The sequence below is a fragment of the Vidua chalybeata genome, chromosome 5 (assembly GCF_026979565.1).
Source record: "Vidua chalybeata isolate OUT-0048 chromosome 5, bVidCha1 merged haplotype, whole genome shotgun sequence".
NCBI classification, from domain to species: domain Eukaryota; kingdom Metazoa; phylum Chordata; class Aves; order Passeriformes; family Viduidae; genus Vidua; species Vidua chalybeata.
Genome location: NC_071534.1, coordinates 35345290 through 35489468, shown reverse-complemented (window position 1 = coordinate 35489468; position 144179 = coordinate 35345290). Strand labels below are relative to the sequence as shown.

The following is a 144179-nucleotide window of genomic DNA, read 5'->3' as shown; positions in this document are numbered from 1 at the left end:
AGTCGGTCAACCTATAAAATTTCCATTGCCTTATTTTTTAGGACACAAGACCTTGCCCTGACTGCCCACAACAGCTCTCAGCATGGCAAACAGTAGCAGACTTGGGCTTTTAATAAAACACACATTTAACCAGATGAGACCTTGGGAAAACTTCCCCAAATCCCAACTATCCTGGGCTAGAGCAGCAGGAGCTTTTGTTAGAATTACACAGCCCTTTGGGATGTGTAAGAAAAGCCTTGTGATGTGTAAAAAGTAGCCACTGTGTTTATAAGGGATGGTAAATGAATCCCTTTCCCACAGTGGCCATCTGTAATAATGTCACTTTAGAAGGATTACAAGATCTTGCCCTTGCTTTTAACCAGCATCGTTTAGCCATGGAGGCTGTACAACATGCACTTGCATACAGAGCCTAAAGAAAAGGAGCTCTTGAAGATCTTGGGTTTCATCTCTTTCAGATTGCCTCAGCAGGCCTGACTGATAGTTTTCTTTCAATTGCTCTGCATAAGAAAGCACAGTGCCTTGGCTTTGTAATCCATTGTTCACACAGACATCGCCTGCCACAAGCAGTGCTCTGCTAATCTGCTGGGACACTTCATCATTCAGAGGTGAGGGATGTTTCTTCATGCTTTGGCTGGGGGTGCCTTGGAGGCCTTTGGGTTAAAAGAGCAGAACAGCAAGGCATAAGTGACAGTGGAACTTCAGAGCGATTCAGAGAGCTCAGTCTTGCACACCTGCTGTTGAGAAGAGTCCACCTGTTACGTTTTTGGCAGCCACTTTTCTGAGCTCTTCCACTATGCTTCCCTGATGGGAACAGAATTTCTTGCAGAGCAGGGGGGGGGGGGGTTTCATAGAATCAAAGCTGAAAAGTTTGTTTTCTGCAACATAGTGTAGTCTATCTATTATGCTACAGGCTATTCTCAGTCACATTTATACCAGGGCTGCTTTTCTGCACCCCTTTCTGCCACCTGAAGGTATCAAATCCCAAGGGAAGGTCATACAAAACTGTCACAATATTGCAGGCCATTGTCCTTAATTATGTGTGATTTAAAAACGTTGGCCTATCCTCCACACTTTTTTTGAATGGAAAAATCTCCTTCTCTACTGATCATAGAAAAGTCCAATTAAATTTTGTCTTTATAGTTTGCGTGATCAATTCTTGCTTCTTAATAGGTGAAAAGCAATTCTGGTCTTGCAGAAGCAGTTTATCAGCATTCATATGTCCAGAAATAACTGGTGAAAGCAGCACCTATTGTAAGAGAGACAGAGAAGAGAGATTTTCAGGAAGACTGAAAATATTTTCTGGTTTTTTACAAAGAAAAAAAAAAAAAGAGAGACAACATTTGATGCGACTGGCAGGTAAGATTTTGTGTCATCAGGTCACCACCATAATGGAAATGAATTGGCAGATTTTCTTCATGGCTGTGGTTAAATTGATGCAATGGTACCTAGCAACATTAATTCAAATAAAATGTTAAAAAGAAATGCAAAAAATGGAGGACAATCTTTTGAAGGTGGTTATAATATCGTTCTTTTATACACATCTATAATGGTAAATTCTCATAAAAGACATTTTTGTGGAAACTGTGTTTATTTTTTTTTCAGACCAGACATGAAGCATCTGCTGCCCCAATTACCCTAAAATGTAATTCCTCATCATAAAATGAGATTTCTCCTGTGCAGAGCTTGTAAATTTTACTGCCTTTTACAACTCCAGCACTTACTGCATATTTATATTCTTGATTATTCTATTCAGAAACTAACAATCTCATCATTAATAAATAAACTTTTTTTTTTTTCTCCACTGGGCATCTGTTGCTAAAAGAAGAGCTAATCTTGATATGTTAGGTAAAGAGACATGAATGAGACCAACATGCAGAAAGCTCAGAAATATCCAGACATGTTTAACACTGGCAGCCATTAACGAGACTGTCAAGTGCCTGTCGAATTTCAGATGTTTTCCTTGTGAGGCTTGGTAGTGCCTATGAGCACTGCCAACAGATTGTTAAAATAACCCCAGGAACACACCCTTTCTAGGTCAAAACCAACTGTGAAGCCGAGTGCACTGTAATTATAGTGCACTTACTGAGTTACAGCTTGAGCTAATCACACCCCACTGAACTAAAAAGCTGTAATTACAAGGGAGATAATGTGAGCTTGGCTGGATCTCCTATGGCAGCCTATGGCTTTGAGGGAAGGAAGCTTCATAGTCAGTTTGCTGGTCATTATAAGCTGGGGCTCAACAGGGCAAATTTGTAATTCAAGAGGTAAAATCAAGTTTGTGGTCAGCAGAGAGCAAACCTTAGTAGTATATACTCAGCTAATACAAAAATGTTCCCATTGAAGGTTTACTTGGAATTAATGATTTTTGTCAAGTCAACCAATATGATACCAGTTTTATGACAGCATTGTGCTCTTTGAAGAAAGCTAATATAATTTATTGATGTAACTAAATACAGAACTGGGGCCTCTGTATTTTTCTAATGTTTCATATGTTCCTCTTATGTTCCACCTATGAAAGAGGTGTCTGGATGAGTTATTAAATTTAGGGCTTCACATTTACTTCTTGATTTCCTGATTTTCTGAAAGTCTCAATTTTACTTTATGTTTCTGGAAAGGTACAAAATACTATTTAGGCAGATATAACTTGGTGCTACTAAATATTTAATTATTGGTTAGATCTTAATGAGTGGATGGATTTGGTTCTGTTTGTGATGCATATTGGTTCTGCTACAAGTAGAACATTTGACATATAGGACCTCCTTAGTACCACAGAAGTCCCACAGAGAACAGTTCACAGAAATAACTATACTAATCTTCCACAAAATGCCAGACTGTTTTATTTGAGAACCTCATGATGACCTCCTCTTTATCGAGGCGCAAAGCTGTGATAAATATAAGTAAGAGTGGTGGTATTTAATTTATAGTTATCAAATATCAGCAGCCTGATCTAGTTGAAGCTGTCCCTGCTCATTGCAGGGAGCTTTGACTAGGTGACCTTTAAAGGTCCTCCCAACCCAAACTATTCAATGATTCCATGAAAGAGGAAGAGACTGGAGAAGGAAAAGCAATTAATGAAATATTGGGTGGCTAACATAGCAGAGAAGTCATACTGCATGGCATGCATCCAGGCTCTTGTTGGAACATTTCTGAAGACAGACAGGGAGACAGTGGTCCCAGTAGTAATGGCTTTTAGTCTTGATCCACTCTTTTAATGGGTGGAGAACTGAATTTAGACTTTGTATTCATTGACACAGTATCACATGCAAATTGTTCTGCTACAACAGTATCTGCTCCAAAACCTCCTGTCTACCACAAGTACCACTGTTGCTGTTAAACACAATCTAATAACTCAGTCAACTAAAATGCATCTTTAAATTTAGAGCCTGTAGGTACTTCTTTTCACCAGGAGATGTTGTCATGTCATATTTTAGCTGTCCCCTTTGGCCACTAGATCAGTGCAAGAGAAGTTGCTCTAGTTTTCAGGAAAATGTTCCTTACAGAAAAGGACCAGATGTTCACTTGTGCCAAAAAGCAGAGGATAATGGAGGAACATTATCCTGCAGGAACAGTGGGATGGAAACAGCTCATTGTGCTTCTAAGTGGAAGCCTGCATAACCTGCTTCCTCCTGGGGCCATAAGCCTCCAGCAGCAGGAAAGGAAGGTATCAAAGGGAGCAGATGCAGTGGGACATCCCAGGATAAAAGCCACCTGGGCAGAAAAGTGACTATGTGACATACACAGTGCAGAGGGGTCTGCCTGAGGCCAAAAGTGGAAGCAGGGAGAGTCTGAGAAGGTCTCTCAAGAAGGGTTTCTGCCAGGGTGGATTTCAGTGAGATGACCTTATTCTGTGGTTGTAGCTTCTCTCATTCTCAGGAGTTTTGGTTTTTTGTGGTTTTGGGGTTTTTTGTTTTGTTTTTGGGTTGTTTGTGTTTTTTCATTTGTTTGTTTGTTTTTTGGTTTGGTTATTTTTTCTGCAAAGAGATGAAATAGAGATTTGCAGATGAGGTAGGAAGTCCTGCATATACCTGGCAGGTGGTCACCAGGAGATGGCACCTTCCAGTGCAGAAGGTGATGCTCCTTTCTCTCAGTATTGCAACTTGTACACCAGGTTCTCTTGTGAAGAGGAGGGTTTGGTACTGGAATGCTACATCATTCCGCCTCAGGAGTAACCAGGAGAGAGAGCCATGTTCAAATCCTTGTGCTAGGAGCTGAATTATTCTTCAGAATCAGTGAGCTTCTTGTCAGCCCAGGCCCAAGAGGAAAAAGACTGCTATGTGAAGCCATACAAAGATTGGCTATTATCAGCTGGTGAAAAGGACTTATTGAGTCAACAGGTTTGCTGTAGGCACAAGGGAGTAAAGTCTCTTGAAGCCCTCCCACAGGCCCTCAGTCCTTGCATGATCAGTGTCTGCATGTTTTTGGTGAAATGCATACCAGAAGAGAAAGGGCTATGATAACTATTGAGATTTTCATGATGCCCACATGGAAATGAGTGCCCGTGAACTTGTATCCTTAGCAGAAGCGATTGGTTAGGACTTTGGTTCATTTATTGAAGTTTTACTTGTTTATAAGTATGAAGGCAAAAGAGCTGAAAATCTAGAGGATGAGAAGTACCATATAAACATGATATTCAACATAATTAGATATTTCCATTTTACATATTGTATTTATAAACCCTGTGTTTGTATTTTGGCATTAAGGCACTGCATAAATGTAAATATTAAGCTAGTCCCAAAACTTAGGTATTTTTTTATGCTATAAAGAAGGTTGCAAAGTGGAGTTTTCTTTTTTAAAATCTCCACTAAAATATCTGGCTTCATTTTTATATTCTGAATTTTGTTAGCAAAAACACTCAATGTGTGAACAACGGTGGTTCTGCACTTGCCTTCCCCAGGAGTAGTCTCTCATTAACCTAAACTATAGCAGTTCCCTGGAGCCTCAAAGTGCTACAGCAGCATTGGAACACTGCTGAGACAGGTGATGCAGGATTAAGCCACCTTCACCCACTGCATCACTGGAGACTTCCCTGGTTTTGTAGAGACCACTGTGTGTGTAAGATGACTTTCAAAACATCACTGTAACACAGAAAGGCCATGCTCACTCAAGGCTTTGAAAAACTTGATTTTGAGGCTGGGGGTCAAAGTGGTCAGGAACTGGAAAAGGTATCCTCAGAGATTAAAGACTCTCCTTCCTTGGAGATGTTTAAGTAACTCTTGATAGGATTCTGAACTATCTGTTCTAGCCATGCCTTCTTTGAGCAGGCAAATGGACAAGGTGACCTCCAGAGGGCCCTTCTAGCTTGAATTATTCTATGACTCTATGATCTTGGCAGAAAATCCCTCTCTACTGGGTCATACATAGGAATTTAAATTATTTGTAGATAGCTAATAAAAGATGCTTTTATTGCCTTACTTGTTGGAAATACATTTGGTTTCTTGTTACTGTAACTCTCAACAGTGTCTGTACTTGTTTGACCGCATTGAGGAGGTAATAGAGGTCTCTGAGGCACACTATCCATATATATTTTATACATGTTTAATTTAAACTCTGTGCTGCAGGATGGTGCTAGCTTTTCCAATTTTCTCCTTTACCAGGGCATGTGTTTATGTCCTAAGCTATATAACATAATAAGGAAAATAGCAAATTAGTTTCTTTAAGAAATTCTCGGCATTTTAATAACAGCACTCAGGCTGGAAATGTTTGAGTGCATACAGTGAAAGTTATTTGGAGTCCAAGATCATTATGAGACTCAATTATACAGATTTAAAAGCACAAAAGACTTGCATATTGTTCAGATCATTTCAGGATACTATTTCCAATTCCCTTAAATGCATGGAAGAGTAAGATATTTGTGGTGTATCACTCAAGTGGGGTTACATCTAGGATAAGGTTGTCTATCTGTCATTGCCAACTGGGGGGTATTTCAAGCTGAGACCCCAATTAAGTGTACAGTATTCATGAGCTATGCCTGTGTTATTTACACGATTGCACTTCATAATAAACACAATTCTGTATTGCATGGTTAATGACAATCAACATAATTACTGTAACCTGGATAGAAAATTGCTTCTGAGTTACAATGAAGCATTTTACAAAAAAAAAAAAAAATTATTCCAAGACTTGAGATAACAGCTTTAATGGAACATTACTATTTTATTTTTTTCCTCCCTCCTCCCCCCCATCTTTTTTCTCCAAACTCCAGTACTTTTAAGGCAATTCACCTCAAATGTGCAATTTAGAAGACCATAATCAGCAAAGTGGAGGACTGGAAGGCTAGAATTTATTAGGATGCTATCTTTAATGCACTCGCATGTCTCTGGTTCATCCCTACTACAGTAGTAAAAGCATTATCAAAATATAGAGAAGTCTGTGTGTATGTATGTACACAATCTTATACACGCAACAGCATGACCAAATCCCTGTGTTCTATACTTTAAGGAAGAAAGAAAGTAAACTACTTGGTCAAGCTATTACTAGAGGTCCTTCAGTATCAACCCAGGGGGCATTTGATAGCTGCAGCCTGTTTTTTTGACAGGAAAAGGACAACTAAAAGGAAATTACTGGCTATTGTATTCATTTACATGGTCATGCAAGATTTGGGTAGCTTAAAATGGTGTAAACTCATCAATATGAAGAGCACTTCCTTTCCTTGGTCATGTTGTACAGCCAAAGGATGGCAGCAGCAGCAGCATAATCCCCTCAGCCAGCAATTCCCTTGCATATGGAGATGTTACCACCTGCAGCTGGCCTGTGCTCACACAGCTTCTCTCTCTGCTTTTGTGTCTCATGTCAGTTTTACCCATCCAGTTTTTCAAGAACTATTAATGGTTTTTTAACCTCAATTGCTAGGTTATTTCCCAAACTGTATACCAACAGACATGTTTAATTTTAGCTACCAAAATCCTAAGTTTATTAAAATTTTTCAATCCTTGCTTCAATTTGGAAAACAGATGGTCTTTCCTGAAATCCATTTCTCTTCCTTTACCCATCCTAAAAAAGTTAATATTCATGCTTTCCCAATTATTCCTTTTTGCAAGGAAGCAACCCTTAATCTCTGAGACCTTCTCTACCAGTATTAAGCACTAAACCACTGCCAAAGATAAAAGTTCTAGGCACCTCTTAAAAATTATTTTATGGAAATTGGGGCTAGATTCCCCTTTTTGCTTTAGTCAGCATAGGGCTTACTTGAGAATGATTCATTTATATGTTTTCAGGATATATCATGAATGACAAGCTAAAAATCTTTCAATTCTTGTTTGTACATAGTGCAGCTTGTCAATAAGCAATTTGGATTTTGCCCAGTTCTAGCAATGAAAGGCTGAAACTTCTTGTTTAAGTGAAAAATATTTACCCTGCACAAATAATGGTATATTAATTACATATGGATTCTGAGCATGCTCATTTTGATTACATTGATTTTCTTCCACAGCTTAAGGATTATTTTTTATCTTACCTAGATATCATACATCTACTATAATTTCTTTTTTATTGAGTCACCACTGAACAAAGTTACCTTTTGATTTTTATTTGTGTGCATGTGTGTTTTGTTTGGTTATTGTATTGCATTTGCATGGAAAGTGCTCTGGTAGCAGGGGAGTGTAGAGGCTCAGAGAAGCTGATTTTAGTTACATCCCCCTCCCCTCAGGCCACACTGTGACCTGAGGAGCTACAGGGGTGACATCAGAGAGAAGGTGCCAGAAGCTTCCTCCATATCTAATAGAGCCAATGCCAGCTGTCTCCAAAATGGACCCACTGCTGTCCATGGCCAAGCCAATCAGTGATGGAAGTAATGCCTCTGTGATAACATATTTAAGAAGTAAAGAAAAGTTATTGTGCAGAAGTAAATGCAACCAGAGAAGAGAGGAGCGAGACTGTGGGAAAAAGGTCTCTGCAGATACCAATGTCAGTGAGGAAGGAGAGGGAGGAGGTGTTCCAAGCACCAGAGCTGGGATTCTCCTGCAGCCTGTGGTGGAGGCAGGCTGTCCTTCTGCAGCTGATGGGGGTCCATGGGGATGCAGAGATCCACCTGCAGCCCATGGAGGAGACCCATGCTGGGGCAGGTGGATGCCCAAAAGAATGTTGTGACCCTGTGGGAAACCTGTCCTGGAACAGGCTCCTGGCAGGGACAGAGCCATAGGAAGAGGAGCCCACACTGGAGCAGGTTTGCTGGAAGGACTTGTGACCCTGTGGGAGACCCACACTGGAGTAGCCTGTTCCTGAAGGACTGCACCATGAAAGGGAGCCATGCTGGATCAATTAATAAAGAACTATAGCTTGTGGGAAGAACTGTTGGAGAAGCTTGTCGAGGATTCTGGAGCTGGAGAAGGACTCCAGGACTCCTTTCCCTGAGGAAGAAGCAGTGGCAGAAACAACATGTGATGAACTGACTGTAACCTCCATTTCCATGTCCTTGCACCACTGAGCAGGAGGAGGTAGAGAATCAGGAATGAAATTTAGCCCGGAAAGGAGAGACAGGTGGAGAAAAGCTGTTTTTAAGATTTATTTTACTTCTCATTATCTTACTCTGACTTTGATGGGTAATAAATACAGCTAATTTCCCTAAATGGAGTATGTTTTCCCTGTAATCAGTAGGTGATCTCTTGCCATCCTTATCCCAACTCATGAGCTTTTTCTCTTCCCTGTGCAACTGAGGAGGAGAGTAATAGAGTGGTTTTGATGGATACCAGTCCTTTCAGCCAGGTCAAACCACTACCCTTAGGCTTTGTAAGCACTTTCATTCCACCTTTGCTTGAACATAAGCAGTTGAAGCAAAGTTAATGAACTTTCCTAATTTCCTTGTCAGATGACTCAGGATGTTCATTGTGACACATGCAAGAGAAGAAGGGCATATTCACTTTGGGTAAGATTTAATGTTGACAGCCCATGAAGAGATAGAGAGAAAAAAACTCACTACACAAATCAAGAAAAAAGTAGGATTTGAGTTTGGAGAAAGAGGTGTCCAATATATATGAACAGATTTCAGAATAGTTAGCATAGTGACAATACTCAAAGCATGTTTTCATACACAATTGCTCAAAATGGATGTGCAAGCAAAAAAAGAGTATGAGTTCTGGGGAAAAAAATACACAATGCACACTCTAGGTTTTGGAAAAAAAGAAGTGGCATCCTTGGCTTTTTGCCTGGGATTGAATATTTGTTGTTTCTCAGCAGAGCCAAGTGAGTGAGCACCTTCAGGAAGGGAGCTGAACTCTGTTCAGCTCATTCCAAGTCAGCACTGCTACATCACACTCCATTGTGCTTTACAGACACAAGGGAGACATCTGAGGAAATAGCTGAGGGATTCCCTTAGGGAATCTCTGGCTGAAAGCAAATGATAAAAAAAAATTATGCTCTTCCAAAAGGGAAAATGAAGGAACAATCATGAAGGAAGGCACAGCGCCTACATGAAAGAAAATCACTGAATCCCTCTGTAGGATGAAACCAATATTACATTTAGCAGCTCTGATGGGTGGTACTTGTTAATTAGTACCAGATACGAACATCTTAACATCACTGTATCCCAGTTCAGTGAAGAATAGGAAAAGAAATAGGCCGAAAAATGTTTACTCTGAGGGTAAAACATGCAGCTGACTCATTTGCTTAATAGCTAGTCAATGATAAAAAAGTTTTTGAGCAACCAAGATGAACATGGATGGTTAGGCAAGGGTCTATCAGGAAAATGCTGGGCTGAGTGGCCAGGAGGTTGGTGACATGTAGGTTGATGACCTGAAAATTCTTTGCTAGAATCAAGTTACACTGAACTTTAAGAAAAGGGAAAAAAAAACCAGAGAGCTTGTTAGGGTAGTATTGGAAGTCTCAACCACCTGTACTGGGCAAGTAAAAGCCACCAAAATTAGGAGCATGAAAGTCAAACTGGATGGTTCTCCCAGTTCATGAGGAAAAAGAAATTTAAGCAAGATACAGCTTTTCCAGTCTAATTAAGCACCTTGTTATTAAGAGAAAAATTATGGGAGCGATGACACCAGTCCTGTAGATAAAGAAGAATACAGACTTGGACATTGCTTTGTTAGCTGCTGCTTTGCAGCAGGAGGTGCTAGATTTTTAAAATCCCAGTAAGAAAGGCATTCAGATTCTGACAAGCACTGCTATTTATTGGCATCAGTGCTATCGAGAAAGACAGGTAACATAGATAATCTCAAGTCCTTCCAGATGCTGCAGATGCTGTGTTGCAGAGCTTCAGACAAGCCTCCAGATCCCATCCATGTAGAAGCTTATACCACCTTTGATTTTTTGTTAATTCCTGCTCTTTCAGGATTTTCTTAAAGCAAAACTGTATTCATTGTTTGTGCTGTCAGATAGAAAGGATATTTCCAGAAGCACTTGTTGATGCGGTTTCAGATAAAGGCGAGGATATGCAGGTGGTGTGATTACCAAGCTGCTTGCAGGCTCCCCTGTTACAAGCAAGCACCCAAGTTTACCCTGCAGCAAAGGGACCTATGCAGCACAGCACAGGTCAGAGAACCAAGCTGCAGCAGGGCACACCTCCTCAGATTGGATGCTGTGTGGATCCTCATGCCTCAATGTATAGTGATCTTCTGGTCGTGAACAGCGTTGGCTTGCTACATCTGCTTTCTGTAAATCAATAGTTAGGTTTAGCATTTCTGTTACCATACTTCATATAATTAGGCAAGTTTTATGAGCAAATCATATAAAATTTACCACAAATAAGAAGGAATGTAATTGAATGTTAAATAGAGAAGATAATTGCTTAAGTCAATCTTACAGTTCACTTGGCAGAATGATATATTTGGCACGTGTGAAGGAAGAACTTTAACTGAACCATAAAGATTAAAGAGGTTAAACCTTTGAAACATGGTTGCTGGCAGGTTTGGATGCTTTTCTCTGGAGACCCTTTAATAAAAAGCCCTGTATATTGGTCTACTTGTGCTGCGACAGCCATAAATATGTCAAGAGAAATGCAAGCTAATTAGAAAGCACTTATTTGAGTTCTCCAGAGTGTATTAAGATGGAAAGTTCCACTCTCAGTTTACAACTTACTCCTTTCTTATTCAGTCCTATTTTCCTGTTGTATTGCTAGGATTCTCATCTCCATTCAGTGACAAGGCAGTATATCTAGCAGACTTTTCAATGTAGATTCCTTTCTGTGGTCCTGCTGAGTACAAGTCATTGTCTGGGGAGAGTCAGTCACAAAAGTCCTTGAGGAAGCATGGCATCAGCTCTTTTAGTCCATTCAAGATTGATTACCCCTTTCTCCCCCTTCCCCAAATCAAACACACATGTCTCTTTGAAACTTGGAACTGGTGGAATGGGGCTACCTCCAACTGGGGTTATGGGATTTATTAGACTTGCAAATGGTACTAAGTTCCTGCTGGTACTATGTGCTGCTCCCCAATGGGATAACATGGTACTGACTCCCCTACATTAAGATTACTCAGTAAATTTACTTGGTGCATTTGGTAAAGCAAACAATCTAATGAGACCAGGTACATTTATTTAATGACAAGCAAGTTAGTTGGAGATAGGATGGTGAAATTATTCAGAACTGAACAAACAAAATTAAATTATATTTTATCTTTACATTACTGATATTTTTGAGATAAAATATAAATGCCTAGAGTCCTTATAATTAAACCACCCTCTTCTACAAGCACTATCCTTTCCTGTGGTTCAGTTACTTGAGTAATACTTCAACTTTGGTTCTGTCTGCAAATTAGTTCTAAGATAGACTTGCTTGAGCTATTCCTTACAAGTGAAAATATTGGCTCTATTGAAGAGGACTGGCATTTCACTGCAGGTGCAGTTGGAAAACGGACTGTTTGTGCACTGATCTTATTTCTCTTTATCTATAATTATGACCAATGACCTCATCTCTCTTGGGCTTCTTTGAACACCACCAGTTAGAGAAGCAGAAAGTAGCCTAGATTGGGCTGGAGTGTTTGAGTCTTAAAGTTTTGTATTTTCAAATTTAGGGAAATGGAAAGGGACTCTGGCCCTTTTTGCTACTGTTGACGGTTATCTGGCTAGAATTTGACTGGAGTTGGAGCTAGATCTGTTGGAGGAGAAGAGAGAAGCCTTTGAGATGGATGGTCTTCAGACTGGCTTTTGGGTGACTGTGAGGATGGGCTGCTTGGATGACTATGAGTCCTCAACTGTCAGGGTATAATAGTGTAAATGAACACAGAGATTAAGTTTATTATTTCAGTTTTACACATTGAAGGCCTCACAGCGGAGGATCTGCAGAAGAAAGAGTAAGCTCCTTCTGGACTCGGTCTGGTGTAGGAACAGCACGGTAGTCACTGCATTGATTATGTGACTGAGTCAGGTTTTTGGGGCTGATGCACAAATCTCCCAGTCTTGCTACGCTTCTGGGAGAAGCAACTCTCAGGTCTGAGCTTGAGCAGGTAAGCAGAGGACAAATGAGGGAAAGTGCTATCTCATATATGCCACAAAATTTGAGCTTCTTATTCCTGATATCCTCTGCTGTGGGGGATATTTGGCAATGCTACCACAAGGTATTGGTACAGAGAAAGGTCTGTGATCCACTTTCTCTGACATGTTATAGGATTGGCCACAACAAGAGCTAGGTCAGGACTACAGTCTGACAAATCTCTCAGGTTGCTGGCTGCAATATCTTGCTCACATTCCCAGGGCCAAACTACTTGTCAGTTTTGGTGTTTATTTGAGGGTTAAATTTTTCCTTCATGTCAGATTGGCAGAGGCTCAGCAGCTTTTTGTTTCCTATAGGGCATAGTGCTGGGTCTGTCTGCTAGAAATTCTCCAGGGATGTTTCACTAATGGCAGTGCTGTGCCTCTCTTTATGTTCTCTTTAAAGTGATGGCATGGTATAATTTTTGAGGCTTTTTGCCTTTTTCACTAGTGATCTTGCATGGTCTCAAAGATTGCTTTGTGGTATGAGGTTTAGGTGAGGGAGAAGATATACTGAGGATCTGTCTGATGCTAATGGTGATGACATGACAGTGTGATTGCAGGCAGTTCAACTCAGTGATGCAGAGGCTCTTTGCCAGTCCCACCTGCTGCCTCACCCACAGCAAACTCACAGATATTGTGTTCCTCTCTCTGTTTAATTTTCCTATTTATCTGATGCTCTTCAATTTTCTCTTCTTTACATACATGCTGCTCTGTCTGATTAGAAGACTACCTAACAGTCTCAACAGAACATTGCTGAAATCATTGAATATGGTTAATAATAGCAACCTTGGAAACTGTAGTATTGTAACAATTCTCACCCATATCTTTAAATTCCTGAACTGGCTTTGGAGCCAGTATTTCCACAGAGTGCTGGAGTTGGAGGTGAATGCTTCATATAGCTTGGAAGCTGTGACTATATGTTTTCAGATCAAACATGGCATTGTTTAGAACATAAATCACTTGGAGGCAGCAGCCACTTAACTGGGTCAGAAGCAGTGAATCAATGCAAGCAGAGAGGATACTAGGGAAAGTAATGTGATTTTTGTCTTCAAATTATCATGAACCACTGAGCCTAGAAAACAAACTGCTGAACATCTTTGGAAGGCTGGACTGGATGATTAGCCTTCTAGTGGCATACTGCATTGATTTTTGCTCTTAAAGATATCCTGAGTCATCAATAGTCAATGAATTTTCAAATCAGGCGAACACATAGACCTTTTTCTGGAGACAACAGGATGTGTTCTGCATCTCAAGTGTCTTGAACCACTTACCGGATATCATCCAGCCCTGGTGAAATAAGGGCTACCCAGCAGGAGTAAATTGATCTTTAAATAAATCAGTTTTGTTCCTATAGTGTGGGAGAGTTAAGAAATGCAGACTTAGGTGTATATATATATCTAAGAAATTGTCTGCATAGGGCTTTCTTTTCAAGGGGGTACAAGCTGCTCTTAAACATGTACCTCTGAGACAATGGCACTAATGGCACACCGTGAATACAGTCTTCAGTTTTAACAGCAGCTGCTTGGTTAAAAAGGATGTTCTGTTGCCTGATTTTCTAGTTCTGTATGCATTGGTTTTGGAAATATCCTTTATCTGCAAAGCCCTGGGGAAGAAAGTATATTCTTTTCCATTTTTGAGTGTGTGGGATTTGAGACGCTAGAAACAGGCCAAAGCTTTGATGCTACTCTTGACATTTTTGATGTCAGCTAAGCTAGAAGTCACTGCTTAACCACAGAGAAAGGAAAAAATATAGCTAGTATTGCACTTCAGATGCATGAGACCCCATGGCCTTGTTCCCCTTCTCCAACCTGCAGGCTGTACACATTCTGTAGCAGAAGATTCAGTACAAGTGAAAAATTACAGAGCAGTGCCTTTATGATTAACAAACACTACGTGAAAAAGAAAACTTTGTTTCAAGAGAATATGGGTGAGAAGTCCCCTATTCTTTCCCTAGCCAACCTTCTTTTCCTCTTTAGTGCCCTTCTTTCTCTGCCATTTGCTGCCTGTTGTAATGGTTTGTCTGCAATTCTGTCTATATCCTCCAAAGCTTTACAGACTCATATTATTTCCTTTCTACTCAACGGTCTTTTCCTGGTTTCTCATGTGCTCCCCCACTCCTTAATTTGCACCTTATCTGTTCCTCTTTTTATTCCTCAACCTATTTATTCAGATTGCTGCCAGGTTAAGGCAAGGCTACTGGCAGAGGGTAGGATCACACTGGTGAGCTCTTTAAGGAACAAACAACTTAGGATGCCATTAGGCTTCAGTAATCTGCACTGTGCCCTTGGAGAAAGCATTGAGGTTCATTAGTGCCTAAAGCAATAAGCACAATCAGAATGGCAACTTGTCACTGGAGCAAAAGAGAAGAGCAGATGCTGATTTCAGAGCATTGATTAATGGGAGTCTTAAGTAACTCGATTTATATTAATGTTATCATATTGTCTACCAGTGTTTGCAAAGGTACCCACTGATCCTTTCACTTAAGAGGAGACCCCTGCAAATACTGGGCCCGATTCACAGCTATCTGCTGAAATTTTGTACCAGCAGAACTTCAGTGCTCTCAGTGGAGGTAGGGCAATGTGAGACCAGGAGCAGAAAACCTAGCCTGTACGTTTTCTGAGTGTTTTCCAAAGTCTTCAGTTGTGTTTTCAGAGTCTCTGCATTTCTGTTCAAATTCAATTATTCATGTTTGACAGAACCTGCTCTGGCACTATTGTGCTTTTAAAAACAGAAAACTCCTCCAAGGTATAGTACAGAAAAAAACCCCAAACCCACGCTATTACCCTTGAAGAAAACACTGCAAGGCTGCTGATTCTGTTATTTCAAGCAGACTGATAGCTTTTTGCCCTATTGTGTCCATTCATAGTTGCTGAATATACTCTAAAACATCTCAATTACTCTCTATTTTACAGACATTTTTATTAGATCTATAATCTCATGCCTCATATCCTCAGAGGGTCCTCAGTGCTCTGCCATTGCTAAACAATTATCAGGGGGATGCATTTTCTCCCTGATGGATTATAAACCTTTCTTCCAGAGGCTAGATCTTATTGCACATTTTATGTCAGGACAGCAGAGTCTCATTGTTGCTTCTTAATGGTACCCACTAGAAGTCAAAAGCATAAATACAGAGAGAAAAGCTGGAGTGATAATCCAAGCAAGAAAGAGTGAGCAATTTTTGATGTCCAACATTCTCATAAAAATTCATTTCATGTTCCTGCTGACCTCTTTCTTGATGATTCATGGCAGATAAACAGAACACATATCTCTTTTTTCCTCTGTCATAATGTATCAGAGAGGCCAGGCTCCTCTCTTCACCAGCCTCTTTACCACAGAATAACAGGCTACAGGGTGGCAGATAATTTTGCAAACTTTCATATTTTTGCTGTTCATTCTGCCCATGCCTTTTACTTCATCCTCTTCATATCCTGAAAAACTTCACCCACCATAGGTAGTCTTAACTCCACAAAAATCACCACTGAAAAAGCATGTTAATGCTGTCCCCAGAACATATTTCAGATGTTGTGCTTGCACTTTCCACAGCAAAACTACACAGAAATATATTCCTGTCTTTCAGGTAAAGGTGCCAAATTCATTAATCAGCTTTCTAATTAATAAGTCTAAACCTCCATTTTCTTTCCTCCAGTCATCACAGTAGGAATGTCATAGATAAATAAGACTTCTTAGAAGCATTGCACATGACCTGTTTCATTCATATATGGGCACTTTCAAATAGATATTTTAAGGAATATATATCTTAATGAATTGAAAGGACAGCATGTGAAGGAATCAGGCTAGACTTCTCAGTGTCAGTACTTGGGAGATTTTCTACCAGCTGGCTGCTATGAAGTTGCCAAGACTACAGACTGCTGACATTCTTTAGGATCAAAGGAGAAGATGAGGAACCCGGAAGTCAACAACACTTTGAGAAATGAAACAGCAAGACAATCACCATAGACTTAACATAGTTCCATTCCTTACAGAAGCAAGTAAGAGTGTAGCATTAGATTTTACACTAGAAGGCCAATCACTACAATGATTCTACTGGTTTTGCTGAAAAAAATATAAGGTTTATGTCTGCAAAAGTCTCACAATTTGAAGCTACTGCTGCCAAGTTTTTTCATTTATTCTTCCTTCATTCTGAACACCTTCTTTGCCATTAATTTGACAAGCACTTGAAATACCACTACAAAACAAATGCACACATATTCAAGCTATCATCCTCTTGCATAAATGTATTATCTTTAGAAACACCTACATTACTTTGGAGCCAAAGCAATTTTTAAAAATATCATAAAAATATAGGGTAAAATTATATCACTCTCCAGTGGAGTGCCAAAGGCAGTAGCCTCTGTTGGGGGTCACTCATGAATTCTCCCATCCTAACAAAGCGTCTGGTAGGTTGATGTCTGAACAGTGTTATAGCTTTCACAGGCAGGATGTAGGGTCTCTCTCACCACCATAGAAACTGGCTTTTATCTGCTTTGGGTGCATGAGAGAAGTTGGACCAGTTCCCTCATTAACCACCTATCTCACCAGTAAAACTCTGAGATGCTTCATTCTTGCTAAGCAGCAAATTTGAGAAGGAGAGAAATACTCAACAGTTAATATTAAAATATTTAGTGTTTCAAATTCACTCTTGGGTTTTTTCCCACCCAATTTCTTGCAAAGGTTACCTATTGCCTCCTTCCCAATTCTGGCAGCTGCCTATGTGTAGGAAAACTCACGTCTTGGTAAGAAAGGAGCTCATAACCATAGATCTGAAGTGCTCAAGCCCAATAAGAGATAGCTTTCAGGTTTAGAATGACCACAACTCCAATGTTGTGAGTCTTCCTGTACTGCTTCTTTAAAAGAATAATACAGTTACATGTGGCTTCTTTTGGTGTATTTTGCATTTCTGATCTGCCTTCTATTTGAATCTACCCATGTCTTAGGATAGGAACTGAACATTTGTGAAGAGCAAATTGTGAGGGCTGATTGAGTTTCCTGCCTAACAGCACAGTGCCTTACACAACTTAGTTTGCCATGAGTTGTGCTTCTGTGGGGTGACTGCATGCCAGTGTCTGAAGTCTCTTCATTTTCTCCTTTAAATTGAAGATCTCTTTTGATTTGTTGTCTCTGTCTTGTAAAAGTAATGTCATAAAAATGTTTGGGACTTGGTTCTGATGTGCATCTTTGACCACTTGCACAGCTGGCTCTGCATGATCCCGACCCCCAGCTTCACATGAACTGGCTCTGCTAATTCTGGAGCTGGGAGCCTTAGGGTGTTATCCAGCTGGCAGCTGCAGAAGTGCTGCTGCGTTACTCCTTGTGCCGCTCAATCAGCACAGTGGCTCCATGCTGCAGCAGAGGGATGCTCAAACTCAGGTCAGCCCACATCAGGGCTCTCTATGCCCTGTTCCATCCAGCAGAGCTCTGCTGACCTTCCTTGACACAGTAATACACAGAGAGGTTTTTAGGCAGTTGAGCTGGGTTTGATTCTCTGTACTTGGTTTTAATATCCTGCGAGTGGCAGAGCCAACCTTGTGATGATGGACAATTGTCTGCAGAAAGTGGAGGTTTAGATTGTGTATTTCTATGGTTTTATCTGCCTCAGTACACTACCTTGGGCAGAAATGGTAGGAAAATATTTGCCATACAATTGTGAGGGAAAATGGAGTCAGAGAGAGGATTTTATAGATCTACTCAGTACATGAGGACCCCAATGGCACCACCAGCCCTGACTGTCCCTGCCCACACTCCTGAGGCTCCTCCACACTGTCCACCCCATGTCAGCCCCACAGGGCCATCAGCCCCTGCTTCAGAGATGCCACAGCAGCACCAGCCTGTAACATCCTACAACTCTGTCCATCCTGTCCCCATCCCCAGGGCAGCGACTGTTGTTGGTGGCCCCCTGCTGTCCTTCTACCAGCCCAGTGGGTACCTAGGCAGCAGCAGCTCTGCTCCTTTGCCTGAAGCTGTAGGACATGACACTAGGAAAAATTACTGAGTTAAAAACTGGGAATGCCAGAGACGGGCTATCAAGCAAAATGAAAATATTCATAAGAAACTAAGCATATTGCTACTAGGTCTGTATTGTACATGTAATTTCACCTTCACAGAATTACCCCTTCTCCCTGTGAGACGGGCAGGGACTGTGTTAGTGTTACACAGGGGAGCTCACATCTACGCAACTGCCAGAGTATTCTCAGCTGCAAGATGCCGACCTGCAACTTTGCAGATGAAATTATTATTTTTGCTGTCAGCCTCCTCCTGCTCTATTAAAATTCAGTTTTATGGTGTAACTTTCCCTATGGACATGTTTTGTTATTTGTTTCCAAGATGTGACAGAAACATTAATGTGCTTCTAGCAACTGCTGAAACCTAAGAGAAAGAGCTTATAAATTAGCAGCAGCATGCTTTAGTATAATAAATTCCTTACTTCTTTTGCTACATTTGTAGCAGTTTTAAAGCTCAGATATATACTCATCTATTAAATACCATTCTGTGTGCCAAACCTTTTACTTCCACTGTATTAAAGCATGAGTGAGCCTTTTTTCTTTTTCTTTTTCTTTTTCTTTTTCTTTTTCTTTTCTTTTTTTTTTTTTTTTTTTTTTTTTTGAGGACCACTAAAAGCACCAGCAGTAAATGAAACCCAAGATGACCTAGGTCCTGCAAGTTCAGAAGTGTTGCCACTTCCCATTACCATCAAGATGTGCAGTTAGAGTGCTGGGAAATCTTTTAAGTGATGATTCTCTTGACAACAGGGGATGAGAGTCTTAAACTTAGCATCAATTCAAGGGAAGTCTGTCTCATCAAGCTGCAAGAATCATCAATGCTATTTTGACCGTGTTACTTCAGCATCTGAAGGGAGATAACATAGTCATTGCATTCAAAATGTCTTAGCATCTAGAGACTTTTTTTTTCAGAGAAGAACCAAGAAAGATGGTTAAATCATCTGCCTCTTTCTGGAATTATCTACATTGCCCACGGTTTTTGATGTTTCTGATCAGGCATGGTTTTTGACTTTGATCTGCAAGCTCAGAAAGGCAGACTTGGAATAGTGCATCTGTAGATTGCCATCCTCTCCTAATCCAGATCTTTGTACAGCAGATTAGAGCTGCATAGCACAGCTGTCAGCTTTAATGTGACAGCTCAGTTTGCATGCATTTATTCCAGAAAGAGTGCTACTGGTTCATTCCCCACAGCTTCAAGATTTGATTATATCAACTATGCACCTCCTATACATTTTGATGTCTTTTATGATTCCCAAGCATACCATCTAAACATACAACTTTCTGAACTCCAGGCTTGTGTTTTGTATAATCAAAGCATGATGTTTGACATGGTGTATGGAATATTAGGGATGTTTGAGTTTGCATTTCAGATTAGCCATTTGCATCCAAACCTTATGAATGTTTGATGTATTTTACTTATTATTTTAAAGACTGGTTATGGGGATTATTTCTTCATTTGGTTATACCTTCAGTATTGTGGCATTCCTTATATGAATCTAATAAAGGAATTTTCCCCCACTGTATCAATGAGTCAGTGGAAGAGGTTGCTGCTATGTATCCTTGCTTAGCCAAGGGCAGAAAACTACAACTCTTTCCCATTAAAACAGAGTCAAAATTATATTAGCCCCTATGCTTAGAGTACTTGCCTGTGTGCAACCATTATCAATTCACCTTAAATTCAGCAAAAACCTACATAAGATGGTAATTCATGCAATATTTTCCATCACAAATTTGGAAGTTTTTCATAAGTGCTGTTGGCTTATTTTGTCTGTCCTTAATTCCAGTAATATAATAAATCTAAAATACCTGCATGGCATGATTTAAAGACTTCAATAAGCCAATTAATTTTTCTCTACCAAAAAAACTCAAACAAAACCAACCATAGGGAATTTAAACATCTCCCATGGAAAGCAAATAGTTACCCCTGAGGTGATCAGGCAGTTGGACTAGATGATTATTGTAGGTCTCTTCCAACTGAGCACTTCTTGTCTCTTGCTCTTCTGTAATATCAGAAACTTTCTGGATTTAATATTTCATTTTCTTTTTTACTACATTTGATAAAGTTTCCCTCTTTTATATTTTTTTCCTGTACTATTCCTTTTTTCTCCTCTTACATGAAAGCAAAGTACCTTTCATGTTCAATGAATGAGCAGGTCCATCCCTGGCAATACACCTCTTGTGACAATGGGCTCTATATATTCACTGCCATGACCATGATGACAACAATTCCTGAGAGGATTATAAAACAGTAGTATTCTAGGACCATGCTATTTATAGAAGTATCTAATTAATTGATGTTTGAACATCACCTTAGTTACTAAAGATTATTTTAATTCAGCTAGAAAATTCTCATTTTTAAAGGGGAAGGGTGTGAGTCTACCATGTTTCTCAGAGCTTGCTTTATATCTGAGCAGGGAAAATATTTATTTCATTTGATATAGAGTATCAAAAAGAATTCATTTATTTGCTTTCAACCAAAGACTGTAAATGAAACTCTTAAATGTCATTTTTCTCTTATTTTATCACTCAGCCCACTTCAACCTAAATTCCTGAGGATGCAGTACTTCCATAAAGCCATTGTTGAATATTTATTGCTTCATTCTCAATGACATCTTTTCAAAGTAGTGGAATTACTATTAATTTTATTTTATTGATTTGTCACTGGTTTTCATTTTGGCAGTGAGTTTCTGCCTCAGCAACTGCCTGTGTTTCAAAAATTCATTCTTTGGATATATTCTGCACCTTTTCCAAAGACAGCTAAAATAATCAGCCCAAAGCAAAAGATATAAAGAGAGGTGTGGAAGAGGACAAAGGATAATGAAGATGAAAATAGAAAAGGAAAAAAGTTCATTAAGTGTAACCTAGTCTTCAGTTTCAAGTCTGTTCATTTTCCTTTAAAAATATGGAGCATAATCCAGTGTCAGCTGTTGTACAGGGCTGCATCACAGTAGTCCTGGGTTCCCCCAAAAAATGAGCACAGTCAGATGTGTTAGTGGAACAAATTGGTACGCGTGGCATATTACTGAATGTGCCAAGAACAAGCTCTGGGGGAAAACTCACAAGAGACTAACAGACTGAGGTAAGTTAAAAATTATTTTAGTGCACCTATTAGATCTACCTAGACTAAGTTATGACAACACTAAGTAATAGCCAATTTGACTGTAATGAACAAAGAAAGGAGAGATCGTCCTTTGACATAAAAGAGAGCAGCAAAGTCGTCCATGAGTATGATATAGTATCAAGATCAGATATTTAAAACACGGTGAGTGGGAAACAGAAGCACATCACTTTAAAGGGAAAAAAAATGGGTATAAAAAGTTAAGTTAGATAACCCCACCCATCTTCTGCACTTTTAAATCAATGCAGAATTTGTCAGCAGTGGAATTGCATCAGCAAAGATAATCACCTAGGGAAATAATATGATTGCTTTATGTCACTCAAGGGCTATACATATTTCATGCTAATGAGATTATTTTGGCAGAAAAGAAATAGACAATAAAATGCAAAACCACAAAAAATGAAGAGCAAGGGTGCTATGCTTAGGAGCAGCTTATGCTTAGTGCTTACCCCTCTGTGTTCAAATACTAAGTAATGTTTCTACAAAAAACTCATTTGAAAGCAACAGAAGTGACAGAAAGAATCTCTCCAGAAAGAGATATTGGATTGACAGGCTGATGTGCTTACTGTTTTGAAAGCACAAGATTAATGTAGACATTTAGGATTCAGCAAATACAATTTATTCAGAGGTTTTTTTTTTTTAATATATGTCTAGCATCTTGCAGATTGTCCCTATTTTCTCTATGTGCTTATGTCATCAGCACTATATTTCAATAACTCTATAGGGAAATCTCTCCGAGTACAATTTAATACAGGGATTTGGTGTCCAATTATACAGTGGGAAACTACATGTAGAAAAGGCTCCCTTTAAATGAAAAGGGTGACAATTTCACCACTGGAAGGGCTTTTCCAGCTTCCAGTAGTCAAATGGAAAGCTTGTTCTCTTAAGGAAAGTGAGGGGGAAATAGTACAAATATATTATTTTTCTGATGTTTTATATCAAACATTGCCATTAGGCCTTTTTTAAGACTAGCAACCTCCTGGACTGTTTCTAAGGGAGCAAGAGGCTATGTAGCAAAAGAGAAGACTTCCTTAGGCAGAGTCATCCTGTTCCATAAAAGCACCTATCATTTGCAGACCAGCAGACAATATTATGGTTTCCTATGCCATCAAAAGAAGCTTGCCCCCAACAGATACACTCAGGAGGAGTAGAGAAGAAGGTGACTTTCCATTTTAGGAACCCTGTCCATACTGTGTACACTACAGGCTACAGGGAGGACCCAGACATCGGCTGATAGTTCAGCTGGGATTTTTCCAACATTTTTCTCCCTGTTTCAGGAGGATTGCTTCATGGTATCTAAAACTGCCTGGCATGATACATGTGCTATTTGGCAAGTAGTAAAGGATAGTATAAACATAGCATCTGACTTTCTTCTCTTCACAACAATGTAAATCAAGATGACCACCACTGGAATTCAGAAACACACTGATATAAACTGGCATAAGAGCATTGCTAGGCTCTCTTTGGTGATGCTCGGGAACAAGCAGCCTAATGCAGCCACTGTGACTATGCAGAGAAGAACCTGACCACACTCGGTAGTGAGGGAAATCGCAGGTAGTGAGGGAAATCACATCACCCACTGCTGCCTTGTATGGCAGCACTGACTGACATGTGGCAGCACATTACATGGTCACATGGCTGCTGTCCCCAGCCATCCCGGCTGACAGATGCTGCCACCGCTGAGTGAGGACACTTAATCCCCTCATGAGTCCTCTCCTGAGCTGCCATGGCTTTCAGCCCAGGATGCTGAAATCTCACATTACCTTAGAAGAGAGGGCTGAAGCCTGCAGTGATTCAGTATTGGACCTACAGTGAGATCTGATGGATCTGCCTTCTAGGACAGTCACCTCTCTCAAGAGGGCGAGGCAGCCAGCTGGGACCAAAACCAGGTTTAGTCACGCAGGTTTCATTCATATCCACAGAAGCAGTGCCTGCAGCTACAGGAGGCACCGTATTGAAGAATTTCACTGTCTGATTTCTGTTTTCAATCATGCATATTTAATATTCTCTCAATGCACTTGCTTTGAGAGCATTTTCAGCTGGATTAGATTTTTAAAAACAGATTCTGTGGAGCTGTCATGAAAACTCACAGGCTTTCAGTCACCCAAACTGGTCCAAACTGTGAGAAGTGGATGTTCTCCATGTAGGAGTAAATGCAGAGAGAAATCATAGATTTGGACAAACCCATGCAGAATGACACATTTTATACATTCATTTTAGTATACACATTTAGATAGTTGGGTGTCATTTCCAATACACAAAGCACAAGGCTCAAACAGTAATGGGATTAGAAAATGAAGCATAGATAGAGAATAATAAAGATAATTACTCATAGCCTCTCTGCAAATATACTCAGAGAACAAGACCATGACATGGCTTCTCCAGATATTTCAGCCCTTGATAGTGAAGCTAGTTTTTTGGGCCACTGTGCAAGTGACAATTATGGAAGAGAAAATTTCAGAGGCACCTCAGTACGGTGGCAAATCCATCAGATGATTTATTAATTAGAATAATATTAATCAAAACTATGTATGAAAAGTGAAGGATATGCACAACTGTTCTAAAGATACATATTTTTGTAGGGTTAGGTAAGGTACTTTTTACTTACTACATGTTTTTGTACTACTATTTTTACTTTAAGTTTTGACCTGCCATGAGAATAAACATTTACCTTTAATTGCAATATTTCGTTGCCAAGTTAAACACTGCTTATGCACATTTTTAGTTGTTTTAAGTGTTGATAGCATAATACAAAGCTACTACTAAGAAATATGTGTTAAAAGTCTTTTATTTCACTGTCAAATTTCACAGTCTAGTAGAATACAGAAGCTAAAAAAGCTGCACAGTCATGCCTAGTACTGAATCATGTGTACAGATGTGTATTCCATAAATATGTTTTGTCTCTGCCAAAGGGTTTTCTTCCTGATAACTTGTTAAAGAAGATAAAATTCATGTCACAGAATAGAGAATCACAAGACTTTGTGCTACTTACTTCCCAGTTTGGCTGTTGTTTGGTTTGCCTGAAAATTAAAAGGTCTCCAGACCTTATGCCCCTTTTCACAGTGATTAACATAAAGCAAAACAAAGCAAGAAAATCTATGTGTCTGTGGTACTGGTGAACTGTTTTCCTTTTGTGAGAATATGACCTAAAATCATTTTCTAGTGTGTGTGGTATTTAAGCAATATTACAGACTTGTCCCTATTGCTTGCCTAGTTAAGTAGAACTGGATAAAACCTCTTGGGTCAATAGGGAGAGCACTTCACACATCAGCTATGGAGCATTCAATGCAATCACATGGAAGAGCATTTCCTGCCATTGATCAATGAACAATTCCTGGCATTTACAAGGCATCTTTAATCAGAGAGATAAAATTGCTCTGCAATGGCAATAAATTCCCAGAGTACCCCCCTGAATGAGATGACAAAGTTCTTGATTTACAAGTGAGCTAAGTAAATTATAGAGAAGTGAAATACTTGCCTAAGGTCAGATAGTAATTTTTTTTGCAAAGTCAAGAAAAACATCTAACTTTACAGCCTTTTAGATTTGTGGGAAATAGGAGTAAACTTTGTTACTATAGCAGATTGTTGGGTTTGTATCTGCCATTTTCTTACACTGCAGAGACCATAACCTCTCTGTAATGACAATGCAAAACAATGAAGAATCACATTTCCATATAATTATGTTAGATTGTATGTAGATTAAGAAAGGACAGGGAATGCTTGAAGTGTGGAAAACTTTTTAAACTTCTGAACCACTGCTAGCTTTTGAACAAGGAGCTCCAACGCAGAGGCACAGTAGCACAATCCCATATTCTAGTTCTGCTGTTACTTGGCTGTAAGAGGGACACTTGCTCTGAAGGAAGATATAATAGGCTGCACATGAAGTATACTTACAGATGAGGCCCCAGTTCAAACAGCAAAAATTCTCTGTACAGATATATCTGGGAACAGAATTGGTTTGCAAATGTGTAGATCTGTGAAGAACAGGCTATAAATACCTAGACAGATGTCAGAGTATTTGTTTACAATCCAGTTCAGAGCTATGGGACAAAGCATAACTTCTTCAGAGTTCCAAGGAAAAATAATCCGAATAGTAAAAATACCATAAAGATTTTTAGTTATTTTATCATCCTTGCTTTTATTATAAATAGGAGTGATGAACTGTCATGATTAATAGGATTTCTATTTCTGGAGGTTGTAGGGGATTGAAAACCCTCTTCCTCATGCAAATCAAATTGCAAATTATATCTAAGCCTTAGTACATTTAATAATATAGACAGTTAAAAAAAGATCCTTTCCTGTATATTCAGGGTCTTGTTCTGCTCTTTTAGCACTTCAGCCCTTATGGCTTCAAATATGTGCTTTGAGACCTGTTTCACACCCCCGCTTTCTAAATCTTATGTCATTCTTCCTCACAATTTTGAATTTAAATACATTAAAAAAAGACATTTATGGTTTAACATTTTAATAATGTTGCAGTCAGATTTTATTAGTGCTTCTCTGTTACATTTTGCATGAGACAGGAAAGAGTAATGAAGAGAATATCATTGTAGAGTTTTAGGCTTATGAGCTTAATGTATTATGATACAACAAAATGTATTATCCAAAGGTCTCTTTCTCACAAAGGCAAATGAGGGTACCATAGATATAGCAATATAGAGCAGTAGTCAAAGCAGCAATAACATTCTGTAATTGCAAAACCATTTTTGATTAAAATGTAATTTATTAAAAAAAAAAAAAAAGAAATAAAGCGCTTTAGGATTCCTGATCATGGCTGTATGCACATTACTCAGCCTGTGAGAATAGACATGACCAGCTAAACAGAGCTATTTTGTAACTTGTCCCCAAATCCGCAACCATCTGGGCCGTCCGTGTGTGCTGGGATGTGAGGACCCACCGGCCCAGTAGGGCACAATGGTTGGAAGGAGTTGCTTTCTCAGGGAGCCCTCAGGACTGTTGAGGGGTTTCAAACATTCCTGCAGCTGGGAGCAAAAACCCAATTAAAACCTTCTTGCTTTCTTCCCATGCTCTCTTTGCTACTCCAGCAGGCATGAAAGTAACTCCCAACGAAAGATGGACAGAGATTGCTTAGTATGGAACCAAATCCCCATGAAAGGTAGAAGGTGAAGGGCGCTCTTTTCACTCACATTCCAACTTGCAATGAACCTTACTCCTTACTAGGAGTATCTTCGCAAACCTGTACTATACTGAATATGATTCCAGGAGAACTGATACTGGTATCTCCGCAGACACGGGGGGTGCACACACACACGACACACGCTCTGTGTGTATGTATATGTACATCCATAAATAACCGGCGGCCACAGCTCGCCGCGCTCCGCTCCGTCCCTCCCGCCCGGGCCGCGAGAGGAAGCGGCGGCGCGCGGGGGCGCGGCGGGCACGCGCACTACCCGGCATGCAGCGGGCGCGGGGCTCGCAGGAAGATGGCGGCGCCGCTAGAGGAGTACGAGAAGGAGGCGGGCTGCGTCCCCATCCTGCACGCGGAGGTGCGAGCGGCCCGCCCGCAGGGAGCGGGGCGCGGGAGCGGGGCGCGGCCGGGACGGCGTTCCGCCGTGGGGCGGGGGGGAGCGGGGCTCGGCTGGCGGGCGGGGTGCACGGAGGGCGGGAGGTGCGGCGCCGCCGCCCCCCGCCGCCGGCCTGGGTGTGCGCGGCGGTGGGCCGGGGTGGGCAGGGTCGGGCCGGGCCGGGAGGCGGGTGCGGGTGGCTGGGAGCGGTGCAAGGTCCGCCGTCGGCCCTCCGTGCGCCCTCGCCGGCAGTCCTGCCGGCCCCCGAGCGGGAGGTGAAGCAGCGGCGCGGGCAGAGGCGCCCCGGGTGGTGCCGCTGCACCGGCCCCTGAGCGGCAGCGCCCGGGGCTCGGAGCCCGCCCCAGCCCGGCTGCCCGGGGGGAAGCGGCTCGGAGGAATAAGTGTTTCCCCTTGGGTTTGGATGGCACTGGTCTGCAGCTCACCCGCAGGTCGGGGCTGGCCCCATCCAGCCCTGCGCTCCCTGCGTGGCGTGGGCTCACCTAGAGAGCCAGCGGTCTGTTTTTTTCCAGTGTGTTGATGGTGGGAGGAATGTTTACAGGTAACACGTAGAGGTCGTTTCGTGCCTTTTTTTTTTTTACCCTTCTTTTGTGCCGCCCACCTTTGTCAGCAGCATGTGTGTATTCTTGAGGACTGGTATGATTGTTTTGAAAGGTATTTTAAATAGTTTAGAAAAGCTTTTATATGTGGACTTGTCACCTGATATGTTAAGGACCGTAAGAATTGATTGTTTTCAGCTTGCAGAACAGATAAGTGCATATGTCAGGCTCCAGTTTTTGCTAAAGAGATGGTGTCTTTTCCTTAAACTATCTTAAAAGACTGTTAGTTTATTTGATGACTGAAAAGGCTATGTAGGCCTCTATATGTGGTCGTGTATCTTACCTGCTCTACCTCTCTAAACTGTGCTCATGACTTTAGAATAGACCAGTCTGTTCTGAAAGGTAGTTAGCAAGCAATAAACCCCAGGTGAGTGTCTCGATTGTTTTTGTTGTTGGTTTTTTTTTTTGTTTGTTTTTTTGTTTGTTTTTTTTTTTTTTGTGTTTGTTTGTTGTTTGGGTTGTTTTTTTGGGATTTATTTTAAGGGATGTGTGTAGACTGTTGCAGATGTTTTTTCAGCCTAACTGGAGTCAGACCAAATGCAGTACCCTTGGTAGCAGTGTCTCATGATTTTCAGAAGTGACACAAGTTTTCAGTAGTGATCCAGACTGTAGGATGTTGGTGTTCTTTGGAAGAAAGTGTTCTTAACTTGTGGAAACTTTCGGTAGGCAATCTAAGATTGAAAAATGGAATAAAAAGCATTTACAGCTTGTCAGAAATTTATTGTGTTTTAAAGATTGAAGACTAGTGTTTGTTAACTTGGAGTACTTACTGTATAGGAATAACAAAAATATCTCAATTTAAATTTGTAGTCTAGCTAGTTGATCTGGTAGAATTTTATACTGTTCCTTTGATTCATAAAGTTGAATATCTGCACAAAAGATGGGAATGGAAGTTAATATATATTGTGTGCCGTAACATCAACTGGAATCTTTTAATATGCAATAAACATCACTAGTTTAGAGGGAGTTCTGTTCAGTTTTTCCAGAAGTGCTGAGCGTCTGACTAGATTTTGCTTACAAGATAGTGTCTACATGGATTTCAGTGAGTGTTTCCTTATTCCCTGAAGTCTTTGTACAGATAAACTTTAAACAAGAAGGATGTTTTTCATGTTGGTGGTGAGACAAACTGGCTGTTAACACACTTCAGAAACGCTCTTTGAAAAACTTAGGGATTATGTGCCATAGCAGAGCTGTATTGTCACAGACTTGCCCACTGAACAATGCAGTGCATCTGTATTCAGTCTTTTTTGAAGGTCAGGGGCCCTAATACATGGTGATCTCCACTTTTTAAGAAAATAGCACCATATCCATATGTAAGTAGTGACGTTAGAGCATATAATCAGTTTCAACATTTGTGTACATTTAAAACCGACTTTTTTATAGGACTGTCAAAATCTTAACCATTTTTTTTGCTTCATAGTGCTGTTGTTTATTTTTGGTATCTTTTTCAGGTATTTTTGTATGCCTTTTATATGAGGCTTTTGCTTCTTACTATCTTTTGGTATTGACTAATTTGGATTACTTTCAAATTGTTTGAAGTTTTTGCAGGTTTTTTTGGGGGTTTTTTTTTTGTTTTTTTTTCTTTTTGTTGTTGTTGTTTTTTGGGGTTCTTTTTTTTAATGGATGTGTTTGTTTTTTATCTGGACTCTAAGGCTTTGCGTTTTGCCATGAAATACTATGAACACAATATTAATGTTGTAGGAAAGAGGTTCTAAGGAATAGTGATATTTATTTAAATACCTTCATCCTGGGAGATCCGTTTATTTATTTATTTGTGAAAGACTCAGTTTAAAGTCATTCAGTAATTTCGGTAAGAAGAGGTAGAAACAGATGGAAATATGAATGCTTTAGGAAACTTACAGTGGGAGTGCTTTTGAGGGGGTTTGTGTGGTACCATGCTGAATTCTTGGGCCTCCCTTGCTTCCTCCCTCATGAATGCAAGCTGAACTTAAGTAATAGATTCTTCTTTCCAAGGGTATTTATTCTGCCTTTTGACAAGTTCAGTTTAGTATGACAATGTAGATCCCACTTTTCTAGCTGTAAGATTGCTAGTGGAACAACAAAGCTTCTGAAGATAATTTTAGTGGTGAAATACAACAAATAATATTAATTACACATGTGATACTTGTAGGATGATCTCATAGTATGTGATAAATGCTTGGAGAATTGCTGGCTGATACATCTTGGAAGTAGTTGTTAGGATTATTCCTGAATTTCATTGTTCCTAAAAGTCTTGGAGGAGTTGGTTTACTAGACTCAGATATTTTCTTTAGTGATTTGGACACAATATCAAAATTGTCAATAATAAATCTTGCAGACAAATAAGATGGATGGGTGCTAGGCAGGGATGATGGAACTGTACAAAACCATTTAGAATTCACGTGAAACTATGCTGGTAAAGCAAGGCACACCTTAAAGCAGCTATATTCAAAGTAGTGCACTGAAGGTAAGAAGCATATGCATGGGATTGTATCCCAAAAGTTATTGACTGATAGGATACAAATATGAACAAGCAGTTCAGCAGAAGTGCTTTGTTTAAAAATGTATAAGAGCAAGGAGATGATTTTTGGCTGAACACATGGTAATGCTCATGATGAAGTTTTGTCTTTAAAAAATATTAAATAGTGAAGAATATGGGGAAGAATTAAAAATTATTTTAATAATGCCTTACAGTAAGTAAAAGGCCTGCAAAAGCCCTGTTCACCTTGGGAAGTGAAGTTGAAAAGCACAAGTGGTAAACTTGGAGGGTGAGTAATCATTATAGTGAAGGAAGGAGAGCAGTAGTGGATTATCCAGCTGTTGATGTTTTCAGCAAGAGTTCAGGGATCTTTCTATAGACCCAAGTTTTTATTTCCACAAATGGATAACTGAGCTGTGTGTCAAATATGTGAGTATAGAGGAGTGTAGACTGTGTTGGAGTGACTCTGATTCATATACATGAATACTTAGGAATTCTCAGCAGGATTGGGAAGTGCATGGTCGACCAAAGGGAGCCCAGTGGGTGTTTGTCTCCAAGTGGACATGGCAGTGGTTGACCTGCAGTGTGATATGGTAGCTCCATTATGAGGGATGCAGAGCACCCTGCCATGGCAGAGTAACACTGGGCTAAGTAGTCCCTCCCTGTTGGTTTGCTTCCTTCTCCCAGTGTTTAGGTTTCTGGTGACAGAATAGCAAGCTCTGCTTCCTTCTATACAGTGCAGCCCTGCTATGGGAATGCTGCTCATGCTGATTGTTTGTTGTCCTCTGATTAAATTATTTTAATAGGCCAACAGACCTTCTGACTTTAAATTCCTTGGATCTTCTAAATAAGAGTGAATTCGTGATTCTTCTGTGGTAGGTGATGATAGGTTTGGATGTTTTATTCTGAAATTCAAGGGGTGGGGAGGCAGAAGAATCTTAGAAAATGGATTTTGCTTGTAATGCTTCTTTGTATTTGAAAAATATTCTAGATGTGGGCCTAGTATGGCCCTAACTGCCAAAGGTATTGCAGCTGTTGAGAGCTGCATCTCTTCCTAAATGGTAAGAAGTATTACTGGGAAGGAATATCTGGTTTGTTACTTCAGTGTAGCGCATTTACCAGTGTCAGGCAGTGTGGGATATATTTGGGAAAGATGGAAGTTACTGTTTATTATAGACACCTCTTGGCATTAAAAAAAAAATTGTCCAAGAACAATCTTCCTGCAAAGTTGAAAAGCAATTTTAACAGTTATGGGCTCTGTTTGACAGGAATTTTTCCAGATGGAAGACATCATTCTTATCTTTGTATCTCTCCTTGTGGTTCAATTTGTAACTACCAAGGAAGTTAGAAGCATATATACTTATATACCTTGTTGGTGATTTGAAGAAAACAAGTAAACCTACTGTGAATAGCTTTGCTCTATTTTTTTCTGTTTGAAATTTCAGTGAAAGGCCTGACTTTACCATCCAACTCTATTCTCTGTGGAGTTCTGTAGATATTGTTGGTGTTGTACTGGAGTGCAGATTATTCTTAATTGTCCTGTATGGATGCAGAACTTGCTGTGTGGTTTAGTCAGGATCACTCCAGAGACTAGTCTTGCATTTGTGAGCTCATTCAAAGATCAGGTATCACTTATTATACTGCTTAGAAAGGACAACAGAACTGTGAAGTCTCACACAAATTAGCATACTTTATTATTGAAGATTGAGCCTTACTTTGTATATCTTGGGTAGCTTCAGAGGCTGAAGATGGAGAGGACTGCAGATCTAATCCAACTTTATATCACAGGCTAAAGTTTTTTTAACTAATTATTTTTATTACCAGAGTAATAAATTATAAAGTAAATTATAAAGTAATTATAAAGGAAAAAATAAAATCCTATGTTAATAGGTCATATTGCATAACTGGGAAAGTTGCCCTCAAATTTAATTAGTCTGTTTAAGACTTAAACATGTTTCTAGTCTGAATTTAATTTATTTCTGTTCATTACATCTTGCAAGGTATCTGTCCAAATATAGGTCTGTCTGTACCTATTTAATATACTGACGATTATCAGTTCCCTACACTACTGTTGTGGTCTGCAGTCCTCCTGACGCTTTTGAGTCTCAGTGCAGTAGGTGTTGCAGGCACCTGGGAGCAGTGCACTATTCTGGCTGTGGCAGTAAATACCCTCTGGATGCCCCATCCCTGGAAGTCTTCAAGGCCAGGCTGGATGGGGCTCTGAGCTCTTGTGATAGGTGTCCTTGCCCACAGCAGAGGGGTTGAGCTAGATGGGCTTCAAGAGCCCTTCCAACCAAGGCCATCCTGTGATTCCTGCTCATCATTCTCCATAGATATATTTGCACTGGTCTTGTTGGGAACTACGTCACACTGGAAGCTTGTACTCAGATAATGGCCATCACTTCGAGGTAGTTTCTAGTGTAGGTCTTTATTTTAGATAGGACTTTGCTTTTGTTGATATTTAAAAACCCTAATTTTGTCCTGTCCCAGTATTTCCTAAGTTGTATTAGTTGTTCCCCTTTTTCTGTCTCCACACACTCCCTGCCCTCCCCTCCCAGTAAGAATTATCTCTAACTGTTGTTTACTTCTGGGTTGCAATGATGAAATAGGGTGGGTCAAGGTAAAGCCTCTGAAGGATGCTTGGTGTTTTCATATTGACACTTTTCTGGGGGTTTAAAAATGGGAGCTACTGAAAAAACAAAACGAGCTTTTTTTTGGAGCCTATTTCTTAACTAGAAGAGTAGGTATAATAGTCACAAAGTAAATCATAAGAATAAAGCTTGCTCACCTGTAGTTTTTAATGCATGCAAGATAGACAACATTATCTTTCATTGTGTTCTAATTTCTTAATCAAAATATCAGCCACTACTAACCCAAACACTTCGGACATGAATTATATTTGACCATTGCTACTAATTTATGAAAAGAAAATGCCAGGTTTAATTTTCTGTGAAGCCATGGTACTAGTCTTTGTAGTCTGCTATATTACTAGTATTTGCTTTTTTGTTAGTTTTATATCAAAACCTAAAAAAGCCAGAAGTAAGTTAAAATGGGAACTGTTTATAACCCGTGTGATCTTGTATCCAGACTGCAGGAGTTTCTTCTGGCATAATGAATAGCAATATTCACATCTTTTGGACTATATGGTTGACCCAAACAACCTGTAATTTATAGAAGTTTAATACTTGTTGTTCTATAGAGAGCATTTTATTGGGGCAATTTAAATTTTCTTTTTTGTTCTGCACTTACCGAACATTTTCAGATTTAGTAGGTTTGTGTTTTTATTGACAGTTCTATCATTCTTACTTTGTAGTCTTAACTTTCATTAACTTCTTATTGCTAGGATGGTGCTGGCCCTTCTAGGGATAGGGAGGTATTGTATCCTTTTGCTAGCATTTTGTTTTTTCATACTTTTCTAATTTGTCATGGTCATTGCCAATGCTTCATTTAAAATTCTTACAAGATTTTTTTTTTACAGTTGTTTTGTTACAGTGGCCTTTGTAAATGGTGCAGTTTTTCACCACTCTGGTCTTCTTCTCAATGGTAAAACACTTAAACTAGTTTTCAACTATTTAAAATTTTTGTTCTATGTATCTTCTTCTGATTTGGGCAGTAATTTATTTTAAAGTTAAAAATTTGTTTTGAGACAGGCCCTCTTAATGCATAAGAGATAAATGTCTGGTTTGATCCGAATTTCTGTTGATTCAGTTGATTTTTACTTATTAAGCACAGGCCTTATTTCTCAGATTTCACAGAAGATTAGTCTTTCAACAGTGCTTGTTTCACTGTGTTTGCCTGTTTGCTTAGGAAAGTAATAAGACTTTATGAATATGGAAGAAAATTCACAGAATTGAGGAAGAAAATGTTTGTTTGCTGTTTGCTTGAAAACTGAACAATGTTGCCATTGGTACTGACATGTTTAGATAGGAGGAGCCTCAGTAAGTGATATTTCCAGCATGTGCACTGTCCTCTGTGGCTTTTCAAAGACAGTATGAGATAAAGATTTGACTTTCATGGTATCCTTGTAGTTGAGATAAACGCTGGGGTATATTACAAATGAGACTGTGGAGCAAAGTAGAAAGCTTTTTCTGAAGTCAAAGGGAATCTGGCTGAATTGAAGCCTTGGGCCTGTCACATCCAGTACATGGTGTAACATTAGACTACAATTGTGCAATTTTGAGATCTGGTAATGTCTTCCTACACTTATAGGATGCCCTGAGGTATGTAGGAGTGTTTAATTGATTCTCTCTATAAGGGAGGTGGTACCAAAAGTGGAGGGTAGTGGGAATGCTGTGGTCAGAGCTTGGAAAGCTGCTCAAGATCAGGAGGAGATAACTCAAGCAGGAGGGAGCACAGTAGCAAGAGAGGAAGGACATCAGAGTGTACTCTGAGAACGCTTGCATTGATGCATCTGAAGGATGCAATTTTTATGATTGAGTTAATCTGGTCTCAAGCCATGGTGGAACCCAGACACAAGTCCTCACCCTTCTTGGGGTGAGCTTTTGCAATTGTGTGGCCAGTAGGTGATTTGGGTGGTACTTGCTTGGTGAGTCTGTGACCTGATCTGACACCTTTGCTGTGCTGTTGTGAGAATGGATAAGAGGTAATGGAGAAGGTGCAGCCAGGACCAGGAGTGTGATCACCTGCCTGACTGCAGATCACTTTTAGCTTGTCTTAAGCTGATTGTGATTTAGGTGCTTCCAGCTGTGCTCATATGCCAGTGGTGCTTCTCTAGTCCCAGGATGAGCTAGAAAATGCATCCAGTAAAAAAAAAAAAAAAACACTGTGAATGACTTTCTGCCAGTTCACTAAGCCTACTTCTGGAAGGGTCAAGTGCACTAAAGCACTGACAGAAGGTAGATTGTGAGCTGGCAGGCCTGGTTTGAAAATTGAGGAGTTGGAGAGAATGGGATCCTTCTTCAGTGTTAGACCATGGATTCACTGAGCTGTCTCATTTGCTGCAGAAAATTGTCTGTTAGCATGATTAGAAACACCTTTCATGCACTTCCAAGTTATGGTGGGTTAACCAGCCTATTTTTATTATAAGTGGGAATGGGAGTTTGCTCCATTGGCTGCTAAAAAGTTGAGATGGGAATGGTGAATTGAATTTTTTTGTAAAAATTGAGCACAACTTGTACTAACTTTTTTTCTCTGTATCTGCCATGGAGAAAAGGGCATCTGTAGCTAGGCTGACTGCTCATTCTGTCGTGTGCACTTGCTGGTGATATAATTCTTGATGGGTAAAAAACATTTACCTTTGAAAAAGACTTTTAAGAATATCCTTTTCTGTGAATTTGAAAAAGAGGACTGTTTTTTTTTTTTCTCCAAGTAGCTGAGTATCAGTGTTGGGCTAGACACATACTTGGGTGCATTTTTGAAGTTTAGCACTTTAAAAGAGTGGAATATGCAAATGGTTTTACATTAATCTCATGACTGACTCTTAATGCTAGGTCTTTCAGAGATTTTTTTTAGGTTGATGGCTCTGTAAGCTTGTGTATTGTGAAACGTAGATCTGTGTAAATCACTTGGAAAAAGAATAGTTTTATTTTTGCCAAAGTCCTGAGTTTTTTGGCTAAGAATATAATTCAACACTCCTTGAAAAGAAAGTCAGAAAGATAAATGTAGATGTCAATGTAAGTTGCTGACTAAACAAAAGCTTTATAGTGAGCTTTACACCATAGCATTTTAAGCTTTTAATTTTTTAACCATTACAAATGCTAATAAATGTGACATTTTGATATAGTGCTTGCTTTTGATGCTGTGTGAGCAAATGCAAGGCCTCTTGAAAAGCCTATTTCTATTCCTAAAGTATAGGAAGCTATAGTTCAATTTAGGAGCATCTTTAAGGAAATTACTAGAAAACAGTTGACTGGTTGTGGGTGCTTGCTTTGAAGAAAGGAAACTTATCATTATCAGCTGTACTTTAAATCACATGAGCTCTGACCTCTGCATAGAGCAGTTGGATTAAGGTCTCTAGCTGAGCATCTCTGACTTGTTATGTAAAAAATTAGATCTGTGTTGGAGAGTATGCAGGATTATGGTCTCTGTGTGATGCCTGACTTGCATGTGGGTGGAAATCTGTAGCAGCAAAAGGACTGCTTTATGGTGTTTGAGGTGAGGCTTTTCTCAATCTATTTCACCACTTTTTAAAGAAAGCATTGTCTACTTAAACTATATATTGATTTAAAAAAGATTGTGTATTAGGCAATGGTTTTTTCCCATTGTTTATGTATTCTATAATTAGCTACTCTATGGATTTTCATAAATGGATCTTTTATTGTAGTCAGGAAACTGTGCAATTAGACCAAAATTGTAGGAGGTAAACTGAACAGACTTCACAAAATGCAGTAAAATGTAAAAAGTAATGGAAAACAGTAACAGAAATATTATTGAATGGAAGCTTATTTTATCATGTCATACTCATTTTGTGTAATTCAGTGCTATAATAGGAGCAAGGAGAATCCTAATGTTAATGGTTAAGGATCAACATAAGGCAAGTCTGATGGTATATATTTGCAAGCCAAACACTGAACATTTTTTTTTTTTTTTTGCATAATTTGATCCGTTAATCAAACAAGTGGTATGGCTTGGTTTTTTTTCACATGGAGAATGTAGTCTGGTTAGGTGGAAATTTTCTAGCACGGATAGCTAAACTGAAGGTGTATATGAATCATTCCGGGCCAGACAATCTAACAGCTCATAGCTGCTGAATACTCTGGTGCCTCAAAGTTATGAACCTACATAGCCCTAGAGAATTCTTAACTTTCTGAGCTAGGTGTTTGTGTGAATATGAGAAGGATCAGACTCTTCTCACTTGACGATAGTCAACAGTTAGATTAGCTGTTGCAGCAGTAGATGTTGGGAGAAAAGTTCTCTCCCAAGTAGAGAAGAAAGGGCTGCTATTATGCCTGTAAAGAATTTATGGTGATTCTCTCTAATATTAACAAATTTTAGCCTCTGTTTTAGCAGCTCTGTGAGTTGCAGAGTTAGCTAAAGGGGTAGGGGAAGGAAGAGGATCTTTCATTAAAAATACTAAAATACCAGAACTACCTCTTTTTTGTTGCTGTGTTTTATCAATCTGCTTGTTTATTTTGGGAGCATTTTTCTATTAATGTTAGGTCATGAGTGACTAATCTTTGTGTATATAAATGAATGTGGGTTTTTATAATATGCAAATAACTATATAGAAATTTGTCTGTATAGATTCTTGCACCTTTTTAAAAGTAGGAGGAAAATGGTAAGAGAAGACTATAAACCACTATATTGTAGTAAATGAAATATAGAGAAACTGAACACACAGATATGGGGGAAGGAATTCTTTAATACTAACCTCCACTAGTCCCTGCTAAATGTAATTCACATACATGAGGATTATTATTTAGCTTCCCTGAAACAGTTGCAATCACTTCCAATTTGATAATGATTCTCTGACTACAGCCAGATATGAAAATAATGTAGTCATCAATTAAAGAAGAAATTATTTTGTTTCTGTTAAGAAACAGATGCAATAGTATGCAATATTTTATGGAAGGTAATACTTCGATTTCTAAGTTTTTATTTTGAAACCTGTTAGTATTTTCTCTTTAAGTCTCAATGATCTTGGTCACCATTCAGAATTTGAGTGATTTTGATCATGGTATAGCTTCCTTGCAGCAACATTGCATAATGTTAAAGGAAAAGCAGTCCTAGCCATCTGTCAGTGCCTCCCAGAGCCATGTGTGGCAGCTGTAAGCAGCAGTTCTTTCCTCCCTTCCTTATGTCCAAGCAGGTATATTGACCTATTCATATCCTCTTGCTATGTATAATTGTGAATCATGAAATTGCTATCTCCAGTTAATTCAGTCTTGGTGATCTTATTCCTTCATGCATAACTTCCTATTTTTTTCTGTAAATACTATTCTCAAAATCCTTCTTAAGCTTGTTTCATTTAGGCTTTTTTATTGGAAAAGAATAAAAACTTTGAGTATTGAGGAGAAATGAGCATAACTTTACTTATGCGTTTGGTTATGAGGAGGACTGATTGGGAATGCTGATATTAGCAAAGCTTCCAAGAATAAGCACTTTCCACCCCTCCTCTCCCTTGCACTTCATACTTTTTCCTTTGGAGTTATATTTCATATTTTGCATTATCTTTTCCCCATCTTAGCTGGTCCTGTTTTCCAGAGGAGGTTTGCTTTTTTTCCTGTGTTGTTTCTTTTTCTACCAAAACATGTCTTTTTTGTAGTTGTTGTTTTTAAAGCATTATTCTCTTTTGAGGTTTTTTTTTTTTCTACATTGCATTACTTGTGCATCTGTTCAAGCAGTCTGCACATTTTGTGACTAATGAATAATGACAAAATTGTAACAGATGCACATGAGTTATTAGGGCCTTGTCAAAGGATATCCCACTGAAGTGGGAAGCTCATCTAGAACTGATCCTTGGTAGGAATGGGGGAATCAAATATTTTTAAAGATGAGCAAAATTTGTCTTTCTTGCAACTTTCCATACTACCAACTCTAGCAATTTCTAAGCAGAATAATTTTTTCAACCTGTCAGCCCAAGTTCTCGGTTATTTAAAAGTTGAAGTGAGTTGTCAATGATTACTTAATCAAATAAACAATTAGCAAGTGCCAAAATGTTCCTGCTACCTTCTCTTGGGTTGCTTTCCCTCTGTCAGTGGCTCTGGAGCCCGTGTTTCCACAGGACAATCAGATTCACCTCGCTGTCCTACTAAAAGATAGAGTTTTTTCTGTTTCTTGTTGATCCCCCCTGCCCCTTTCCTGTCATGAGAGGTGGGTGTGATGTGACCATAGCTCCAAGTACCAAAGCTGGCTTGAGTTGGGCAGCAGGACCATGGAACCAAGAGCAAAGAGTGGGCAGCAGAATGATCTTTCTCTTTTAGCAAAGGTCCTGCTTGAAAATGGCTCCTTGAAACAGGATGGAACAACCAGAAATCCAGTGTTTGCAACTTGCCTATTTTAAATCAGTGACATCAGGCCTCTGTTCTGCTACCTTCTTACTGGTTTTCCTGACTCACCTGGGGAAGAGAAATTGTCACTAAAGATCAAAAGAGCAAAAAAACAAATGCACTTGGGTTTCAATTAGCTTTCCATCTTTTAATTGGCTGTTGAGGTTTTTTAACAGCAGATCATGATTGAAAAATTAAATTTTCCTGGAAAAAATATTTTCATCAAAAAAGGGAAAATATTTTAACACTTGGGAAATGTTGTTGAAGCCATTTGTGAATACAGCTTATACTCTAGGCTCAAAATGTTATGTTGCTACTTTATTATCAATCTGTCATATGTTTAAAAAAGTCATAGTAGTTTCAAGAATTTAAAGTATATTCCGAAAATTTGTGTGAGGGTGTATGAATTTAGGGGAGGTTCATTCTTTTAAGTGGGAACTTAAAAGCCGATACTCATAATTTTTCACTTTTTAATGCTTATTTCAGTTCCTCTAATAGTGGGAGGCAGGTGATCTAGATCATTGTAGAATTTAAAAGTTGAACTTTCTCTTCTGTCCAGCAGGCTGGAGGAAGTAATCTCTCTCTGTGTTACTGAGATACTGTGAAAATGTCTTAGAAAAAAAGCGATACTGTGTAAATGTCTTAAGTGTGATTTCTTTCTGGTTTAGCTGCCAATGCAAAATGAATCACACTGGGCTAATTCCCCCCAGTGTAGCACCACTGCAGTTGGTCCTGCTGGGGCTGAGCAGGCTGTGTGATGCCTGGGCACAGGGAGCTTTGTTCAGGCAGCCTGCTGTCCAGTTAGAGAGGTGCCTGTCTGTGTTACCGGAGTATCTGCTGCAACCATTGTCTGTGGTAGCAACGCGTATAAAAAGAGATTGTGTTTAATATCGACAGGTTTTTAAATGGCAGTTTTTTAAATTGCTATGCTGAACATTTAGAAATGGGACATGTGGCCCCTTGAGCAGATAACTGATTTGCATTCACTCATTGCAGGTCTTCAAAAGGTCTCCTACTTCAGGTTGTCAGTTGTTCTCCTGTTATTGGTAACTTGCCCAGTTAGTGGCGTAAGCCTATGTTGCATTCTCTTACTCTTTGGTTATTTCTTTCTAAATCATTCTTTCTAGAATAATTAGGGAAAACTACTATTCTGCATTTATATTCCGGTGCTCTAGCACTGCACAGAAATTCCAGAACCCTGAAACAATTATTTTCAGTTCCTAGCTGCTACCTTGCTTCTTTAATTTTTGCCTTGTCAGCCAAGCATAGTGTGTAACAGCATTTTTTGCATTGCCTTGGTACAAATCACCTATCACCAGGTGCATCAAGTATTACTGTGATTCACAAAACGAGATTTTCTTTTCTCCTGATAGCTTTTTGACTTAGGAACCAGAGGTTACTCTGCAGGTTACAGTCATAAACTAGGCATTCATAATGCCAGGTAAGAGTTACCCCCATGGATTGGCACTTGAAGTAGCCAGCATGCTACTGTGACCTGCATGCAACTGTCAAGGTGCATAGATAATAATGAGTAATAAATTTTGAATCTGAGATTGGGAATCTGTGTCCAGGTTGCAGAGAATTGACTATATTGGCTGAGAATTCAGATTTTATATGCTTTGCTGTAATTTAAAGATTTACTTCCAAAGTGGTCAGTGTCTGCATATTCTTCTCAAGCACATCTAAAGTCATCCTTTTTTACCACAGTTTACACTATGGTATAGAAGACTCCATGGTATGATTTTGGAGGCTGTGATGTTCATAAAACTTTCGGGATTTTAGGAATTGTTTCAATTATTCCTAATCATAAAATATGAACTCAACTCTGTCACTGAATTATCTATCTCTGGCCTATCTAGTAGCTGGGGAAAAAAGAGGTTTGGTTAAGCTGTTGCCTTTCTCGGATACAAAGCAAAGCTATGTTTCTGAATTGTAAGAGGATTGGTTGTAACATAGGATTTGGATGACAGCAGATGCCCTGTTACATTTTTAGGTTGTCTCTCCTGTAGAGATGGCAACAAAGCAACCTTCCTGCTGAGCTGGCAATGCTTATTTGGTTCATCTAGGTAATTTTTCAGGCTACGAAAGAAAAATTAAAGGTTGCAAAATAACATAGTGATCAAAAAAAGAAAAAAATATATCATCTGCTGATGACCTAGGTACTGTGTGAAAAGGAAAAATTTGTTTTCTTTTTTTTTAAAGAAAAGTTATACATAAGAATAAGTCTGTTTTGAAAATGAAGACTTGCTACACTAGTTGTCAGTGTTAATTGTGTTCTAGTTTTAAAGTTCTAAATGCTTCAAATTTTTGAAAGTTTTTTTTTAGTGTATAAATTTTCATAATTTTTCTAACTGTATAAATGACTGTATTAATTTAGTGCAACAAAATGTACTTAATGCATTAGAAATTCTTACTTGGATTTGTTTTCTTCCTGTCTGGAATAGGTATATTGTATGTAATGAATACAAACATGCTTAACTGAAGTTACTCAGTTTTTAAATAAATATTGAGAGTTTTCAGATTTGCAACTAGACTAATTTCTTAATAGTTTACTCTAAAGTTATAACTGATATCCAAAGTTTTTAGACTTTTGCCTAAGTGGTACTTCAGCATGTTGAAATCTAGAAATACTTAAAATGTGGGTTTCTGACTTATTTTTTTTAGTCTCTTTAAACGAGATTATGTATGTAATAATTTTAGAGTAAAACTAGTTTTTTTAAAATAGTGACCAGGATGAGTAATATCTGAGGGTTAGAGGGCAGTTCACTTAAACTCCTATCCCTTCAGTGGAGAGCTGGTTAATGCCCAGGAAGCAAGACAACACTAAGGCTCACTAGCCACAACTGGGCACAGTACAAAGTTATTTCTCATTGTGCCCAACATCTCCTTTTGCAGAAATTACTGCCCAGCTGAGAGAACATGAGAGATAGAAAGGGCTGTTCCTGCTGGCAATTGGAACTCTCCCTAGCTGTAATACAATCTCTTAGTCAGTTGAGCTAACAGGGCAGCATGCACCTTTAGGGAGACGTAGTAGTGGAGATTTGTGACTTATGAATCCTTGTTAAGGTTAGGTGCACTACATGATCATTGTCCTGACTCAATTATCTTTATTTTAAAAAATAAAAAAAATTAAATCTGTAGGGTATAATAATGAACAAGTTGATCGCTCATTTCAGTGAAAGTAGAAGTTGGAACTGTTTTAATTAAACACCTTTCATAAGGCGTTTAAAAGTTTTTTCAGGTATAGATGAAAGATAAAAATTATTCTAGTGGAAGTATATGTTGGGGAAAACTGAAAGTAAACCATACATTTTAATGAAATCAACTGAAATACATTTTTAGAATTTGTAGAGGATTTGCTCCTTTTTTTTTTTTTTTTTTACCTTTTCATCCATGTTGCAGTTTTCATGCTTTCTTATGTAGCTATGCTGAATTGAATGGCTGATGCACAGAGGCAGTCAGCTACAGCATCTGCAACACATAGAAAATTGTCCAGAAGACGTATAAAATTAATTGTTCAATTAATTATTGAATGCTGAGCTTTCATGTGTCTAAAGAAAAACTGTACGTTTCTGTCCTAGTGATATGTTAATAGTGTTTGAATATAGATTCCACCAAAGGAAGCACTGAGCCTGGAAGTGTTACCTTTCATCAACAGAATTAAATCAGAGAGCTGTATCTGCTGAAGAACATGTCATGGTTGTGCCATTTACTTTTGAGACTCACAGCTTAAACATCCACAGATAACCTCTGCTGTTTGAAATGCAACATTTATTTGTAGTAACAGTGAAACTTCATCAGTTTGTGGCAAATAGCTTTTCTACCTGTGTTATGTTGCCTTTATAAAAGCAAAGTAAAGCAAACCAAAAAATAAAAACCCAAACCAAATACTACCTAAAGAAATTTGTGCGTAGTTTGCTTTCTTGCTTTCTTAGTTTGCTTGTTCTTAGTTTGCTTTCTGTAAAAATACAAGTAGGAAAAAAGTGTAGGATTTGGCAGAATCTTGTGATTGTGAGTTGTGTTTTCTGTAAAGTGTTTGAAAAGTATACTGGGTAATATGGTGGCCTGCTTTCCAAAATGTAGAAATGTACTATACTTACATTTAGGTGGCTTTATAGTACATTGAATTGTGTACTGCTTTTAGTTTTGCTTATAAAATTAACTTTTTTTTTTTCTCCGAAACTTGCTGATTTGGGTGTTCTAAAAACAAGTTTGTCTTTTTTAGGAAATAAAACCTCAAAGCCATTACAACCATGGATACAGTGAATCTCTTGGACGGAAAAGCCACATTGATGATTACAGCACTTGGGACATTGTCAAAGCCACACAGTAAGTTTGTTTTTGAATGTTAGATTTGTATGTGTCTGTATCAGCTAGAAACAGTAAAACAGGTTGTTTTATTTGTGTAAAGTAGAAGATAAAAGGTACTTTTCAATCCAGTAGTGGAAGATTTCAGAAGTAAGCTGTACAAAATTACTGTTATGACAAATTTGTGATCATTGTATAAAAAATATGGGAGGACTTGTGGTTAATTGTAAATATAGGTGGTTGCTGGACAGATTGCTGGAAGAGAGAATGGTACTGATGTTTCTTTTCCATAGGTGATAAGTAAGCAGACAACATTCATATGCAAACATAAGGGTTTAATCAATTTATAAGTTAAAAAGAATGTGTCTCTGACTTCCATTATCTCTGATTCTGCAGTCTCAGTTCTACTATGAAACTGAATTTAGTATTGAAGGAGGACTGTAGGGGTAAACAGAGTGCAGGTTTAATTGCTCTCTTTATGCAGATGTATTATACAGATTTGTTTGTTCCACAGTCCTTTAGCAGACACTAATTTACAAGACTTTCCAGAAAGTTATTACAACACTATTTTTTAGTTTGCTACTGTTTACCATTCAGAAACCATCACCGCCATCCTTTTCTTCAATGAGCTGAGATAGTTCTGTAAGATTTTTATTATTGTATTGTTAATTTGAATGCTTAAACCATTATGTATCTCGCAGAGCTATTTGCCTTTCTCTTCTTAAGAGAAGATTTTCTTGCATCTTTTTTCTAAAAAAAAAAATACCCTGTCTGAACTGAAAGCAGCTTTGCAGCTCTGCATGTGACACAGGCCCAGTTTAGGCATAGGAAATATGTACTTTCCTTCACTTTTTGTTTTGAGTTGTAAGGAGTTTAACTTCCTGAAATAGATGTCTGACTCTGCTGTTGTTACTCTAAATACTTAATAGTAGCACTGCAACCTATAGTACTCACATTAGGGTATTTTTAGAAATTAAAATATTGGCACAATATAAAACTAGCTGCTTCTTATAAAAGTATGGAAGCATGTTTGACAGCAGAAGTGGTTTTACAAGTTACCTACTTCTATTCTTGTATGCTCATTGCATGTTTGAAAACCCAAAATATCTTTGTCCCTCTTAACCCTCAGATTCAGGCTGATCTGTGCTTTCAGCTGAGTTGTTACACTTCTTTTCTGGTCTCCTCATATAAGAACCAACAGCTCTGAGTTGACATCTCACCACAAGGACTGCAGTTTCCTATTGTAGCCCTAATGGTTATTATTTCAGGGAAGGGGGACTGTCAAGTTGTGGTATCCAGGCAGCACTTCACTGACTAGAAGGAGAATTCACAGAATCACAGAATAAACTAGGTTGGAAAAGACCTTTGAAATCATCAAGTCCAACCTGTGACCTAACATTACCTTACCAGCTAAACTATGGCACTGAGTGCCTCATCAAGTCTTTTTTAAACACTTCCAGTTGACTCAACCACCTCCCTGTGCAGCCCATTCCAATGCTGAAGCACTCTTTCTGTGAAGAATTTTTTTTCCAATATGTAGCCTAAACTTCCCCTGGTGCAGCTTGAGGCTGTGTCCTCTCAGGTACACCTTTATTTAAGCATTTACTAGGTTCTGAGGGCCATGTAATTAAAGATGTCTGTCATAAAGGGAAATACCTCTGAAATTTCAGGTACAAAATAAACCCATCAAATATCATAAGACTTAGAGTAAAATAAATAATGTTGCTGCTATATTAATTCAGTGTTCTTGAAAAGACACACTTTTCCTACTAAAATGATGTAGCTATTTGCATTTACAGAAACATAACCTATCACATCCATGTAGAAAAACAGGTGATCTTATTGTCTACCTTTTGTCCTCAATTACTAATATTCACTGAGATTAAAGTATCTGCTGATTTTTCCTTACATTTTAGTTCAGTATTAATGTAACAAAGATGCCACAACATTTTTTTTTAAAGGGGCCGCTTATCTGTATCCTAGAACTCTTCTCCCAAGCAGGTCAGTAAGTTCAAGCAAGATGTAGCAAAATATAATAAGAATTATTTTCAGTCTCTTGGTTTGGATGGGTTTTTTCCCCAAGTCCAGTTTTTCCTGGAAAAAAAAAATTAGTTATGTTATTGTTCCAACATACATGAAAATTGAGAGCATTGTTCCTTAAATCTTAAAGATGATGGTGAGAAAAATGGGATGAAAGCATGTAAAACTCACCTATATTTCATATACGCTGTTTGAGTTTAGAATTCTATTTTGACATGTTTTTACTTGACACTAAATTACGCAGAAATAAAACAAAGTTAGTAAAATACTGTGCTGAATTTTGCTTCTCAGCAAGTAAAACCAAGAGCTTGCAAACTCCTCACAGTCTTCCATAAGTATTTGTATGTTGCTTCATATGTTACTGAACTGTTTCAGTGCTTTATCATCTTAATCTGTAGATTGGACACAAATGAACATGCCCATATGGTATGAGCTACAAATATAATAACTTCTTATAATCACATTAAGATTTCATATAGAAAGTAGTGGTTAGGCTCATTGAAAATAATTTATTGGTATTTGTATTTTTTTATCTATTATGTTTCTCATAAGTTCTCACAAAGACCTGGGGCCCTAGGCATATTTTGTATCAAAAACAGTAAGTCTCTGTTTTTTATTTTGCAGAAACTTTTGCTGGAGTAAAAATCATAGTGTTTGGTTTTAGTGCCTATTCATACAAAAAGCACTTTCCACTGACTTTGTTGTAAACATGTCCAAGAGCATCTAGATAGCTTTAAAAGTTTTACTGTCTAGGCCTTTCATGTTGCAGATGTTACAATGTGTGTGTAATTTTTTGCCATCTTATATTTGGTTATAGCAAAGTTGGTTGGTTCATAGAAGGTCTCCACTGTGTTTCTGAAAGCAGAAGCAGGCCACTCATCTGTATTTGAAAAACTGTTTTCAGAGGAATAGTAAAAAAATCATCCGTTCTTGCCTTGGTTTTGTTCCACTGTTACAGTCCAGAGTTGTCACTGGAGCTCCAGGGAGGGAATGGAATCTTGTTTAAAAAAACAAAAATAAAACAAAACAGAAAACAAACAAACAAACAAAAAACTGTCACAAGTGATTTAAAAGTGAAATTTAATGGTGATATGTTGGGTGCATTTATTTCTATGTTCTGGCAGCAGTAGCCATATGTCATCCAGGGCAGCAGTCATAACCTTCAATATGATGTCTTGGGAAGGGTCCTGTGTTAATTTGACAGAGTTGCTGCCTTTGTTTTGTTTTAAATCTTTTAAGCTGAGAAACTGAGAAGTAGTTAAAGCTCTCATGTAGATAAGCATGTGATGGGCTGTCACTAGGAGAACAAAATCTGAGAGACATTAATCCTCACATTATGTTCTTCTGTTAAGAGTGAATAGACACTTTCAGCTTGTAGGGAGTTCGATCAAATTCCAGCTTTGTTGAAAGTAAGTTAAATGTCCATTATGAACATGGGTATTAAACATTAATGGTATTAATAAGTGCTTTTGTGACATCTGGAAGATTGATTCCTTGTGCCTCAAGTATTATGATTTCATTATCACAAGATGAACTTTTCTGTTAAGTTTTATTCAATGGGATCATTCAAAATGAAGTTGTATGCATTGTGAAATAGTGCAGCATAAAATATGAACTATGTTGAATCTTGGCAAGGAAAAAATAGTTAGATACATGCTTTTTTCATTACTATTTCTCATCAGTCATAGGGTAACTGATTTTAAAAAAGGTATATATGGAATAATTAAATTGGTAAGAGTTGGCCAAAGGAGCTCCTGGCTCTTTTCAGCTTGTCACAGGAGTGGACAGACTGTGACACAGTACATATCTGTTATTCCTAGTTATTTGTGCCCATGGGGTTGATTATATTGCTGAAAGTGAAATGTACTTGATTCTCCTGTGGAAGGGTGAGACTTTTTTAACCACATTAGTAATATGGCCACAGCTGTCTAGACAATTTAAGGCTTTGGAACAGTGTTTAAGAGCTGAATTTCTTTTATCTTTCAACACTACTGTTAATGGTCTATTAAGTAGCTCTTGAGTTAAACCTTTTCTCTTTAAATCAAAACTGTCTTACTGCTAACACAAAAACCTTGAGAACGTGTTAAAGGCTTTATTAGTATTTACCACTGTTATTCATGGGAATGAGATTTCCAAAGAGGAGAAAATATCGTTTTTCTGTTAATTGCAGTTTCCACTTCAAACAGCTTTGATTTGAGTTACAATGATAGCAAGATGAGGGAGTGAGTTCCTGGTTTACCTACTCTTTGTTGGCATGGTGATGTGCTCACTGTAGAGAGATTCCTTCCTATTATTGTGACCAAATATAATGTTAATCGTGCTGCAGAGCTGGCAGTGTCTGTTTTCAAGAGTCTATGTATTTGTAGACAAAAGAATAGAATATGGATTACATATTTAAAATGCAGAAGGCAGTAGGGTACTGTTTTTCAAGATACTAAGGTCTGAATATCTGTAACCTGTCATGACAAATAAAATGTTAGAGGTTAGTTACTGAAACAGCTTAGAGACTGTGGTAGCAAAATGAGCTTGCACAATGGTATTTTTGTCCTGGACTAATCCCATTTATTTCAGAACAAGACAAACTCAAATAATAGCTTTAATTATGCTCCATATTGATGTTTACAGCACCACCCTCTAGAATTCACTCAGATGCTGAATATTTATTAGATTAATATATCTCTCCTGTGAGGGTTTCAGTCTTACTCTCCATTACCCTTGAAGGGCATAGAGCCCTTTATAACATTACAAGCGTGATTATGCTGAGTGTCTGAAATAGGTGACTTTGTCATTTTCTAACCTAACAGTGCATCATGAGCCTTTGGAGAAGGCAAGGTGAAGTCAGCTGCAGCAAATTGATGGAACAAGACTGTAGGTTGTATGTGAGAGAAGAATGCTGCACTTCTGGAAGAAGTTATGGTTTCTTCAGAAACCATAACTGCAGCAGATTCAGTGTTTTATTTAATTGTAGAGAATCTGCTGCTTCCAGGAAGAGGAGCAAATTGTTGTAAATACTTAATGTTTTTTCCAGGCAGATTTTGTCTGTCAAGATCCTTAAGTCCTCTTCTGACAATAAATTGAAGAGTCATAAAATTATACCTTGTGTGCTGCATCTTTAGTAAACGGTTATGATTGTGTTCAAAATACTAAATGTAAATTGCTAGAAATGGACAAACTGAGGGTGACTTAAATTAAAAAAAATTTGTATACCTCATTCTCAGTGTCATTTTTGGAAAGAGCTTTATTTTCCTGTAAAAGCTGTTCTGGTGTATTGCAGAATTTCATGTTCTGTTTTGTGGCGAAGTAGTGCCATGTACTGTGACTTCTGGTGGGAAGAAAGGGAAATCTATGATGCTAAGCTGAAAAGAATGAATCCATTCCTACTATTCCTTCTTGTATCTGAAGCCATGCCAGCAGTCTTTGCCCAGGGCTTCACCACAGTGTACGGGTGAATTCTAGAAGGAGGTACTTGTAGACATCAGTGGAGCATAATTGGAGCATTCTATGGGAACTGGCAACATCATTCTGCATCAACAGGCTGCAGGGTCACTTGTGACAGCTTTCCTTGGTTTTCATACATCTTAAGCCAAGTCCTTCAGAAAGAAGCATCCGATTTTCTCTAAGACTGGAGTTTTGCTTTTAATTAAATAACCTGACAAATAACCTCTCCAACCTCCTCCCCACAAAAATCCCCAAAGAATAATCACCCCTCTTCCCCCTTCCTCTAAGACTGTCAGGGGGCTTCTTGGTCATTCCTATCTTGGCAGCATGGCCTGAAAAAAACTTGGGTAGCAATCAAAGGTTACTTTCAAGGAGGTTCATGCTGTGTTGTGTAGTCAACTTGATAGGACACTCATCTTAAAGCATATGTGCAGTTTGCCATAGCTGGCCAATAGTGATGTAGTGATTTAACTGCTATGCAGCTGAGCCTTGCACAGCTGCTTTCTTGCTTCCCTCTGCTGGGATGGAGAAGTTGACCAAAAGGGTAAATTTACCAAAAGGGTAAATTAAACAAAGTTTAATACATAAAGTAAAAGCTGCACACCAAGCAAAGCAAAAAAAAAGGAATTAATTTGCTGCTTCCTATGGGCAGGTGTGTGTTCAGCCATATGCATGTAACAGTTACTTCGGAGGGTGAGGACCTTCACTCCAGATGTCCCTCCGTTTTCCCTCAGCTTTTATTGCTAAGCACACTGGATATCTCTTTGATCAGTTGACATCAGCTGTTCCTGCTGTGTCCCCATCCAACTTCTTGTGCACCCCCAGCCTGCTCACTGGCAAAGCAGCATGAGGAACAGGAAAGGTCTTGACCCTGTGTAAGCACTGCTCAGCAATAGCTTAAATATTGGTGTGTTAATCAACACTGTTTTGGTCACAAATACTAAACATAGCCTCACAGGAACCAGTCTGAAGAAGAGTAACTTAATCCCACCCAAAACAAATATGTGTAGGGAAAATTCAAATCCATTGCATGAAAGCTTTAGATTATTGCCTCTTGCATTTTATAGGAAGTTAAAATTATTGTATTCTTGTGTTCTTTGTATCTTTCTAAAAACTTAGATTATTTTATTTAAAAAATTCCTACTTCTTGTTTTATATTGATTACTTAAGCAGGATGAGAGCCAGCTAAACTCAGCCTTAGGCAATACATTTTTTTAAGCTGGTGACTGTTAAAACTGATAGCAGGGCTTAGGTGAATTATTTCTTACATAATGGTTTCAATTTGTAGTTTAAGTGAAGGCAGCAAGCTATCTCCAGCAGGAAGGAGTGTCCTAACAGCTGACTGGGGTAGAACAGCTTGTCAACAAATGGTTTGCATTGCTATTCTGTATGAATCACTTTCCAGGCTGCCTTCAGACACTATAATATGGCAGTGTGATACTGTACTGTAGGAGGATCAGAATTCGCTGTCCTGGTTTCGGAAGTCCTTCTTTCCCCCATCTCTCCTCCTTTCTCCTGACCCCTTGTTCTTGCCTGACCTGCCTTTTGTAGTCCTAACCTATTTCAGTGGCCCTTCCAGCTGACATGAGAAGTCAGGAACGGGATGTATGCGTTAAGCCATTTGTACAGGCCCTCATCAGGCCACGCTACTGATCTAAACTAGGATTTGGTAGATGGTGTGCTTCAAGGCTGGATTGATTTAGAACCTTACCAGTTTTCTTAGCAGTTGTGTTTGTCTGAGTATGTGTATCTTGTCTAGCTGGTTGCGTATTTTTAAGTCATCATAACCCAAACATCATCTTTCCACCTGCCTCAGTGTATTAAAAAAAAAAAGCTTTGTTGTCAAAATTGTTCATGGCTGCTGCTTTTTTACTTAGTCTGGAGGACCACATTTTATCAGTGTGTTGCCAGTTGGTATGTACTGCGTGCAATAGTCTTTGTTCTGATGTCTTGTAATGTTTGCAAAGATAATAAGTATGACAACAATTTTCAGCATTTTTCATAGTTTCTCATGCAGATTTCCTCAGAAATTGAAAACAATATAATCAAAGTGGGCTGTTACAGCTAGTACTTTTTTAATAAGTGTCCAACTATTTTCTGTGTTTCAAATCTGTGATAGGCTTAGAAAACGTTCCTGAGTTTTGTTGGCTTCAGTCATTTGATCATTCATTGTGGGAGCACCATCCAGATTGAGGTTCCATTCAAATACATGAAAGAAAAAGTAAGAATGGTAACTACCCTAGGAAGAAGGTCTCTGCATCAGTTATGCAAGCTGATCAAGTGGAACAGAAGAGCCTTTTCTAAGGCTGTCTCTTCTGCAGAAAGTAGAACATAGAAACAGCATATGAAAAACTTAAGTCCCAATTTTGAGAGGCTGTTAAAATTCTGTTTTAGCAGAAGTTGGATATCAAAAACGATTGACCTTGATTTCAAGGCATTCCCACATTCTCCTCATTGAGACATGAGCAGTCCCTATGGGATGTACAGATTTTTGAAATGTAATCTTTACTTGCTTTTCTGCATTACATTTTTGACACTAAAAATAGGTGGTAAAATAGTGTAAACATCAAGGTAAAAATTATTTAATGTTGGAGTTACTCCTACATTGAATGCCTAAGTGATTTTTATGCTTCCTGATTTGTTTCAACTTTCAGATATGTGCAGATTTTTTTTTCAGAAGGCAGTACATCACATTTAATAGTTCTCTTTAATAGAAGAATAAATTTTGTATTAATGTACAGAATTTCAAAGTGCCCTAAAAAAAGAAAATTATACTAACTTGTATCAGAAAGATTGCAATTTGTTGTCTTTAGAAGAAAAATGGGAAGTACTTGAGCTGCTTGTGTTTGTGATTGACTTGATGATCTTATCTTCTGAATTTTAGGAAGATACTGTCAAATCAGCTGACTAAGTTTTATTTGCTCTTCAAGAACTGGAAAGGAAGGAGAAACAAATGTAGTGGAGTCCCTGGGAAGCAAACAGTTACTTAAATTTAGTATACTACTGAAAGATATTGCCTTGCTCTGCAGTACGGTTTTCTGTTTTGTGTGATACCTTGATTTAATTAATGTCATTTTTGCCAGTGGAAGCTGCTTGTTGCAAGACATTTGTAATCATATAGAAAAAGAAAGTTAAGTTTCTTCTTCATTTCTCTTCTGTTGAAGATTTCGTATTGTGACCAAAAGTATGGTGGTTGCTGAATGCATTTTAATCTAAGGTAAGCATTTTGACAAATCTTATTTTATTCTTCAAGGTATGGAATATATGAACGATGTAGGGAGTTGGTGGAAGCTGGTTATGATGTTCGACAACCAGACAAGGAAAACGTAACGCTTCTCCACTGGGCTGCAATCAACAACAGGATAGATCTGGTGAAGTACGTATTACACTTTAAGTTACACTTTAAGTTTAAAATTAATTATGTCCTGTTTTTAAGGCAATTGAATGTCTTTAAATTTAATGTGTCTAATTTGTCCTTTTTTCCTTGACAGTATGTCAAATCTCTTGTCCATTAATGCATCTCTACCACTGTGACAAACAGCATTGCATTTTCTTCCCACTGTTTACTAGAGTGCATGTAACTACTGATGTGTATAACTGCATTTAAAATTCCCGTCTCTTGATGCAGTTCTTGCACTTTAGATTCCTCTGTCTTTAGAGGATCTTGTTGGTTTTTTTTTTTTTTGTATTGCTCACCTTATTGTGTGCTCTCTCACTTTATTTTTGCAAGACACTAGTTAATTTTATTTCCTCATAATTAAACTATTTAGTGTTTTTTTCTTTTTGTTCAAGCCTATCACACCTTTTCTGAAGTGTTCTCAATTTCCGCATTATGTGCAGTGGATAATTTCATTGAATATGTTGGCTATTAACTTGGTACTACAGAGATAAAGTTGTCTACTCTTGTGATACTAGATCTCAGTGTCTTGCTTAGTGGGTGTTGACTATGTAAGTTCTTTCCAGTGAAGTAGCTTAGCAGCTTGTCTGTCAGGGGTGCAGGCTTTGAATTAGACTTCTCTTATTTTTAGTATTTCTTCATCCCATCTATTTTGAGACTTCAGATTCAATGTACATAATGGTGAAACTCATTGATAAGGAAAACTACAGAACCTTTTCATATTTCTGTATTATCAGTGATAAATGTCTACAACACCATTCTGTTTTCATCATGACACTGATCTATTGGTATGTCTTCAACTCAGCTTTGTAAAAATGCAAAAAATTGGCCTTATGTCTCTACAGATACTTACTTCCTACAGTATTTCCCCATCCCCTGTGTCGAGCTTTCTCCAGACGAGGATTTCTCTTCTACTTTACCTTTTTCTAATAACAGTGACTGCATGCACTTTGATTCCTCAAGCACTGAATGAAAGCTGAAGTAGCTTTCAGATGCCTGCCAAAGACTTACTGATCCTAATGTGGAGATCAGTGGAAGTATTTTCTTCTTAAGGTGACCTCTTATGAGATCTGCTTACTTTGAGTATAAGTAGTTTGCTTAAATAGAACTTGCATGCCTGGCATCTTCTGTTGGAAGCTTAGATGACTCGCTGAGAGTGGGATTTTCCAGTTCTTTCTTTCTTCAGGGACCTTCTCACCTAGCACAAATTTCCTTCTGCAAGATCTGCTCAGTTTGGTTTTGGAGAAAAATCTTACCATTTTTGTATGCTGAAACCAAAATGCAGTGATAAATCTCAACCAAGTCTCAAAACACCCTTAAAGAAACATAAAATGTTATTTCAATGCACCATCTGGCAGGAGGTTGTCGCCTTGTCTTTTCCCAGTTGTCAAACTGCAAGTTCTTCCTTCTAAATAAAACCTACTAACCAGTAAGTAGTTCTGCTGTCAGTAGAATCTGAATGTATTCTGCATTTCTGCAAGGATCAGTGTTTGAATGAAAACAATCTGTTTAGTGTTCACCTCCCCATGAGTGGCTGTCACATCAGAGAGATGAATCCAAGCTTTGACTGTGAATTTCTCTGTGCTGTCTTTTTATCTAGACAAGATTTCCTTTGGAGCTCCTTCCCAAGGAAGAATAAATAGATCCTCAATTAGTAGCTGATACTTCACTGTAACAAAATTACTTTGTTTCTTTACCATATAATGTGCTTCGTGTTTTCACCTAGGTGGGACAAAGACTTTCTTAAAATCTCTGGTTTTTCTCATGGAGAAATAAAAAAAACTTAATTTCCGCAGAAAGATGTCGAAGTTTTGTTCTTTTAGTGTTGGAGACTAGTGGAGTGGACTGTCCTGCATCAATCAGAGCAGATCTTGTCTTTCACACTGTTTTGTTTTACTTTGGCGAATCTGTTGAAGTACGCCCTTGTGTCTAATGGCTCTAAAGATATTGTATAAAAACTTTTTCTTTAGATGTATTTAGTCTGACATGCATTTTTCAGTTTCTGTTCATAAAAGTTCCTAAAAAGGCTGGTTTTGAATTTTTATTCTCTGAATCAATAAGCACTCTATAAAATGAAGGTAGTTACTTAAAATAATGTTTTTCAAGTTTTTCTCTGTGTTGCCCTTCTTGCCATGTCTTGAAACACTTCACAGAGTTTGAGATGGCAGAAGTTCAATGCTGGGGATTTGAAGGACAGCTCATGTGGGTGGGAGAGCAGTGTTCATATGTACCTGACAGGTATTTTGAAAGTGAAAATCTGTAGGCACAGGTACTTGAAATGTACAAATGCTTACAAATCTATAGCTAGGTATAGACAAAGGTTAGACAGTGGTGAATGAAAAGCTAGAAGCCTTCCAGGAAGGCTTGTATTTGGAAACAATAATTCTTTATAAAGCATGCATTTTCTTTTACAAAGGAAAAGTAATACTGTTAGTTTAGTGCCCCAGACAAAACAGCACTGACAACAGTTCACAGAAACAGTACAAATGACTATGAATATGAATTGTTGCAGTTAAAAATAGATAGCTTCTTTTGTTCTTACAGATAGCTCATCTTTTTGTAAATGTTCTGGAAGGAAAAATAATGTCTATCCCATCATTTAGTAATATTTTTTAAATACTCAGATGATTTTTCTTCTTTGATTGATAACAATTGAAAAGTATGTAGAAATCTGAGTCCTTCACTAAATGTGTAACTTAAGATTGATCTCTGGGATCAATGACTTCAGCAGGGTTATATTCCAGTGATGATATAAGCTGCAAGTCTAATGGCATATAATTTTACAATTTAGCCAAAATTCTCTAAAAATTATAGTCTTCTAGCACCATAATCTTTTACCAGTAATTCAGAATTCTATTCAATGCAACAGCCCCATAATATTTAAGAATAGTTTATTAAATACTTCTGTGGTAGCACAGTTTGTGCTATTGTACCTACTGTACATTGTATATAGCAATTGTTCTGTTTTACCTTAGAATAAAATTAGGAAATAGCATAATGTTTAAAACACTGTAGGAGGCATCTCTTGTCTACCAACCCATGTCAGAAATGCAAGAAAATTGAAAGTATATGCATGACCTCCAAAAAGGAAGGTTATATGAAGGCAAGAAAAGATTCTGGTCCTCTGATCTCTAGCTGCCTATTTTGCATAACATCAAATGTGCTGACTTACGTTCTTTCTATTTAACCAAAATTATCAATAATGTTTACTATTTCTGTTATTCCAGGTACTATATATCAAAAGGTGCTATTGTTGATCAGCTCGGAGGAGATTTAAATTCTACCCCACTTCACTGGGCAACAAGGTAGGAAAAAAATCTGAAATTTTCTTCTCTCTTTTTTTGCTTAACATGGAGTACTGATGGTTTTATGGAATTGTTGTGTTTTATGGAAATACTTTGTACTAGAACTAATTCAGTCTTTGATAACTGGGCTCAGTGTGAATGTGGTATGTTTGAACTAAAAGAGCTTTCAGCATATGGTTTTTTCTGATATAGAGGAGGATGGCTGCTGCAATAGGAAAACAAGTGAAGTATAGGCAACTTACCTTACACTTACTTCTGAGATCATATTTTTGTCAAGCCATCTGAAGTTCAGTTAGCACTTCTGCAGATGGGTTGTAGGATGATTTGGTGTGACATTGTCCTTGCTGTGTTCTATTGCATATGTGGATTTTTTAAGAGATGAACTTAAAATCAGGGTTCTTATGTAGAAGATGATCAGAGAATGATAAATGGCTGGAAAAATTGAAGACAACCTTCAAGCAGTACCTGCTCCTTCAGACAACCACCTAGAAATAAGTGGGAAAGAAGCCATGTCCATATTAATATTTTTATCTATAGATGGCAAAAGGAGACTTGGAAAATTAGCCTTTACAAGATTTAATGTATCAAAATAATCTGTTTGCTAAAGGTGAGGACTTGCTTCTTAGCCTCTATTAAAGATTTTAGCTTCTATATTTCGTTTTGTTACAGAACACAGTCTGTGATTCTGTGTTAATAGCACAAAATCTTGACTAAATTTCCTGGTGTTCGTTCATACCTGTAATCAGTTCTGTGAAGCATTGTACGAAGTGGTTTCTGCAAAATAGAAAAGGTCTTTTACTTATGTCAGAAACGGTGTACTGACACTTAGGCACTGTGTCTAAAAGGAGGATATGCCTATGCTCATTACGCCAAAAAGTTGCATAAGCTTTTAAGATAGTGTGGAGGAAATGCAGACCTTCAGTTTTCCTTTTTTCCCCTACTTTTGTTTTACTACAGTTTTTAATCCCCACAAAAAGCGAGAGTTATCTAGCTAGGTTGACATCTCTTAAAATAGCAGGTTTCATATGTGGTTTGTAACAAGTCACAGTAGACTAGATTTCTCTATCATAACTTGGTTTTTTCATTGCTGTGCAGTACAGTTAAGCAAATTGCATGTGATCAATGCACTATATGTACAGAATTTCTCATATTAATGAGTTTGCTTTCTCACTTGGAAAATCAGATCATGGCAGTTGCTGTTTTTAAAGTATGTTAAAGTGTGGGAGTTCTGATAGTGTAATTAACTGCTAAACATACTTGTTGTATTTCATTATTCAAATTTTAATAGTTTTTCTGCATATAATTTTTCAGTTGTTTGTTTTTTGTGTTTGTTACATTTAGACAGGGTCACTTATCCATGGTTGTACAGCTGATGAAATATGGGGCAGATCCGTCGCTAATTGATGGAGAAGGATGTAGCTGTATTCATTTGGCTGCCCAGTTTGGACATACTTCGATTGTTGCTTACCTGATAGCAAAGGGACAGGTAAATTTTAAATAATACCATATTTAAATAGATTCTAGTAAATTTTAGAGTAGGAACACAGTTGAAACTTATACCGGTCATTAAGGAGATGCAAAATATTTGCTTGAATAAATATAAAAATAATTCCATGTCCTTTTTTGTAGACTACACTGTTGATGTGCCACCTATTAAATTACTTTCCTGCAATAGTCATCTGAGTACTTTGGCTTTAATTCACACATGCCTAATGTAGTATATGGAAATTCTGATTCTTTATTTCTAATGAATTTACTCTTTAAACATAGCTATGACAATAGTAGCAAGTGTTGTGGAATTCTTCAATGAAAATAAAACAACCTCAAACCTTCTTGCTAGTACTTTAAATTACTGCTAGATCTGTGAAGTGTGTATATAATGTGTATTCATTACTGTTCCTGTTTTCTCTCATCTGTCGTTCTGTCTGCTCAAAAACTTGATGGTGTTTTTGCTACGTGCCCTGCACTGTAATTTGTAGATTTACTCACCCATAGGCATGTGCCTGAAGCACAGATTTGATTTACTGTGTAAAGCATATAGAAAAGTCAAAACCCTCCTCTTGTATGACAGTGCTGTTCACACTTCTGTATTCTGTTTATTCTTTCAAATACCAAGTGAGATATGATCCAGTGAGTCATGTAGAATATTAAATCAGTGAGTTTGGTTTGTGTAAAATAAATACTGAATTTGCTGCAGAAAATTACTTATACCTGTACACGTGAAAAACCCCAAGCTATTGCTCCAGGCAGTATTCGGTTTGTATCTGTCTGGTAAAACTTAGTGTATGATAAAGAGTAAGCTAGGCAAAAGAAGAGTCTGATCCTGTTCTGTATAACTGCTGTTTTGTAAGAAATAATGATTGGAGAGGAGTGTGTTTTTATGAGGAGCAAGTTTTGTAATTTCTTCTCAAATTATGTATAATTGTATGTGGGTTTGATGTTACCAGAAAACTCTTGCTGGTATTAAAGAAGTATTGAACTTGTTCAACGCATAGCATTAATAAAGTACTAATAGCCTTTAAAGCATTCTACTGTGATTATGAAGTCTCCCTGTGTTTGTCTTCATGTTTGTATACAGATTTGTCCTGTTTATTTGAACATATAATGCTTCAATTGAAAAGAAGCTGCATGCCTTTACATGAGTACATACATAAAGACACAAAACTTGCCTTAAAATTTAAAACTTGTTAGTTTGAAAACAGCTCTTATTATCAATAGCTTTTAAAACACTGATTTTTATTAAATCCCTCAAATATTTTCAAGTATGATTTTGGTATTCTTTTTGGGATGTAAATTTAAATTAAATAACAATCCCTAAATGATTGTTCTCTAGCTGTATTACATACAACTACAGAAACCACATAGTTTATCTAGAAGCAGTGGGAGATACATTATTCTATTTTAAAATTTTCCTTCAGTTAGTACTGAGGTTATTAATTTCTTCCCTTTATTTCTTTCCCCACCTTTTTTTGTGGTGCTGAAATTTGGATTTGGAAACTTGAACTGCTTTTGCTTCTGTGGGCTTACCCCATGTACTGCTACTTGTTTTCCTTTTGTCTTTACAGAGACCAGGTTCCCTTATATCCAAAGAGTAGGCTAGCCTTTGTTCTGAACCTAGTTCTAGTACCTGTGTGGCAAATAACAGCTAAATAAATGTCAAAATAAGGGTCGAATGTCAAAAAATGTCAAAATGTAGGCTGTTGTGCTGTGTTGGTTCAGATCCTGATGCCTTTATGGATGAGCGTGGTCAAAGAAAAGCCAATTTTCATAACAGAATAGAGGACTGACAGGTGGATTAAGAAATTGCTCGTAATTGCTACCTTGTCTGTTTTTGAGACAAAACTGGACCCAACTTCAGTGTTGCCGTTTCACTTTCTTCTGGGCTGCAGCAGCCAGTGGTAAAATTTGCAATCTGAGGCTTGAGTCCAGCCCTTCAACTTCTGGAGTGTGGTGAAGGGAAAGAACTCTTGGTCAGATGCACTCTGGCTTTGATTGGAACTGAACCCATTTTCATGCCAGCACATACTACTCAGCCAAGAGGCACCAGTGGCTGATAGACGTTGCTTTTTGTTTAGTCATGCCTCTTACTGAATTCTGAAAGACTGATACTTGGCTGTATCAGAATTTGAACATGTTTGTGTCAGCCTGGGTCAAAATCAAGCCTGGTACAAGTACATGATATAAATATAATGAGAAATCAAGTAACAGAATCTGTATCACAGTTCAAGTTTAGGTAAGTTCTTTATTTTAAAAATTGTGAGAAAGAAAAAACTGAAAAAGAGCTTGAAGGTACTTAATAACATGCAATGTACAATTTGACTGCTTGATATTTTGCTTAGGCTACAAAAAATGCCAGAGGCATATCAGGAGCTTGCATGCACAAACATTCACCTGGAATAAGTTAAGATATAGATGTGGTATACGAATGGTTGAATAATGTGTTCTCATCCTGTGCATGTGTGAGGTAACTTAATCACAGTTAATAAATTACTGTAAAGTTGCTCATAGGGTAAAATTATAGTTTAAGTATTTCATACTCATAGCTCAGCTATCACTTTTATAGTTTAACTAGCACTTACTCATCAAGTACTTTTTTTTTTATTTTCAGAGTTTCAGTTTTGTATGTTAACTAATGTCTCGAACTATGTAGGGGTCACCTGAGCTATGGCTTAGAAGTAGGTGGCATCTAGGTTGAGAGCATGGTACCAGCAGCTTGGTTACTTGGGTGCTGTGATCCATAAGCAGTGCTCCTAAGCATTGTCACCTCAGTTGCCACTGAGGCTTCTTCTCTCCACCAAAGCTCAGGCTAGCATTAAGACACTGAACCCAGTATTTTATTTCCTAGACCAACTCAGAGCACATTACTTAGAGAATTGTAAGTCCAGTTGTGTTCTTCCTTATGATTCAAGACTGACTGTGTTTGATGGACTAGGGCATTCAGAACAGAGCTTTTGTTTGAAGGAATGGAGTAGGTTTAGTTCTGTGTGTTGTCTTCTTTGCTGGTCTGTGCTCTGTTCTATGTGACTCTTACAAAATCTCTGCTTTTAGTTGGTAACTAGCACATCTTTTCTAAATTAAGAAATATTGTCATACTTACATCAGCCTTACTGATAAATCTTCTTTAGTATATGCTTTTAAATCCTTTTTTCCTTTGCCTGGGCAACAGTTCATGTGAAAGATCTTTTCCTTATGGAGAATAGGATTCTGAGCAAGGATGTGACGGGTCTTTTCTATGAAGGTCTGTGTTTTGTGAAACAAGCAGTAATGGTTCTAAAGAGGATCAAACTCCTGGTTCCTTTCTGTTTAATGTAATTCTAAGTGGGATCTCTTGATGTTTTCTATGCTTATTTTATCACAATACTGGTTTGACCATTGCTTGTTAAATGTCCTGGTAAACCTAATGCTGCTCTGATCTCTAGCTGCTCTTCAGAATCCTTCCTTGTCAACTCTTGCTTTCAGAAAGTAGTATTAAGCAGCAGAAGAGTTGCTGCAACTCCTTTTCACGCAATCAAGATCTTTCTTCCCAGTATTTTTGCCTCACTAAAAGCTTTTTGTGCAATTAGTGTCCTAGGATTAAGTCTGGTTATCTTTGTATGTGAAAAGTTTTTTCTCCTTCAGAACCAGAGTTGTACTTTAGAAACAAGAGGATATTTTGCCCGTTGTGGTCCACAGAATTCACACTTGAACCATGTGCAGAGGGCCGCAGTACGTGCAACTTTTGATCATTGCATCATTTATTGTTTGAATCTTTGGTTCTTGCAGTGCTTGCACCGTGCACAGGCACACCCCTCTATGAGCACTGATCTGTCACCGAGAGTTAAACAGGAAAGTAATGCTAAGGTGCCTGTTGGGACACCACAGAATGGAAGAACAGTTTCTTAACATGAACCAGCTGCTGAAGGTTTACTTTTTTGCCACAGCCCTCTCTTTGGCAAAAAGCAGGAACAGAGCTTCCTTTCTGAAATGTCTCACTCAATCTGTGGCTATAGTAATGATCTGGAGAAATAACAAGATTTTTTGATGAGAGGTTTGTTAGAGCACATGTCTGCTATCCACAGTTACATCATCTTTGTTACATCTGTATAACAGTGTGCAAGTGAATCTTAGCTGCTTTGCTTCTCGTTATAGTTCCTTTGCAAAGGGATCTGCTTCAGCCAGTGTAGTAGCTGCAGCCTGCCTAGGCAAGTTATGTGTAGGGAATACTCTGGAGCTGATGGGTTTAGGTTTTTTCTTTTAGCTGAGTGTCATCTAGTGTGCATAGTGTGGTTTGGATTTGTCAGGTGGAATCATTGAAGGAACTTTTCTACTTACATCCAAACACATTGCCACTGTCACAAAGAGATGCTTTTCTATAAGAAATCTAAAGATGAAAGAGTGATTGTTCATGTTGCAGTAATTTGTACAATCCTCCAAGTATGTTGTTCACACAATGTGAGCTGTGAATCAGTCTCACTTCTCAGGGATGAATGAACTTGAGATTGGGCTGTAGTTCTAACTTCCTTCATGATTTCAACCACAGGGGGTTAAAGCAGTGCCAGCAGTTGCATAGTCCTGGTAGGCTCAAAAAGATCTAACCTATACAAGTACTGTGGGCAAACAGAATTGGATCCTGATCTCAAACCATATTACTCTTCTGAACAAACAGTACAAGCAAGTGAATCAAGTAACTGTTGTTCTTCCCTTCCATCAACTGTGTTTTGTTAATATGCTTTTTTCTTTTTTTAAATTAAGCAACAGAGTAAAAACTCAGAAATATAAGGTAATCTGTGGGCTAGAGGTGTTTTAAAAGCAATTATTTGGAGGAGCTAAGTTGGATTTTCTGGGAAACAGCTGCCTAGGTCAGGTTAGCAACAGCCTGAGTAGGGTTCCCAGGGTGCTGGGCATTTTGTAGACTACTGGAGCAGAGGAAGTTCTGGGAATGACAGAAAGCAACATCAGTCACTTTCTGGGTTTTTGTCAGGAATTTCTCTAGCAGAAGACTTCATTGAAACACTTTCCAATCTAATTTTCCTAGTAAGAACTGAGACAAGCTATGTTGTCATAGCTCTGGTGCCTCTAAGGAAAAGTCTTAATGTTAACTTGCAGTTATTTTGTTAGTGCTGGTCTGTGAAATCTGCCCAAATGTGCTTGAGAGTCTAATCTGCCTCAAAGTATTTAGGAATTACCAATTTCCCTAGGCAGGAGAGGAAAGAGATTGTAGATCAGTTTTATTCCTGAGGAGGTTGTTTTTATTAATGGCTTTTTTCCAATCTTAAAATTCTCTGGCATCCATTACCTGGGTATCCAGATACATAAATACCTTTGGAACTCAGTGAACTAAAGAAAAATTGCTTTGAAAGTGGAAAAACAGGTGCAATAGCATTTAGTAGGATGTAGGATTCAGACAGTGGTATTTATAGTAATTTATCAAGTATCTTTTCAACTATTGGTGCAGTATTTTAATTTTCTTCTGCTTTTTAATGCAATAATACACCACCTATATATATCTTTAATGTTGAAGATGAATTGTGAGTTAGAAATTACTGGTCTTACACAGCATGACTGTTTAATAGTTTCCAAAATAGATTGGAACAGTTTTTATTTTTTGGCAATAGTGGCATTAATGTTTGTTTTCATTTTTTAAATACTATTTGAGTGCTAAAAACTTGCCAGTTTTTCTTCCAATTCAGATGATTAGTCTTAGAACACTGCTTCTCATTGCAAACATTGCATCTGCTGGATCTTGAGTATGCTTATTTACCTCACCAACTTTTTTTTCTTTTCTTTTTTTTTAGGATGTAGATATGATGGATCAAAATGGAATGACACCTTTAATGTGGGCAGCTTACAGAACACATAGGTAATACATGCAGTTTTGACTTTATCTTAGTGTTAACCAAGTGGCATATAGTAGTGAATATATGGTCTGGGGAGTTTTTTGTAAGTTTTTTTTCTGTTCTTTCCACAGTTGCCATTTTATCTTTCTTCGTATATGGTTATTGTAAATTCATCCCACTTGGTAGCTCAGCCCCACACAGCCACTTCTTCACTGCTGCCAAGTGGGATGAGAAGGAGAATGAGGAAGGTAAAAATGAGAAAACTCATGTGTTGCAATAAAGACAGTTGAATAGATAAAGCAAAATAAGGAATTCATTTGTTACTTCCCATCAGTAGGCAGAAGTTCAGTCATTTCCAGGTCAGCAGGGCTCTATCACCTGTAACAGTTACTTGGCAAGGCAGATGTTGTAACTCTGAATGTTCTCTGCTTCCTACTTCTCTTCCCCAGCTTTTATTGCTGAGCACACTGGATATCTCTTTGGTCAGTTGGCATCAGCTGTTCCTGCTGTGTCCCCATCCAACTTCTTGTGCACCCCCAGCCTGCTCAGTGGTGGGGCAGCATGAGGAGCAGCAAAGGCCTTGACCCTGTGTAAGCACTGCTCAGCAATAGCTAAAACATCCCTGTGTCATCAATACTGCTTTGGTCACAAATCCAAAACACAGCACCATAGGAGCTACTGTGGAGAAGATTGTAGTGTTAGATTTTGGTAAACACAAAACTAGAGTTGTAGAACAAATGTTTCTTGATATCTCAGAATGAGCTGTCTTAGGGAGATCCTTTGAAGTCAACAGAATGGTGGTTGGTTTTGTTTCGAAGAGATTTTGAGTCATTCATAATTGGCAGCAAAAAACGTCACTTTGCTATTACATAATGTACCTGATCAACAATCTTCATAGAAATTGAATGCATCAACAATAAGTTGGGATGTATTTTAGTTCATCTGTAGATCTAACAAGAATTTTCTTTTCTAGTGTGGATCCAACACGATTACTACTTACATTTAACGTTTCGGTTAATCTGGGAGACAAGTACCACAAAAACACAGCATTGCACTGGGCTGTGCTAGCAGGAAATACTACAGTTATTAGTCTTCTGTTAGAAGCTGGAGCTAATGTTGATGCTCAAAATATTAAGGTAAATGTTTGGTCTGGCTTTATTGTAAGTAGTTTGAGGCAGAAATAACAGAGACTATGATAAATCTCAATAATAGGTTATTATTGTGGGTATAGTGGGATCTTGAAGATGGAGCAAAGCAATGCCACTAATGTGTCATTTGGCAATTTTTTTCCTAACAGTGATGCATGACCATTAGATTTGCACCATAAAGGCTACTCAAGTAAATTATTTAACAATGATTTTGTGTAAATATAGGGGAGTGGGATGTGCAATTAGACTGCATGTGTGAAGACTGGTGTATATGGATGCAAAACTGGAAACCTGACCGAATGTCTTCTAGTGAAATTCTGGGATGACTGTTTGTTGGAGTGAGATGTGAGACATGTCCTGTCCAGGGAGCTGACAAATGCTCTAGTCGGTCTCCCAGTGAAAGTAAGCAAATTGGAGGCCTGAAAATACCAGTAGGAGTAAAATAAGTAAATGGGCTCTTTTTTTGCATGTGAACTTAACTTGCCTGATTGCCAGAACTTCTTAACAATTAATTTAGATTCTGTACTAACAGAGCCCATCTCCAGCATATGTTAGACCAGCAAAACAGCTCTTAGAATTTCTGCCATAGACTTGGAACTCCTCCAGCCTTGGAAGGTGTGCCTTTGGAATGTGGTTTTCTCCATTACTTCCAGATACTCTGTATATCAAATTAGATGCATTTTGCTATCCAAGCTGTTTCATCTGTGGTGTCAGAGAAGAATTCACTTTTAGAAAAAGAATTCTCTACTTAGTTTCTCTTAAAATATTTGTATTTTCCACTTGAAGAGTGTTACAGGCAGAGTAGTTATGTTTGAAAACACAGCTGTAACTTAATTTATTTGTCCTTTCGCCAGTTTTCCTACTGATTAAGATGGCTGGGGCCTACTTTTCTTGGCCACAAGTGATATAAATATATATTAAAAAAAAAAGTACACATCAGTTATCTTGGAGAGCATGGAAGAGCCTTTTTAAGGGAGCAGCCAAATTTTGCTGGCAGCTTTTTAGGTCCTACATCCACTTCAGAATACCAGAAATGTTCATAATCATGAATGAAAACTCATTACAAGGAATCACCTTTATACATGCTTAAATAATCTAGCCCCTCTCATGGACTGAAGATATATTAATTATTCCTGGTCTGTAAGTTCAGTTGTGTGAAGGAGTAATGATTCTAGTCTCACTTCTTGTGTTGAAAAGTTATTTTCCTATGCCACCTATGGTAAAAAATTTAGGTATTTTTGTGGGAAAGAAATCAGTATGTCTTACCTTAACTTGTCTTGACACACTGATTAGTGTGACAAGAGTTCTAAAGTCATCACCATACCTCCATTTCTGGACTCCTATGAAATCTGTAACAAAATTTGCTGTGTTTGGCTATATGAAAAAGTATATGCTAGCCTGAAGTAGTTCATGGTCTTGCCTTCTTTATTGACAGACAGCAGCAGTCAGTAGAAGAATAGGTTTTTGAACCTGCTGGATCATGATATCTTTCCAGTCATGCCAGAAGACGTGTCTGGTTTCACTGACCACTGCCTATCTTCTGCAATGAAGTCTAGGTTTCTTGAATGCCTTCCCAGGTTTTTAGGTTCTTCAGAGCATCAAAATCATTTGAGCAATGGCAGTTTTGCCATCCAGCAAATGATTTTATAACAGATGCTGATTTAAGTTGTAATAAATATACAGGAAATATAAAAATTTGGTTGACTCTTAAAGGCCAATAGAAACTCAGTTTGGTGCCCCTCCTTTGACTGTTCAGCAGAAGTTTTCTTTGAGCCAAAAATTGTTTGGCTCATGCTTCCTCACAAATAAAAGGAACTGAGAGAAGCTTTTTCCTGATGCAATTAGTTCCAGATTTCTGCAGCACCATCTAGTGAAGTCCTTTTCTCAGATAGCTCATGGAATTGACCAAGAATGGTGGTAAGACAGCTGATATTACAGAAATGCATTGGCTGAAAGCTGTTTGTCTTCTTCAAATGATGACGTGACTGAAATATTAGATGCAAACTTTGACTTTATTGTTATCAGCTCTAGTCAGTCTGTGTTAGAAAGGTATGTGCTGCTGGCTGCCTAGGCTTGGAACAAATTGGGATCAGTCATCTCACTAAGGTTGTCTTTACTTTGCATGACAGTTTGTGAAGTATTTGAACAATAGCCCTCCCATTCTAGAGCAAAGCTTGATAAAAGCAGTGAGTCAGTCCTGTTTTGTTATTTACCCTGTACAAGAAATGCTGTACAAGAAATTAATATTTTCTTTTGGTAGTAAGATACTTCTTTCGTTTTTGAGAACTAGATTAATGTTAGAGTTGGAAGCTGCATTTCAGTAATCAAAGTAGAGTGGGTTTTTTTGTTTGTTTGATTTTTTTTCTCAAGGAAATTTTCTTGCCACACCAATAGACAGATTGGGTAGACGAAGACAGATTTCCCAGGAAGCTGGGTTATCCCTGGGGACTTGGGGAAAACATGTAAATTTATTTAACTGTGAGCAGAAACTCCTTTTTTTAGTAGAGAGATATAGAGACCTAAAAGAGCACTTATGGTCTAAGAAAGATTTTTTTTTTTAATCTATGAGTGAATAATTTATTGAACTTTAAATATAGTTTCTTGATTATGCAGTGTATCTTAGGCTTCTCCATGGAAGTCTACATGTACAGTTCCCTATTATAATGACTCTTCGGATTATTTATTGATCATTAAGAGTCATTATTATTATAATGACTCTTCAATTATATATTATTGAAGCCTTATTCCTTGCTGACAATCTTAAATGTGTTACTAGATTAGGCTCCCCAGTACATTTTTTTTTAATTTTTAAGGAAGTCAGCCATCAACTACTCCTTTAAAGACAAGGGAAATATTAAAATGGCCAGATGATGAGAAGCATAGTTAAAGACTTCTTCAAAGCTCCCTCAATTTTTCTATCTAGGCAGTTCCTAGGTGTCTCATGGCCCTCTAGTGGAAGGGATACTTAGCTGGACCCCAAGACAACTTCAGGATTTACTTGGGAGATCAACTCCCAGAGGGGATTGCTTGTCCACAGGTAATCTTTACAGTCTGGAATATAAGGTACTAAAACAACAGCATCTCTGGAATTTCCCAGATATTAGCAATTCAGGGTGCTATTGAACCTGTGATGAAACAGGCACAAATAGTTTAATTTCAGGCATTTCTGTTGAGAATGGAGTTAATTTAATCTGTCTTTTTAAACATCTGGCTAAATAACTTTGAAGCCAAGTTAAGTCAGAAGGTTATTCCTTTTTAACTGATTTTGCTAGTTAAACTTCTCACACAGGAGGTGTGAAAGGTCCTGTTAAGTAGCAAAAAGCTTCACCTCATAATTTATATTCTATGCTATTTACTCTCTTAAAGATTTGGAGCAAGATTTCAAAGGCAGAGATGACAGTTAAGTACTCAGTTCCCGTTGTCTTTCTATGGGATATAGGTACCTAACTGTAGTTTTTAATCTTTGAAATCACTTCTGTCTATAGTAATTATTGCCCTTTCTGGGTAGTTTCAGTTTCTAGTACCTGTCTCACTTTTTTTTTAGGAGGGGGCCGAGCGATGGAGGATTCAGCCATTTTTCAAGCCTCCATGAATGATTTGTTTAGGAGGGGAGTTAACTCCAGTAGAAGAGAGGAAGAGTCAAATGCAAAACTGAAGCTGGAGGTACCTGCAATTGGTTGTCTCTTGCCTCCTCTATAATTTTAGACCAAGTCAATAACTTTTTCATTTAGCTCTCTTCCTAAGTGTTTAAAAAGCAATAAAATCAAATCAGTTTGGTAGGCACCTTTGGTCCCTGTATCTTTCCTCTGTGTTTCTCTTTTGCTTCATCTGTTAGTCCGTTCTGAAATTACAGAAATAAAAACATGAGCCACTGCTGGCTTAGCACCCAAAATACATGAAACACAAGCTCAGAGTAAAACCTCAGAATTCTGAAATAAGTTGGACATGAGCACTCAGTTTATTCTTTTATGTTTTCTTCCTAGGACTTCCATAACTGAAATGAACTTAAGAACATTAGTCTTGTGGAAAAAAAAAAATCTTGGAAGCATTCCATAATACTAGTAACTTCAGTCTGCCAGAAGGCAGAGAATTAACTCAGAAGTCAGGCTTTAGACTTGGGAGAGTTTCCATGATCCAGTGGGTCACAAGTTCTTATTCTTTGCTTGATTTCTGCTGCCTGTCAATAGCTGAGGGGGAAGCACAGTCCTTCATTTACAGACTAGTAGACTGTGTGTAGAATAGTGGAACATAGATTTGTTCTCTGCCAAAGGCAACAATTACTGTCAGGACATACATCTTACATTTAATATATGACTTGTGCACACTTGTATAGTTATGAAAGAGTGAAAAACCAAAAGGGATGAATGTTGTTTTGTGTCAAGTAAGCTGCAGAGCAAAAAGTATGCCAGAATGTAGCTAAACTGTTTTAAAATGTGTTAGTTTTAACAGCCAATCTTCTGTTTCAAAAGTGCTCCAAATGCATTTTATTTTAAATTGGATGTTTCCCACATTTATACTCTTTGACAGGGAGAATCACCACTTGATCTTGCAAAACAAAGGAAAAATGTTTGGATGATCAATCATCTGCAAGAAGCAAGACAGGCAAAGGGGTATGATAGTCCATCCTTTCTGAGAAAACTGAAAGCAGATAAGGTAAGTAGTAGCATAACACTTGTGTAAATCAATCTTAGGGCTGCTCTTGGTTTGGGGACCTGTGTGTTCGTTTAAAAGAAGTTCAGGACTGTGGTTTCCTCACATTTCAGCTTTAAGGAATGTCTTTTTATTATGACTAAAGTGATTGCAAAAGGAAAAAAAAGTTCTTTATTTAGGGCAGGAGGAAATAAAACCCTAAGCTTCCATATGCTTACTTTTATTTTTTGTGCTAACTAAAAGAAAGTGGTACAAGAGTATTGTGTGGTCACATATTGTTGGGGTTAGCCAAAACACTCCAAAACTGACTCTCAGGTAGCTGAGGAAAGAGGGATTTTGGGTATCCTGAACTCTGATCTCCTCTCTAGTTATGTATTGTTTGTTGTTATTGTGTTGAATGAAAGAAGCAGTCAGTCTTAGCAGTATAAAGTAATACGTGAATCTCTAATGTGGAAGCCTTTTGCTTCTCAGAGTATTGTTTAATACTGCAGATAGGAAGAGGGTGTAAGGGTTAACATACTGCTCTAGCATGAAGAACTGTCCTCTTACCTATTGTTTGATAATTTAAAAAGAGTTAATGTTTTCTTCTTAGTATCCGTGAACACTCAGGCAGAGTGCTGCCTGTGCCAGCTGTGCTGGATATTAAATGCTGCTACCACTGATTTAATTATTTGAAATAAAGATACATTGCATCAAGATGCTCAAAGTACTGCTACAGTCTGGGCTTTAACCCTGTGGTACTTGAACAATACTGTGATTATTGACCTGAAGTGGTTTGTACATTTCATTGTCACTGTAATGAAATTATTTGAAATAATTTAATTATTTGGAAAGAGTTCAGTGCTCTCATCAGGAGTTGTATCCACACAGTGTAAGACAAAAATGGTCCTATCTTTATTCACAGATGCTTCAGTATGACATAAGAACTGCAGTTACATGAGTAATAAAAATTTACTGACATTGTCAAATGCTGTGTGGCAGTTCATACACTTATGGGTTTGTTAAAAAGAGCTAATGTTGCCTTGATTCTGGATTAGCAGCAAAGTCTCTAGAAGACAGTTCTAAAACAAAGTTATTGATTTGTAATATAATTTTAGGAAGGTTTATTTTCCTTTTAAATTCATTGGAGGTGTGTAGAGACAAGAAATGAGAAAAATTTGTGAAGATTTATCCCCCACTGTCAAGCTTCCTGAAAATTTAAGTTTTCATGACTGTCCTGTTTATTATACAACCTCTTCCTGAAAACAGAGTTACTTACTGGTGTTTGTTTCTATATAGGAATTCCGTCAGAAGGTGATGCTGGGAACTCCTTTCCTAGTTATTTGGCTGGTTGGGTTTATAGCAGACCTAGACATTGATTCTTGGCTCATTAAAGGGCTGATGTATGGTGGCGTTTGGGCTATGGTGCAGTTTCTTTCAAAGTAAGTGTTTTACTGAGACGCGGTCTGTTTAGTGTGCATGCAAGAAGTATTTTGCTGGCATCTTTATTGAATAGATAACCTTAAATTTCCATTTGTTGGAATTGGTCTTTATTTCTGTGAAAGATCTTGTGCAACTATAGCTCCTGTAATGCTCTAATGTCTTGTGAAACCTGGAATTATCTTGGGTTGAATACTGCTGAGCTAACAGAAGCTAACAGCAGAACAGAAATTCAGTCATTATCCAGAGGAGGGTGCTGAATGTCTGCAAAGAGTTATCAGCATGCATATTGCAGAAAGCAGACAATGGAAAAGTTACTATAAAATAATAAAGACAATGTGCAAGTGTTCTATTAAAACTGTTTTATTTCAATAATTTAAATGCACAAAAGAGATTTAGAGAGAGCAATAAAGTCAGAATCAGATTTTGAAGCTTTTGTTGTTGTGGAAATAAGTGACTAAAGAAAAAGGCTGCTTTTAATAATGTTTTTTGTACATCTTGTAAGACTTCTAGTTGTATTTATGATTACTTTAAATGTCTGTAAAGGCACCTACAGATATACACACACACACACACACACAACACGTGTAGTCATGCTCTGGTGGATTTCCAAGATCTGTTGGCTACATCTCTCCTTTGTTTTTCATTATCATGTCTGGCCAAGATAGGAGAACTGGTTGTATCCCGATGCCTAGGAGCTTTCTGCTTTTCTGGGGTTGGATGTCATATTTATTTAGAGCCAGTTGCTTCTCTTTTCTTTCTGTATAAAGAGGAAAATATATCTGCTCCTTAAACCAAGTTCAGAAGATTTTAGTGAACTTAGTAGACCGGGAGGGAAGTGGAAGGTTATCAAGCTTTTGCAGGATCTTGGAGATGATCCGTTTAGTCTTTTTGTCACCTCTGAGGCTTTGCAATTTGCTGACCTCCTCCTACAAAAAACATATTTGTCAAATTCTCAACTGTGCCTCCTACAGAAAGGAAGGACCAGATTTCTTCCAATCTCTCAAGATCTGTGTTGTGTCAAGTTGTATATTTTTGGCCTAACTGACATGAGTTCAGGATTAACATTTTTTCTCTTATCTGTTGCTTAATATTTAGTATAAATAATTTTTGAGGTGTTTTACACAAAGCCCAGGTTTGAATTAAACTTGTGCTGTTATTCTAATAGTGTTTTCTTTCCCGATTTTAGCTAATCTGCTTAGCTGTCTTTTCCTCCCTACTTTCACACACACAAAAATGTACAGAAATCACTGAAAGATTATGCAGAGTAACTACTGTGTGTCCAAATGTATATTCACTTTTTATTCATCAAATGAGCTCATGTTCCTTACAGGGTTTTCTCCAAAGACCTAAGGAAATTCCACTAGAGAAGAGAGAGTTACTGTAAGGGAGTAAAGAAGTGAAATGGAAACTACTCCCTGCACACATTTGTCTGTGGCAGCCCTGAGGGAATCACCAGCACAAAAAGTAAAATGGATCAATATGAGGATGTTTAGGCAGATGATACAGAAATTTTATTTCAGGGAGGTTAGTTGTTTAGAGTGTCGCTTTGCATACGTTTCGTAGCAATTTCCTCTTGAATATGAAGTAGCCTAGTTATTCACCTGGTTTGTCTCACTGTATTCATCTTTATTCAGAAGAGTCTTTAAAATGCAAAAGTGTAAGAAAGTGAAAATAATTCTGATAGCTTAATTTTTTAAAAATTAATGTAGCAGCATTTTATCTTAGAACTTGGCAAATGTAATGATATATGGGAAACTAATTTGTTTGGATTTTTTTTCAACTTTATATTGGCAACTGTAGCAGAAGCAAAATTTTGAATAATCTGAAATATTTCAAGTATATAGGCTGATAATATCAAAGTCTCTGAAGTTTTTTTTCTTAATGACGTAATTTTAACATACAGTTTTCATTGTATGGCTTTCCAAAATGTCTTTAGCACTGGAATATCAAAACTTAATATAGTTTGCAACCACTGTCCATGTTGCTAAGAATCTCACAGGTGCCTAACTGCTTCCACAGTGTAGTTTTAGCATGAGTATTTACTCATTCTGCCTGTCTTGACAGGTTATAAAAAGGAATTTCTTGTGAACTTTGAACAGAAAAGTGAGGAAAATGTATGTATGGCATATTTTGCAATATCCCATATAGTACATATTTTATAGGAAGTGTTTTCCTGAAGCAGTAGTTCAGGATTTACATGTTATAAATGAAAACGTACCGTGTGACATTGTTCCTACATTACAGGTCATTCTTTGATCACTCCATGCACAGTGCACTGCCTCTTGGAATATATTTGGCAACAAAATTCTGGATGTACGTGACATGGTTCTTCTGGTTTTGGAATGATATCCTTTTTTGTGTACAGTGGTATTTTTTTTCATGCTCATAGTATGAGGAATTACACAGGTATATCCTGCATATAACACTAAGTAAACTAATAACAATTTAAAAAAGGGAATCACCACTAAAAGTTGCAATTATTTTAGTATTCTAAAGAAAATGTAACCTCTCTAGCTAAGCAGTTCAGTTTCACCAGCTTATTCTTGGCAACAGGTAGCTTTAGAAAAAAAAGGAAGAAGTTGGATTGTATAAATTTTGAAGTCAGAGCTTTTCATCTCTAATGTATAAAATAGAGCCATGAGTGTTATAGCTGATGTTTTTTTCCCCCATTATAAACTTGCAGGAAACATCTTGTTACTGGGAAGATTAATTGACTTTAGTGAGCTGATACTAACATTCTGCTATATAAGATACATTATTAAAATTTTAATTTAGCTTGCCAATATTTTTTAATTAGAAAATCACAGCCAATTCCTTGCCCCAACAGGAGGAAAACAAAAATTATTTGGGATACACTTTACATGAACAATGAGACTTCCTTAGCATTTCAGAAATCAAAAAGAGGCCTACTTGTATTTGTTTGCATTTCTGGGTTTTCTTTTGCATCGCAAGCTATTTAGCTGAATGTATCTAAGTTCGTCAAAATACAGGTTTGTAGGTTTATGAGAGTAAACCTTCCTTTTGTGGAAGAGAAACATCTGAAGGATTTGGTTTTTCAACATCACTGCTAAAAATGTTTTAATTCTCTGAAGAAACGTCAAGTGCTGTAAGACTTGCATGTTACATGGCAAGACATTGAATGCAGGAAATGTATTTTAAAACAAATGGTTATTTTCTGTCTTTATGGTAAGTGATTTTATAAACACTTCCGGAGAATAACAAATCCTGTGGTTTTTTTAAGTGTTAGACATATTAGTATGTTAAAAAATAACTTTCAGTGATGCAAAATATGTGTATTGCCTTATTACAGGACCAGGTTTCAGACACTACCTTTCCTGGAGATAAGTGGAGTTGGGACATGATTGCCATGCAACAGTGGCCATTGCAGCAAAATTCCTTCTATGGCCAGAAACAGACTGTCCTGTGATATCACAGGAATGTCAAGCCACTGAAGACATAGGCAGTCAAATGTCTGTCTTATAAATAGAGCTCCAAAATGTTTATTCTGAAAACAGGAAACAGTTATTAAGAAGATAAATTGTATGGGATTTAATTTAATTAAAAGGGAAAACATTTACAAAAACTGAACTATCATTATTCATCCTTTAGAAGGATAAATGCTTTAGAAATACTTTATGGAACATGGAAGTAAGTTTCGAAGGTCAAGAAATGGAAAATGCAGAGTACCAAGCTAGTTCTTACAGCAGTGGTGAATTTTGTTAATTCTGAAGACAGTGACTCAAGGACATTAGTTAAATTTAAATTTAGTTAAATTTTGTTTCAGAATTATCAGTGAGAATGTTCAAGAGGAAATTCAGTTTTATACTTGACATTCCTTGACTGTAAACACATCTCAATTTTTTCTTTATACATCTTCCATTCCTTGCTAATAGTGTTGCACTTTTCTACAATTTTGGAAAATCCTGGAAATCTGATCCAGGAATCATCAAAGCCACAGAAGAACAAAAGAAAAAGGTAAAGCCAAGAAATACAAACTTGTTCTTCAACAGCCTTCCATCAGCTGATCAGAGCATTTAGTTTACTATTCAGTACATTACATTTCAATAAGTTGTATAAAAAAAGATTTGAAATGTTGAAAAGTCTTCCAGATGTATTTTTTTAACATGTGGAATGCATTTCAAGTCTTAACGGGTGCAAAATTACATATTAGTCATTTTGAGTAGCAAAATAAAATTGTAGCTTGAATTTTCAAAATTAAAAGTTTGAAAAGCAGTTAAGTGAAAAAGCAAATGTGAAGTTTCAGACTTTTGTGATACTGAAACAACTAGTCCATTATGGGAAAAATGTCAGTTAATTTTATGAAAACTTTCCAGACTTCTAAGCACCTCTAATTTTCTTTACCTTTGTATATAAAAGTATTGGACTGACAAATATTTTGAGGCTAAAGCAGCCAAAACCGAAGGCAGTTTGGGGGGTGAGCCTTTATTTTGGCATAAATGTCAGAGAAAATATGGGTGATCTAATGATATCTAAGATACTGTATCAATATTAGCATCTCATATTTTTATTTTAAATTAAGTGCATTGTTCTCAGCAGCCAAACTGAGCATTGAATATGCCAAAATTATACAAGCAGCAAAAATGTTTTGTTTTGTTTAAGTTTCTTAGAAGCCAACGTTCCACCTGAAATGAACTTTAAGCTTCTTCCTCGTGGTTATTTGTGAAAAGATCTGTGTGGATGAAGATCAGACTACTTGGAGTTGTTTCCTTATGTGGGAATGAAAATATAATAACCATTAAAAGGATGGTGTCAATGAAATAATTCTTCTGTTCTGCAATAGGTTATAGCTGAGTTCAATGTGCAGATTTGGATTTACTCTGAAAATTCCGTTTCTGTTATTGCCGGTTTGCCAAAGTAATTTCCCAACTAAATTCTCCTCCTTCAACTGGACTAAATTAAGTAGAATAGTCAACTATAACACTTTGGATTGGATTCAGCAAATTGCACACATATGTAGTTTATTTGATCTACTTGCTTAAGTAGGCAAGTGTGGTTCCAAAAGCCTTGATGAACTGGGTAGGAATTGCAAAATGCAACTTCTTGATGCAAATGCATATGGCTGTGAATGTTTTGGATTTCTTACATTGCAGCTAACCACATAGTAAAATGTTCTGTTACCAGGGGTAGGATGTGTGTGTTACCTTCATGCAGTGTAACACTTCCTAACATTTTCATAATTTGTCTTCAACTATTTAATGCTGAGTTAGCCTTTAGCTTTGAAATAACTAAGAAAACTCTTTTCATGTCAGATGACTATGTTAAGTATGTTTAGAAACATGTAGTAAGCAACCATTTCAGATGTTTTTTGTTTTAATATGTCATGTCTTTTTTTCTGTGTTACAAATAACCCAAGTCACTCTTAAAGCAAGTGACAAAATAAATGAATAAAATATTCCTATAGTTCAAAAGCATAGCAGGTAGACAATTGTTTACAAAGCACAATTATGTGGATCTAACTGAAGTGATCCTGTGTCTGCACAAGACTTATATTTAAAAGCTCTTCATCTGCTCCAGTTCTGTTCTCCTGAGGTTTGGGATTTTGCTTGTGGACAATACTGAACTCCAGTGTTGAGTATCAGACCATGCACATTCCTTTTTGCATCCTTTTGTTAGTCTGTAGTGTAGTGCTATACTCCCACTGAAATCAGAGGGACTCATAATGAAATTGTCCAGGCTATCAAAAGTCACACCAGCAGCACTGAAATCACAGTAAGTGACTGGAATAAGTATAAACTAGAATTAATTTAGAAGTAAATATGCATGTTGGTTTAATAAAGTAGATTCAAAATCACTTTCCTCTGAATTGAATTTGTTCCTGTGTGTAGAAAGTACATGACATAAAGGGTTCACCACCACAGGTCTGAAAATGCTTGTCATCATTTGTTTATATGCTAAATTCTAACTTTTATTTTTCCTGCAGACAATAGTAGAACTTGCAGAGACAGGAAGTCTGGACCTCAGTATATTCTGCAGTACCTGCTTGGTAGTATATTTTTTGATCAATTTCGCTGTTTATTTTTTTTTCCTGTAATGCTAAGCCAAAATTAGTGTTCCTGTAATGAACACGTATTTGACCTTTTTGCAGTTTCAAAGGCAGAATTTATTTGTGCTCTTTTATCTAAGCAGTGTTTTCAATACGAAATATGTACACAAAAAAATACAACAGTGAGAGGAAAAAAATTATCACTTTGGAAATAAATTGCCAGTGTCAAAATTCAAGTATCCAGTATGTCTGCCAGGTTGGTTGGTTATACACCTAGCAAGTTGTAAAAATCACATGTGACATTCCGCTACCTTCATCACTCACAGTAAAATTATGTAAATTATGTTGTGCTTCTAGTAAAATATTTTTTCAACAATCAAGTGTGTTTCCCTATCTGGCAATAGTCAGGAGTGGGGGGGGGGGAATCTTAATTTTTGTAAAACATATATAATGTGCTTTTTCTTTGGAAGTTAACTAGCAGATACAAGCATATCAGTGTTAACATTGCAAAGCTCTGATGTATGTGGAACATGAATGATGTTTGTATCCCCAAATTTGAAGCTGGAATTATATACAGATGTGGCACCTTAAAAAATATGCGTGTGTGTATATATATATATATTTCAGACCACTTCTTTCAAGACATAACCTTCAAGAAAAGTTTTTGGGAGTAATTTAGCATTTTACGTTCCTTCAAGTTCTGCTTATTGAGTCATATTTCTGTCTTTAGAAAGTAATATGAAAGTTTTTTTAGAGCTTGGTTATAAATGATACACAATCATGGAACTCAAGCTCATTCTCTCTTTTCATTGTTAAAAGCTGAAATTAAGCTGTTTGCTATACAAAGCTCAATAGCTGGAGGTGATAGAAGAACTTTGTATGAGAAAAAGAATTCTTTGTATGAGAAAAAAAAAGTGAAAATCATTTCAGTGCAGTTCTAAGGAAGTTTGTGTTAAATAGTGTGTAGATTAAGCTAAATAGTGTGTAGATTAAGCTAGGATTGCCTTAAGAATTAGCTTCAAGTTTGAAGTTCTCTGAGGAATTAACAACAGCACAGTCAATTCACATTTAAATTGACGGTTTGTGTTTTCTTCTATTTAAAATATATCAGGGTAACTTGCTTTTCTAAACAAATGTTTATTATCTGTTACAGATACGGAAGCCAGTGAGGTCCAAACACTGCGGTGTTTGCAATCGATGTATAGCGAAGTTTGATCACCACTGCCCGTGGGTGGGGAACTGTGTAGGTGAGGAATTTGCTAAAATGCTCTGCAAGGTCTTGCCTGTTCTCATCTCACAGGGGAAGAGACTTGGCTTCTGAAGAAAAGCTTTTCAGTATTGAGCTTAATTCTTTTTCTACATGTGATTCTCTGCATTATTCTCATTTGTATTGTCTGTTATATACCCGTCCTCAAAATTGTTCTGTGTCTAATTCAGAACAATGAATTAAATGCAACATATGCATTTTAATTGACATAAATTTTAGTAATGAAAAGATGAAAAGCTTAACTGCTGAAAACACATGTCCCAATTCCACAACTGATTATTATCCAGTACATAAGATGAAAGCTTTCATTTTGACCAATAATATTCAGTAACTTATTGGTAAAGTATACATATTTAAAATTGTTATGACTACATTAGTTAGATACAGAACAATTTCCTATTGAGGTATTCTTCTCTTTTTGACCATCCAGGTTGTCTTTTGTTCTCCCCAGTGATTATGAAAGGAATGGATATAGAACAGAAATTAAGTCTCTAAATGCTGCTATTTCCAGTCATACTTTTTGAGAAACTTATTTGAAAACCATTATTATGCATAGAGTACTGAAGACCTCTCAGCTAGGAAATGAGTGCAGCTTGCTTCACATGTTTAATTTTTTAGGACATAAGCAGAGGTAACTTTAATCTTGGGGAGGAATTAAGACCTGGGTTCACTGACAGTTTACAGTTTTGTAATGCTTCATTGTAGTCCTTTCAAATAGATATAATAATGAATTACCAGAGTAGTTTGGTCTGAAAATCAAGAGTAAAATCTTGGCATTTAAATTGTAATAGAACATCTCTAAAGTCTCATTGAGATAACTTATATCACCCTCTTTCTTCTGTTCTATGTTTCCTACAGATGTTACTATCTGAGATATTTTCGGTTTATATTTTAGATGTTTTACAATGAACAACTAAGAAAATTTTAATTCAGACAGACAGGGGAACATGGGCTCAGGTTTTACAAGAGTACTGAGGAGTACGTGTCAATGGGACAGAAACATCCAGTATTTTAATCAGTAACTGGAAAAAAAACAAAAAACAAACGGGGGAAGGAAAGACCTTTATTTGTGTGTATTGAGCAAGTATGAGACTGGTGGGATTAGGGTTGGTGGAGGAAATGGTTTTTAAGTAACAGTGATGATGGAAAAGTAGAATTTGTCTTTTAGTGGTGGTATACAGAGTGGGGTAACTGGAGGTAAAAGTAAACATTAGGGCCCTTGAAAGTATGCTGGAAAAAAGCACTAGAAATCATGGTATGGGAGCTGGAGCTGAACGGAAGGGGGTGATGGCCTGAACAACCTTAAATGGCTTCTGTGTCACAGATTGGTACGTGGTCACTCTAAGCATGGGATTGCAAAACAGAATCCATTCTTAAAACAGCATTCGTGGTATGTTTGCCAAAAAGGGAAACATGAATCATGCCTTTCTGGAAAAGTGGAATTTGGATGTGTGTAGAATGTGTTAAAGGGATAAGAATGTTGCTAAAGATAGGACTGAGAAATCTTGTAAGATTTATCCCTTGGGGATAAAACTTGGCATGTAAAGAGACCTAGAATATTTTTACCATTTTTAAGAAGTTGACACAAAGTGGAGACTATTTGAAAAATAAATTAATTGGCAGCTAGGGCAAATTGTTTTCCTCAAAATTTTAGTTAAAATACAGCAAGCATGTTTCTGGAAGTTATTATATTTGTGTTCTAAATGGTGTATCGAAATAGCATGTTTTTCTATAGGTTTTTTTTTAAATTTTATTTTAACTGCAGAGGATGACTGTATTCCTGCCAGTCCAGGAGAGCACAGTACTCTGTTTTGCCTAAACTTATTAAAAATACAGTTTCTCCAGTTTCTTTTTTCATATTTTTTTTCTTTTTATACTGTGATCAAGATTGTACTATTTCATTTATAGTTTTAAATGCTACACTGATGGTTTTCACTCGCACATATGGATTTCCTGTTAGGCAGAATTTGGTTTAGTGTCATTAAAGATGTTGCTGGAAGAAGCATCCCATTAGATGCCTCTCAGATGGGCTTCTAGGCCACTGTTTAACTTCTGTGTTCTTTATGGAATGTCTTTTATGAAACTTAACAGTTCTGAAATTTAGAATGCAAATAAAAGTGATACCTTAGAGACATTCCCAACACTTTCTCATATGCCCTTAGGTGATCGAAGGCAATATTACAACATAATTTTGTGTTTTCAGGAACTTTGATTTTCAAGGAAGTGTCTTATGTTTAGTCTAGTTTGTGTTATATGTATGTTTTTCCTCATCTCTTATTTGTACAGTCTTTCAGCTCACTTGCTAAAAGCACTTGATTGTTTTCTGCCTCCAGAGGATGCTCTTGTTTTAGCAGGGAAAACATTTGACATAATAAAGAAGTAAATGCTGTGCTTGTAAATGATGACAGCCAAATCTTTTGTAGCCCATTATCATCTCTGTGGGTTTAGTTTAGAGCCTGGAGCTGTTGGAAGGTTGCAACACTGGACATACTTTACAAACAGAATGAAGGCTGAGTACTTCAGAATTATGATGTACTCTCATAAGAGGCATATTTTTAGTTCTACTACTGTTAAAAATAGATCAGACTTCTAGTAACTGAGTTTTCTTGCATTAGAATTCTGTCTAAAGCAGAATAGTTTTTATCCCGTTTGTTGTTATAGCTAGGTTCTTAGGCCTTGTCTGTTGAGTTACAGGTATTTGTTTTAAAAGTTTTACTAGATATTTTATTTTTAGCTAACTTCATCAAGCATCCAAACATAAGATGTGAGTTAGCTTATTATCAAGGAAAGTTCTATATTTGTTCATATTTCTGTTACTTTTAAGAAAGTGAGCTCCGTAGTTTGATGATTTTTCAGTGGCTTTTAAAAAATACTTAGTAATTTGTAATTCCTGGCTGTTAAGGCTCTGCAACAGCTCTTACCAACTTTGCTCTAAATATTGTCTGTCAATAATTTTATTTGTTCATGAATGAGGTTACAAATGAATTAGTGAGTTGCAGTTGTAACGTGACAGAAAATTAAAGAAAACTTGCTTTGTTGTCTGAGAAATAAAGGAAAAATCATAAGTAAACCAGCTAATTTCAGTGTCTTGAAGTTATAGGGGCTTAATATTGTAGCATAATATTTCTATATACAATAATAAGCAATACTTCTAAGCAAGCAATTAAACTTTCTGGTGTAATGTTGTTTTTCTGCTGCTTTCTGAAAATGTAGTAATTTGGTCCCTGTTGTGCAACTTTAGGAGCAGGGAACCATCGCTATTTTATGGGATACCTGTTCTTCCTGCTTTTTATGATCTGCTGGATGATCTATGGATGTATCTCTTGTGAGTAAATGTGATTTTTTGGCGCTTTTTTAATTGCTTCTAAATACTTTATCTCCTTGTATGGATTTTTATAGATCTTTGCCTTAGCAGAGTTTTGGTTATTTTTATCCTGGAATTGAACTGCACGTTAATATTTGATTATATTGGGTATTTTAATTTAGAAGACGATGTTTTTCTTGTTCTAGATCTTTGTTTCTTCATCACAGACAAGTATGTGCATGTGTCATGTATTCAAGGAGTTGGGAAAGGAAGAGAGAGCAAGTAAAGCTCAGAATTCTGGCACTTGTCATTTTCTTATTTAATTTAACACATTCTAATGTGGGTATTATATGTTGCTATAAAATAAGCATACCATAAATCTTCTGTATATTTTTTGACTTTTTTTTCCTCTAGACTGGGGTTTCCACTGTGAGACAAGTTACACAAAGGATGGATTTTGGACCTATGTTACACAGATTGCTACCTGTTCTCCGTGGATGTTTTGGATGTTTCTAAACAGTGTGTTTCACTTCATGTGGGTGGCTGTGTTACTCATGTGTCAGATGTATCAGGTATGGAAGAGCACTTCACTCATAATGCTGTGTCCTGGGAGTGACATAAGAATATCAAATAGTTCTGTCATTTAAATTTTCATGTTCATTGTGCTAGACGAAGCGTTTAATCTCTCAGCCTTGCTGGAGAAGGCAAGCATCTGCTGTCTCTCAGTATTAGGCATCATTCAGCTCTAATTCAAATGGCCTTTTTTTTTTTTTTTGTGCAAGTGGTTGGAATACCTACCTCCTGCTTTCCATTCTCAGAATGACAAAATGGTAAAACAGACCAGAAAAAGACAATAAAGACTAATAGAGGATAAGAGCTGTGGGGCCAACTTATAATAATGCTGTATGTTATTAACAGAAAGGGAGTGGTAGCTTGAAAGAGGATACAAAGATTTCTTACAATGCTTCGGTTTGAGTTGAGGCCGTATTATTATACTCTAATCTGACCAAACCCAGGTTTTCTTTATCCTAAGGAAAGAAAAGTCATACTGAAAGCCTTGAAGTATGACTTGTCATTAATGAACCTTGAGATTTAATCTCTGCAGAAGATTTTGTGGAAATAGAAATTATTCTCTAAAGCTTAGGTAAAACTTTTCAGTAAGTTTAAGTTTTGTCCTCCATTTTTACAGTATTTGTTACTTACAACATATATCAATTTCAAAATCTTATGGTTTATGTTTGCTCCTGATAATTTTCCTAGTTAAAAGCTCATTTGTCAAAGAAGGACTTTAAACCAGTAAATTTGATCCTTTTTCAGTCTGTCTCATGCAGTACTTGGTTGCATGTTTTTATGTGAGCTAAATTACTTACTCTTCCTATCTTAAGATATCTTGCTTGGGTATCACAACAAATGAAAGGATGAATGCAAGAAGATATAAGCACTTTAAAGTTACAACCACATCTATTGAAAGCCCATTCAAGTAAGTTTTGAAGTATATACAAATTTCTTACTTGTGTAGCCTTGCATACATTTGAATCATGTTGCTTGTTGAAACAGAACACACCTAAGTACTTCCAGACTATTTTCTCTACTTGGAGTGCTGAATCTTGTCAGATATTTTCACAGTCACACATTCTATCCAGTTAAATGAAGTGATTAATGTTTTGTAGTGTAGGGTGCATAAACACAGAAAAGAATGCTTTCCGGCAGTGGTTGTATTTCATTGTAGAGTTGATGGGGAAACAAATACTCTCTTTACAAAGCAGATGCTCAAACCAGAGGTAGTTGCTTACTGCAGCATGTCTATTTTGACCTGGACATTCATTTCCACACTGGGCACTTTCTCCGGAGGAATACTTACTGTGCTGTTGAAGTTGCTCTATGCTCCCCTTTCTCTCTACTGTGAGAAAAGAGGCTTCACTTTCTTCCTATTCATGAGGAAGAGCATGGCCAAAGCTATTTGTGGGGAAGGGAGCAGGATGTCCCAGGAACTGAAGTGGGTGTTGCATGGGTGAGAGCAAGCATACAGTTTTTGGGCATACAGTTTTTGGGCATCAATATGTAAAAGAGTAGGTTGGGATTATGGTTTCTGTAGTGATGAGGGTGCAAGATGAAAGATGGGGGCTTGGGGTTGAAATAGCCCTGAGATGGAATATGGGGTCATGGAGCAGCTTGTGGAGCCAAAGCAGGACGTAAAATGAAGGCATGAAGCTGCTATATTGATGGGTTGAGAATATGTTGCAAAAGGAGCTGGAAAAAGAAAAAAGCACATCTCATCCTGCTGCACGTGCTGTATCTCCTGTGGGAGCTGCTGCTCTTTCTGGTGCCACACAGGGTAAAGGAGATAGGAGATGAGAATTGTGATCAGGAGCAGTTGGCATGGATTCACACAATCCTGTACAATGTGCTCTAGAATGATCCTGGTTGAACCAGGGACCCACTGTGGTCTCTTTCAACCTGCCCATTCCATGATTCTGTTATGTAGCAGATAGATTTCTATGCTAGGAATTTGTGTGGTATTTTTTTTAATATCTCTTCATACAAAACTTGTAGTGAGAAACAGACAAGTTTCACAAGAGAAACTGTGTAGTTACAGTGCTCCTACAGCATCAGAGTTGTAACAAAACCAGTTAATTACTTTGCCTGGAAAATACAGGGTGGTGCACAAAATAGGAAAAAAGTGCTGGTTTGATCCCAAATTGCTGTCACGTTCACAAACTATTTTAACTGAAATAGCTGCTATTATAAAAATTACGCCTGAAAATAACACCAGATGTCTGAAATAACTGACTTAGCATCACCTGTCACATGAAGCATTGACATAAAATAGTTTCATCTCCTTTTTGCTTAGACCTGCTCTCTCATATATCATTACATGAGCTGCTTTTCCAGAGAACTGTGATCTATTTAGCCCATGTATAATTAAGTTAAAAATCCCCAGCATGTGGGGAGTTTTTATGTAGGTTTCTTAAATATTTGATAGTTAATTGATTCAGCCACAGAAAGTGCTTGAATAGTTCATTTAATTCAGATCATGCTTTCTTAATTTTGTTTCATCAAGGGACCTGGTTGATTCTAGACCTGCAGCTGGTGAACCAGTATGTATGCAGAAACAAATACCAATAAATATGGGACTTATTCTAGGAAGACATTCACTTCATGCTGTTTTGTTTTGCATCCATCTGTACAATGCAACTATCCTCTTAGAACAGGATCTGAACTACCAGGATGTGCCACACCGTGATGGACTGCTAAAAACATGTTTGGTAGATAGTGGAATAAAGTTGGTGTGTTGATTATGCCCAAGGATCAAACATTTACCAGTCTGGTGACCACTTCTTATTTCAGAACTTACTTACACTTCTTATTTCAGAATTTACTCATCAACTTGCTTATCAAGTACTAGAAAAATTCTGAGCAGAGCTGCTTTTCTAAAGTTAGAAACTTTAAGGGTGAAGAATCAAATTTGTAGGTAGTCAAAAGATTATGTACTTTGTTAGATGAGCTATGATATTGCTTGCTAATGTGTGTTTTCCTTTTGTTTTTAGCCATGGATGTATAAGGAACATTATAGACTTCTTTGAATTCAGATGCTGTGGTCTTTTTCGGCCTGTTGTTGTGGACTGGACAAGGCAGTATACAATAGAATATGACCAGACTTCAGGATCAGGCTACCAGCTAGTGTAGCACCACCTTCATCCTGTGAGCATATCATCCTGAGTGGTGCCTGAAAAAATTTTCTCTCTCTCTCTCGACTCTGCATCCCTTGAAGAGTAGCATGCTATGTGTAGGGCTGATGATGAATCATAAAGGTACCTTCTCTTCATCAGAATTTTATTAACAAAAGTAAAAGTGGACAGAATAAACTGCCAAATCTGATAAGGAAGAGGAGGAAGATCAAAAAGGGATTTTAACAGTTCTTAACATGAGAATTATTCATGACAACATATTCACAGTATTTGTTATCAGGTTTTTTATTTAAGGTCTTTCACAATGGAGCATGAGATTATTGAAGTATTGACATAAGTAGTTATATTGTGATGAGCAGAAAAATTTGTATCCCAATATCAATAATTCCACTGAAACAAGAATCTAGACTATAAAACTAAATTTCATGATACAGAGTTCACTGACCGCTGTGTTGTATTTCCTGTAATGTGATTTTTTTAATACAGATTTTCTGTAGTAAGATGTACATTGAAAAATGTGCTTTTCAGACCTGTTATAAACATCCTATGGTGGGGATCCCCTGTAATATGTTAAGTTATAGCAGTAGGGCACATCAGGTAATGTTGAGTAAAAATATGTTGCCCACATTTTTTGGTGATTGTTTTTGCCACTGGTTAGTGGTACAGCTAAATACTTGTAATAACTCTGTTCTGAAATAATGTAGTCTGAAACAAACAACTGCCAGTAAGGAAAGCTTTTCTGTCAAAGTTAAAGCCCTGCCTAAATGCATGATACACCTGTAAAATTAGTTTACAGTATATAATGTTCAGGGAAAACAGTGGGGAAAAAATAATTATCTTTGAATTGTATAAGCAACTTAAAAACTAGCAATGTTTTAGTATTAGGTTTGGTCCTCACACAGTACAGTGTAGTGTATTTGGAGACAAGTTGGAAGAGAAATTACATGGGGGATACCATAGATGTAAAAGCAAATGTCTCAGTTATAAAAAGACAAGATAGTTTTAAATCGAATGCAATTGGAGAAGAAGAACCCAGAGTTGCCTGAAATGGTTATTTAATTTGGATGTGAAATAATGGAATCCAAACTGTAACAAAACCAAAAAATTACAAATCCCCATAACGGTATGTGTGCACAGAAAATGCAGAGCAGTGTTCTGAAGAAGGTGTATTGGCACGTGGAAATTGCCCTTAATTTCTGTTTTTAAGTTCTCATGCTACAGATATGTTTGGAAGGTAAGGAATGATCTCAAAATGCATTCCAAAGGGGCTTTTCTTGAATGTGATGCACTGATTTTTGTTATGGTGTTTTCATATACTCATAGTGAATTGTTCACTGCTTCCTTAACTATTGTTTACAGAGAGACTGAGAATCAGTTTAGTTCTCTTCTAAGTGCTGTAGCAACCCAGTGGTTCAAGGAACCTGTGAGGGGAGTTTGGGGAGGGTCCTGAAAGCAGATGTCTGAGACCAGTGTAAAGAATGTGTATCTGTATATAAATAATTTATCAAATAGTTTTCTCTATGTGAGTGTGTGTTTAGTGTATTTAAAGCTGCTCATTTTCATTTTATTCAACCAAAAAAGTATAGGAAGATATCTAATGAGCTTTTAGTGATGTTAAATATTGCTGTTAATAGGCATTATGCCCTGCAAATTCACTGCATGTTTGATGCTTGGCAAAATTAGCGTTTTCTGTAATACACAGATTACAGGTAATAAAGCAATCTAGTGGTATTCCCAGCCCTTGCCGTAGTAGGAGGAGCAGTGAAACTGTAAATAGTTGATGTTCAGTATTTGCAAGTAAACATTTTTTCTGTAGTTGTTCATTGATCTCAAGACACAGACTTAGTTTGCAAGTACCAGATATCAGGATTTACAGAAGTGCAGCATTAGAGTCCTTGAATGTTTAATACTGGAAAAATCAATGTTGTCTTGGACACTTTTAATAGGAGAGGTTTGGATATAGGGGTGAAGAAGCTTTGGCTACTGTTGTCAGACAAAATTTGTAATCCTAACAAAAACATGCTCTATTTCTGTGAAAACAGTTGACTTCTGTTATTCATATATTTTTCTAATCAGAAAAAAGCATGAAAGCTTTACACTATGGTTTGTTTTAATCACCAATGATGTTCTGCATATTTGTTCATTCATTTCTTTTTTCACATTTTAGTTGGGAGTTGGTTGAACTTGAGGAGCTCCAATACACTTCATAAAATATCACCCAGCCACCCAGCCAGAACAACAGTTCAGTGCATGATGCAAGTTTTGGTCATATTTGCCCAGTAGCATTAAATGCCATGAATTGCATCATGCACTCGATGTCAAAAATGTTTGCAACAGAAGAGATGATCTTTGGTAGCACATAGCAAGTTCTGCACTATTTACATGTCAGTAGCTCTCTGGTGACAGATTTGTTGAGACCTGCAGAATCTGAGCAATAGTAGGTAGTTGTGAAAATTAACATGCATATATGGATTTGGGATGTATGAAGTTTCCAGTGCAAAATGTAACTTGTCTTGAGTAACGCTGAATTGTTGATGTAAAATCATAAAGCAAGCAGGGGGGAGCCAACTATGCAGCATTTTTTCTGTCAAGTTATCAAACTTAAAATTCACTTGTTGAACCAAAACTGCATTGCTTCTGAAACTTAAGCTGATCCAGACCAACAGCAGATCAGAGCAACTTAATCTGACATAGGTAGAATAAATAGGAATTTTGTCTTGGCCCTAAACATGTGCTGTTTCTTTGCAGGTTTTTGTATTCTTTGATGTCCACCAGATTTTTTTTTTTCAATTAATGTGTAAAACAGCATCACTACATTTTAAGCTGTGGATTTTTTGTATATTATTTATAACTGTGCCAAGTATTATTTTAATACTGTTGAGATCTTGATGTGTATTACATTGTGAACAAAAAAAAAATCTGTAAAATGTTTAATAAACTAGCTCTCCTTACATAAATTAAATCTGTTAAATTTTGTAAGTTATTAATCAAATAAATATTGACTCTTAGATGCAGTGTTTGTATTGACTTGGGGCGTGATTTCATACAGTGTAGTTTGTGTCCAGTTTTAGAAGCCTTTCTGGAAAAATGTACAGGCATGAACCCAAATTTGTACAGATGCAAAATCCTATGAGTTACTACAGTGTGGTTGTCATGGTTGGACACTGGCGCAATGCCAGCGTCCACATGAAAATGCGCCTTCCCTAAATAAATGCTGTGAGATGCTACCAGGAACAGAGCAGAGCAGGCCCAAGCTTAATAGCAAAGGAAAAAAAACTTTATTAAACTACTACTAATACAGAAAACACATAAACTAAATCCAGGATGAAGACCTTTTAGAGCACCCCTCCTCCTCCCAATTCCAAAGACACCCAGCCATGAAACATCACCCAGGATTCCTGATCAAATTACCACCCTTCAGGTAATCCATACTCAAACTATCAAGGGAGAGAGAAGTCTCTCTTGCACCACAGGCCCCCCAGGAAACACAGCTGCCCCCCTGTGTTTCCCTGTCACACATGGCAACCGCCTGGAGAAAATCTGCCAGTGTGACACTCTCCTTTCCATGTCACAGTGCTCTCACCACCATGCATGGACAGACTGCTCATAGGGCTCCTTTAAGGATGCTTTGCCACGGACCCAAAGATATAACAGTTCAGTTTCTCATCCTGGGACTACAGTCCCCCCCATTTTCCCCTGGGGCCGAGGGGTCCAAAAACAGGACTCATCTTCTTCCTGAAGACAGAGGGTATCACCATTCCCTCTTCAGCTCTCTTCGTTTCTCGCCATTCTTGTGCTGTTCGAAGCTGAAACAGGTCTCCCTGGGTCACCACTGCATCCCCCTAAAATGCAGTCTCTATTGCAGGAGATTCTAGTTCAGTCCATGGCTAACAAGAAAAGTCCAGCTAAAAGCTACTTCATCATCTCCTCCCACCTAAATATTTCTTCTTCTAACATCTCAGGTCCCGGACTATCTCTCTTCCACTACAAATCAAGGAGGAGTAATACTTTTAAAAAAGCCCTCATTTCCTGGAAAGGGTTAAACGTTCAGACTCCCTGGACAGCTGATATCTCGGTCCGGCGTTCCGCCTCCCACGCTGGGCATTCCCCCCCCCCTCCTTCTCCTCTGCTGGCAAATCTCCAGGTGCCGCCAGGCTCTCTGTCTCTTTCCCTCTTGGGCGGGGGCAAAGGCATCTCCACTTCTCTCCACCCTTCCGTCCACAGGAGCTGGCTGGGTTCCAGACCCTCAGCCCCCTCGGCCTACCTGGACAAGGCCGCGTGGCTTCCCCTCCCCCACCCAGCCTAAGGCTGGGCAGGGGGGGAGTCTGCACACTCTGACGACCGGAACCAAAAGAGAGAGTTCTCCTGGGAGTTCTTGCTTTTAACCCCCTGTGTTCTCAGAGGCGTGTCCATACTTTCAGTGGTCACTCCAGGTGCCAATATCCAAACCTGACCACTGATTGGTTTGACCCAACTTCCTGGAAAAAATTCACTTCCATGTCAAACCACGACACCTTTGCACTACCAATTAAAGTTAGCATTCACTAATTAAATATTCCTGTCTTTTCAGTGAAGCATGCTGGCAAGGTAACATTTCTTAAGGGAGAACTCCATCTAGGGGATGTTTCATGTGGCCTAATGTATTTATATAATGAGGTTTAAGTTATTCTAAGGATCAACCAGACATCTACAAGGGGCTAGGATGTGTCACCAAGATGTCTTTTTCTGGGTGGCAATTGCAGGAGACAGACTACCTTGTCTGGTCCTTGCTAAAGGTTAAAGTTTGAGTAGAAACAAGGTAACAATCCAATTTTGAATCTAATCAGGATATTTATAACCAGCAATATGTATTAAAGTGTAAGGCTAGAACTTAGGAGCACATCTAAAGGGAAGAAAAAAGTGGTTTCTACTGAGTCTTGTTTTGGTATTGACATTGAGAATTGGTGGTGATTTTCTCCCCTTCCTCAAGCAGTGTTCCTGGAGAGGCTGTGTCCAGGCTGACCACCCTTTGGCTTGTCAGGAAAAGACCAGGGAAGACTTTTGACCTGTGCTGAAGATCTCCATCCAAGATTTGCAGTGCTCCACCAGAGGAATTGCTGTGCTTGGGAGTCCTGATGATTTGAAAGCTGGTTCCTGGGTTTGGGGTTTTTTGAAAAGAAGCCAGTCCTCTGCACCCTCATTATGCCTTGACTAGAGTTCAGTGCCTTGCACTTCCCATTAGCTGCCGTTTAGTAAAATCAGACTTTCTTGCTATGAAAGCTATGTCGATGATATGAGTAGCAGGACTGAGAGTTTTTTCTAGGTTTCCTAGGCTGTGATGTTGTTTGCTGCCTCTCTCCCACCTGAAATGTGCTGCTTCAGAGTTAGTGTTGTCTTTTTCAGCTCTAATCTTTCCTGCTCTGTGAACTGGACAAGCTCTTGGGTCACTGAGCTGGCTTGTTTTTCCTCCTATCCACATGGTTCCTTTATAACCTGTACAAAATGCTCTTTGTGTATTATTTTGAGTAGTACATATTTTTCTAATTAGGCTTTTGGCTTAACCTGCTTCATTGCCTCAGACCACGGTCATAGATGTTACTTGAAACTGCTTTAGAAAATACTGACACACTTGCTTAATGTTTCATTGCAGCAGTCCCAGTCCCAGTTATATGTGTTTCCATAAATTCAGTGTTGTGAAGGGTTTTTTTATCCCAAAAAAGTATCAGCTTGCTTCTCAAACCAGACAAGAGTTTCAAAGTTCTTTGTTATTTTAACCTAACTTCTTAATCTGCAGCTGTCTTGGTGGAGTATTCCTGCGCAGTAAGTTCTGTGCATAACAGTACCTCAATACCAAAATACACACAGCGCCCCAGAATATTATGGTTTGGTTTTCATTTACTAGAGACTCTGTGCCAAAGACAGGCATCCATTTAGGCACACAGGTACCCCTTATCTATCACTTGCAGAGCTGTGTCACTGTGCAGAGCAGTAGATTAAGATGTATTACTTTTGTGCAGCGAGCAGCTTTTTGCCTTGCACAAGCATATATTATGGTGTGATACTGGAGGAGAGTTATTCAGCTCTGAAGGCCATGACTGTGTCTGTCCAGCTTTCAGCAGAGCTGTGCATCAAGTCTATAAAGCATCATTCTTCCACCCCTGAAGTACCCAGCAACACTCCCCTTACTTTTATTGCTGACAAAGTAGGCAATACTTAGATTTAGGATATATCAACAAGCAAAGCTTTATTGAATTGATACTCAGTATTAAAAGTGTTACAGTGTGATACACAAGGCGAGGAAAAAAGCAGTGTGTGTGTTTGTAAAATAATTGGCTGAAGGTACACTACAGTAACTAGTATCTGTTTCACAGTAGTTAGTAACATTTAGGAAACTCTCTTGTTCCTTCTAGCATGATCTCAGCAGAGCTGGAAGGTGTTTTTAGCCCCCTCACTGGGCATGAACGAGGGCACCTGCTCCCTGGCCATACCCAAATCCCTTGGGGCCAAAGTTCTTCGCATAACAACCTGTGAGAAAGATGAACACACTTTAGCTGAGTCTTCTGGCACATTAATTAAGAACAGCACTGTCTAGGCTAAGCCTCTCAGTGGCTTCTCCTTAGCCACTAGAATATGCCCCTGGGAAGCAACACTTAGAAACGTTTTGTTAAGCTGCATAACTAACAGGACTGAACTCAGTAGCCAGGACTGTTCAGTCTGTGTAGCTCCCAGCCCACTCTGTGAGAGCAATTCACAGGTCAGGTCTGTGGCTTAGTATCTGTTAAGGCATTTGTTGTCATCAAACCACTGTGTGGATCAAGTTTATATCCACAACCACTCAAGAAGGCATAGCATGATACTTGCTGGCTTGTTTCCTTACTCTGATCAGGCACAGAGCAAGGCTGCTGCTGCATTTGCTGTATGTGATGTTTTACATGATGCAGATGTCAACTACATCAGCAGCTTCAGTTGTATCTATTCCATTTTTTACTCTATTCCTATGACTTACAGAGCACTTCCATGTGAACATGAGCCTGAAAGTTTCTTATATCAACAATATATTGACCATTTCTCCTTGCAAGGCATCTTGAACCATAAATAAATGGTCTTTACTTCTTTTCTCACCTTTACAATAGATCTCTCCCTCTTTTTCAGTTAGGGTTGTAGATTCTAGGCTTTTGCCACACTTGGCACATCGGAAGCAGTTCTTGTGCCATGGCTAGAGAAAAAATAAAGAAGATAGTATTAATACACAGGATGCCCAAGTTGGTAAAAAAACACATTAACTGGAGATACCTGCATCACTATTGATTAGAGACTGGTGCAATGAAAACTAGCTGAAGTGCACCAGTAGCAGACGAGCATCTACATTTCTGCAAGTAGCACAAAGCCCCAGATTCCACCCAGCATCATGCTCAGAGCAGCATTATGAAAGGTTTGGGCTTGCTGTGATCAATTCAGAGCACATCTTGTCTCTGCATAGCAAGTGAGTCGGACAGCTGGCAGACTGACATGCAGTTTAACATGATATTTGCAGAGACCATCCCCCTTTAGATGAAACATTCAGCCTCTCTCACAAGCTGCACACTTCAAGATTGTTTCCTTTTCTGGGTGAGAGGGGCTTATGTTGTTTGCTTCAAGTCTCTAGCATGAGACAATATTAAATCTTCACCTCTGAAATCTAAGGTGGTCACTCATCACCCTGCATTTAAAGTGCTTTTTTTTTTCAATTAAGTTGATTGATTTGACTATTTCCAGTGCAAAGAAATGCAATTTTAAGGTAACTGCCCTGCAGTTGATTTGCTGCTGGGACTGACGTAACACACTTTGCTCAATTTAAAGTCCACATAGCAGGTACAAAACAGCACATGCAGTTCCTTACCTTTCCAGCTCCTATTACTTTCTCTGCTGCATAAACAGAATCACCACACCTAGAGCATTTCTCTGTCCCTCCAAACTTCTGAGCAAACTTGGAAGGGTTTGGATTTGTGGTGGGCCGGTGAGGAGAAGGCGTGCTGAAAAACAGGACATTTGTTTTCTCTATGCTTTCACTAAAGATCTCTTGCTCTGCTTAGCAACATGTACAGACCAACATCCAGCACATGGTACAGAATAAGTACTGCTGCAAAACTGGAGAAGTAAGTTACCAGCAAGGCTATCCAATTACACTTGGTAGGGAGAAAACCAAAGCCACAACAACAAAAAGAGAAAGGCCGTGCTTTAAAGGATAAAAAGAAGCTACTGTAAAGGCTATTTTCCTAAGGAGCCTTCCCCTTTTCACTTAACTAGAAGAGCTGAACTCCATCAGAACATAGATTTTTTTCAGCTAGTAAGCTACAAGTAATTCTTTTAAGTTCCTGTCCACTGATTATAATCAGGAACCTGAATGGATCACTGAACCTGGCTGGAGAGCATACATCATATAAACATTAAGCGATAATTTGGGAACTTGCATGAAGCAAGTTTTGAGACATACCTCAGCTCTGTTTTACAGCAAGAACTAAATCAGATTAGGAATGTTTACTATTTAGTGTGACTTTTGATTTTGGCTATAATTAAGCACAAATGATTCTTCATTTGCTAGTTAAAAATTAATTCTGCTTGTAGCGCCAGATTCTTAGCTGTTCAAATCCATCCCTGCAAGAACCTGTTGAACATCACCATTTCCAGCTTATTTAGGAGAGCAATGTGAGACCCACAGTCACCTCTGTGAGCTCATGCAATGCCATCAGCAGCTCTATAATCCAATCCCCTATGGCTCATTCATGAGATGAGTGTATCCTTGCTTGCACTAACTCCTGCCTCTACTGTTCTGACTCACAGTCACCAGTGGGAGCTTTGTGCAATGCAGGTTCAATGCCCTGCATTCAACTAGACCAGGGTATTTTGCAGCATTTCTATTCCAAACATGAACATAAACAAAATCCAGCCTGAAAGGCTCCTCTGAAAATAGTACCGAAGGACAATGCACCCCCCAACTCAGTTCACTCACCTCTCAGGCTTGATGCCTAGTCTCTCTCCCCTGTCCATGTTCAGTGTGCCTGCCCCTTGGCCATATCCATAACCTTTTGGGCCGTACTTTTTCCCATAGCAAGATTTGCAGTAAACTTCAGCATCATGAATTGCTACAGTTGTGCTGTCCAAGTTTTTCCGGCAGACCACTGGAGGTAAAAAAAAAAAAAGTTAAACTGCCTTAAGGGACTATTTCCATCAGCACACAGAGTAAGCCAAAAATCAAGTGAGAAGTGAAGTTATGGTTTTCCCTGCCCAAAAATCTTCCCATTAGGCATTGGGACCACCAGAGATTAGAGTTGCTGTTTGAATTCGTGAATTATGCTTAGCCCCATAAAGGGCTCTATTCCCTCCCACCTCTTCATGACTGTGACATTTAAAGCCTGGAAACTTGCCGTGGTTTGATGAATGAGGTTGCTCAGAAACCCAGAGAGGGCAGTCAGCAGATTCCCTTGACAGATGCCATACAGCATGAAGCAAAAGCCTATCAGTACAGAAGAGCCCCTGCCCTGCTCTTTTAACCAGGGTGGGGCTGGGAAAAAACCCAAACTTTCAAGGTTTCCCCCCTCCCTAGTACTGCTTCAGGGCAGAGCTGGGGCTGGTTCACAGCTGTCACCGGAGGGGCTGTGCTTTTCTGGCATTCCCACACTGTCCTTCAGCACAATGCAAGCCCTCTACTCAAGGTTACAGTAGAAGGGAGAACTATTTCCTTCTTAAACCTCCTTTTGTAAGCCAACTGGTATGCTCTTTCCATCTGCAACAGCATTATGGCCATGAAAAAGAATTTGGGGAGAAAAAAAGAAATACCCTCATGAATTTTTTGTTTAAAGATTTTAATGTCTGCAAAACACTGGGTGACTTTTGCTTATGGCAATCATTAGTTCCAAGGTTCTTTTTATAAGACACTAATATCCAGTAAGTAAATCAATTAATGCATGTTTGTTAAGTCTATGGACTTTAACCCCAGCAGAAGCATGCATTAAGGAAAACCATGTATTCAGACACACTAGAGCCATTGTTTGACTGCAAGTTCCAGGTTTCTTTTAATAGTAACTCCCATAAAAGGCTGAAAATGAGGCAGCCAAGGCATCTAATCTTTGTTTTTTGTGTCCACTGTAGAGCTCAAGGAAAGGAGTGTAGGTGTGACAAGGCTCTCAATGCCAGCACAGCACACCAAGGTTAGACAGCAGACTTAACAGCAAACTTGTTTGAGAGGCCCAGCTGTAACTGCAGCCAATATAAGAAGGCTAAACTCTAGCTCTGCCCATATGTATTAATCACCAAGAAGTGGGGCAAAACAGTTACCTCATGTTTGCAATAAGGTAAAATTCTCTGATTCAGACAGAGAGGCTGTCTGCTTGCAAAGTAGGAGCCTCCGATTCACAGAGACCCTTTGTTCCCTTCATCTAAGCAGAGGTATTTTCAGCAGAGAAAGCGATTTTCAGTGCCTCACTGGGCTTGTTGGTTGGACTGGAAAATAATGCTTTGGACACCTTTCACCTGAAAGAAACCACAGGCCTCTGTGCCAAGAAAGCTTAGGCTTTCAACAACTCGGCTGTGCTCGTGTGCACTGCTGTCCTGGTCTGCACAGGACTCCAGGGCAGCAGTTTGATAGCTGTTCCTTGAGCTTCTGCCAGCCCCAGGACCATGGGGAGAAGTCCAGCTGAGCTCAGATCAGTGCAAACAAGGCTCTGCCACTGGGCTTCCTCCTCTGCATGAACAACACTTAAGCCAGGTTTTCAGCCTCAGGATCCCTTGGACTCCTGAAGAAAAGGCTGGCAAGAGTGCAAATGGATGTATGTGTTTTGCTCTGAGACATACATCTCACCCCCGATATGACAAAACCTCTCCAGGAGGTGAGCTCTCCCCTCGGGACTGCCAAGCCCAGGAAGCGCATGGGGAAGCAGGAATCATGATGGACAAAGTCACCTCTGGCTACTGCCATCCCCAGTGTCTGGGTCACCTCCTGTGGACCAGCCCCTTGCTGCTGTGACCTCACAGCTGTGGCAGGAGAGATTTTGCAGTAGAATACTTACTGCAGAGGAAGCAGCACCGGTGGAAGCTCCTCCCATCACACTGCACCTCCTCAGCGTGGTAGACAGTGTGGCCACAGGCACCGCATTTGTTGCCACCTCCCCAGTTCGGCATGGTGGTTCTGTGTGCCCAGCCAGGCTGGAGGGGCGAAGGGGAGACATTTGTTAAATGTAGTGTCCTTCACCACCCTGGCCCCAGGACAGCTGGGCTTACACACTCCTTTAAAACAGATCTGTGAAGTTTGTGTGGCATCAGAGCACAACCCTGTAATTTCATTAACTGCTTAAAAATGTGACCTTCCACTGTGTGAAAAACTTTTGGGACCAGTTCAACTTCCCAGCTCTTCAGATGCCAGACCAGACTTAAAGGCTTAGGCAGGCTCTCTACGGCTATTTGTAAAAGCAGACAAATTGGCAAGGGGAACAGAGACCACTGCTGCTGAACAGCAAGAAAAACAGACACAGTCTTCACAAGCCATGTCCTCTGTCCCTGCCTGGGGATTTTGAAAGTTTCATAAATTGGATATGCACTAATTACAGTTTCATGCACAAGAGTTTTACTGTACCTGGAACGAATGCCCCCCCAGATGGACAGAATTTCAGTTTCTGTGCTTCATTAATGCTGGGCCTCTTGTCTGATAGAAGCAAACAAATTGTGCCAACAATGGCATTTTGTTTTACTGCAGGGCCTGTCATTTGGATGTGGTACAAGCCAAAGTTCATGTCACCAGAAAACCACTTATTAGGGTTGTAGGAACATTCTGAACTCCTTTGAGATCACACCTGCACTTCAAAGAAGTTTAAGGAGGACTATTTTCCAGGGACTCCGCCCTTGTTACATGAACTGCACCTTTACCAGGCTGGTATATCAACCAGATCAAATTGCTCAAGTAGCCACAGCTGATTTAAAAGGAAGTGAAACCCCCTCTCATGCATTACTTGCAATGGACACTCAGAAAACTCTGGGGACAGGCATCTCACCCACTGTGTCAACTTGTAGCCTTGGGAATAATATCTTTCATTAAGCCAGAATCAGTAGTTGTCCCATCTCAAGCTGATCTGCTCCCTCTCCAACTCCCCTGCACTCTCTGTCACCACCAGCAGCGGTTCTCCCGCAGCTCGAGGAGGAGCTCCTGCGGCTCCTCCCATTAACTGTCTGGGGTTAAAGCTCCAAAGCGGAGCCCTGTCCATCACCGTCGAGATTTCTGGGACTTTCCTCCCGCCGCCACCACCGTGAGCTAACACAGCTGTGTTTGCTGAAGGCTCATCTCGCTGTCAGCCCTGAACTGCCCTTGGCTTGTGACTGCTGTTTAATGCTGGTTTGCTCTCCTGCAGCTCAGCACCACCACCTCTCACCAGCATAGAGTCCAACAGCAGCCAGACAGAGTTACTGCCTTCATGAGCTTAACCCAGCAGAGCTGCTAGCAGTCATCACCCAGTGCTCCTTACTGATCCACATTTCACTCGTGTTTTTTGGACGAGGACCATGGTTTGCCCACTGGAAGTCCAGAGGGCACCTCCTACAACTCTACCCCACCAGCAAGAGCATTCCCTCCCTGCAGAGTTCCCACAGCAGCACTGCAGTACAGGTCAATTATCAGGGAGGGAGGCTGGGAAGGAATTTCTTTGGAGCTTCTGACTTTTCTGTGCAAAACTCACCTTCAGTTACCCTGAGAAGCTCTCCTAGGCCTGACAAGGAGAAGATACACACAACATCATCCTCACACAAAGCCCACAGCCCACTGCCTTCAGTTAACTCTGCACTCATCCTTCTGAACCAGAAGCAGAGGACTACCAATCTCCAGTTGTCTCTCTCATCAGTAGAGAGGCACTGGAAGTGCCACCCCAGGAAGCCAGAGAGGAGCACTTTGCTTCAAGGGCTCCTTTCTCTAAGGGGCTCTTCTCCCAATGTGTGGGGCAGGCCTCAGTGCAGAGTGAGCTGCCTGCACCCCAGGCAAGGTAGAGCAGACTCGCAAATCACAACTGAGAGCAGCAGTTTTGGCTAAGCCTGGATTACATGACACATCTTGCTTGGGAAAACAAGCCTCCCACCCCAGTGGCATGAGCAACAGTTCAGCAATTTTAGGGATGCAAGGTAGGATGCATGGTTCCCAAGTAAGACATGCTGCCAGGTAGCTGCTACGAGACCTTCGTCCAAGACAAGCAGCCAGCCATTCATGGCATGTGGGAAAATAAGATTAATTTATTAACCTAAATTGGAGCACCTTAGGTACATTCCTAAGCAACAGCTTAGGAAACTTCCTCAGAGTGGCTCAGCAGTGCCATTTGCACACTGACACCAATTACTGAGATACCCTTTGTTTAATATTTCCATGGGATTAGCATCATTACCGCTCCATGGTTTAGCACTAATACCCTGACCTAGCTAATAAAATTAGTTTTATGACATTTCCCACTTTGTTTTTGTCATTCTTGGCACAACTGTACAGTCTAAAAATCAAGATTCCATTTCTTTTATCCAAGTGCTTGGCTGTGCTACTGCACAGCAGCTGACATCAATCACAGCAAAGAGCGTCCTTAGTTAAAGAGAATATAGACTGCACAACGCTTTGGAAAAGGAATGCATGGACTGGAAAAAAAAAAAAAGGAGAAGAGATTCCTTTCCACTCTGTATGCTTTCCAAAATGTAAATTCTATTTGGTACAAGAACTACTTCAGTCTTTTCCTCTCATCACCACCATGCTCATGTTCTATTGTGCATTTACATAAGCCTACATAATTTTAATCGTTTTGTTAGCAAACAATAATTTAGTTTTCATGCAAACTAGAGCTGAGGACCTGAATCAGGTTTCTCCAGCTTTGCCCCAGATTTCACATGCAATATTGGGCAACACAGGGTGCAGCTCCACCCTTTTTTCCCCGAGAGAGATAGAATACTAGACGACCGGACAACCATTATCTAACTCAAAACTTCTGATAAGGGCTTTGGGAATTCATTAAATGAAAAATAAAAAGGAACTGAAGTCGGTACCCGTCAAGGGTCAAGGTAACCGTATTCTCTTCCAGAGAAGAGAATACCTTCCAGAGAAGGTATTTCCATTTATCCTCCCCATGATGTTCCCATGACGCTTGCGTGGGAAGAATGGCAATATTTCCTCAGTTACTCAACAGCAGGAGCTCCCTCCTGGCAGCGGTGCTCAGGAGGCGCCTCAGGGGCGAGGGGCTGGTGCCCTGCAGCAGCTCTGCCCCGGCGCAGCGCACCGGCCCGTCCCGCCGCCCGCACGCCGCTCCTCAGCAGCGCCCTGGAGCCTCCTGCTGCCCAGGGCTCCTTCCCCAGCCCCACGGGGAGCAGGTTCAGACCTCCAGCCCCTCCTCAAGCCTGCCCTGCTCCCTCAGGACTCTCTGGCTAGTTCATGCAAGCCTCTGGGGAGCTCAAAAGCAGCAATTAAACATCCAGGTGATCTCACTGCCAACACCAACAATTTTTGCTGTCGGCTGCGGTTTGATGGCAGCTGCTGCCAGCACGTCATCCACGGGACAAGCCACGGCAGCCGCCAACTCCTTTCCGACCCGTTTGTTAACAGCGGCTCTAATTCATGAGACCTAAGCCAGCCGCAAGACAGACACGCAAGAATTGCAGGCTATCCGGTTATCCTAGACGGCTTTTTCGGCAGCCGGTCGGGGAAGCCCGATGCGTGGCAGTTCCATCATTAGAGCAGCCAAGCAGCAGGAGTGGATGAGCATCGCCCGCCGCCGCCTCCCCGACAGCGGCTCGCCTTGTGCCGCTCGCCGCCTCCGACCCCTACTGCCCGTCACTCACCTCGGCTCGGCTCGGCGCGTCTCAGCGCGGCGCGGCCCCGCAGCGTCTTAAAGAGCCGGGGAGGAGCCATGAGGGGCCCGGCCCCGCTGCTGGCGCGGCGCTTTCCGCGCTGGGCCGTCCGAGGGCGAGGGACGGAGGGTTCGGCCCTGCCGGGGCCACCCCGGGCGGCAGCAGGATATGTCCCAGCTGCAGCCTCGGACCGCGGGACCCCAGCTTGTGGTTTTACCCAGTTTTGGGATTTTGCTTGACATACTTGCAGGCACACTTGACCGTGTTTCCCCAGAGCACAGGGAAAGGATGCAGGGGTCGGGAAAGAGGTTTCCCAGGACGTGAGGAGCGGGCGAAGGCAGGAAGCCGTGTCCGGCTCGTGGGAGCCTCGGGGGACTCGGCACCGCAGCTCCCGCTGAACCACTGCTCCAGTGGGGACTGATCAGGAGGGGCCTTAATAGTTTTCACAAAAAGCCGGCGATTAGGGCTGTCTACAGCATGCTGGAGAAAACTGCCCGAGGCTTCAGCTGCCTTTTATAAGTGTCCCCACCTCCCAGTTTCCCAGGGCTGTCGCACACTGGCTCTGTCAGTTTCAGGATTATGCACTGGGCTCCCTATGTCTAGAGGGAGATACGGGTTTATCCCCTGCTCGTTATTAATCCAATACCAAATCACCTACTCGTTGCCCACAGGAATGCCAGGCAGCACGAGAACGACCTTTTCACACACACCAGAGATGGAGCTCCAGGAATGAAGCCCAGCGAGGTTGCTGGAGGCAGCATCTCCTGCACAAGCACTGTGCAGTGAGATGGGCTGAGTGCTGGCTGGGGTGAAAGAGATCCCGCGGAGCTGTTGGCACAGACAGCTGGGTGACATGCCACCTGGGCCCAAACTGCCTGTACTGTGAGATGACTGAAAATTACCTCCACACCAGGTCAGAGAATGAGTTACCTCTTCCCTCCCCTTAATATGTTCTTTCCATGTACTGCAGCCAGTGTGCTGGCAGCTGCAACTTGCTGAGATTTTTTGCTTTCCAGTTTTTAATTTGCTTTTTTAATTTGTAATGAATTTTGAATGAGCAGACTTTGCATGATTTATGCACATCTCGGAGTCCTGCTCCATAAGCAAAGACAGTATCTGTTCCTGTGGAGCAAGTTGGTGTTTGCTGTGAGCAAGACCAAGAGTCTGACCTCAAGCATCATAGCAAAAACTTTATGCTAGGCTTTGAGGGAAGCGAGCACCAGGAGAAGCAGAAGTGTTAGCAACTGTTGTTTCTTGAATTGGAGGTCGCATGAAGGGAGAGGAAAAGTCGGAGATGCTATGCGAGGCTATGAGTCAGAGCAGGCTGACTCCATTTGCTGCAAGAAATGCCTGTGCTCTCTTGTCCAACTTATCCTGCTCCCAGCCCTGCTGGAACTGTGTATGATGATGATAAGTTATTTACCATGTATCCTCAGGTAGCCTCCAGAGCTAATAGATTTTGTCTTTTGATAACATTTCCTACAGACTATAAAAAATAATCAGCAGAGATCCCCATAGGGAGAGAGCTTTGCAGACCTCTCAAGGTCTGACCAAACTCAAAGAAAGGAAATTCTCACTGTGACTAAGGGGCCATGCTGGTATGAAATAAAACACTTTTCAGTGGTGAGGCATTGCTGAGTGAGCTAGAAGACAATCTGACATCCATTACTAGTACTTAGTTTGTCAGAAACAGAGTACCCATGAGGGTCAGACATAAGTATATCAAGCAAGTCTATTAGTATAGGAACAATGTTAAGGATACATTACTGCAACACTTTGGAATAATACCTTGGAATGAAGAAAAACAAATGAAAGAATGAAACAATTTACCACATACTTTATTGATATGGACTATTTTTGTCAATAAATTTTATAAATATAAGTATGCATAGGTAAATTTGTTATCTATAAATACATAGTTATTTTATTTATAAGCATACTTATTCTCTCTCTTCTGCAGGTCTCTTTTTATCTGTTTCTTTCCTGAGAGCATAGTTCAGAATTCATTTAAGATAAAGCCTGGATCCAGCCCTGCTGCATTCCTCCTTGCTGTCCTGCACTCCTTCAACCTGTGTCATGGTTTGATGCTGACGCAATGCCAGCGCCCCCATGAAAATGCACCTTCCCCAATAAGTGCTGTGAGATGTGATCAGGAACAGAGCAGAGCAGGCCCAAGCTTAAAAATAAAAGAGAAAGAAACTTTATTAAGCTACTACTACTATAATAAAAGACACACAGAATTCGGAATGAAAACCCTCCAAAACACTCCTCCCCTCACCCAGTTTCCATCAAACCACAGTGAGACAAAACCCTGGATTCCTGATCACATTACCACCCTTCATATAATCAATTCTTAGTTTATCAAGGGAGAGAGGAGTCTCTCCTGTACCATAGCCACCCAGAAAACACAACTGCCACCCTTCTGTGTTTCTATGTCACACATGGCAAGCGCCCAAAGAAAATCTGCCAGTGTGACACTCTCCATGTCACAGTGCTCTCACCACCGTGCATGGACAGACTGCCCATAGGGCTCCTTTAAGGATGCTTTGCCAAGGACCAAAAGAAACAACAGTTCAGTTTCTCATTTTTGGGACCACAGTCCCCACCCCCCCATTTTCCTCCTCCCCTGGGGCCGAGGGTCTCAAAAACAGAGATCATCTTCTTCCTGAAGACAGAGGGCACCACCATACCCTCCTCAACTCTTCTCTGTTCACTCCATTCCTGCGCTTGCAGTTGCTAGAGCAGGTCACTTGCACTCCTGCACTCTCTTGGCCCAAGTCATTGCATCCCCCTAAAATGCAGTTTCTGTTCCAGGAGAAATTGGTTCAGTTTATGGCTAACAGGAAAAGTCCAGCAGAATTTCTTCTTCTAACATCTCAGGTCTCAGACTGTCTCTCTTCTCTTTCAAATCGAGGAGGAGTAATAGTTCACAAAGCTTTCATTTCACAGGAAAGGGTTAAAAGTCTCGGAGTCCCCGGACGGCTGGAAACTTGACTGCCCAGAACTCCAACTCCCCCACTGGGCACCTTCCCCCCTTACTCCTTCTCCTCTGCGGGCAAATTCCAGGTGCCATCAGGCTGTCTCTTTCCCTCTTGGGGGGAACAAAGGCATCTCCGCTTCTCTCCACCCTTCTGTCCACAGGGGCTGGCCCGGTTCCAGTCCTTCAGCCCCCTCGGCCTACCTCCCTCAGGCCGCATGGCTTCCCCTCCGCCACCCAGCCCGTGGCTGGGCAGGGGAGATCTGCACTGCACTCTCTGACAACCAGAACCAAAGAGACAGTTCCCCTGGGAGTTCTTGCTTTTAACCCCCTGTGTTCTCAGAGGCGTGTCCATGCCTTCAGTGGTCACTCCAGGTGCCAATATCCAAACCTGACCACTGATAGGTTTGACCCCAACTTCCTGAAAAAATTCACCTCCGTGTCAAACCATGACAACCTGTCATCCTGAACATGCCTACCATTGTCCAAGCAGCCCCACTGCCCTCTCCACCTTATGCAGCACCCTCCTGACCTGATCCTATCCTTCCCTGTGTTCCTGCCTAACACCTGCTGTAAGCTGTTCTTTCTGACTCACCCAAAATTTCAGATGATGCCTCTACTCACTGACCTGAGAAAAAATTTCCACCTAACCACCATGGCAGGCTCCTGTAGGCAGCCTGGCTCCTGCAGTCTGCCAGCTTTTAGTCTGGCTTTTGCCATTTTGAGCTCAGCAGATTATAATTAGGACAGTTTATTTCTGAAAAGCAGTGTTCAAGTGTATTAACAGCTCATGTTCCTTTCCCCTGCTGATTCGGCAACTCGGGGGGGGGGGGGGGGGGGGGGGCGGGGGTTGGGGGTATGTGTGTTTCCTCTCTGTTCTTCTGCTTCCTTAGCCATGGGAAAGTCCACAGGCTCTACACTAGTTCTCCCTTCACATGTAAAATTAACCTGAAGCACGTTTGTCACCTCAGAACAAATTTCTCAAGGTTTTAGCCATGCCATAATTTTATGCAAGGACTCAGCTTGTTTGACCTAGTTACTTCTCAAAAGACTTGGCACACATCAGTGTACTCAGGTCTTTTGCATCCACTAAGTACCTTCCACTCATCTGGGATTATCCTTGTTTGATCTGGTAAGCATGGCCCCATGCCTGCTTATGGCAGAGTCAATCTGCTCTGCTGGTAACCTTTGCTATAATTTTCTGAAAGTTTATTCTAGTTAGTCTAGATTTTATTTTGCAGGGGGTATATTATATTCTGATACTATTTTTTTTGCCAAAACTAGTTTTATCCAAATACTGTTACTACTGACTAACTACCTTAAGTATATTCTCTCTCATAAGAGCATAATTTTAGCTATTTTGCCTATTGGGAAAGCTATTTTGAAGCTAGCATAGAGTTTATTATTTACCAGCCTAGGAGGGCAGACACTGTGCAGTGCTTCCCATGGTACCTTGGTTAATTTCTCAGTGGCCATCCCTCAAACTTGCCTCTCATAAAAGAGATTTTCAAGGGCAATATCAGCAAGTGAAAAATTAATTTGTGCCCAGCATTACCCAGATTTTGTCCTATCACAGAGGGAACTATGTGTTTAGCTAATTTCCTTGTCTAAGCATCCATGCATCTCAGCAGTGTTATACATTTATTCTACTATAAATACGATAATGATAAATTTGTGAAGTTTGCACAAATTAATGAAAATACAACAGACAATTCTAGAGTTTACCAGAGCTGAGATTTTTGGTTTTTGTCCCTTCAAGTCCAATGTACAGATATGGAAAACATTCTCAGTATGAGAAGATTGTGCTTTCTAAGGTTATTGATTTCTTTATTATTGGTCATGTTTTTATTTTATTTTGCTTTAGAGGCTCCAGGCAGAAATGGAGGCAGCTTCAGAGCTGCCCGCTGTTACAAGTGAGTGCTGGTGGGATTTTAAGGAGATTGAGCATCGGGTTTTGACTTGGAGGCTCTTGGATTCCTCTCCAGTTCAGCAAAGTTTTTGGGACCCAGGGTGTTCCTAGTCCCCCAAGGAGATGGATCTGTTCATCCTGAGGGTCTTGCATGCAACACTTCAGCCTAATGTGAGACTTATCTAAATGAAACACATGGTTTGCATCTAATCCTAAATTTAGCGAGGTAAAGCACAGTGTAGGCTGCCAGTGATGAAATTATCAGATCACAGCACTGTAAAAACCCAGAAAAACATTGAAGTTACTATATTGATGTTCTAAGGGTTTGAATGGAGGTTTCTGAAAAGTCTGGGGAAACATGATCTCTATTTTAAATGCCAGCTCAGCAGAATATGAATACCTGGACTAGTAATGATGTCACCTCCCTGGCAGGAGGCATAATCTAGGCTGAAAGTATTGGTTTCTTTAATAAAGCTCATTTTTTTTCACTGTATGCTCACAAGGCCAGATTATCCCTTGTGTTGTGCCATGGAAAAACCTGCAGGCAAGAGCTTTAGTAATCTCAACCATGTACAAGTTCTGTTGCTGACTGACAGGATATCATTAGCAGAGGACAGAATTTGAGGACCCACACAGCTTGTTCTAATAATACTGTTACTGATTTTGAGGAGGGCTGGGAAATGTGTTTAATATTAGATATAAAGCAAAGAGGGGATAGCCAGGTGAAACTCTCTGACTCTGCTGTTTTCAGAAAGCTTCCCAGCTCCATCAGGCTGCTGAGGGAGTTACCTGGATAGCAGATAGCAGTTTCTCCAAATACATAATGTCAAAAAGCACTAGTTGGACTGAAAAAAGAGCCTATATGATCTTTTTTCCCCCATATTGTTCCCTTTCTCAATAACTCTTAAGACTCTAAACCCTTCAGCATCATGCCAGCACCTCTGCATGCAGCTTCTTGTCCTGATAAGAGGAGCAAGCTCAAAGGCATGTTATGCCAGGGTGTTACATCACCTGTGAGCAACCTTCCTCAGAGCCACTGGCAGTCTTGTGCCAGAGCTCTGTGCTTGAGTATTGTGAGAAAGACGAGGGTGGACAGTTTCCAAGTTGCATTGTGTTGCCATTACGTGAAGTTTCCAGTGTCCTTACATCAAAGGAAAAGCATTTCAGGCTCCACAGAAATAGCTAGGGGGTGGTCAACAGTAAACCCAGCAATGTGCTGATGCTTGCTGCAAACCATTGCTACAAAAGCTGTCCCTGCCTGTGGCAGCACAACACACTAAGATGTAATGATGCTTTACCTTTCCCAGGCTAAGAACATCAGATGTAGAGAAAGGAAGTGAAAAATTTGGCAGAAAAACTATCCCCTTGAAGAAGAATAAGCTATTGAGTGTGATGGGGCTGGTAGTTTCCAGCATGTCTCCTTGCAGCCAGCAGTGCTTTAATTACTCTGACTTTCTGCAGAGGGGCTTGGTGGGATTTTGTTCTCATCTGAACAAAACATGACAAGACTCCTTTTTACTGACTCTAATGCCAGTGACAAGCACATGTCATTTGGGAGTGTATGAGCATGCTGTGAAGCCTGTTTTTCTCCAGCAGTAGAAAAGGAAAGGGTAGGCAAACCTTGCCTCACATTCAACCTCCTCGGGGGAGAACGTCAGGACTCTCCATAAATACAATTGTGCTTCATCAACAGCCACTGAGGGGGAATAGATGGCACTGGTCACCACCTTAGTGGTGCTTCTAAGGCTGGGTGTGGCAGCAGCAACAAGAACCAGCCATAAGATACAGCACCCCTCTGATCCCTTTGCCTGAAAACTAAGCACCTGAAGCAGGCTCTGTCTAAAAAAGCAAGGCTATTCTGGCTGCAGACAGCTTGGCAAGGGAGACCTGTGCCTGAGAGCCATTCCCAACCTACAGAGCTGCTGGCTTGGTGCCTAGCAGCTGTGAGTCTGAGCCCCTGTGGTGAACCAGCAGCAGCACTGTATTTGTGTGATGTCTTGCTCCAGTGGATACCAGCTACGGGTGAGGCTGCATTAGCTCCTGCCATGAAAGTGAGCTTCCATTAAGCTGTGGATGGACCCATTTCTGTCTCTGACATATCCCTGGTGTGCAGGATCCATGGCAGCAGCTGTGTGACTGTCTTGGTTTAAAAGACAAATATCTTCCAAGGAAGATGGAAAACTTCCTGGAATGGAAAGACACTCCCTCCCTTCCTCCCTCCAAATTATTGTGACTGTGTGACACAGTAGTAATACCTCACATCTGCATTTTGAAGCTGAACTGCTCACCTCAGTGCCATCTGAGAAGGAAAGAATACTTTGTCAATTCAATCAGCTAATCTGGTTATTAATTAATTTAGTTATCATCACTGATTGGAGTATTTTAATAACCTCTATCACTAAATAATATTTGAACCAGTAAAACCAGGTAATAACAGTACCATAGAAATGCTGATGGTATGCAAAGGTTTCAACAAGGAGAAGATGTCAGGACTAAGTGCTTGGAGATGTGTTTGCATTAACCTAAAAGCCATTGCAGTGCACAGTGAGCACCCAATGCGAGCTGCCCAGCAGAAACTGCTCATTTGGGATGCTATTTTCCCCCATCAGCAGATATATCCATCACCCAGCACTGACATTGGAACTCCCCATATCCCTTGGCCCCATTGCTCATTCCTACTCCCATTCTTTACCCCTCTTATTGGCCACAGCATTAATCTGGATGCTCAACAATCCCCAGTTAAAACCAACTGCAAAAATCCTACCTAGTGGCAATGCTGCATCATCAGGAACAAATCATTGCAAGGCACTCTGCTTGTCTGTGGTTTCTTTGGATAGCAATTTATGACCCCTTCCACACACAGCGAGTGAAAACAACTGTGCTTGGGAAGAGCACTTTGGCCAGCTCTTGCACATCACACAGTCTTGGCAGTGATCCTTTTTTCTTGGCACAAATACAGAAGCTTTGGGAGGCTGGGGGTGTCAGAACCTCGTCTGCACGGTGCCGATGGTCAACTTTCAGTGCTTGGCTTAGTCATTATTATTAATGCTGCGCTCAAATTATGACAACCACTGTCATGTAATGCGTGGTCTGTGACAGCCACATACCGTCCTGCTATGACAGACCAGTGCCTGTATAGTACAGATCTCTTTTGCTGAGAAATGTGGCCATAAAAAAGCAATGAAAGAGCTGAAAGGATTCCTATGGAAATTTTATCACTTGGAAAGAAGATCCAGCATCAACAACAGTGAAATTCCATGGTCAGGAAAAAGCCCAAACAATTTCCAGTATTTTCCTTAATTGGATTACAAATGCCACCTTTGGAATACATTTTGAAATCAATTATTCTTTTCTCTTTGTTGTGCTGTCAGTTTGTTTTTTACACTTCATTAGGCAAGGCAATGAAATGAGGCTGTTGTGTCTCTTGTTGATTCTGCTTTGTGTTTGAAGTTGGTTTATCTTCCTACATGTTAGGCCACAGTAAACTGTTTTCTTTTCTAGCACAGATGAGATAGCTATCTGCACAAACTTTAAAAATAAGGGAATTAATTGACGAACACAGAGTAATTTCTGGTCTTCCTTGAAGTCTATGTTCTTCCATACACTTAATTAAAAGACATATTACACCATAAAAGAGATTGTAGGGAGGTTGAGAAGATAGCCTGCTTAACCCAGCCCCAAGAGGAGATGTACTAACAGAGATTGAAGGGGAGGTGGTTGAGATTTATTATCTAAAGGGCAGGGATTTAAAAAGATTTTTAAAAAGGAATGTTTTGGAGGTTGATTTGTAGGCATGAGTGGGGACACCATGGCAGGCAGAAGAGAAAGTGTCAAGCTCAGAGTAAGCATAGGAAGCAAAGAGAGTAAACAGGGTATATGTGTAAATAGGGGAAACAAGATGAGTTGTACTAAGGGAAACTGGAACAGGGATAGGTAGGAAGATAATATGCAAGATCCTAGTGGGAAACATTCTGGAAGAGGACAAAAAACCAGCATTTGATGCTGTTTGAGACTGGAGACTGACCTAGGGAGACAGTTATCAGCATGAGAGAGGTTTTAGTAATAGGTTAAAAAATATTTTAAAATTCAGAAGTTTATTAACTCCAAACTGGTAATGAGAGGCAGGAATACATGTATTTTCTGCATTCCTTGCAAGTTATGTTACTGCTTGTACAGTTAGATTTATCTTTGGGGTTGTTTTTGGGTTTGTTTTTTTTTTGTTTTGTTTTGTTTTTGGGTTTTTTTGGGGTTTTTTTTTGGGTTTTTTTGGTGGGTTTTTTTTGTTTGTTTTGTTTTGTTTTATTTTGGTTTTTTTTGCTTTTTTTTTTGTCCTAAGGTTTTTTTTTTCCTGCAGCAGTTCAGATGTCCAAAAGCTTTAATAAACAACACATTAATTGGAATTTAAGGGTGATCTTTTCTTACCACTGAAAGGCCTGTTCTCTTAACTGAAAATAATTTGCACATTTCATCAGAGACTGAATTTTAAGTCAGAAATGTATATAACCCTCTCTATCTATCTATCTATCTATCTATCTATCTATCTATCTATCTATCTGAATACAGATGTGGACCTGTTGGAATGGGTCTAGAGAAAGCCAGAACTGATCAGAGATCTGGAATACCTCTTGTATGAAGGCAGGCTGAGAGAGTTGTGGTTGTTCAGCCTAGAGAAGAGAGGACCCCAGGGACACCTTATAACACTTTCCAGTGCCTAAAAGGGGCTGACAAGAAAGCTGGAGAGGGACTTTTTACAAGGGCATGTAGTGACAGAGCAAGAGGAATGGCTTCAAACTGAAAGAGGGTAGGTTTAGTTTAGGTATTAGGAAGAGATTCTTTACTGTGAGGGTGGTGAGGCACGGCAACAAGTTGCAAGAGAAGTTGTGGATGCCCCATGCCTGGAAGTGTTCAAAGTCATGTTGACTGGGGCCTTTTTTGAGCAACCTGGTCTAGTAAAAGATGTCACTACTCATTGCAGAGGGTGTTGAACTAGATGGCCTTTAAAGGTCCATTCCAACTGAAATTAATATATGATTCTATGATATGGATGTCTGTGGTTTTTTGATCCTAGGCTATACACATTATTATTTATTCTGTCATTTGCTCAGCACTAGTACACACCCACCAGTCCAATGTAAATCACCCAAACATTTCTGCTCTCAATTGAAAACCTGTAAGTTATCATGCAGTTTAATACTATGCTTTGTGTGCACATAATAGCCTCAGTGACATGGTTCAGAGTGGGAAGAACAGCAGAGGGTTTTTGGCATTTCTCTCTCCCAGGGGCTGGTGTAGGCCATGCTAGAGCAGCTCTGGCTGCTGGCTGTTGCTGGGCTGCAAAACCCTCCTAAGAGTAGGTGATCCTCTCATCTAGCCAAGGCCGAGGCTAAATCAAGAGCCCACTAATCAGAGAATCATAGAATGGTTTGGATTGGAAAGGAACTTAAAAGTTCACTGAGTTCCAACCCTCCCCACCATGGCAGCTAAAAGAAGCCCATGGATTTCATTAAGTTTTGGATGGTTTTTCACTCCTTTTCCTTGGCCATCTTACCCCTGTCGAGTGAGGATGGCAGCTAGCACTGTGATCACTGAGCAGGGGCAATGAGTTTTAGAGAGCCATATCCCTATCACAGCTGGTTGCAACTGTAATTAAAGGTCACTAATTAAAGGTCAACACTCTAGTCTGAAGATTTAATGTTAGGCAATACTGTTATGGTTCTGGTCATTGAGCAAGCAGCCTGCTGTGTGTCTCTCCTCCACCAGACGTGGTTTCAGTCTTGTTCCTGCAGTGAGCCACAAGTTCTCTTTGTCCAACAGCAAATCCTCAGCACAACTCAGGCCAAACCCTGCAGAAACAGCAGTGGGCAAAAGTACAACAAACACTGAAAAATTTCGGCAGGTATTGCAGCATTAAAAGCTTATGGATTTTTCAATCCAAAACCTAACTGTTGTGTTTGCTTTACAAAAGAAATAAAAGATGTTAGTTTCCAGCCCCTAATAATTTGGTGTGAATCAGGCCTTGTAAAGGCCCCTTGGCATTGTATGCGTTCTTCCAAACCTGGCTTTTAATGTTTTAAGAGTAATTATGTGGGCCTGAAATTCACAGCTAAAATTTGTTTTGATTTATTTACATGCCATTGTTGTCAGGCAACCAGATACTGTTTTCAATTAGGCATTATGTTCCCAGCAAGAGGGTTAACAGAAATCAAAAGTAATTAGCTCTCCTAAAAAGCAGCCATTTTATGCCAAACAGAAGAGGATTTTCATTTTTGCAGAGATTTAAGGTAAAATAGAGCTGCTTTGCAGGTTAGCAGAATTTTTACTGTTTGGTGATACTTTTGATGGTCTTCAGAGAAGGAAATTGAGCAATTCAATTGCCTGTGGTGAATTTGGAGTCTGGTGGCAAAACCAGTATGGAAATCAGCTGAGAGATGAGTATTCAACCACTGGACAAGACTCACACTGATAATTTGGGGTAACCAATGCTAGTAGTTTCCATCAGCTGTTTTGCTTGAGCAGAGGGCTTCCCAAATTTAGGGCACACAGCAGAAGCCCCCTCATGTGCATATTGCCTCCTCTCTCAGCCGACCTGGCTTGCTCTTATCAGTTTGGTATTTCAGGAAAATGTTCCCTAAGAGCTGGTGTGCTTCAGGAGTACAGCTCTTGTTTGGAGAGATGGCAGGCAAGCTGGTTAGGTACTAAATCATTTTTTGATCAAGCAGATTGCTGTAGGGCATCTGGACACTGTGGAGGCTTGGAGGTGTTGGAGATTTCTATCAGTTTCTTTCCTTGCTTCCAGCCCATTGTTTCACAGCCCAGCTGGAATGGCGCTCAGCCAGACATTTTTTGGCCTCTTTGCCCATGTTTTGTTCATTGTGCTGGGATCTGATTGTATGTGCTCAAGCCTGTGCCAGCTCAGTGAGGCTTTCACCGTTGAGGATGGAGACCCTGCACTTGCCTGTGGATGTTTGTGGGGGTCAGCACATCACTGGGGCCTTGTTTGAAATGAGTTTGTATAAATGAGGAAACAATGGGTTTCCTGGTCCTGCCAGTGGAGACCATTGACAGCTCGCCTGCCATCAGGCATCAACACTGCTCTTGTTGCTTTGGACTTGTACAACCAGACAAACTCCTTCTTAAATGAGGAAAGACGGCGATTCTTGGAGTTGTTTATTTTAGCTACCGTAACTTTGTAAGATATTCAAATCTGTGTGAAAGTAATCCTTGTGTTTTCTATACTGATTACCTTAGTAATGTGTATGGAAGTAGTTTCTAGGCACTGTTCACTAACCTATACAAGCATTTCCTGATAATCATTTTGCTTTCATTGCCTTTTTGCTTCTCCTGCTCTCGCTGGATGGAAAATGCAGGACATAACATGTTGCTTAATCCTTTATTTTCCCCTATGCCTGGCAGTCTTTTTTGGCTCCTTCACTCCAAAGCCTTAATCTGACATATTTTACTCCTCCTTGCCCTAGACCAGCCCTCACATGCACAGACGCATGTGCACATCTATACATATCTATATACAAATTTATTATTTTCACATGGATTGGGAGGACAACGTGGTTTACATCATCTCACATCTATTGCCCTGACCTTTTCAAATAACTCATATGAAGTTTCAGTGCTATTTTAGTTTGTCTTAGTAGCAAGTTTGCAGTTGAATTTATATAGTATTTTATAGTTCCAGTCTTTTTTCCATAGTTCAACTGTACTTCAGGAAAGAAATGTTGGAAAAAATAAATATATATGAAATAAAATTATTGTGCAATATACCACTAATATATGAATATATCATGCAATATACTCTAATGTTAGAATTTCACTGTGCTATAAATAATTTCATGTATAGATGAGGAACAGGCTTTCAATTTACTACTGTCTGTCTGAATTAGTCATATATGGTGAATTTCTCTAAAGGGGTCATATTTGACCGAAGGTGTCTGTTATTGTTGGCATTAAGTAATATGCTTTCTAGAACTGCTAGAGTACTCATGGCACTAGACCAATTTGTTATTTTGGGAGTAGATAAAGTCTTTGTTTAGCCTTCTGGCACTCAGTGCAGCTCTTAAAAATGGTTTTCTTTGTTTTGCTAAGGTTTTCTGTTCCTCTTAAATCTATTCTGGTCTATGGAGCTTTGTCAAAGGAGACAAGAGGCCTGAGTATTAGGTGTTCTCTTTCTTGGATGTCTTCCCAGAAGGCTCAATTTCAGGTGGGTGGGAGGGGGACACGAGCAGATAATGTACAATACTGTGTTTGTACATTGCAGTGTCAGCACTCCAGCATTTGTCTAAAACCAGCAGCTGTCACTGTTGCTGACATTCACTAGATGTCAGATAAGATTTTCATACTATACAATAGTACCTGGAGAAGCTGCATAATATTTTTTCCACTTAAAAGTGTTACCTCATTGTGTAGAACTTGGAGTCAAATCTGGTAGAGGACTTGGGCAGTTAAAGTGTGGGGATTTTTACATGATGGCAAAACTTACTCAGTTCCTGATTTTAAGATGGTTGGACCTGCATGTTTACACAGACCCAGAGCTGCACCAGCTCTGGCACAAATGTTACCTCGGGGTGTGGAGGATGCCAGAGACCAGCTGGGATCCTAAGCAAAATGTTCCTGCCCCGCAGCCATTGCTTAGTACACAGGCAGGATTGTTCTCGCAGAAATACCCTTGCCAGCTTCCCTGAAGGCAGCTTGTGGTGCTGCTGTGTGCAACAACCTTGCAATTAGAGCAGTTAACAAGAGTCTGGGAAACCTGGATTTAGATCTTTTTCCAGGCAAAAGGGATGCCAGCTGTCCCCTTGCCAGGCTCCAAGCTGACCTGTGGGAGGGGGATTGTCGCTTGTGGGTGCAAAGGGGTCCATGCTGTTGGAATAAAGGCTTATTCACCCTGCCTTATGCCTAGGCCTGCTTTAGTGCATCACTCAGGGACTGTGTCCTGAGCATCCACAGGGGTTTGAGCATATGTACTGCTCCCAGGTCTGTGGGCTTGATCCCAGCTGAGGCTTTCATCCTGTTACACAGTTAAGACAGACTTTTGTGAAGCTCAGGAGGTCAGTGGGCTCCACTGATTTACAATCCAGATCAACTTGCTAGATTTAGGCTCTGTACTTATGCTGCTTACACTTTTTATTGCAGAAGTTGCCAACAATGCCTTTTGTTTGGTCAGGGCATTGTTTGGTCAGTAAGTCTGCTCCCTGATAAAATGCCCACTTAAGGACATACTTAAGTCCCCATCAGCTCGAATGAAACTTAAGTAGGCTCTCCATAGTTTCTTTGCAGAACAGAACTATGACCCACAGGACCTGAATTCACTGTCCCTGCTCAGGCACTGTAGTCGGTAGGGGGCTGGTATTGCTATGCTATGGCTCAAGTCTGGGAGCTGAGTGAGGGTTTCAGGCTTTGATTCTGAGTCAAGACATGACCTTTGGATGTATAGCACAGAAATGGCACTGTGCTGTCTTTCTGTACTCTCCTGCCGTGGCATGTTTTCTAGAGAGTTCAACAAAGGTGGGAGACTTGAAACATTTTTTCATTTGAGGCTCATAAAATATCTTTCAGTCCTCAGCCTTTTGAACTGAAGCACTTCCATATTTTCTCAAGGCACTTATTAAAATGCCAATCAATGAAAAGATCTCCAGGAATCCAGTTTTCCAGGAGACAGCTCCTCATTCATCACGAGCTCCAACTTACGCTGCAAAAGGCTCAACTCAGCAAATGTAAACCCAAAAATTTACCTTAGGTACCAAGGGAGCCTTGCTGGGTACAATTCTGGCTTGCATTAGAATGTGTTTGAAGAGCCTGAATGCAGAGACTCGATATTGGAAATATTTATGATGGTTTGATAGCATATATTTGGAAATGTCACTCCAACAGCCTGTGGATCTCAGTCCAGCCCTCAGGAAAGCAGCAGGTGGGGGTCATTGATGCCCTGTGCTGCAGGTGCTCTGATAACAAAAGTTTAAATGATTTTTAGAGGGATGAAAATATGTTTCAACCCTTGGTTAATTTTTATCCAGTATGCGCCCAGTCTGTATAATTTAGATGGCTAAATGTCAGTTTGCAGTGTTGCTTAAAATGTAGGGCTGTACTTTGTAGTCTTTTAGTGGTTACTTGAGGCTTAGGCATCTGGATCTTCTGAAACTCAGCTGAGGAAGCTGATGTGGACAGTTCTGTGTCACAGGTAGGTGCAGTACCCCAACATCCCTGTTTTCCTGAGACCTGGGCTTCTGGCTCTACCCCCAACTTTTGGGGGGCTTGATAGGAAGGACATGTCCCAGCATCCTTTGTATATAATCTCCTAATTCTGGAATCAAGGCTTTGAAATCTCAGATATGTCCTTTGGTTTGTTTGGAGTTCATGTGAAGTGACAAGAGAGGGAGCGTTGGATGCAAAGAAGGGAAGCCACCCAAAGACAGCAGCACTTAGCTGATAGGGGCAGGCTGGTGGCAGCATTGATGAGGGCTTGAGAGGTACCAGTGTGCTTCAGGCCACATCCTGAAGTCCTCATGCTACTATTTGCTCAAGCAGACTGTTAACATCAGATGGTTTGTCTGTATGAGGTGAGGTAGAGACAGAGTAAGAGCATCAGTATTTGATGTCTCACAGTGAGGGAGGGAACGGCAAAACTACAAGTAAAGAGTATGCTTTAAAAACAATTTGAAGGGCAAAGAGGGGTTGAGGGGTTGGACAGGAAGGCAGGTCTCTTGGCTAATAGCTTGAATGGATTTTAACACAGAAGAGCATTGTGGGTACAAGAAGATTCAGCTGCTTTTTGATTCAGTGTTTTGGCCAACTCATCGCTTTGCTTGTTTTTGGCTGAGTGGCTGTAGTGGCTTGTCTCCATGGTCATTGTTGGCTCATCAGCTTTGCTCAATTGTTTGGCACTTTCAAAGGCACCAATTAAGGCCATTTCCTTGAACTTCATAATTAGAGACAGTGCTCAGTTCGTGCATTCTGGTTACTTGCCAGATCTGGTGCAGCTGTCCCATGTTTGGGGACTTATGTGCAGCTTTGTTTTGCGGAACTGAGATTTCTCCTGTCAGCAGAAGAAAAGTTTTCTACCTCACTTGAATTTCCCCAGGCCTAGAATGCTACCCAAGAGGGAACCCATGTTTCTTTTATTTTAAATAGATCTGCACAAACATCTGCCATAAAGGGGGCTTTGAATTACTGAGAGCAGGGGCAAATGGGAGAAATCCATAGGGTATGGGAACATTTTGTAATGCATAGGATTTGGGTCTTAATTTGAGTTTAGCCAAAAGAAAGGTGTCAAAATATTGATATTTCCAAATTCTCTGCTGCATGTATTAGAGTTGGCTGCTGAGATTTTACTTCATTTTGCATCAGGATTGTTGATACATGTCACTAATATAAATATTACTAAAAGTTTCATTTTTCTCCTTTAGCATGGCTTCTGGTGCTCTGGAGTTTTCAATTTCATAATTTTTTCCCTGACTACTTACTAAAAATACACATTTAATGGGTTACCTTTTTGGCTGGATAGATATTTTATGGTGTCATCAGTGATGTTTATTGAACAAAGCTACAGCCTGGGTCAAAAGTGGTACAAAATTGCAAGTGTGCATTCCTAATAACTTTTAACAGGAAAGTAATGTTGAAGAAATGTAGTCACCATCCTACAGTATCTGGCAGTGGATGCATTCTCCTACTTGAAGATTTCTTAGCATCACGTGTCATGTAAGGAAATAAAACATATGAGATTTTTTTAGATGAGAAGAGAGGTATATGGACATTTTAATCACAGTTACCCCAGCCAGGAGCCAAGCCCCACACAGCTGCTCATTCATTCCCCCACCAGTGGGATCAGGGAGAGAACTGGAAGGGTAAAAGCCAGAAAACCCATGGGTTGAGGCAAAGACACTTTAATACGGAAAGCTTAAGCTGTGCACACAAGCAAAGCACAACCAAGAATGAACTCATCACTTCTCATGGGCAGGCAGGTGTTCAGTCATCTCCAGTAGAGCCCCATCAGGACTTGGAATCACCAACATCATCACTCCAAACGTCACTCCCTTCCCTCCTTCTTTCCCCCACTTTATTTACTGAACATGATGTCAAATGGTCTGGAATACCCCTCTGGTCAGTTTGGGTGACATTCTGGGTGTGTCTCCTCCCAACCCCCCAGGTACCCCCAGTCCCCTCATCAGCATGGCAGTGTGAAAAGCAGCAAAGGCCTTGGGTCTGTGTAAGCTCTGCTCAGCAATAACAAAACAAAAAAATCTCTATAACAATAACAAAAAATCTCTGTATTATCAACTCTGAGTTCAGCACAAGTCCAAAACACAGCCCCACACCAGCCACTGTGAAGAAAATTAGCTCTACCCCAGCCAAAACCAGCACACTGTTTAGGAAGTTAGGATCAAAGAGCAGAAATGATGTTTCATCTTTCCTTTTTTTCTTAATGAATTAAAAAAGTTATTTATTCCAGTCCTGGGCTCTGGCAGCTTGAAATGCATGGATCTGGTAATGGCTGTTTTGCAGTAACAGCCTTCTCTCTTTTTTCCTTTTCTCAGCTCACCTATTTGTTTCAAATCTATCCATCAATTTCTCTAAGTCCTTGTAATAGGGTTTAATTGAAAGATCCAGAAGTTATCTGTTTCCAGATAGTAGTATAGTTAGGAATGAAAATTCAGATTGGCCCAGGTTATGCTGTAGAAGCAGTAAATGTACTTCTGCTACAGAAAATCACTCAATTTGCAATGTTTTGAATGAATGAGCAATCAAAGTGATAAATGTCATGCTTTTATAGTTTGTTTTTTTTGTTTTTTTCCCAGAAAGGGCTATTAAAAAAAAATCATACATCTATTTTCAATTCAGTACTCACGTGGATTCTGTTCTGAGATATGCAGAAGCTGCATCCTACTTGTGTTTCTGGTACCCATTTCAGCAAGTCACCCCAGCTGAAGGCACTGGGGGTTATACCACATGGATATGTTGGTCTCTGCCCAGGACCACATGTATATTCCCCATGTAGTGTGTACAAACACCCTGTGGTGAATAAACACTGGTCCAAGGGGTCCCATCAAATGTAATCATTGACAGAACTGGTTTTGGATGAGGTAATGAACTTGGGCCTTCCTTTGCATCCATGAAACAATCTTCTGCTTTTGAAAAAATTGACTAAGAAGCTTATTTGCCAGTAGATTTCCGTGCTGAACAAATGAATGCAGGAAGTAAGAAGAACTAAGTACAACAGCAGATGTAGGTAAGGAGTTAATAGCCCAGAAGGAGCAATGAAAGTTTTAGAATGAGGAGGTTTTCCCCCACTGCAGTGTTACGACTCTCTTATATTGTGAAAGGGAAGATGATTAACCATAGCTGTGTTGCTATATTGTTGTAAAATGCATGGGATTGTATCTTTCAAGGAGACTAACTAATGATCCAGTAGCATGGATAACGAACTGCAGATTTCTCTGCATGACAAGACTAAGTTGTAATAACAACTTGGGAATAATTCTGGTACATTTTTCCATTAACAAAAGTTTAATTTCTGGAACTTTGACAGATTTTTACAGTAACATAGACATTTCATACCACTGAAACCCACATCTTTATTACAAAGCCAAACTGTTCTCTCTGAAACCACATTATGCATGTTGTAACATTACTCTCTCACAGATGATGAATACTTAGGACATATTTTTCCATGTGAATCATCCATTCACTTAAAAATAAATTCTCTTTGCACAAAATACAACCAAGTGACACGTTTTGTAGGTTTCTCTCTCCTTTTCATTAGCTTACCAATGGTTTTTTACTGCCTCAAATAATTTTCGGATGATTTCATTATTTTTCCTCCTTACCCCTTCCTTCTCTTCTTTTCAATGTAATATAAAGCAGTTTCCAGCCTCACTTTGTTGCAAGCACAGCTCAGTAAAATCAGTGACTAAGAACTGATCTTGCAGCAAGATGAGTGCAAATAGAACTGTAGTGTTCCTTGAAACCAGTTCACACAGCTGTATATGAAATTGCCCAACTGCATTTCTCTGCTGGAAAAAGCCCTTAAAGAGAGAGCCATCATTGCAGTTCCCAAACCTGGTCCCTGAAGAAAACAGTCTCCACAATTTTTTTTTCTTTCCTTCAAAACTGGAAGGGGGCGTGAAAAGCATATGTTGTTGTAATGTTGGTGCTCTGGGTGAGCATCCATCACCAGATACTAAGTCTTGCCACAGGTGATATGGTTTTCATGGTTATTATCTGACTGTTTCACAGCCCCAGATAAAAGATAAACAACATCCTAAGTTCCAGGACTGATTAGTTTTGATAATTGTTCTGCTGCTTGCTTTGTGCAATTTACTTCTATAAAAACACGCTAGGGGAATAATTAGTCTAGTGTACCATGGCACAGTAATTTCCTATATAATTTCATCCAACTGCTGCAGGAACCCATTTGAGCAATTGTTAATTAATCATTAGCAGTCATTAACTTTGGATAGCAATGATTGCTAATCAAGATTTTCATGCTGCATTTTTCATTTCTGAAGGTTCCTAATTAATCAAATTAGTAACATTTCTTGTTATTTGAGAAAAAGAAACAATATGTTTCTAGCAGAACTGTTAGTTGCGTCTTTGCCTTTAAAATCCTTGCATGCCTTCACTCTGGCTGCTTTTTTGCTGCATAAATTGCTGGAAAATATTTTGCAATTTAAAGTAACAATGCTCTCTCATTGTTCATGCTATTGGCAATTATGCTGCTAGGAATAACCATGAAAGTAGTGACACCACTCCAACTCTTCCCCTTATGGTTAATTTTCTTTGCCTTATACCTCATGTCTTTGAAAAAAAAAATAAACCCCAAATATTTATAGTACTTTTAATGCCAGCTTTTTCTCAGTGGTGTAGCTAATAATAATCTATTTTGCTATTAGTGTACCCTTGTGGCCCATCACCACCATGCTTGTAGATGAGGTATATGTTGCTACCTCAAGATTTTGTGCACCTCCTCAACAGAGGAACAATTAATTCTTATTTTCTCTTGCACTGAAGTGACTTTGCAGAGTCCCCTTAGAAAGAATAGAGTGGCACAGCCCATGGATGACACTGGGGTGGAAACTTTCCCTTAGGGAGAAAGGTTGGCCAAGTATCTCTGCTTTTCTTCCTCCACGCCTTTGCCTGCTACACTGGATAGCAATGGTGGTGGGAAGAAAGGAGTAAAGGTTGAGCAGAGCTACAGCTGGGCTGCACCACATCTCCAGCAAGGACCTTCACCCTCTGTAGCTTGGCCAGGCTGCACCAGGCCCACATAGAACTTAGGGTGATCACATGGGACAAATTGGACTTAGAGAGTCAAATATTTCCCCTTTCTGAGGCAATGGAGAAGCAGCCCAGAAGCTGTCAGGTTAACAGTGGAACCTTTGCAAGCACTGGGAGGAAAAGGGCAATGGGCTTTCTAAACTAGTAACAGCTCCAGCACCCTGGCTTTAGGCACGAAACTCCCATATATGTGCCTTCACTTTGGCCAGAAATGTTAATAATTAACTCTCGGGGCATGAAGTACTTGAACAAGAAAAGAGTGGCATATTCGAACAGCACCTAAATCCAGCTGAGCCTACATCGGTGACGTCAGAGCAAGCTGCTGGATGAGTGTGACCCACCAGCCTTGGGATGGAGAGATTAACCACTCCTATCACTGTGGTTAAAACTGATCACACACTCACCTCTCTGGGAGCTGCAAAGACTAAGGCTGGCAAGTCCCTTGACAGTGAAAATGCTATTGAATTGCACTAACACTTTATCACTGCTGCTTGCTGCACAAGTCCTTGCTCTTATATCTGTTATGAAAACACATTTCCTATAGAGCTACAGATTGCAAGGCTATGAAAGTAAAAGGCTGAAATCAGGGTGATCTTTTTTCAAGAAATTCCAGAGGAATGAACAATAATTTGCCACTAATTGCAAAGAAGCTTTGATAAAAACTCTGAACAGATTCCCAACAGCGCATACTTTCCAGAGGCTGCCTGGTAATTTTCAGTAAAATCCAAGAACAATATGACTTGTATGTTAAATGTCATCCAGATTTGTTCATATCATTCTCCTCTGCATTGCATCTTTTCTAGGCATGTTTTCATAATTTATGGTGTGTAGCCACATTTGGGCTCGCTCAGTTATACACCCATGGAAAAACACTAGATGAAGGTCAAATGAAGCTCACAGGGATGGCAATTATCTTTCCCATTTAAGTCTTCTTTAAAAAGTACCAAAGTTACCTTCTAGCCTGTGGGTTCATTTGTAGACAGATTGCATCTGCACAGACCTCTTCCCACATAAAAGTGGAGTCAATACTTCCTTGAAAACAACAAGGTCATGAGCAGTGATGGCATTTGATGGCACGGTGAACCCATGAGGGATGGCTTGTGGCACTGTGTGCAACATGTGTGAGGGCACGCTAAATAACAGGATGTGCTTGTTGAGAAAAACCCCAAACATCTTCATGCTTGGCTAGTGCTGCTGATATTGTTTGATGGCTGTAAATGTTCAGAAAATTGCCAGCTATTTGTGAGGCTTTGCTGAAGGTTTCCCAATTCTAGTAATGCTGTTTTGTTGTTGTGAGCATTATACAAGGGACAGGTTGGGTCTGCTTAGATTTGTTGCCATTTAAACTTCCAATAGCAGTAATCAATACCAGATGACTTAAGTTACCAGCCAAAAAGACCGATGGATGGTTGAAATAATTTGTAATACCTCATGGGAAAGTTAATTGTTCAACTTATTCAGCTAATATTGCAAGTTCTCAGACAAATGGAACATTTGAATATTTTGTCATCATGAAAGACCTATGTCTGTGCAGAATATTATTTTAAATTAATATTTCAACTGACTCATGTTTTATTTCTTCTGTGTAGCTGGCCTGGTTTTGTCCTATTGATAGAGGAAGTAAAAAATATATGAATGTGTTCTGATTCCCCAATTCCTTATTTAATAAAACTTATTAAAAATTAAAAACAAGCTTTAAGGCACATCCTGCTGTGTGGTTAGTTCTCTTAAGAAGATTAGCAGACAATCATAGCTGTGCTGTGATCCCATCTGCCAGTGGCTGAAACATTGGGATGCACCAGTCATTAAAAAATACAATTGTTCATATGTTTAAGTTGCCTAAATTAGGAGAGTTCCTGATATTGCCTGAACTGGGAGATATGCATGATAGTCATTAGTCAGATTCTTTGCTGACATAAAGCCACAGAAAGAAATACAACTGACTCTAAAGATCTAGAAAGACCTTTAGCACAAGACTTTTTATTTCAAAATAAAAGTATTTAAAATAATTAATAATTTAAGTATTTGAATAAAAGTATTCAAAATAAAAGCTATTATAGTTTGGTGTTTAAATAATAAGGGTCAGTGCAGATGACATTCTTTGTATGATACATTGTATTTCCTAAACAAGGTAAATTAAGGTAAGGTTTATTGTCTGTGTCCTGATTTAAGGTGTCCTCTCCAACTCATGACTTTGGTGGCCACCACTCTTTTCAGCTATTTGTTGGTCTGAAGGTACCAAGAGAAATTTTGTATGAGTCTCTTACAATTTAAATGTACTCTGATTTAAAATGTAGAAAAATGGTAGATGCTGATGTTATTTTTTCCTGAAAAATAACATGCAGCTTGTCATTTAATGAAGCTTCCTCAAGAACTTCTGTGTGAAAGAAAATGGCTTGTACCCCAGCAAAGCACTGACACTTTGCTGGGACATGTTGGTCTAATTTTTTTGTGGATGAGAATGTGACCAGGTAGAGCAGCAGGCTGTACCAAGAGAGGAGAGTGTGTTTTTTTCTGGGGACAGGAGTTTTCCCTCTACAATAAGTTACAGAAGCTGGTTTGTGGGATAGAGCTGAAGAGCCAGGGTGTCTTTCCTGTTTCTGGAAGCTTTTGCCCAAAAGGATGTGCTGGATTTAACTGCATTTGAACGTTCAATTAAATGATAACTCACACTTCCTAAAATACCTGAAAATCTGGTGTGGATGGTGTGGATACTTTCCACATACTTGATCAAAGGTGTGTATCTTACCCATGGGATCAGCAAACATAAGGATTGAATGCTTGAAAACCATTGCAAATGTTTTCTGCTAGTCTTTTTTAATAGAAAATCTATTATAGATGCAGTTCTGGGGCAGGCACAAAGTAAAGATGCACAGGTAGGACTGTGAGACAAGCCCTGGTAAAGAGCTAAGAGGGTCAGAGCTCGTGCATCAGCTTCCCTCGTTCACATCTCAGTCTCTGAGTAGGTTCTGCTACAAAAGACAATGGTTACTGACATATTTATTGAACTGGAATAGTCAAAATGCAATTTGTCAACTTTAGTCTAACAACAGGGAAAAAACAGAGAAACAATATGCCACAATAACACTCACTATTAAACAAAAAGCTGATTTTCATCAAGACCAATTACAAATCTGCACCTCAGTTCTCCTATTGTCAGAAAGCAGTAAGGTGACAAAATGCTTATCCTTTCAAATATCTATGCAAAAGGACATAGATAGCTCTAGTATCTTCATTTTTGCTGATTTATGTCCTTTTGTATGACAAGATATTTTTAAATTACCCCCTTCTGATAACTTTATGGAACGGCTATAATTTCTTTTCTCCCTTTTTTGCTGTGTCACACTACACTGCAACATTTAAAGCATGGACAGAATTTGACAGTACCACATACCAAATGTACTTTTCAGGAACAAAAATAATAAATGCTGAGGAAATTGCTGTTTTTACTGTTATTGTCCATTAAATCCATTGAAAGGGAGAAAAATACACTGCAAAGTTGATAAAAAACCCACCAGCTCAATCTGTTTTTTAAACACAGAGGAAACTTCAGCAATGTTTTCTGCAAGCAGGAAATTCTTGAACTAAGAAAATTTCTTTTAGACATTACTAATATAAATGGTAAGCTTATTTATACTTTGCCCTCTATTCTGCAAGTAAGTTTTCCATGTTTTTGTCCTTGTATTAGGTGGTCCATTTAAGGCCAGGCAGATTTTGTAAGGCCAAAACCTCAGTTGTCATTAGATTTATGAATCAATTTTGCTACAATAAGGAGGTCTAAAAGACGTGATCTGATATTTCTGCTACATGAAACAAATAGTCTTCCACAAACTCAAAAGCTTTTTTTTTTTGGTTGCTTAATGATAGCATTATATTCTCTTCCGAATTTACGTTTTGGCCCTTCCAAATACCCTTTATCTTCCAATTAGTTTCCTCATTACATGTATAATTAAAGACAAATCAGATTATAGTAATTAGCATATATTATAAGTCATTTTACTAATTTCAGAGGGCATATTCCTACAAGGGATAACATAGAAATTAGAAGACTAATTAGGCCAAAATTACCTTTCCTAATGAATCTAAGCAGTAGTTAAATCCTCGAACAAAAGAGACATTTTTGCGCTTTGGAGGTTGAAGGTATGGTTCTCAGGAACCAACTTTAGGAATAAATCTGTGGAGTTTCAACATCTAGAAAGGGTTCAGCTCCAAAACACCTGAACTAATTCTCCGAAAATCTGCTGCCATTGGGTCTAACTGTGGGTGCTGGAGACTTTCATAAAATAGCTCTCCATGAAGTACAGCTCTTTCCTCTGCTCTTGGGACTCACAAGGAAAAAGAAGAAGTGTTCAGGAGTGAATGCCAAATTTTATTTGTGATGTGAGGTTATGATCAGGCAAGAACAACAACACCCCACCAGCAGGGTAAAGGCAGGGTGTGTGTCCATGTGCTTGCCCCTGTTTCCTAGGCAAAGAGACATTGCACGAGCAGTTGATGCAGGATCATAGTCAAAGTGTCAAAGACAGAAACCTGCAGTGGAGGAGTTCCTTGTGCCTGTCTGTCCATGTCATGTGCGCACTAGTCCCACTCCCTCATTGAGCAAGAAAGTATTCTGAACTCAGAAACAGTTGTAAAAGAATAAAACATTTCTAGGTGTCGAAACACAAGCCCAGAGTTCAGGAAACCCATTGTGATTTTAGGCCATGCAGTGGGTACACAGCCTTTGAAGGTTAGCTAATGCCAAACCTTCACATGCATTTGAGTTGTTGACTCTCCTTGAAATTAGGAACCAAAATACCTTTGAGGGCTTGCATCTCAGTATTCCCATCATAGACTGCTCTATCTGTATAGAGGAAAAAGTTACTTTCTACTTCAGATATGCTAAGTATGCTGAAGAGGGAGGAGTGGTTCAACAATAGAAATGAAAGGCAATAAAAGTCCTTAAGATCCACCAACTAAGAACTGCCAGAGCTGTTGCTAGGATAGGTATCTGTGCTCAGCCTAGAACAGAGTGCTTCTTCCCCTCATTCTTAATTGGAATGTATGTTCATTCCTGTTTAACAGCTCTATTTTCAGATGATAATTACTCACTGAAAATTTGGGCCTCTGATCTTAAGCTTTCCAGACCAAGTTTCCACCCCAGATTAATTTTATTTAGACGTGTAGTTAACAAAGAGCAGCTATTCTTGTAGGCAGGGAAAATCTCCCGTCATCTGAAGGGAAAAGGAAAAAAGCGATAGATTGTTCTGAACAGCTTTGGTGTCAAAATGGGTGGGAGCAAGTAAAGACTGAAATAGTATAGGAAAATAGTCATTGGAGGGGTGACAAGACTTTAGGAATTCCAGTGAAGCTAGCCAAGGTTTGGGTATGATCGTTTCCATATGTATAAGTGGTTTGCACAACCATTTCCCCATTTTCTGCATGAAATGAAGCATTGCTGCTTGTGGTGATCCTGTTCTTTGTACATACTGGAAAACCTCCCCAAATGGTGAGGTGGGCTGCACCTCCAGTGCTCTGCTACAGGTGAGGGTGTGGGAGGAGTGAACAAGTAGAAGGGAACAAGCTTTAACTTGCAAAGGTGTCCAGTGGAAGTGATAGGATTTGACTCCCAACTATGTGCCTCAAGCTGTTAAGATTGAGGCAGCATGCAGTATCAAAGAAAGTGAACTACACATTTCAAGAGGAATATTATGGACTCAAAAACTGAAAGGAGAAGAGAAGTAGGTAAAAGGGGTAAAAGGCTTTTTGGGAGAATTGAGTCACATGAAGGGCTTGTAACTGATTTTCAAATCTATCTCAAGTCCAAGGGCAGTTTTCAATGTGACACTGGCAAAATAACCTTGGCTTTGGAAATTAGTTTAATTTTTGACACATTAACATAATTTTTTTATTACCAATTCGGATTTTGAGGAAATTAAGATGATTAAAAAACCAGGAAAACACCTTTCCTCCCCATTCTCCTAACTCAGCTTAAGCCAGACAACTCTCAAACCTCAGATTCCTTTGTTTCTGCCAGGCCTCACACCCAACCCCTTCCAGTCCTGTGGTGAGGTGATAGGCATTGCTGGATGGTGGATCTGTGCATAAGGGTTTCTTTCAACTACTAGTTCCTTTTTACTTTTTTTTCATCTGTTCACCAGCTGCAGGAGTGTCCCTGCCCAGACATGGGTCATGAGTCCTCTGAGGTACTGCCCCAAGCACAGAGCAGCTTCTCCCAAAACTGCATCACCAGAGTGCTGCCAAGGAGGGGAGAGGTAAGTATCAAATGTGAGCAGTAGTTGCAGAAGAAATGCAAAGGAGGTCAGAGCTGAATGCATGAGTTACTTGGTAATGGTTTGGAAAGAGGAGGTAACATCCTCAGTGCACAGCAAGCAGTGTGTCTGAGAGAGGGGTACACACTCCTGGCCAGACAGCAGGCCAGGAGGGGCTTGGGCTGGAAGTCCAGCTCCAGGAGTTTACAGGAAGACATCCAAGCCCAGGATGAGGTTGACAGGGTTAGGTTATATTACGCCCTTCCTTTAAGCATTTCCTTTTGACTAGGTCAGGTTTCTGCCTCTTAACCTCCAATGCTGGCATAGTCAAGGACTGTAAATCCCTCTCTGGAAGGCAGCCAGCTGAAAAGCTGATCACTACTACAGCAGCTTGTTGTGGTTTTAGGTCTGTTTGCCTGTTCAGAAGACACTACTGCCATCTCTGCTCCATGTACAGTGGTCCCTAAGCCCAGTTTTTCTGCAAAAAAGCTAAATCCTAGCCAGAATTAGGTGAATGGTGTTATGCACACTCTCACTGGGCAGGGACTAAGAGACTATATAAAAAGAAAAAGCTGAGAAAATCCTGGGGGTGTAAAGCAAAATTTCCTTAGGGAATTTATTGTCTTATATCCTGAGTGATGAATGGATGAGTTCACTTACATTTTCCCTGGACATCACTGCCAGTCAGCACCTGTGCTTCCTCTTCACCACAAAGTTTTCCTTCCTATGGACTTGTACAACAGTTTGTCCTGGTGCCTGTGAGATTGCTGATGGCCCTTTGGCAATGACATGAAGCAGCCATAAACCACAGCTTAGGCTGATCTCTCTGGCACTGGGAAAGCCTGGACACCAAAAATTACCATCTTTACTTGGAGGAGACCTGCCTTGAGTCCAGCATGAGTGGAGCAGCTACACATCCTAACATGTGTAGTTCCCAATATTTTTTACCCCTGCTTGCTGTGCTGGGTATTGCTGTTGTTTGATTGATCTGTTTTGTCCTTGTCCTCTGAACTGGGCACCCCTCAGAGGGGTGTCCTTGAGCTTCAGGGAGCTGGACTTGTTCATACTGTCTATAACCATCACTGCATCACATATTTAATCTCTTTAGAACATTTTCTTAGCTTCAGCAAGGTTTTCTGTTAGGGCAAGCCATAGGAGATAGTCTGATTAAGCTTGAATGAGTGTAATTTTACCACCTTGGGAAGAAACAGTTTCTGCAACATTACATGCAACAATTTATAAGGCTTTTCTTCCCCATGGCACTTAGACAATATGTCAAGTGCAAAGAATTCCAGCCAAACATAGAATTCAAAACACAAAGAACCTTAATTAATTTTCTGGAAGAATTTATCATGGGGCAATCAGTGTGAGGTAAGAAGCAGAACTTTTAGCTGTGTTTTATTTTCCTTAGCTGTATGTGATAGTAGCTGTCTCTCATCATGGTTCTTTCTTGTAAGCATGCTCAGATGCAGCTGGAGTGACAGATGGTGCCAAACCTCGATTGTTTGACTGGAGGTGAGTATTTTGGAATGGTTTTGCTTTGAAAACAACTCTCCTCCAAACTTTCCATTCTCTCTGAGTTCCAGGAAAGGTTTACAGTGAGACTGGAATCCTTGTAGTGACGTAATGAGTGTAAATCTACCATTACTCTGAGATCATTTCTATAGGCTGAAAGATGGAAAAACTCAGAAGCATTCCCATGCCTAGTTAAGCATTACTGCTGAGCCACTGCTAGAACATCGTGCTCCAGGACAAAGCTTTCACCAAAGAGCAGACGGATGCTGCCGATTGCGGACAATTGCAGCTGGCTGTGAGCTCCAGCTAGGTTTACCCTAAAAATTTTGGCTGCAGTAGGAATGTTGGCTGGGGGTAGAGGCATGTGTTTTAATACAGAAGATCAGTGCCAGCATCAGCCGTAGTGTAGATGCAGCCATGCTAACACAAGTGCTCTTGCCAGCACAGTGTATACAAAGTATAAAAGCCACAGACTCCCTTTCCAGAGCTTGGCATACACTTGAGGAATTGAACTCAAACCTCCTGTGCAAGCTGCAGAACTGAAGCCTTGGAGGAGGAGTTATTGTCTCTGAACTGGGCATAACACACTTGCCAGGGGATGGTGGCTACTGCTGCTGTCCCAAGCACAGCCCCAGAAACCAGTGGTTCCCACTGGTGGAGCAGGTTGCACCTTCAAACAGGGACAAGCTTTGGGTGCAGAAGGAGCTAGTTCTTCTTGTGCACTGGGGATTGCATGGATGTGCCTGTACTGACATCTGGTCTACTGAGAGCTCAAATCAGGACTAATCCCCATTATTGGTAAGTCCTTACAAAAATTCTGCTAAGTGTAAATCTCAGTAAACAGCCTTTCCACTTGGCAAGAGCCACAGCCAGCTGGCTGAAGCAGGCTAAGATGCTGACTGTTTCTTCAAACTGAGCACTAGCAAGGCCCTTCAAAAAGCATTCCCATCAATATGTTTCCAGAGCCAGCATATTGCAAAAGCCGAAGGGATCTTGGGTAGAAGAGTTTTTTTTTGTTGCTGGGGAGCTTGACATCCTGTAAGAATGGCTTACCTTGTTAGAGGCTAGCAGGTGCCAGTGGGAGGGAATTTGTGTTCACTAGACAAATGCAAATTCCAGTGAGAAGATTAAACTTGTAAGAGTCTTATGGAAAATAAACATCCTGGTTAGGGAGGGAGGCTGGAGAAACTACACTAAGTATAACCATAACTTTGCTTCAGCGAAGAGTATTAATGGGTAACTTGATATCCTAAGTGCTAAAGAAAACCTCAAAAGCCCATTTGAAAGGAGTTAAAGAAACTCTGTGTGTGTATAAGATAAGGAAAGAGGCCAACAAACACAGCACTGCTGAAGGTGCTGGGAGTGATTTAAGAGACAGGAAGAAGATCCAAAAAGCTGTTAAGGCTGTAGGAGACCCTACTTGCAAGGGTAATGGGATTCTGATTTTCACAGTCTGATGTGCAGGATACAAGCAGGAAAAAAAATATTTTATTCTCAATGAAAACATAACTATTTGAGTAGAAAGGAGCAGAGCCAAAGCCCTTACATCCTTCTATTATACACTGCCATTTTTCTGTCTAAAGTATATGCTTTTGGGAGGGAGTAGGATGATAGGGCAGAGGGTAAGTCCTGCCAGATCTTTCATTGAGAATCTCTCTCTCACACACATGAAAGAGGAGAGGAGAGGAGAGGAGAGGAGAGGAGAGGAGAGGAGAGGAGAGGAGAGGAGAGGAGAGGAGAGGAGAGGAGAGGAGAGGAGAGGAGAGGAGAGGAGAGGAGAGGAGAGGAGAGGAGAGGAGAGGAGAGGAGAGGAGAGGAGAGCAGAAGCAGCAAGTATTTTGGCCAGCCAACTTAACTTTTGTTCCTGAAAAGATTATGGGATATGTCTTCTTGGAATCCATTTACAGACATGAGATGGGCAAGAAGTTACTCAGAAATAGTCAACACGGATTGCCTTCTACAACAGTGTGACTCTGTGGAGAAGGAGATAGACATGTAGACAATACACCATGACTTTATTGATGATCTTGGTGCCATCCATCACCCACAGCTTTCTCATTTGGAAGCTGAAGAAATATGGGCTAGAGAAACAAAATGCGTGGTGGACTGAAGAGCAGCTGAACTTCTGGACTCAAAGGGTGGCTTACATCTGATTGGTTGTCACTTATGAGAGGAGTACTGAAGATGTTACTTAATGTTTTCATCAGCAGCCTGAATGATTTCACAGAATGAACCATCAGTGAATTTATACAAGATATTTAATTAACATTTGACAAGATGAGTGGCAGAACTTCAATCTAAAACCCCTTTGCTAAACATAAGGACCAGGCCAACCTAAATAGCTCAAATAGTTTAACAAGGAGAAATGCAGAGTTTTGCACCTGTTGTAGAATAACCCCATGTATCAGCACAGGCTGGGAAGTGACTGACTAATGGCAGTCCTGCTCAAAAAGTCCTGGGAGTTTATGGGGGATAGATGCTGACAGGGCACTCTCATTGCAGATAAGCCAACCACTATCTCACTTGCAAATAAGATGAAACCTAATGTAGGTTTCCATCAGGAAGAGTCTTGGGATGGCAACAATCCTGCTTTGAGCACGAGATTGGGGTAGATGGCATTTAAAGATATATTCTAACCCACATATCCATGATTCTGTAGCTTCAATATCAACAACAGCTTAGTCTTTAAATAGTTTTTTTCCTAGCAAATAGGTATGAAAGACTCCACTCTATAGGTATACATCTAGTGTGGAATTTAGACAGTACTTCAATTTTCCATATAGAGTCATCTCCCTCCCCAGGCAAGAACACTTACCATGAAATCATAAGGTAGACAGAAGAATATTAATGTGTTGTGTGAAAGTTGGGAGTTGGGCCAGTTACACTCCTACCCTGGATATTTCTGGTTGTATTAAAACTATTTCCTTTATAGCTTAGCTAATTGATGTTGGTTGTTATGAGTCTTGATAGCTGGGAGGGACTGGGTATGGTTCCTTCTAGTTTTCATTACTGACTTGTATAATTACAGTTAATAAAAGCAGTGATTTCTTAAAATGCACTTAGTATATTCCAGGTGTCCTCAAACAAGAGAACAGTACATCTTGTTAAACACTCAGCCTTTACAGCAGCAGCATAAAGTCTGATCTTCTCCTCTGAATCATGGGAGAGGATAATGGAGCACATCCCTTGATGAGAACAGGATTTTGAAATTATTTTCTCCATCTTGCTCTGGTTACCCAAAACCCATTTTGGTATACTCATTTGTACGCCCACTCTCTTTCTAAATTGCAAATGGAATGCTTTGTGCTTTTGAGGATTAGTGACTTGAGCAGAGCCACTGAGATGAGATCAAAGCTCATGGGAAAATGATGAGCTGGACTTGGTCCAAATAAAAACAGAACAGAAACCTTCTCAGAGTCCTGTTGTTGCAGTGGCATGAACATCTTTGGCCCAGCTTCATCCCATCACATTATAGGCAGTTAACAAGGCAATTAAATTAAGAGTCTAAATGCTTTAAGTTCTCTTACTCCTGTAGTCAAGGGACCTGGAATGCCATTTATTCCTCTTGCAACCTGAATTAGTCTTTCAGACTGTCTTTCACTGGATGCTCAGGAAGCCTTGTATGACTCAGGGAGGCACTCCAAAACTTTCATTTTGGTATGAAACTCAGGATCTAGATATTTTTCTATGGAAAGATTACAAGCTGTGCTTAATTCTGTTGATTGTATGATTTGATGCTATGAGCCAGCCCGGGGCTGACACACTGCTGATTTACTCTATCCCATCTAGAGGATGCTACAGAGGAAATGAAGGAGTCAGTAACCTCAGCGACTCTGCTGTGGACAGAAATTAGCTAAGGGTAAGATCAGAACTTGAAAAATAGTTCCACAGCTGAGCCTGCACAGCAACCTAGCACTGCCAACATGCTGGAGCTGTCCCCCCTCCATTTTCTTCCCTTTCTTTCCTTCTCGGTGGCATCAGACAGGCTGTGAGAGCAGTATGGTTTGTTGTATCGGTCTGTATGTATTGATGGAACAGACTTCCAAGATTTCCATGAGCTTCTCTGTACATACAATGACTCTGACTCTGTTGCTAGCTGTTTGAGACTCTGAGACATAAATAGGTGGAAAAAGACCTGCCATAAAGATCTAGTAGCATTTACCTTCTTGCCTCTCCACTTCTTTTACTTTTGTCTTCTTTCAGTCTCTGGATGATCCAATCCCACTGGACATGCAAGTATTAAGGAAACTTCCCAGCCTGACATGGCTCTTTGCCCATCACACTCCTAACAGATTTTCACTGTTGGGACCAAAGCCCCTTCACAGGGGCCAGCTCCAGGGAGCCCATGGGTGCCCTGCTTGACTCCCTGCAAACTCCATTTACACTCAGACCAGGTTTCCTGACCGGTTTGACCCCGGGTTTTCCACAGCAGCATCTCAGATGTCTCGTTCCATAAAACCATTTGTTCACAGTGCAGTATCACAGAAACAGCCCAAGCTGGTTTCTCTGACGAGAGATCCCCCAATCAAGGAACCCCATGCCTTTTATACCCTCACAGTCTACTTGTGCACAAGTCTTGCTCTTCTCCTGAGACCTCTCCTCCTACTCTCTCCATCAGTGTCCATCCACCTGGCTGATGCCTCTGGTCTCTGTTATCCAAAGGGTTGGCAATTCATGGCCTCTTGTCTTGGGCTCCCACCCAGAGCTCAACTTTCACCTCAATCTGCATCTCCCCCAGCAGCGAGTTGTCTGCACCAGATGTATTCCTCAACACAAACATAAGCTAACAGGCAGTTCCCTGACTCTGTGCCCTCTGCCAGCTGGGCTCTTTCAGAAGGCTGTGAGATGGTTAGGGTAACATCCTTCCGTACAGCATTTTGCACACTAAGTGTGTTGAGGATAATAACATTCAGCTTTACTTAGGGTTGGATTGCCTCCTCCTAATGGTTTCTTTACCAGCAGCTTATGTGGACTTCTCTTGGAACTGAGCTGATGCAATCATGTTATTTCTCAGCACCATCTCCAAATAGTTCTGAAAGATGGCACTGTCTTTCTTTTCCCATTCCAAGGAATGCAGTGATGTCTCTCCTTCCATTTATCACACTCACCAGGAATTTTTCTGGACATGCTAGTTGTGTCATACTTTAAGAAAAGTATTTATTGCCAGTGTATGGACAGAAATGAAAAGGAGCACCACAGAGACAAGCATTTGCATTGACATCAGGGAAGATTTCTTAAAAACTGTACTAAAGAGTCCACTAAATCAAGCTAATTCCAGGTGGCAGTTGGTATTTTCTAGCTTTCTTCAGAACATCCGAAAGTGTCCATCCTTCTCTATTGTTCACCTATTCTAGACCAGGGCAGGACTGTACCATGACTCCTGAAGTGCTAAAGGAGGTTGTCTGCATCCTGGAATTCCTCTTTCCTGCTGTCAGCCTAGAAAACACATCCCAAACCTTAAGAGTTGATTCTATGAAATAATGGTGTTGGTACCCATAAAAGATGCTGGCTTTCCTGTTCAGATGTCCGAATACACATTTAGCTTTTGTTTCATGCAGATACCCACTTGTTTGAAGTTGTAAGCACATGCTGAGTGTTAGTTTCCTTCTTTCCTTGTTTCAAAGTGTACACTCCATGTCTGTATAAAAGTATCTCTAAATGTAGGAAATCCTTCTTCCTTTCATTGTGCATCTATGGGACATGTGATCCATTTGTGTAAACAAAAAGGGAAATTTTGAAAAAGTGGAAGGAAAATCCCAAACACTTTATTGAATTAACAGATTTTTTTCCTTTCAATAAATTGTATTTATCTTTTTCCAGTGTTCCACTCCTGAAACTTTCCACACATTCCTGAGGGACCCGGATTTTCCCCTAGAGACTCAAGGTATTGGATTAATCAGGAATGACTCAGATGGCTGTGTAAGCCTGGCTGCAGACAGAGTGGGCTCCACCTCACTGGAAATCATCTGGAGGATGTCTATTATATAAAGAAATAGAAATTCTTAGTTCATCTAGGCAGAAATAAGTAGTGCAGAGACATGTAGCTGTTGCACTACTCAGAGGAGCTCTTCTGCAGGGCACGTGCTCCAGCCATGGGGAGAGCCAGCCAGGCTGGGCAGCAATGGCTGTGCTGCCAGCTGCAGCATCCACCCTTTCAGCCATACAACACCAGGAACCTGGAGCAACTGCACAGCCTCCAGTGGCCACAGCATGGCTGACCCAGCACAGGGGACAGCAACAATGGCCACTGATGTGTCGCCAAGTGTTTCCATAGGACTTTGAAGTGCATTTTTTCTTTTTCATAAATAGCTTGCTGCCTTGCTTTCCCAAAGAAGCACAGAATATGTTTTACTTCCCAAGGACACCCATGTGCCCGTGGGCAGGAAGGAAACACCTGTGGAGGTGATCAAGCATGGTGAGGAGTTTTTGCTCAGTGTTGACTTCTTGTGGGAATTTATTGCAAGCCACTTGAAGGTTTTATATAAAATTAGTATGTGCAAATGTCCTGGCCTTGAGGAATATTTCAGGACTGGGGTTTTCCATTTGTTTTACTTTTTTCTTGTTGTGCATGAGATGCCAAATAACATTACTTGGATAATGCTGTGCTGGCACTGTCTGAGCAATGCCCACCAGCCTGCCTGGAGCCCAGGCCTGTGTCTGGTCAGACTGAAGAGTATGCCCAAACTGATCAGGTGTAGGCCCCTTCCAGGGCACCTGGCAGCACCTGGAAGGCAGCATCTTGGCACTCCCACTCTGTACAATGCCCACACATTGTGTGGCACTACCACACATGATGTGACACAAATGGCAGGGTGCAGGGGTCAGGGCCTCGGTGCACTCCCGGCTGCTCCAGTCCCCAAGGTGAATTGGCATAGCCTGGGCAAATGAACAGCTGAGAGAAAGAGGCCACAGAGATGAAACACAAAGCTACTCTTGAAATGTTGGCTGCCCAAGCTGGCTCTGGAGAAATTTTTGGAGACTCATGGGGCTCTAAACTGTGGTAATTCAATATTTAAAAACAAATAGGTTCTCCGGCCCTACTTATCCACTAGATGATGTCATTGATCCAAAATGTTCACAGTGCCAAAGGCCTATTCAAAGTGGTAGGGGCTTTGAATCCTGCCTGTCAACATATGTCTCCTTGGAAATCAGTGTTACAGGCCTAATCTGGCAGGCATGGCTTCAGAAGAGCCCAGATTTGTCTGTAAAAGAATGACAGGAGGGTAGTCTGTGGTATTTCTAATCCCAGTTGCTATAAACTATAACAGGATCTGTAATGCTGTAGTTATTCAGATAGGTGCCTTGGCAATTGTTTTCTTCTCCTGGCATTTTCCCATTATTTTTTATTGAAATGCATATATAAGAAATAATATTCTGTTTTATGGAATTGGTCAGAAACTGGAAAAAATCAATTAGAGCAGGGACTGATCCTGTTTTGAGGGAACTTCTCATTGCTCTCTTTTCTCCAGGGCTGGCAGCTCTCTTCATTCCCAGGCATTCTGTTCATTCCCAGCTTGTAATGTCTGAGACGAAGTGCTATTAAATGTAATTAAATACATTTAGGAGACACAATCTACTACCTTGGTGGTATCTATAAGAACAGGTGCTTAAAAGCTGCATGGAAAAAGAGAAGTCCATTTTTCCAAGTGTAGCAAACCTACCGCTCAGTAATGGTTTCTGTCCAACTGAATCTCCATGCCCTACTGTTAAAACCCAGGAATCTGGTAGAATATTTATTTCCAAAAAAACACTTTTTCCCCCCTACTGTCTGAAAACTGCGTCTTAGTTTTAAATGATGATTGTAAAACATGCCAGAAATTTATTTTCCTGCGTTGGTTATTCATTCTGCCTTAAGAATATATAAAAAACAGATGGGACTCATTTTCTCTTACTTGGTCCAAACATTTCAACAAGTGGGTTATTTTTCTTACCAGCCTTTGGACTCCCTGCTGTTCTTAACAGGATTATTTGGATAAATAAACTGATCCAACATTGACCCTTTACTAACCATTCACCTGAGGCAGAACATGCAGAAATTAAGGGAAAGAAAGGATGTCTGTTCTGGTAAGAAGTGAGCTAGTATTGCTTTACTATGAAAAGACATAAAATTATTCTTGTCTAAACCAAAAAGTCATGCATTTTTGGCATAAATATCCTGTTTTGTTTCTTATGTAGTTGAACAAACACCAAAACGTTAACAGGTTGGAACAGTTTGGGAAGGAAAAAGAAGGAAGGCTTACTCTAATTACTTTATGGTTTACAGATGTTTCTGGTAGGCATATAGACATCTCCTTTGTTTCAGACTTATCCCTGTAGGATTTTGTCAGTGTTCAAACTAATTTTTCCCTTTAAGGCTTTGTCTACCTTAGCTACAATTGGAGGAAAGCAGGATGCAGTCTAGCATACAGCAAAAGCAAGACAAAAACAAACAGTGAGACAAAACCAGTTTCCGCTGTAGACAGGAAAGAAAAATTTTTAAAAAGTGAAATGATGAATAAAATAGGACAAACATCCTCCTTGTTCTTCAGGTCTGAGTGAATTAAAAATACACAGATGCAATGAGATACCTATATTAGTGATAAGTTTCAATGACAATACTGAGGTGGAGATCCTGAACAAGGGAAGTTAAAAGCTGAGCAGTGCTGTAAGTATGCAGGTCACAAAAGAGGAGCAGTTTAAATTCACATATATCATCCTTCAACTGCTTCCCAAGCTCTGATCACCAAGGAGCTGAAGCTGTAGTAAAATGTTCCAGTGGGCTGTACCTACCTTCAGGATTAAATATTTTCATACTGTGAATGACAGCCATGACTGAGGTGCTCTGACATGCCACATTGTCTAATGTTTCTGTCTTTGTCCTCATTATCTGATCTTTTTGTGGGGGGATTATAGATGCAATGGAAGTGATGCTATGATAGAATGGAAGTAGGAGTGGGACTGAAGCATCGCTTGTGTCTGGTGACCCAATGTATAAATGACATTGATGCGTTGTCCCAGCGTGCAAGGAAGCATGCACTGCAAACAGATGCAGCAGTGCAAGAGGGTGTTACCTGCTCCTTTTTGTTTCTTGTGGGCTGCCAAAAGCTCCTGTTTGCTCAAATGTGCTGGTAAGGCTATGCATGAAACTCCCTTCCTCTGCTCAGTCCCCGTGAGCTGAGGTAACCAACACCTCTGAATGGAATTTTTTTGACTAAGAGGAGGTTGAGGACATGCTGTCAGGGCAGAGTGGTGAGGAGTGGTTTGCAGCAAGCTAAGAGTGCTTGTCTCTTTGGCTGTCAGCATTACATTTGGTGTCAGGCCCTGTGAATTTGGCCCAGTAATTTATCATCCTGTAAACAAGGATTGTTTGACATTGATTGTTTACATTTGATTGTTTACAAGAAATCATAAACAATTTCTCTTTATATTCAATATTCTGGGAATAAATCAAGGAGACATAGCAGCATATTTGACAAGAGGTAGAGGAGATGACCCTACACAAGATCATTTTGTTTCTGTATGGGACGTGTGTCACAGCTGCAGTAGTGGTCTGCACTAGATGAGAAGGGTGTGCAATGTAATTTTAATGAAATATTTAAGACCCTGTTCCCAATGTGAATGTGGTCCAATGAACACTGCATACTAGTCTCCATTAACCTTGACTGTGTAGTGACATTGGATAAATCATTGCATCTCTTTGTGCATCTACAAAATGTCTTCCTCACAGATATGTAGTGAAGATTCATTAGTTAATGCTTACAAAGTGCTTTGAAGACATAAATAAATACTTTAACAATGTTGAAGTTTTGAGATCAGGAGGGCATTATACCCTCTTCATCCCACTGCCAGCTGGGGGCTGCAGTGACTGTCCATAAGTAAATGCATCTTTCACATTGGTGTTTGTACACAGCTGTTATCTTCTGCTAAATGTCATTATAAATCTACATGGTCACTGGCTATCCACTGTCTATGAGTGCCCAATCTTTTACAGCAATTAAGGAACAAATTATAATAATTTTTGCAAAAATTGTACACTAGATATTAAAACCTTTTGCATGCACTGGCGTGATTTGGCACTCCAAGTACGTACAGGGTGATTTGGTTTCAATCATCCCTTCATTCATCTAATCCATAGCACTTCATTTCGCAGACAAACAACAGAATCATATCTGAGCCTGGGGATGCCATTAAAATGAAACAAGTTTGAAATTCATAAATTTGTTTCATGCCAAATCCCTGTGACACATTGGCATTGTTGTGTCTTTTCTGAACTTTCAGGTGAATTTACTAAACTGATATATTTACCCTTTTTATGCTGCAGTTTAATATGCAACACGAGATCTCTCTAGCACAGTGAAACAATAGAAATCTTGATCAGAACTATTGAAAAAATATGCATTTTCATAAAATCTCACTAAAAATAGTATAAGTTGGTGAATATTAGATTTTCACCAATTAAATTTAAATTAGACTTTGTCCCAAATTGGATGTTAACATATACTTGGATTTTTTTCTGCCAAAAGGAACAACACTGCCATGGAAATACAGAAGGGCCAAAAACTATTAGAGCGGATCAACATTGTTTCCATGTTGATAAGCATGCAGTTATTATCATGCTTTCATTTCCCTATGTTCTTCTGCTCTTTTGTACTAAGACTAAATGGGTTCATTTCCACCATGAAGAGAGACATATATGGAGCTATGGGGAAAAACAGCTATGTGTCTGGAATGACATGAAATGGACCATGAAAAAGTGGATGGGGCTACTTTCCTTTTCCAGGAAGGGTTAATAGGAAGGAAATAAGACCATGAAAACCATGAGCATCATTCACTGATGACAAAACAAATGGAGAAGCCACAGGTTTTTTGGCTTTGCTGCCATCTAGCAGAAGATGGACAGCCTGACATCCATCCACCTATTGGGACAGAGAAGAATATTAGATTGCTGAGGTAGCTGGGGGATAATGTGGATTATGGTTCAGGTCTGAGCTGGCCATTCTGGCTAGCTGACTCTTAAAAGGTGGCTTATTTTTGGAAGAGCAGATTTAGAAGCAGAAGTAGCTGAGACTCACTCCTGTTGCTGGAGGGGTGAATGAGGCTGGTCTTCTCTGTTGGCACTGTTGGATTGAAGGAGATGTGCAGCCAAAAAAACAAGACTTAGGAAAATTCTTGTATGGCCTCTAAAGACAAACCTTCTGTAAAAGGTAAGAGCTGTTTTAATTTCTGAGGAAAGGAAATCACTCTTTGTGTGTACAGACCACATTTAAAAATAATCTGTTAACAATATCAGTCAACTTGATCAAGGTTTGGTCAAAGCTTATGTTAAAAAACCCTTTAGCCTGTAACACATTTCAAGCAAGTCTTTAGCTGATTCTGAGTGTATACTGCTTTATCATCTGAATGGTCTTGAACAAAGCTCAGTTATGTCATGATCATTTTAGGCTCCAAAATGAGTTTCCTTTCCTGTAATTATTAATTCTCCAGTTTCTCTCTTTCTTGCAATCTCATTTTCTCCTGCAGTGTATGGTCCTTTTGCAGGGACAGATACCTACGTCTTGCAGACAGTAATTTCTGATCTGTGTTCATTAGTTCACAGGCAAAGGAAGCAAAGCAGACTGTACTCTGATTTTCCCTTTGTGCAATGGAAACTGAACATTTATTATGGTTTTGTTGCTTAGGAGAAGTTAAATTGCTAATGTAACACAGGTTAAACATTTTCAGAAAGAAATGTTTCATGTTCTGGAAAAACTGAATTCACATGTGTTTTCCTGGGAGAGAATAAATTGGCTAAACCTGGGTTGAGGTGTTCTTGGGAGGCTGAGAAACATTATGATAATGTTGTGCTTAGGCTCAGACTAAGGATTAACCTTAGTCTGAAGCATGAAGGTTTAGCTTTAAAAGAAACAGAGACAAGGGAAGATAGAGAACTATAAACACAAGCGAAGATAGATAGAGGACTATACACACAAATCATCCAGGTAAGTTTGCCCTGTAGCTGTGCTCTTTAGATTATTGAAAGTAAATAATTTTCCTGCCAGATCCGACTAGACTGAATTTTTTTAAAGATGAAGTGAGAAGTTTTATTCCCATTCCTCTTCTATTGGACATCACAATATGGCAAAGGCCATTTGCCTGTGAGAAGCATATCAGAAACTATGGGGCCCACACTCAGCTGAGTTTCTTTGATGCTGCTTTTCCTATGGCTTATGAATACAACAATAAGTTATATTCTAGATCTCTAAATTACCTTAGATTTCATATGAATGCAAACATATGTTAAGTAGTTTAAGAAGTGCCTTGGGGAGGGGATGTTGACCACCCTTCCATGCTGGAAGGGCACGGGGCATGTTTCGCCTTCCTCAGGGGAGCTGTCAGCTGGACAATGCCCTTCAGCTGAGTATGGGGAAGCTCTCAATGGCAGAGGGCTGCTTCACATATTCAGCACCTCCAGAGACACAAGCCTTCTCCAAGTGCTGTGCATCAGGGTATCACTTGCCAGGGCCTGTGGCTAGTGTGGGATAGACATTACCCCATGAACATCTGCTTCAGAGTGCTGGAGCAATGGGCTTGGGGGAGGGAGCTGGGGAGTGAGGTTATCCAAGAAACCGTCATAATCCATCAGGATGCATGGGCTGCCTGGAAGAAAAGCCTGGGTGCTGTGGGACCCTGTCCTAGCCTATGTATTATGGGGCTGGATTCTCCTAACTTTGCAGCAGGGGTATTTTGAAGTGACTTTGTTCAACTATTCCTTTCCCCCAGTTCCAGTAGGTCAGAAGGGAGTGGTGTCTCTGCTTAGATATGCCTCAGTACCGAGCTCTGAAGAGCTCACTGCACTTGTATGGTGTCTGCAGTGCAGTGACATGAACTGCATGTGTTCCTTGTGGGGCTCAGCCTGGCAGAGTTCCATGGTTAGCCTCTGCTCCTGATTAAGAAGGAAAACATTCATGTATGCTTAGGTAAAATAAAGGACCTCAACTGAGAGAAAATGAGAGAGTAACTTGAGATTTAAAACAAAATAATTTTCAAAGCATATTGTCAGTGTCACCAAATAATTGTTTTAAATCCAGTTAACTCAAATAGACTACTTTGTCAAAATGAAAGTGTCTCCTGCTGCAGAAACTTACATTTCTAAATCTAAAGCCATCTAAACAACACTATTGTGGCAGTACAATTATTTGAAGCCATATAAAAATATACTGATTTTTGCATCAACACACTGATGCCTTTACAATCATTTCAGTCTTTCTGAAGTCCACCCCAATGCATGTTTCCTTTATGAGCTCTTCCTAAAAACTCTTCCTTTTTATGTTCACCATGTCCAGACTAGTGGAATGTGGGTTGTTTTTGAAAGAGCATTGTGTGTGCTATCCAAACCAACCTCTAAAAGCAAAGGATGTGTAAAGAGCCAATCAGATTCAAAGAAAGTAGAGTTATGTGCATGTTCCTTATATTATTCTGACTGATGGCTTTATGAAATCACTCATGGCCCTGTAAGTGCTTTCTGTGATAGTTTACTTGCAGTTGGTCTGGTGATGGGATAGAGCACAGGTGTTTTAGTGCAGTCTCCTTAACTGTAGGATGTTGTTGGGGATGCTCTGAGCATACTTTAACTGGAGTTAAATTTTCAGGGCAGGAATTATGTTTTCAGATATGCATATGAGTTCAGTACAGGATCCCAGCATGCTTTTTATGCAAGCAATAAATGCAGCTAACTAGAGGAGGCAGAGAGTTGTGTCTTTGTCTTCGTAAAGGATGCATGTTATTGCCCGGAAAAGGACAGTTTGTCCAATCAACATGGAGTTAGCTAAAATAAATGTACAAAATACAGTATTAGATGATGGATTTATGGGCTACTGATAAGTGACTGAAAGGAAAGAGCAAAGCTGCCTAAACCACTATCATCTCTGTTATGAGTGTGCATTTATGCTTTCTAACATGCATTGATGATAGTCATTCATTCTTCAGTGTGTGTTATTCATTCCTTTTAATAAATTGTCTGGTTTTCCCAGAGGAGGAGAAGGTGGATCTTTTTCTAATGTCCTCTCTATAATGTTTTCACTTCCTCACTCAAATCAACAGGTCTTTGTATGCAGATGACTGAATGGACAGTTTAGCTTCCAGCAGAGCCTTACATGTTCAGGAGGTATCAGTTAGCCATGGAACAGTCATGGAATGATGCTCCAGAAACCACAGTTTTGATGCATGGTGTTACCCACATGGAAGCTGTTTGTTCTTTCATGCGAGGGCTGATAACTTTGTGGAAAAAATGCCAAGAGTGACCAAGGAAAAGGATTTCTGAAAATTCTCAAAAGCTCAAGTCTTTAAAAAAATATTTTTCAGAAAATTTTTAAAAATTCAGAAAATTTGAGGTATTACATCTTTCTCTCCGAGATGGAAACCATGAACAGAAATAGAAATTATTGCCTGTGCTTCTCTGCTGTTGAAATATTTCCAGTTTCAGAGAATTTATGGCTGCTTGGGAAAACTCCTACCTGGAGTAGGTAGAAGAGCAATAAACCTAAGGAAAATTAAAAGAGATGCCAAGACAGTATCATCTATGTTATTTAAACTGTTTAGAAACTGGAAAAACCCTACTCTGTTTATATCATGCATAGATATAATTTCTTGCTCACTAAGGAAAGCTGAAATCACTCACTGCTTTTTGGAACATGAGTGCAATACGATCACTTTGTAATGCTGGGGAAAAGAGTAGGGAGCTCTACATGATAGAGTGAGTCCCTGGAGGCAGTAGCATCATTTGATCCTTGGTACAGCCAGTGTCTGACATCATCTGAGACCAAAGACTGTCAGGTTAGTAGCTATTATCTTTACATAAAGAGGCAGCAGCTATGCACCTTAACTGTTGTTTGAAATTCCCATCCAACAGAATAAATGCCCAGTGCACAGGTTATACATACCCTGATGAAATGTATGTACCTGACTACAAAGAGGGAAAATGAGAGCAGGCACTGGCAAGCTGGCTGGACCCAGACCTGTTTTATTCTTGCAGCTGAGCTATTGTCAGCAATGCTGCATTTCTAGGAGCAGCCTGTGTAATTCATTCCAGCTGGTGACATTGCTAGTGCTTGTCAGAACCCCAGACTAATGCACTGACTTGCACAGGGTTCTTCTAAACCCCTCCTATGCAGGACTGTATGTCACATATACATGCAAAAAAATAACCCTAAGAAACCCCCAAAGAACATTGTGGTTAAAGTACATTTGTGTTATGAGCATATTCGGGTCTTGAGCATTACAGATGTCATTACTGAAGGCTGTCATCAACTTGAGGTCACTTGGTGAGAGCTTTAGTGGTGTAAAACTGAGTGGCTGTAGTTTTGCTGATGCTGGGGACTTGGGGCAGTTAAAGTGGAGTTAAGAAAGCTTCTTATTCAACCTCACAGTTGGTATTTGCTTAGAAATCAGCAAGCTGTTCCTGTGGACAAAGCTTGGCAGAACTTGAATATACCAGCACTTGCGTAGTGAAGGATGGTCCCACTTGCTTGTCTTCTGAGATGCCCGTTATTGAGGTGCATCTGTGTCTAGGACTTTCTGGAAATTCTAAGTTTCTTAGGGCCAAAAGAAACCTTTGTAATTCTCTACCTGGAGAAGATGATTGGAAGAGGAACCAGCTGCAAGTGAACTAAGAACTGTGAAAAATGGTGTAGAATAGATGATGAGGAGCAGTGCTAGGCTGTTAGGAGCTCTTGGAGACTATTCCACTTCTATCTCTCCAGTCCTACCTTTCTGAAAAAATATCAACCCCTACATAGCCAAACAGTAGTTTTATATGGTAGTAGACTCCATCTATCTATGTTAGCTAGAATACCCATATAGCACTTTTTTCAGCTCTTCAAATACAGCATACTTGGTGTGTGATTTTCCTGGCCTCAGCAAACTGTGGTTTGGGCATGGTAGTGAAGTGCTCACAGCCATTTGTTGCTAAGTAGAAATGTTGCTTGGTTTCATATAAATTGAAATATTTTCAGTGTGTACAGCTCCCATTCCAGATGTGCATTTCAATGGCATAAAATCAGAAATTATGAACATTTTGGCAAATTTTGCTCTGGGGACAAAGTGTTGATAGGACAGATTTTAGTTGAGATAAATGCAGTGAGATAACAATCTTCCGTGATATGACCTTACAGCAGGCATTAAAAAATGTCTTGCAATGAGACACCTTAGCCTAACTAGCATGCTGCCAAGGTATTTTTCTTAGGCATTAATTTTCTCCACATCTCCAGTTACATCCATTGTCCTTGTCGTGGTTTGACATGGAAGTGAATTTTTTTCCAGGAAGTTGGGTCAAACCAATCAGTGGTCAGGTTTGGATATTGGCACCTGGAGTGACCACTGAAAGTATGGACACGCCTCTGAGAACACAGGGGGTTAAAAGCAAGAATTCCCAGGGGAACTGTCTCTTTGGTTCCGGTCGTCAGAGAGTGCAGACTCTTCCCTGCCCAGCGATGGGCTGGGTGGGGGAGGGGAAGCTACGCGGCCTTGTCCAGGTAGACCGAGGGGCTGGAGGTCTGGAACCGAGCCAGCTCCTGTGGACGGAAGGGTGGAGAGAAGTGGAGATGCCTTTGTTCCCCCTCCCCCCCCCCCCACACAGAGGGAAAGTGACAGAGAGCCTGGCGGCACCTGGAGATTTGCCGGCAGAGGAGAAGGAGAAAGGGGGGGGGGGGTGGATGGTGCCCAGCGTGGGAGACGGAATGCTGGACCGAGATATCAGCTGTCCAGGGAGTCTGAACTTTTAACCCTTTCCAGGAAATGAGGGCTTTGTAAAATATTACTCCTCCTTGATTTGTAGTGGAAGAGAGATAGTCTGGGACCTGAGATGTTAGAAGAAGAAATATTTAGGTAGGAGGAGATGATGAAGTAGCTTTTGGCTGAACTTTTCTTGTTAACCATGGACTGAACCAAAATCTCCTGCAATAGAGACTGCATTTTAGGGGGATGCAGTAGTGACCCAAGGAGACCTGCTTCAGCTTCTAACAGCACAGGAATGGCAAGAACAGAAGAAAGCTGAGGAAGGAATGGTGATGCCCTCTGTGTTCGGGAAAGAAGATGATCTCTGTTCTTGGACCCTTGGCC

At 39.7% G+C, this 144179-nt stretch overlaps 2 protein-coding genes across 4 annotated transcripts; one reads left to right on the top strand and one right to left on the bottom strand.

Moving 5' to 3' along the window:
• Positions 1 to 26957: 26957 nt before the first annotated feature.
• On the top strand, positions 26958 to 87429 carry ZDHHC17 (zinc finger DHHC-type palmitoyltransferase 17). Its single transcript, XM_053942907.1, has 17 exons — positions 26958 to 27032; positions 43299 to 43402; positions 52113 to 52235; positions 55484 to 55561; positions 56903 to 57047; positions 62836 to 62900; positions 63851 to 64013; positions 68553 to 68678; positions 69954 to 70096; positions 72342 to 72442; positions 73948 to 74072; positions 76039 to 76101; positions 77255 to 77348; positions 80610 to 80693; positions 81087 to 81244; positions 82058 to 82152; positions 84221 to 87429. Exons 1-17 carry the CDS (start codon positions 26970 to 26972, stop codon positions 84357 to 84359), a joined length of 1869 nt encoding a protein of 622 aa, XP_053798882.1. The 5' UTR covers positions 26958 to 26969; the 3' UTR covers positions 84360 to 87429.
• Positions 87430 to 90558: 3129 nt separating this feature from the next.
• On the bottom strand, positions 90559 to 95955 carry CSRP2 (cysteine and glycine rich protein 2). Of its 3 annotated transcripts, none has more exons than XM_053944001.1 (5): positions 95386 to 95955; positions 93330 to 93498; positions 92220 to 92352; positions 91463 to 91556; positions 90559 to 90865 (listed from the first exon to the last, which is right to left on the bottom strand). In XM_053944001.1, exons 1-5 carry the CDS (start codon positions 95495 to 95497, stop codon positions 90789 to 90791), a joined length of 585 nt encoding a protein of 194 aa, XP_053799976.1. In that variant the 5' UTR covers positions 95498 to 95955; the 3' UTR covers positions 90559 to 90788. The 3 variants fall into 3 exon arrangements, with proteins under 3 accessions (XP_053799976.1, XP_053799978.1, XP_053799977.1); XM_053944003.1 differs by lacking the exon at positions 95386 to 95955 and adding an exon at positions 95279 to 95333; XM_053944002.1 differs by lacking the exon at positions 95386 to 95955 and adding an exon at positions 95171 to 95272.
• Positions 95956 to 144179: the final 48224 nt, after the last annotated feature.

Coding starts and splice junctions, on each gene's coding strand:
- ZDHHC17 (XM_053942907.1), top strand. CDS start 26,970: ATGGCGGCGCCGCTAGAGGAGTACGAGAAGGAGGCGGGCTGCGTCCCC. Junction 57,048..62,835: donor ACCTGATAGCAAAGGGACAG/GTAAATTTTAAA, acceptor CTTTTTTTTTAG/GATGTAGATATGATGGATCA. Junction 64,014..68,552: donor TTGATGCTCAAAATATTAAG/GTAAATGTTTGG, acceptor ACTCTTTGACAG/GGAGAATCACCACTTGATCT.
- CSRP2 (XM_053944001.1), bottom strand. CDS start 95,497: ATGCCGAACTGGGGAGGTGGCAACAAATGCGGTGCCTGTGGCCACACT. Junction 91,557..92,219: donor AAGTAATAGGAGCTGGAAAG/GTAAGGAACTGC, acceptor TTTTTTCTCTAG/CCATGGCACAAGAACTGCTT. Junction 90,866..91,462: donor GGGAGAGATCTATTGTAAAG/GTGAGAAAAGAA, acceptor TCTTTCTCACAG/GTTGTTATGCGAAGAACTTT.